This window comes from Elgaria multicarinata, chromosome 4 (genome assembly GCF_023053635.1).
Source record: "Elgaria multicarinata webbii isolate HBS135686 ecotype San Diego chromosome 4, rElgMul1.1.pri, whole genome shotgun sequence".
NCBI lineage: Eukaryota > Metazoa > Chordata > Lepidosauria > Squamata > Anguidae > Elgaria > Elgaria multicarinata.
In genome coordinates this window covers 137155178-137268440 of record NC_086174.1, presented here as the reverse complement: position 1 = coordinate 137268440, position 113263 = coordinate 137155178, and the positions used below count along the sequence as shown (strand labels likewise).

Sequence of the window (113263 nt, the reverse complement as noted above, 5' to 3'; positions counted from 1 at the left end):
GAAAACCTTCTTCCCCTTGCCATTCCACCAGTAGAAGCTTCCATAAGATCATAGTCCTTTTTGTAAATGGAAGGAGGCCTTCCATGAAAGGAAAGCAACTCAGGATCCAAGCTAGTGTTCCCATTTCTAAAGCAAATGCTCATGCAGGCATTTCCTGGGAACAAGATGGACAATATTCTAGGAACTTTAACATTCATCTTTAATACTATCAAAACAGATAAAGTAGAAGAATCATTCCATCTCTTTAATTCTTTTTCATTAACTAAGGACCAGACTAAATGTGAGGCCATTTGTGCAATTAGCAACTGTAAGCAAGCAGAGATGGAGGAATGAAATCTGGATCAGGACTTCGTTTGGGGGGGCGGGGTAGGAGATCTTTAATGGAAGAATACAATGCTGCCCAGCCACTAATGAAGCTGGTCACTGATTCTGGGCCATGCCCAACCAGCCCAATCACTTCTGGTCCACAAATGGCCCCTAACACGATTTTAGCACTTCAGGAGGCAAGCCCCAAATGAGTGGAAATGCTAGTTTCTGGAAGGGGGCAGGTCTGCCAACCTAGCAGCTGGGCAGCGTTGGATTCTGCCCATAACCTAGTATGAACTAAACCTGGCACAGGGGTTCCAGCGGCCATCTAGGTACCGGAGCCGCTGCCCCCACCCTCTTCCTGGTGGAAGGCGACCAATGGCTGGTCGCCTTCCATCAGGGACCGCCCCTGGATTGCCCTCGGTTTGGCCCAGGAGCTCCCATTGAAACAGTCAGAGCAAGTCTTGGATGTTTTCAATGCACAGCATCATGGGGAAGTCCTGCAGTGGCTGTGCGCATAGACAGCCTCCTGGTGATTCCACCCCCCACCCCATATACTCCCTCATGCCTGCTGTTTGCATGGCGGTGGGGGAAGCTCCCACTGGAGCAAATAGAAGCTTTCCCCTTCCAAATGCAAATAGCAGTTGCAGAGGGCCTGCTTGGATCTGGGCCACAGCAAGGAACAACATATTTATTTTATTTATTTATTACATTTTTATACTGCCCAATAGCTGAAGCTCTCTGAGAGGTTCACAAAAATTTAAACCATGAAAAGCATAAAAACAACCAACAATTTTAAAACATGAATACACAATACAACATAAAAGCACAACCAGGATTAAAACCACACAGCAAAAATTGATATAGGTTGAAATATAGAATTAAAACAGCAAAGTTTAAATTTAAGTTAAATTAAGGTTAAAATGCTGAGAAAATAAAAAGGTCTTCAGCTGGCGACGAAAGGAGTACACTGTAGGCGCCAAGCGAACCTCTCTGGGGAGCTCATTCCACAGCCGGGGTGCCACAGCAGAGAAAGCCCTCCTCCTAGTAGGAGGCCTCTACATATGAAGGCCTCTACTCACCACACTAATCTAGATCAGTCCAATCTAGATCAGGATCCCCACACCTGAAATTTACTTTTAAAAAGCTATTCACACAATTGCTAGTTGCCTAAATGGCATCTCAAAAAAAATGGGGAGAAGTACACCACAGACTTGACCACAGATCATAGGCTTGGATGTATTCTAAGAAAATCTATACTCTCTTGTATAGATACATTTTTGTTTGAATTGTTTTAGGGCAAAGATGGGGAACCTGTTGCCCTCTAAATGTTGCTGGACTACATTTCCCAGTATCCTTGACCATTGGCTATTCTGGCTGGAGCTGTTGGATGTTGGAATCCAACAACATCTGGAGACCATAGGTTCCCCACAATGAGATAGACAAATGAGCATTTATAACAAATGACAGAATGCAGCTGCTGTATCTGCTTTTTCCTACATGAAAATACAGCGTGAAGCAGTTCTTAGATTATACAGTAATTAAGTATTTATTTTGGACATAATGCATAATTGTCTTTGTGAACATTTCCCCATTCTTGACAACCTTGTAAATACCATCTATACATATATGATGAAATCCATATCATAGAGTATAATTGCTGCTGAGAACTCTCTCATGATTGGTATTTTAGCATTTCCAACTTTTCTGCTACTCTGTATTTCCACTCTATGAGCCAAACTGAACATAACACGGGAGACCTGTGAAGAGGATCTCTTCTGATAGCTGTTTTTTTGCCCTGTGAAGCAAATAGAAGCTTTGAAGAACTGATTGAGAGAATGGGTACAGGGGATTTAAAAAAGGGAAAAAATCAGGGTCACAATCCAAATTGGGGTGACTGTTTTTTTTAATTAAAAACATCATGACTGTTTTTAATTAAAAAAAAGAAAGGAAAAGAAAGGAGGCCAAAAGTGGGTTATCTTTTTAATGTATATCCTACATCACATCTAGTTTGGCCTTAATATGTAGCAGTTGTCTTCTAAGTTTACAGTGGCCCAAACAGTCAATACTGAGGTCCTAACCCAGGGATAGGCTTAATATTTTCCCCAAAGTTCAGTACTTACAATTGGTTTAACTGTCATGCCCTTCCTCCACAGAACACTGAGAATCATAGTTCTGTGATGTTTGAAGGCTCTTTTACATGGACCAACTGTGCCCTCATAATTCCCAGGGTTCTGCAGTGAAAATCACAACAGCTAGACATGACCAATCAGTTTGTTTGTACTTGTAACTTTATTCTGCAAAAACAGAATTCTGAGAAATCTGAAACTGCTATTAAGAAATAAATTGAGATTATTTCCTCCAAAGCTTCTATTTTTAGATATTTGACATGAATGCAGCTAGTTTTTGATTATTGAAGATGGACACAAAGGTGGCACCCTGAATATGAATGAACAGCCATAATTTACTCATTTACTTTAAATACACTATGAAATTGCAACAGTCTCTAGTATCTCTCTTTTCTCTTTACCTGTATTATATTTTATAATTAAAACAAAACCAATGCTGCATCTGTGCCAGTAATTGCATTTTTATAAACATGGAGTTGTATCAACAGCCGAACATTCAAATTATTAAATGTATCTATTGATGCCGCAGAGTTACGTTCATTTTCTGAAATAATTTCCCCGTGCTGTCATTCTAATTGTTGCCCCATTCTCATTTTCTTCACTGTAGCTTGTTCAACCTTTGCTCTCAGAGCGTCATCACATGGGAAAAATCGTGTTTCCTTAACGTCACTTCTCTGCCCATGCATTTGTCCCTCATTACTTCCCCATTTTCAAGGTAGAGAAAAGAGGAAGTAAACAATGTGCACATGGCCCATTAAGTGGGCTGTTTTGATCACACTGCTTCTCCTGCACACAGCAGGAGATAGTGGCAAGTTTCATCCAAAAAATAAGTTGGACTTACTGGGGTGTTGTTTTTTGTCATGCAAAGAAGGCTAGAAGGGGCAGGAGGCAGACAATGCATGAGAGGGACCCGCAAAAATCTGTGAGTAAACCCAGTAATGAGCGTGCAATAAAACACTTGTCTGATGGAGCTCTATCACTTCTCTGTAATCCATACTGGTACTGCCTCTTTACTCTATAGCAACCCTTCAATATAATGATAGATGTTTCACAAAAGACCAAAGACAACTCCCACAAAGTTTAATTTTAAGCTTGATTTGATATTTCTACTAGTATTGAAATTATAGTTAGAAGACGTCTTAGAAATCATCTAGTCCAACCCCACAGTAGAGAAATACCTTTATAAGAATAAACTAAAATGTCACAAAGCACTGAGCAAATGTTTTGAGTTCTCCAGAACTCTTCAGACTTAATGTTAACCAAAGCAAGGGAAAGAAAAAGCTGGGCAACATGTTGGAACCAAAAGTCTGCAGTTTTTACAATCCGCCTTATACAATCCTCATAATCACTCTGTGGTTGTCATAAGTATACACGAAAGCAAATTAAGCTGAAATCAATCACTCCTGTAATTGCAAAAGAGGCAGGCAGAATCCGAACAGCGCAGATCAAGAAGGTGCTCTAACAGATCCTGGGAGTGGACAGGATGAGACCCCTCCGTAAGCCAAAAAAAAAAAAAAATCATATTTAAATACACACATCCCCTCCCAAACTACCCACAGACATCATTCATTTATTTATTACATTTACATTTACATCCTACCTTTCTTCCAGAAAATTTGCTGTGGTACATGATCCCTCACCCCCTATCCTCACAACAATCCTGTGAAGTCGATTAAGAGAGAGCAACTGGTTCATGGGGAGATTTGTGTCTGGGTCCCGATTCCTAGTCTAACACACTTAACCACTATAGTAATTATTAAAACACGCACACACAAACCCTAAAACAAAATGCAATAAAATATGGAGCTCTGGCACGAGAAAGCAATGTACTGACACTGCTAGGTGGCAGGCATGTGGCCTTCATTTTAAAATGCAGCCCCCACGCAGGAGTTGTGTGTGAAGTTAGGGAGCGTGGGTTATGCGAGGGTTAAATAACCCTCCTATAACCCAGGTTCGCATGGGAGGCCAAGCCCTGAGCAAGTGGTTGTAGCATGACATCCATTGACTGGCAGCTGATCTTGGGATAAACCCAGAGGAGCTGTGCCGTGTCGTCAGAACCCCCTCAGAATTAAGTGGGATGAACTGTTGGATGGGGGATAGAAAAACCGGAAAAGAGTGAGAAGAGGTTAAAGTAGAAGCAGCCCAAGTTGCCGTCCCCCCCCTCCGCCCCCCGATAACTTGAATCGGGAGCAACGGAGGCAGACTTGGCTTCGAAGACTACGTGTTCTCCCAAATTAAACCTCCTCCCCGACAGCTTCGTTGGCCGACAGGGAGTAGAGTTTACTCATCAAATGCCCCACCGTGTTCAATACGGTTTCCTTATACTTATCACCTCAGGAAGGAAGTTCCGTTAATGGGACTTACTCCCAGGCATATTTAGGATTGCTGCCTTAATGTAAGAGTCCCTCTGAAAGTTCGTATATTTGAGGTGGAGAAGTATCCTACATTTTATTATATTGTACTTTTTATGTCGTTAGCTGTATTGGGCGCATACTTGTGGGAAGGCAGGATAAATAACATTAATACGCTAGGAGACGTTTGAGTCACTCAAAGTCGAGGGCGTCTTAAAGAGGAGTGAACAGCCGCCTCATAACGGCCTTAAACGTTCGAAGACCCGACCCTCTCCTCTCCTCTTCGCCCCGCCCCGGCGAACACTTTCATCACGAGACACACGCACCCCGGCGCGTGCATTTCCCCACGCGTAGGCAGCTGCCCAAGAGAATTGTGGGAGTTGCGGTTAGGCGCGTGAGGCTTTCGTTTTGTTTTTGTCGCAAGGGGGCGTTTGTTAGATCATATGTAGACCAATTGGTAGGCAGAGCGCCAGTGACGAATAGACGGAAGAGTGACGCGGACGCTTGAGCTTGGATCCCGCCCCCTTTTACATCCTTTCCCATCGGCTGCCGCCATTCGGAGAAAAGCCTCCGAAGACCAGCGCCCCTTGCGGTGGCGGCTGGGAGCGAGGGCATGGTGCCAAGCAGCGCGAATCGAGAGCCGCGGGCGCCCCTGGGGATGAATTGAGCAGAGGGGGCGCAAGAAGAGGCCGATGTCGCTGTACCGAGGGGCAACCGGATCGTGCCCTTAGAGAGGTATTGGGGGTAGAACCCAATAGGCAAGAATGAAGGAGGAGGAGGAGGAGGAGGAAGCTCAGATGGGTGTAGGAGGCATTATCGGGCATGGGCGGGCCCCAGAAGAAGCAGGTGCGCTGCGGTTTACGGATAACCGAGGAAGGAAGGAAGGAATGGGCGTGGGGGGAGAGAATTCGTCCGCTCGGTTTAACCTTTTAAAGAAAGCGTCAAACCCACTGACCTACTCCAGCACCCTCCCCCTTGTCTTTTCAGCTTAGTCCCTTTCCCAGCCTTGTGTGCCCACATGCTGGTGGACTACAGCTCCCATCATCCCTAACCGTTGGCCATGCTTAGATCGGGATGATGGGAGTTATAGTCCAACAGCATTTGGGGAACTAAGGTTGGGCCATGGAATTTCTACCATCAAGGTGTGGTAGAAATGTCAAGTACCCCCCAGTTGGCACTTAGTGAAGAAGTGGGTGTGCAGATTCCAAGTGTTTCCAGAATCTGGTATAGAAATGTAATAAGTAAACCCTGCTTAGTAAGAAGGAAGGTTGGCAAGTCTTTTAAAAAAATAAATCCGGTATCTACTGCCACATGCAGTGACGAAATCCAGACCAGAAGACATGTTTTGTGGCAGTTGCTTTGAGTTTCTTCTGTTTAGGGTTGGGCCTTCCAAGACCCAACAAGCATGCATGTAGATGCCCCCACACCAGGAAGGCTGGATATTTTCCAGTTAGGTGGTAGCCTCAAAGTGCCCTTTCCCCTCCTATACTTGAGTCATTTCACACATCATGCATGGCAAGCTTGGGTCTGACCCCCTGCATAGACTCAGCAGGGGTGTTGCTAACAATTGCTCGGTGATGAGAGTAGCTGAATGACACCAATGTTTGCAGACATGTTTGTCAGATTTATATTTTTAGAAGTACATCGAAGATATTATAAGGGTGTACATAAAAACATAATGTGTGAGAGGCCTTCATACTTGACCAGAACATTATATTTTCCAAAATCTGAGGCAAAAGGGACAGAGGACTAGTCACATTTAGGCATAGAAAAGTTATCCAAGTTCCTGTAAAGGTATAACCCCATCTCATAAATGCTGGAGCTGGTCCTTATTTGAAATTTCTGGATAGTATCCAATGGTATTCCTACATAGAGTAGACCATTGAGGTAAATGGACATAATCTAAGTAAGACTACCATTGGATACTGCCCTGTGTCTCAGAAAATGCTCTTTCACTTCTCTCAGTCAAGAAATAATGAAGTGCTGATTAACTGTTTCTTCCCAATCTACTGAAATGTGGCTGTCAAATTTTACGTCACTTGAAAAAGTTACTTAGACTCCATTTTAATGCAAGTGAGTATAAGCAATAAACCACTTAAAACAACAAGCAAAGGACAGAATAGACTAACCAATCAATACTGCATATATTTTGGAATTGTAAGTAGAAAGTAGGAGAATCAGACACTGCGTTTTTATTTTTTGGGGGGGTTAACTTTTTTTGCTGATTTCTAGAAAAATAACAAAAATGTTATTGAAGGGCATATCATCTGTAATGCTCTAAATATTGTCTGTTATGCTCTAATTTTTTCTGTTATACTTCATGATGTATTGTGTAATGAAAAACTACTTTTGATTTTACATTTGTACAGTATTGATATTTGCATGAACAGTATGTACACTTGGCAGTTTGTGGAAGACCAATTCTATCTCCGTGGAGTCTTTTAACTGCCTGTTTTTAATTACCAATTTGATATTAGTATTGACTGTTCAGAATTAGGCTTTCAGAGGTGAGTACTTAAAAAATGAATAGAACAGCAGCCTTGCTGGATCGAGTGAAAGATCCATCAAGCCCAGTATTCTGATTCCAACAGTGGCAAGTGAAATACATTTGTGAAGCTCACAGTCATAAACAAAACAGAAGAACCAAATATTGCTCATATCTGTTGTGTATGATCCATTTTTTATTGGCCATTTGTATTTTTATTAGTAGATGGCAGAAAGGCAAAGAACATTTAAAACACTGTTTGTTTTCTTTACAGATGTATTCCATTAGAACTTAAAGATGGAGCTGGGAAAAGGGAAATTGCTGAGAACCGGCCTCAATGCCTTATACCAGGCCATCCATCCTGTGCATGGGATTGCTTGGACTGATGGAAAGCAAGTGATACTGACTTCTTTATACCTGCAAAATGGAGAACCTAAATTTGGCAATTCAAATGTTGTTGGTCAGTTTGAACATGTCCATGGACTTTACTGGGGGCCATCATGCACTCCAGACGTTCCTGCACTCCTTGCTATTCAGCATAAAAAACACATCACCATGTGGCAACTGTGTTACAGCATTTCTGAAAGAAACAAACTGATGGTTTACCAAATTAGTGAAATTAGTGAGCTGTTTCCTATACTCCCTCAGGGCTGTGTGTGGCATCCCAAAAAAGAAATCTTGGCCGTGCTTACGACACGGGACACTTCTGTACTGCACTCGGTTCGCCTCAACAACTCCAGAATAAAAGCGGATATTAAAGGCACTGGTCTCATTCACTGTGCTTGTTGGACTGAGGAAGGCGACCGTTTGGTGGTTGGGATAGGCAGTGCCCTCCATTCCTATATTTGGGATGATGAACAGAAAACTTTATGTGCCTGTTCTTTTTGCCCAGTATTTGATGTGGGAGGCTATGTCTGTGCAATTGAAGCAACGTTGAATTCTCAAGTGGCTGTTGCTACTGAGCTTCCGCTAGATAAGATATGTAGCTTAAATGCAGGCATTTCATTTGAAATGTCATCTGAGGTTGTCGGAAACTCTGTTCTCTCGCAAACTACCTCATTGGGCTGTGAAGAAGAGCCCTCTGTTGATGGTGGAAAAAAGCTATCAGACCAAGACAAACCTAGGCCTGTTGTAAATTCAGCATCTTCACCTGTAGATTTGACCCATCTCCCTCCCAGCAAACAGCGATCGGATAACAATCCTCTCATTCATCTGAGACCCAAGGATTACCTAACAGGAAGCGGCCAAGATGCTTCACACCTGATCTTGGTGACTTTTGAAAGAAAAGTGACCGCTACGAAAAAGGTGAGCATCCCTGGCATCCTGGTCCCAGATATAATGACTTTCGACTCTAAAACTCAGACTGTGGCCGTAGCCTCCAACACTTGTAATATAATCTTAGTTTACGCTTTAACTTCATCTCATTTGCCTAACATTCAACAGATTCAGCTGGAGAAAAGTGAGAGGCCAAAGGGCCTATGCTTCCTGACAGATAAGCTGTTGCTGATATTGGTTGGGAAACAGAAATTAACGGACCCTGCTTTTCTTCCATCTTCACGTTCAGACAAGTACATTCTCCGTTTAATGATCAGAGAAATTGTGGGCAAAGAAGGTTCTTCTGCATTTTCAGGCGCTACCCAGGTTTGCTTTACAAATGTATCTGTGAAAAGAGAGACCATCGAAACTCATTCTTCAGACACTCTGAGCGATGGATTGCTGCTCCCAGGCTGCACCATTATCCAGTCTCCTCGAAATGGAAGAAAACTCATAGAAGAAATTAAGAGCCCTGCTAATGAGCAAAACCTGTTGATGAGTGTGGCTGACTCCAAAGAGAAAAGGGTTTCCAAGGATTTCTCCCAGGTCCTGGAAACTTTGGATGTTGAGCCAACAAATCGTTCGTTGGTTCTTCAAGGACTTGAAACCTCTTCAGGATTGTCGAACATAACAGTTTCACAAAACAAGGAGGTGCATAGTTCTCGTGAAAGTTCGCATTCCTCAAAACCTAGCCTATTGCGCAGTGAAAAAGAAGCCAGTTACATTTCTAAAAATCTAGAAAGACTGTGCAGCAGCTTTTCAGAACTGCAACAACAGCTTTTTGAGGTAACTGAACTCCTGAAGTGTGGAAAAAGACCTCTACTACGATACCCATCTTCTCGTGAACCTTCTTTTGTGAACGTCATTTACCAGGTAACTTTCAGACAAAAGGTATATGGATTCATAGTTTCCAGCTATACTTAAAATACCAGTTGTGTTCCTTACGAGATCTTTGTATCTAAATTTTGTCAGCTATAAATCTCTGAAGGGAGGCAAATAATTTCCCTGCCAAAATCTAGCACTGCGAGGGTGTTCTTACAGAAAGGTGAGATGCAGGCCTCTGGAAATTCCTCACTGGGGAGGCATCAGTGTCATTGGGAACTTTTTTGGAATCTTCATGTATACAAACAAAAGGGCTGTCTGTGCAGCAAAGTCTAAAATGTAGTCTAGAACTCCTTGGGGGTTCCAGAAAAGTTAATTAAGAGCTGTAGTGGTTCGAGTGGCAGACTAAAACTAGGGAAAACAAGGTTCAAATCCTCATTGCCATAAGCCGCAGTGTAATCTTGGGCCAGTCATTATCTCTCACACTTACCTACCTTACAGGGTTGTTGTGAATATAAAATGAGGGAGGGTGAGAAGAACTGTGTTTGCTGGCTTCAACTCCTTGGAGTAAGGACAGGATACCCTGAGTACTGGATATAAAGCTTTTTGTTTTAACCCTGCATAGCATTCTTGCGCAAGCAAAACCATCCAAGCCAAATTATATGCATGCAGATCAGCCTTGTTGCATATAAGCAAGAGGAGAAATTAAACTGCCATGCAACACACTATTCTTAAAACGTTTCTTCTTCATTAACAGAAGGATTCTTCTGGAACGGCTACATCTGAGAAGCGAGCTGTTATCCTCTGTGATGGCAAACTTCGTTTAAGTGTAATCCAGCAGATTTTCAATTTGTGTCTCGTTGAAATGCAGCATGGTAAGTTCTATTGTCAGAAATAAGGTATTTACTGAAAATATTAAATTTATCTGAGAAAAGTCAATATGTCAGTGAGAAAATAATTGTACCTTTTCTTATGTGTGTTAAAGTTGATTTCTTTCAAAATTCAGATTTGGCATTTACAGACATGTCCTTAACTCTTTGTATATAAGTCATGGGGGTGCCAGAAACCTTAATTATATTTCTAGCTAGAGTTTTTGCTTTTCGTAACGTTTGAGTACTGCATATCAGGCTTAGTCATACGAATTGCTGATTTCATGGGAACAGCATGCAGAACATGGGAAGTAATTGTTCTACTGTACTCTGCAGTGGCCAACCTGTATCTGGAGTATTCTGTGCAATTCTGGGTACCAGAGCAGGGCAGCCTGGATGGTGAGGGGTCTTGATAGCGGACTTCAAATATCTGAAAGAGTGCATGCAGAATATGGAGTAGACTTGTTCTCTGTTGATCCAGAGGGCAGGACTAGAACTGCAGGGATGCAGATTTTGGCTAAACATTAAGAGAAACATTCTATTGGTAAGAGCTGTATGACTGTAGAACAGGCTTCCTCGGGATATGGTGGGCTGCCTTTTGCCGGAGGCATTTAAGCAAAAGCTAGGCAGCTGTCAATCAGGGATGCTGTTGTTGCAAGATTCCTGCACTGAGCAGGAGGCTGGACTTAGATGACCTCCAAGGCCACTTCCAACTCTGTGATTCTATGAATCAACTATTAGCATTGCAGTAACCAGAACATTTGTGTCTACTGTATAATTTGTATCCTCTGCCATTTGTTACTGAATAGTCTTTATACTTAGTATTGTTTTTTATACTAGCAGCATATAGAAGAGATATTTTTGAGTATTAGCTCCAGTTTTCCATTCGACACACTCCATATGTTCCTGTTTCTAATGTTCAATACCTGCTGGAGAATATGCGTTGGAAAAGGGCATTTGATGGAATGGGACCTATCCCACCAAAGCTAACAGCAAAAAACATTGGTTAGTCTTTACTGTGCCACGGGACTCTTTTGTTCATGTTAAATGTATTTTTCAATCTATCACCTTGCTAGGATTTTCCAGCAGGAATTAAGCACTAATACCGTATTTCTTCAATTCTAAGACGCCATCGATTGTAAGATGCACACTAATTTCAGTACCACCAACAGAAAAAAAGCTTTGATTCTCAGAAATAATAAACGCACCTGTGATTCTAAGATGCACCCCATTTTTAGAGATGTTTATATGGGGGGGGAAGTGTGTCTTAGAATCGAAGAAATATGGTAATAAGGATGTACATGGAGAGAATAGCACAGGTTTCCCTCTGGAACTTGTCACAATTTACATGCATTTAGGCTGCAAACCCACACCTGGAAGTAGGTCTCATCCAACTCAGTAGGTCTTAGTTCTGAATAGACATGTATAGGATTGCACTGATAGTCACTGCAATTTTATCCACCCTGCCCCCCATTTTAACTCCACAACAACGCTGTGAGGTAGGCTAGGCTGAAAGAGAGTGATTTTCTAAGATCCAGTGAGTTTCATGGCTTAGAGGGGATTTGAATCTGGTGCAGCACTGTAGCTACCATTCCACAGTAGCTCTTACTTTCACCATTGCTACATAATGAGGAATTTCTAATAGTATTTTTATTATATATTATTTAATATATACCTGAAAGATCAGGTTTGTAGTTTGGGGGTACTCTTAGATCCATCTCTGTCGCTGGAGGCTCAAGTGGCCACGACGGCTCGGAGTGCCTTTTACTAGCTTTGGCTGGTTCACCAACTTCAGCCTCTCCTGGACAGGGATAGCTTGGCCACGGTGGTAGAGGCATTGGTAACCTCAAGATTGGATTACTGCAATGCGCTCTATGTGGGGCTGCCCTTAAAGCTGCTCCGGAAGCTGGAACTAGTGCAGAATGCTGCAGCTCGGCTGTTGTCTGGAGCTGCCCCTTTCCAGCATGTAACTCCTCTACAGAGGGAACTGCACTAACTGCCTATTTGCTACTGGGCCAGGTTTAAGGTTTTTGCACTTGTGTACAAAGCCCTAAACAACTTGGGACCAGGATACCCGAGAGAGCGCCTTCTCCCCTACCAACCTGCCCAGTCACTGAGGTCATCCGAGGGCCTGCTCCTGGTGGTTCCACATAGACCCATCCTCCGATTGGAGTCCACCAGGGGAAGAGCCTTTAGCATGGGGGGCCCCCTCCTATGGAATTCCCTGCCTCTGGAGGTTCAGGCAGGCACCAACTTTGTATGTACCGTTCAGGGGAAAGACTGTTTCTAACACTGTAGTACTCTCCAGAGGGTTTCCCATTTGGCCCCTTGTGGCCAAGCTCCTGTTTCTTTGCAGGCTAAGTATTATGCCTACAGACTTCTACTCTTACAGCCCTCATGGCTGGAACAAGTCTTATTTTCAGGTCCTTTAAAAAATTAATAAATGCAGGCTCTGGAAAGTTAACAGCACATTGGTATACAGTAGAGGAAATAAAATATGCGAAATTCAGCAATATCCAGCCTGTCCTCAGTGGTTTAAAGCTAAACTTATGTCATTAGTTGCAAACTAGCAAATAATTTTTGGAATAACTTTTAAGAAAATGTTCCACTATGCAAATATATTCTTGCTATAAATAGTTATTTTCAGATTTATTCCACACCACTCAAATCTGAAAATATATATCTTCTAAAATGTGAATTGGGCTAATCTGGTTTGCATCATTTTAGTGTGACTTATTAGTGTGTATATATATAACATGTTATATATACAAGCTTGTTTGCCTGTGCCCATAGAGATATTTTGAAAGTCTCGGATGGTATTGGCCTTAAGTTGAGTTCAAATAAGGCATTAAGCTGAAAGATTAAAGGTTCACATGATTGTAAGCTGCAATCTTGTCATGATGTTGCTTGCACCATAGCGTTACATAACTAGTAAATGGAACTACTAGTAAGAATGACATTGCTAGCAGATCCTAAAATGACTTGTAATGCATGAACCCCACAGTGTTGATGTAAAATATGAGAAGTACTACATGACTGCTAACAGCTGTCTACTCAGCTAAGCCAATAATAGTTTCACAGTGTGAAAGGAAGTGCCTTTTGAAATGCTAACAGCACGAAGAATCAGACATTTGGACCTACCCGTTTTATCCCCGTTAAAATTATACCTTTCTGTAGGAAGTTAGGAAAAGCTGTTTACTGCCCTTCTTCACACAATGCATAGTTAAACTATGGAATTTGCTACCACAAGATGTAATGAGGGCCGCCAATTTAATTAATATAGCTAGTATTTAATTCTCCAAATGATTTCTAAAAACTATGTACAGTATCAGGTTATTACAATTTCTGTGCACCAAGGACAAGCAAGTCCTAGGTTGCAAATTGAGACTACAACTCTCAAATGCAAGAGCAAGATGTATTTCTGCCTCTAGGGGGCACTGCCATTGAAGCAGAGACTGAGTCTGATTCAATTTCATGCATATTCATTGAACCTTGGTCCCCCCCTTTTTCTCAGAATACAATGCACTTTTAATATAACAAATGTAATAATTTTATGCCAAACCAACTTGGACATAATTACATTTTATGTTCTTAAAGTAACAAAGTGACTTTCAATCTGTAAAAGGTGCTAATATTACATTATTTCAATTTTTCCAAAAAATTCCGTTTTTTTCTGAAAGCCCCCAGAAAACCCGTTTTTTCCCCATGGCTTCAAAATTTCTGGAAATTTTACATCTCTAGGCAGGAGCATCATCTTGCCTAATTTGTATAACGCGGAATATGCATCCAGAATCACTTTTTCTATTGTGTTCCTTGAAAAACTGTATCTGATGTCTTCCAACAGATTTGTCCTGGATTGTTCTCAGTGCAGACAATGAAGGTTTTATTCCACTAACGTTTGATGCTCTGCAGGAGATAGTCATAAGAGATGCCAATGCCAACTCCAACTGTAATGATAGCAGCACTAATACTTCCAAAACACTGGACGCTGTCAGTTCTACAGGTGGATACAGGAAGCTCTCCTCCCAAAGTGTGGATCTCGCTACCAGTTCTACAGAAGTACTGGGAGAACGTTCTTCCCAGAGCCTAGTAGAGAGCAACAATTCTTCAGGCATAAACAGCACCTCTTCACAACCAAGCTAAAGTGGTTCAGCCCAGACTGTTTCATTGTCAGTTAGGATTGAAACCTTTCACTGTGCATAATTAAAGTTGCATTTTCACTGTATGTTGTGCATTGTATGATATTTCAGCGTGCTGTAGATCTTGCTATGTATGGCCTGTTTGTTTTATCACAAACTGCAGGTCGTTTCAGCAAGCAACCATCCTTAAATTATTCACCTGGTACAGTTTGTGGACCAGGTTGGCATGTTTACTCAGTCTCTTCAAGCTTTTGTATTAAGTTGACTCAACAAATGTATGTTTTAAATTATATCACCAATCATGTTTCTCTACTAACACAAAGTTAAATATTAGCAAAAGCATAAAAGTCGGGGTGGGGTAGGGTTAGCCTTAGGATTTACTCAGGCAAAGTCTCAGTAGCATGAATGTATGGATGTTGTTTCTAGTGATTCTAGAAGTAGAAAACAAAACTGGGTCATATTTATTACTGTGTCATAAAACGAAATCCTGCAGCTGCAGTTTCTGCATCTTTATACTAATGCAAATTTGTATTTTACCCGTGCCTGTTGAGAATGCTATGCACTTGAACAATTTTAGATTGATTTTCAGAATTCGTCACTAGTTAATACCAAAGTCCTTCAGATGATGCTAGCACCTGCATCTAAACTTAACCACATCTCAACCTAGTCTTCCATCAAGTGTCCAAAAGACAAATTTACAGCATGCATGCACAGAAGATAAATAGCTCTAAGCTATAATCAAAATAATAAATTCATTTCATTCATAACAGCTATGAAGGCTGTTTGCTGACAATTCTGACATGGTTATTATGATCATCGTATCCTAGTGGGTTAGGTGCTCAGCTAATTTGGGGGTACAAGTGGCTTCCTTGCAAGAAGAAAAAGGTGTAGTGGCTAAAGTGTTGGGAGTCGGGAGATCTGGGTTCTAGTCTCCACTCGGCCATAGAAACCCACTGGGTGACTTTGGGCCAGTCACAGACTTCTCAGCCCAACCTACCTCACAGAGTGGTTGTTGTGAAGATAAAATGGAGAGGAGGGTTATGTATGCCGCTTTGGGTTCCTTGGAGGAAAAAAGGTGGGATATAAATGCAATAATAAATATAAATGTAACAATATATTTTAAAAAGGGGGACCTCAAACAATATTACACTATACATCTACAGCAGCCTTGTAATGCTGTTTAGGCCTCTTCGTAGCAGAGGGGACAAAAACAGGATACATTTTAACTTTCTCATTCTTCCCCTCAATCATTCCCCTGCTGTGCTTTAGAGGGCTGTCAGATCCCAAGCTGCATTTTATAGCTATATAGCAGAAGAGGTTGTGCAGTTCAGGGGCATGTCTACATGAAGCGTTTGCCCCGGGGTGGCTTCGCAGTAGCAGCACGTCATCTACATGATGCAGCCGCCATTGTGAAGCCATCTGAGGGCAAACCCTGGAAACTCCGCTCCAAAAAAGTCGGGCAGTTACCCCGATTTTTTTGGCAGCAGAGCCCATGGCACCCTCTGATTGGTTGCCATGGGTGGCCCTGCGCCTGTAAAAGTTTTTTTAAAAAAAAATGGGGGAGAAGAGGAATGGGGCTGTTCCTTCCCCCCCCTTTTCAAATTTTATCTGTATCTCCGCAGCTGCGCAGATACATATAATAAAAATAAAAATGGGGGGAAGGAACGGGCAGCCAGAGAGAGAGTAGAGTAGAGGTGGTTTGCCCTGAGTGCCTGCCCCCTCTCCTTGAGTCCTCCCTCTGGCTGCATGGTCCTCCCCCTCCCCATTTCTTTTTCTTTTTTTTATCTGTATCTGTGCAGCTGTGGAGATAGGTAATAAAAAAGAAAAACAAAGGGGGAGGAATGCCCACATTCCTCTCCTCCCCCTGTTTTTTTTAAAGTTTTAAACACTGGGAAAGTTCGCACTCGCATTCCTTCCCATGCAGATGTTGGGAAGGAACACAAGTAACGGACGCAAGGCATCTTGCAACGCCGAAGCGACGATGTAAAGACAGCCTGGAAAGCAGGAAACATGAAAGGTGTATTTTTTCCCTTTCAGCACTCTCTGAAGCATCCCTTTATATTGGTGTGTGTTTTAAGCTCATGTCATACAACCCCACCTCCCTATTTATTTTATTTTATTTATTTATTTTATTTATTACATTTAGCCGAAGCTCTCTGGGCGGTTCACAAAAATCAAAACCACAGTAAAACACCCAACAGGTTAAAACACAATTACGAAATACAATATAAAAAGCGCAACCAGGATAAAACCACACAGCAAAGTTGATATAAGATTAAAATACAGAGTTAAAACAGTAAAATTTAAATTTAAGTTAAAATTAAGTGTTAAAATACTGAGTGAATAAAAAGGTCTTCAGCTGGCGACGAAAGCAGTACAGTGTAGGCGCCAGGCGGACCTCTCTGGGGAGCTCGTTCCACAACCGGGGTGCCACAGCGGAGAAAGCCCTCCTCCTAGTAGCCACCTGCCTCACTTCCTTTGGCAGGGGCTCACGGAGAAGGGCCCCTGTAGATGATCTTAAGGTCCCTACACATTACAGGATACCTTCATATAATCTGTTAGGAATCTGAGCAGGCTATTTCTTTCTCTCCCCCACCCTCCTACTGACACCCTAACTTCGGTGAGAAATTGAAGATCAAAATCGTGCATGATAAAACAAGAAAGTGACATTTTCTTTTTCAGAGTATTCAATCAAAACACAGTAGTAGAACTGAACAAGGCCCAATGTTCTATTTTCAAAATCAGTGTATATTCCATTTGTAGGTTTTTATGGGCATTTACAGTATAAGACAGAGGGCTTTTTTTTTAAGCCTGTTAAAATAAAATGGAGAGACCTTTAAATTCAACCCAAAAGCACAATGAATAATAAATGTATTTATTTCTTACCTGCCTCTCCCTCTGCATCGCAGCGGGGTACAACACAAATACAAAACACCATATTTGTTACCATTGTACATTTTTCAGCGGGTTTCCCAGATATTACCTTAAATATAGCAGGACTTCCATGCCACTTAGGTCAATTTCAGAATTAAAGCAAAAGCATTCAAGTTACAAATACTAGGATATGTTAAATCCACACTTACTAGTTTAGCTCTGTGAAGAAGCAACTCCTGGGCTGAGTTTGGACGACACGCTAATCAATGTTTGTTTCCCATTCTGTTCCTATTAACACACACACACACACACACACGTTGATTAGCGTGTCGTCCGAACTCAGCCCTGCTGTCTCCCTAGAGCTGACAAGCTGGATATCTTGAGTGCCATTAAGATAGGAGCAAATCAGAGTGAGCTGTTGTGGCAGCCATTCTCACACTGCTGTGTGTAACGTGGAAATCTTATCAGCTGTTCGGAGATGGGAACTGTGGCTATGTGCCTGAAACACAGCTCAACTATCATTATTGACTTTTTGCCATGCACATCCCCAGGGAAGTGCGGAACGCATTCTAGGTTGTGCTCTCAGTTCCAAAAATCCCAGTAGGCTTGGATATTACACAGTGAAAACAGAATGTACTTTAAGCTTGCGCTAGAATTCCCTGCAACAATATAGGAAGCTCGAAAATCAATTGGGTTACCTTTACAATGTCATCTTTGAGGCTCCTCAAGGTGTACAATTAACTAGACTTGTGTATTTGGTAGAGTTACCTCTCCACAAAGCCATATGAGAAATGTTAGCTCCCCCACCCCCTTCATTCTGTCCCATATAAGTCTCACCAGATCCATGTTGAAGTAAGTGTTATTCCAGAAGCATTCTGTGTTAGGTATTATTGCATCTGCTTCCCTGAGAAATATGTCCACAGGAAATGAGAAATAGCATAGTTCTCAAATGCAGATCCTTGACATCTTGAAAAGGGCAGGTGGCTGCACTGGCTGTTGTATAAATCGTAAATGAAATATACCTAAATAGTTACTTTGTTTTTATGATCAGAACATGCAGAGCCATTATAAAATGTTTATTTTTTTATATGAAGTGTAGTGTGGCTAATTGAACTTCTAGCATCCCTGCTATAGAATGCATTACAAAATGTGTTGATTCTTTGGTGTTAAAATGGTTCTGAACTTTTATTTACTCTAGAAAACTGATACTTTGCATTACAGTTTCTATTTTTGAGAGGAGTAGCTCTGCTTATACACACTGCAATCTATACACTGAAGATGTGCTTTACTAGGCACGTAAAAGAAACCGCTTCACAGTGTTCTCCAGATTCATTTAACAAAAGACTATTTCAGGAAAAAGGACAGTAGGCCAGACACAGTTCATTTAATGAATTTATTTTGTTGATTTATCTATAATAGGCACGAGGTAAGCATGTAACAAATACTGTGTCTCATCAAATTATCTGCAATATATTTTTATCCAGGAGGAGGGGCAGATTTAAGATGAAAATAAAATTTCAAGTACAACAATATAATTACCTTTAAAATACAAAGTCTGAATCCAATTTACACATAGTGTACCTTTCCCCCTTCTGCCAAGGAATTCAGAATGGTAACTAAGATTTTCACCTAAGCATTTAATCTTTGGGCAAGATCTCATGGTCCCAGTTTCCACTGCAAGGCTAGGAAAGATGGGGGACATTACTTCTCTGTAAAATGAAATTTAACATAGTGTATCTTGGTGAACTGATGCTTTAATTGTACAGCCTCAGTTCTAGCAGGTTTGCTTCTAATTCCACAATCAGAAAGTCTTTCTTAATGAACGTTATGATTGTAGTAAACTTTATTATGGATAGATGACACATTGAGTAATTCTATAGCATATTCTAGAAAGGTGCATCATGGGATGGATATGTCTGTATATTTTTAAATGATTATTTACGGCACAATCCACCAGGAATATCTTGTACAAAATTTTCAACTCCTATTGAAAATAAACAAAAAACACAGAACACAGTTTGGCTCCTGTACAATTTCCATTCATTCTGTTTGGCCTAGTAAAGGAGCTGTTCCCAATGGGATGTGTACCAAATAACTTAAATGTGCCAATCCGAACAATTTTCCCCAGCCCCATGAGCGCTTTTAAACATAAACTTTATAAAAATATATATTTCAGTTCATTAACAAAAATAAACTCTTCCCCAGTTTTAAACACATTCAAAATAAATTTTTCTCCCTTTTCAAATATATTCAATACAATTTAACTGTAAAAATTTCTATTTTAGGATTTAAGATACTCTTACACAGGTCAGTCGGAGAGAACCTGCTCTCCCTTATAAAAACAAATATATATTTTTTCTGCAAGCTGCTGAAGGAGTTGATACCTCATCACTTCAGGCCACCTCTGGGCAGAAAGTTTGCCATGTACCATTTCCCCCCCAACTAGATTTCTTAGTTATGCTACACACTGCATGTAATATTTTTAAATCATTAAACACCTAATTCGAGAGTCAGTTTACGCACCTACATACAGGGAAGGTTGACACATGAGCAACTTGATCTTGTTTTGTCCCTATTCCTATGTAAGGACTGACCCCAAGTTGACAGTTTTAAAAACCTTTACTCCAAAAACAGAACCAAAGTATTCTATCTGGTATAAATGTGTAAAGGCACACTGGGTGGAAATTAGAGGCACATCAGGTGACAAGGTTACTACACTGGGAGAGTCAGTATGGCCAATATACCATCTGCATAAGCAGACATGAGCCAGTGAATAATTTATTCCTGTCCCAAGCATTTGCCATACAAAGGGCTAATTTACATTATCTGTCCATTTCTGTGAAATTCCTCAGGAGCAGACAGCACTGAGCTCCTGGGTGGGAGGTGTTTGAGCAAAGGGGTCTTTTCTATGGACTTGTGCACACAGAGGGAAGGCAGAAATTGTGGTGACGGCACGCCTCAACATCCAAAATGTAAGTGCCAGTTTACAGAAACAACGGCTCCATGTGAACATCTGGCTACAAAATCAGTGGTAGCCCTGGGCGCTCCTGAAGTACTCAGCAGAGTCTTACCTGATAGAGTGAAATGGCCTGAATGTTTAGTGCAATGACTTCTGAAAGTCTGACTTGCAGGATGCGGTGTTTCTGTTCTTTCAAATCAATCAAAAGGTGGATTATTGCAACAACACTTGTACCTCAGATCATGTATTTTGGCTCCGTGTAGTAAACTATTTAGATTACTATTTAGAGTACCTCCCAATAGCCCTATGCAAGCATTTCTTCATACGAGTAAGACTGGAAAGCGGAAACGAGCACACTGGCCCTGCACTCCTCTAGCGCTGTCTCCGTCATCTTCCACATGTTGGAGGGCAACTATCTGCAGCAGGAAACCTGATCACCATGTAATTTAGAACCCTGGAAAATTAATGCTCATTCCAGCTCCCTCTCCATGCACGATCTTAAGTCACACAAAGAAACAAAACACCTACTTAGGGCTAGCATGTGCCATTAAGTAGTTACGCACTGGAGTGGCAATGGTCTGAACCCTTGACTTTTGAGTAGTCACATTCAACAATGGAGCTCTTCACTTGGAGTAACACATTTCCAGTATTTTACAGGAACACGGCCTCGCAGTCAGAGCTTTTGAGTTTTCAGACCATCAAGGCCAAATGTTGATGGATTGCTTTGCTTTGTTCGTGGTCTTATCTTGGAAGCTTAAAGACTGGCTTAAATTAAAAAAAAACATGAAAAGCAAGTGCTTAATTCTGTTCATACCTGACAATGCATTTTTGCACATGCCACCTTTAACAGGACATAACCATGTGCCTAATACAGACAGTAAAATACTTACTTTAGGACTCACATCTCATTCTCATATATCATGAAGCCACAGAGACCACATTTTAAAAATATAAAAACACTGGAACTTCCAGTGGACAGGGAAAATAATAAGTTTCCAAATTATTTTATACAGCTCTAATCAGTTATCACATCAACAAGTGAGGAAGGGGAATTCTAGGACCAAGAGGAATTATAGGTATGGAGAACATTGTTCCTTACAGTTCAAATTAGGTCAATTTTTAAAAGGAGTACTATCCACTTTCTTGGTGACTGACCATAGGGTAACACTTAAAAGACTTAGGGCTCAATCCTATGCATGTTTAGACAGAAAAAAGTCTTACAACTCAATTATCCCCCAGCCAGCATGATGGGTGTTGTAGGACTTTTTCTGTTCAAACATCCATAGGATTGCACCCTTAGCCTTGTACCTCTTGCAAAGCATCATGTTCTTAGGAACGTACAATCCTCTTCAATGTAATACTGTAGCTGTATATCAGAGGAAAGAGTGCCATCTATTGCACCTCACAGGCAGCAATTCTGGAGCTTCACAATACAATACAGTGCTACATAAACACTCATTCTAAGCACTCCTCTCCAACTACGGTCCAAATTACCATGTTTTGAATTAACACTGCTGTGATACACAGATGCTTGTACTGTCTCTGAGACAAAGGCTTCATTGGGATACGACAAGAACCTTCTATCCCACGAAGTGCTGCTTCTGTCCGGTTAGGTTTCAGTTCTCACAAGCCATTCAAGCTTTCAAATTGCAGTGGTTTCTTCATTGTTACGGAGATTTACATTGCGTGAATGTTTATTCCTGTGTTGTTGTTTTTTTAAAAAAGGCAAAGAAATTTCACATGAAGAAATGTTGTTTCTGTGGCTGGTGCAGTAATAAAGATGTGAAGGAAATTACATTTGCAATGTCTGGGCACTGGCTTTTTGACACTGTGCGTCCAAAAGGGCTTACTTTCAGTTACATATCATCTGACACATTTCCTGAGAAGTTAGGAGCTATCAGCCACTGCCCCATGCTTTTGTAACCTTTAGACCTGGCCGCTGCCAAGTGCTTCACATGGTCCGGTCCCTGAGTAATGTTTCAAGTATCAGCCTGTGCAGAATGTGGCTGCTCACCTGTTATAAGAAATAGGGAAGTGTTGACATATTCTGCTGGTTTTCCAACTGGAGGGCTGCTCGCACAACACAACGGCCCACCAGGGTTTATTCAACCTACAGCGAGGCTGCAGCAGTCATGGGGCGCATATGGCCGTTATTTTGAAAATACAACCCTCACTCGCGGGTTGTTGTGTCATGCAAACCTGGTGATCATGGGTTATGTGAGGATTAAACAACCCTCGTATGACCCATGGCCTGCTTTAGGCTTATGCCAGGGCTATTTTAGGGTTATGTGTTGTTGCATAGCCCACACTAGTTGGGTTAGCACAATAGGGCAACACCTGAATGGGAATTGGATATGCAACCTGCTGCCAACGCATGCTGTGGCTCATTGTGAGTTAAGTAACCCACAACAAGCCACAGCAGGTCAGAAATCCTCATCAATGGATTGTATCCAATAATGGTCTCACTTAAGTCCCATTCATTTCAATGGCTCTATTCTAAGTAGGACTAACATTGGATACAGCCCAATATTATTCTCAGAAACAAATACATTCACCCGTGGTTAAGATTGTTCAAGGGAAGGCCATCCCTTATTAAGACTTGTTTCCTATTGTCCGATGCTAAGAAGTATGTATCATTTAGAACTGACAAATTTCTTGTCAATGTTCTCCAAATACGTGCCACAAAGTCAAAAAGCTGTATGGAAAACTAGTCAACTCTAAACGGTTTGTTGGTGGAGCTTTAAATTGTATAGTGTTTTATCCTGTGTTTTATTCTGTGTTTGTTTATAATGGCAATTTGCTAAGACACAATAAAGAACTTCTATTGGATTATTATTCCCAAGTAAATTTGTGTGAACCCCCCAGAAAGCTTCGGCTATTGGGTGGTATAAAAATGCAATAAATAAATAGCTTCCAGGTCCAATTCAAAATGTCGACTCTCACTTACAAAACCTTAAACAAACAGAAGTCTTCATAAGTCAGAGAACACCTCCTTTGGAAGAGCCTAGCTACCCATTCATCTCCATTAAAATATAGTGGCTCCAACACTTTGAAGCCAGTTTTCCCCGTGCAAGTCCCAAGGCTGTTTTCTTCAAACGTCCTTTGTTCAGTGACAGAGCACATGCTCAGCATGCAGAAAGCCCCAGGTTCAACCTCCATTAACAAGGATCACAAATAACAGACCTGGGAAGGACGTTTACTTACCTGAAACTGAGGAAAGGTGGTGTGAGACCATATACAACTACTAGTGGTCTGACTCAGTATAAGATAGTTTTCATATGTTCAACAGGTTGAAATTTCAGAGAATTGACCTTACAGTTTGTTTTAATAATCAAATAGAGCATATTGGCTTCATAGATGATATTTTTACTTGCTGTGCATGGTGCCTGGAGTTATTAAATAGTATAACATCAATATTGTTTATTATTTATTTATTTATTTATTTAGGGTATTTTTATCCCACACCTCAGCCAAAAAGGCTCCCAGAGTGGCTTACAACCAATCAGTAAAGAAGACAGTCCCTGCCCTCAGACTTACATTCTAAAAAAGATGCGAAACACGAGGAAAAGGAGATGGGGAGGGAAGAGGGGTGGAAAGAAAAGAAATTAAGGAAATTAATTTATTATATACTGTATATAAAATAAATTCTGGTATTCAAGGGAACTGACACATTACATTCAAAGTATAAGGCCTTGCTTTCTAGATCACTAGAGGAATTCTCTATATTTAGCACAATATATTTGGACAACAGAGTGGCTTTTCACTTTTGCATTAAGAATACTATGCCTCCTTTATCCTAGAGAAAGTGTAGTAAAGTGTAGTAAACTTGTGTTTACTACACTTTACACCCTCGGGGTGTTTGTATTTGCATTTGCGTGCGCGCGGCGGATGAGTTCAGCTCCTGCCTCTCGCTCTCCCCCGCGGTGTCATCTCCCCGGGACTCTCTTCGGTGTGTGCTCACACACGCGCACGCAAACGCAAATACAAACACACTGAGGGAGAAAAGTGTTTTGCAGGAGGAGCCGCCACCGCCGGGACGCGCCAGAAGAGCCACAGGGTGGGAGGGGGGATGATTCGAATGGAAGAACACGCAAGGGGGAAGCAGCCAGAGCAGAGCAGCGTCTTTGAATGGGGTAGAGATTCTTCCGCAGGCGGCGCTGCCTAGCTCACAGTACACACAGTAAAGAAAGAGGCGCTTCTTTTAGGTACATCTTTAAAAAAGGCGCATGGAAGCGCCTTCGCAACGACATGTAGATCTGGCCTAGGAGAATCTGTTGTTGGTACAACAAACCTACCTCATATTTTCAAGGGCATATTTAGTTTCCTTTCGGCTCTTCTCAGTGATCGGATAGAACACGAGTACAGATAAGCCTATCAGTATGAGAATGGGCGGGACTGCACCGATCAAGACTTTCAGCACTGTAGTCACACTCTTGGGTTGTGTGCACACCCCTGATTCGAAACCTGCAAGTCTATGAAAAAGTCACACAGCTGATACTGTCATATCTTTAAACTGTCAAGTACAGATAAACCTCTTCCCTCCCAATTTGAAAATTTGCCCTCATTTCTTTCTAGTATTTTATTGGCTCCTTCCCCAGAGTCTCAGATATATGTCATTCCAAGCCTGAGCAATGCAGACATTAGGACCTGCAAATGAAAGCATTGCACAAAGACTACTAAACGTCTAAGAAAGAGAATATTGTCTTGATCTCTATCAGTATTGGCTGGTTCCTTCAATCCTGCTCATCAATAACTATATTCTGCAGTTAAAATCCTTGGCAAACCAGTTTTACTTTCTGGAATTAATCTGTTTCATCCTATATATAAACACTTTTTCGGGTGCAATCCTATGCATACTTAGATAGAAAAACGATGGGAGCTGTAAGACTTTTTTCTCTCTAAACATGCATAAGATTGTGCCCTTGACCACAAATATTTATATCCAATTACATTTGTTGGGATCTCTAATCAAAATGCAGCGGATTTTATGCAGCGATTTTAAATTGACCAGTGCACTATGCTTCTTAACTCTTCTTAAAATCCATCAGATCATTTGACAAATTGATTTACATGTAACAACCTTAACCTAGATCTCCTGAAGAAAAAACAATCATATGCAACAACCATTGGGCCAGATGGAGACACCCATTCATGTCAAAATACATATTGAAATAATGCAGTGGGGCTCCGATGAAGGTTGCTATGCAGATGCATAGTAGTCCACAAATGCTGAAATACAATGGCAGCAAAACAGAAGTTTGTGGTCACTGGGAATTATTATTATTATTACTACTACTACTACTACTACTACTACTACTACTACTACATTTATATACCACCTCATAGCCGAAGCTCTCTGGGCGGTTTACAAAGATTAAATTTAAAACCATAAAAAGCATAAAAACAGACAATATTCATTTAAAAACAACTATTCTGGGGTCAGTTAAGAAGGAAAAAAACACCTAAGCATATGCTGTTAAATTCCTGGGAGAAGAGAAAAGTCTTGACCTGGTGCTGAAAAGATAAGAATGTTGGCGCCAGACGAGCCTCGGTGGGGAGATCATTCCATAATTGGGGGGGCCACCACTGAAAAGGCCCTCTCTGTTGTTGCCATCCTCTGAGGCACCCGGAGGAGGACCTTAGATGTTGAGCGTAGTGTACGGATAGGTTCATGTCGGGTGAGGTGTTCCGTCAGGTATTGTGATCCCCAAGCCGTGTAAGGCTTTATAGGTTAAAACCAGCACCTTGAATTGGGCTCGGAAACATACAGGCAGCCAATGCAAGCGTGCAATCTCTTCCTCCTCCAAGAAACTGGGTCTTGTCCCTGACCTTATCGCTCATGCTGCATCTTGGATAGCCTCTGAAATTAAGGACAATCCTGTCCTCCTGTCCACCATCTCTAAGCCTGGAGCTGGAGAGGGTTAGGGAATCAATCTGAGGCTGAGCTACGCTTCAAAGGTCATCTGAGCACCTCTGAAGCCTTGCTACTATAAGTCCCTACACCTTCCTAGTCCTTACATAAGAGGAGGGTGAACAGAGAAAGAGCACCTTTACCAGCAGGCTGGCAGATGAGAGGATGGATAATACTTTATTGAAAACATATGAAAGTGTGTTCTAATACAGAGCTTGGTGCACACTGCACACTATAACAGTCTTAGACAACGTGATAACCCACACTTGAGTGTGAGTTGTTGAACTTCGGTTATTGCTGAAATGCGGGTTGTTACGTTGTTATGTTGTCTGAACCCAGCCATGCTAACAAACCATGATTTGTTAACCATGAACAACCAATAAGGAGAACCCATGATTTGTTGTTGGGTTGTGAACTGTGGGTTGCTCATGGCAACAAGCCATGGTTTGTTATCACAGCTGGGTTCAGACAACAGAACAACCCACATTTCAACAACAACCCACAGTTCAATGACAACCCACACTTAACCCATAATCAACCCCTGAGTGTGGGTTATCATGTTGTCTTAACCAAGCCTGAGACATACACAGAGTCAGGCAGATACTACACTAATACTATGCTCACAGTTGTGGTTAGCGGGTACATCATTTATTTATTATTTGATACTAATTTTTGTACTTATTTACCATTTAGTACACTAAAACATTTTATAATCTTTGTCCCATTCATCTTCACATTAGCTTTCTGAAGCAGAGTTGCCTCAGTGGCGCTGTTTTTATACTTTTTGAGCCTCCTTCCCATCATCCTGGTCTAACAAGCGCATCTTCCCCAGCCTCCAGGCAGCTCCCGTATCCCGTGCTGTGCATTATGGGAGTGGCACTGGTAGCCACAGCTGGTGATGATGCAGAGCAAAGTGTCTTCCCAACAGGCCACCTTCAGGGGTCAGACATTTCCACAGAGATGTGTCTGCCACAAACCTGCTCCACTTGTTACAAAGGCTTGTGGGACATGCTTGATTTAAAATATTTGTATTCTTTTGCATTTTCATATTATGATTGTTTTCACTATTCACTGTTTGGGAATCATTTCTAGGTGTAAAGCAATTTATACTTTTGCAAATAAATAATTGTTTGTGAACCACCCAGAGAGCTTCAGCTATTGGGCAGTATAGAAATGCAATAAATAAACTTTCTGAAATATTTGACATTTTCTCAGGGTTGGTGTGGAATTTAAAAATGTGTATCTCCAGTCCTAGTCAATAATGACAGTGGTTCCCCATAAAACTACCAGCAATTTTCAACTTTTAAAGATTACACGTATGTGAAATAACTGAAGCAACCCTTTTAAAACTAACTGATTCAATTAATATAAGAAAGTACTCACCCCAGACTGAAGGAAGAAATTCCCAGTCCTATGCCAGCTGATATCTTAGTAAAAAAGATGTATGAAGAATAGAAAATAGTTTCATGCCCTCTGGAATGAGGATGCTGCACTCCAAAGTGGTCAACTACATCAGGCAACATGGACCTTTAGCCAACAACAACAGCAACAACAAAACGCATACCTTCATTTGATATCACTAGGAAATATCATGGCATTTCATTATTCACATACATTTCCCCCAAAGAATTTCACCTTTCATGGCACGACTAAGAAATACTATAGTACTTACTAATTTAAAATGAAACATGAGGTTTTTGTAAACTAATTAGGTCAGGTTGGAAAAGAATCCTGAAGCAATCAATAATTTCCCTCAGGTTAGTGGGCAGAGACTTAGCATTGGTGGAACTTTATTAGTCAGGTATAAGCATGGGTGAGGGAGACAAGGGGCTCATCTACACCAAGCAGGATATTCGACTATGAAAACAGTATATAAAAGGCAGGAGCCACAGTACTGCTTTATAGCAGTACTGAAGTGCACTGCCAACTGCTGGGGCCCATTGACACATACTACCACATACCACTTTCATAGTGTTGTATTCAGCTTGGTGTAGATGTGTCCTGGGCCCCAACAGTTGTCAGTGCACTTCAGTACCACTATAAAGCAATAGTGTAGATCCTGCAGTGCACTTCAATACCGCTATAAAGCAGTAGTGTGGCTCCTGCCTTTTATATACCGCTTTCATAGTCGAATATCCTGCTTGGTGTAGATGAGCCCTGGAACTGCATTTTTGATTAACATCAAAATTAATTACTTCTGAAGAGGGAGCAATATCTAGAGCAACCAATAATATAACTGAATGAGTGTCCCATATTCCTCAGGAAAACTATGTAACAAGCAGCAATAATAGAAATTTGTAAAAGAAAAAACAAAAAAAACTTTCAAGCTATTACTTCAGAAAGAGAGCCATCAAATATCTATATATACACTAGCCAGACAGCAATTTCTCAAAGGACCTCTAGGTATTCTGGTGGCTTAGAATACGACCACATATTTGAATCTAAAGAAAATTCCTTCCTCCATTTGAACAGAAAATTCTGTCAGCAAAAACTAATGACTACATACATGCTGCTGCTGCTGCATCATCATCATCATCGTCATTATTGTTGTTGTCCTTTTACAGATGCAATAGCCAGCTTAAAGTGCCCAACTACATTTATAAGTGACTTTCTCCTCAAAGTGTCTGGCAAATTTATTACAGCAAATAACCAAGGGCTCCAATCCTGCTTCCTCTGAACCTGATCCTGATCCCAACAGAATAATTCTGCTGGGCAATATTTCAAGGATGAGATAATAGAGGCATAATAAGATTATTTTTGCTATCCCACTGCCATTCTCATCTACAATAGGCGAGCTTGCCCAAGGACTCTAATGTCTCACACATCCTACCATGTCACAAATGTTTCCCTTAAATGTTGAGAACTGCTCATTTCCATCTGGTATATATGCACACGCACACACACACACACACACAATTCTCACCAAGGCAACAGCATAGATGCTGCAATGCTCAGGCCACATACAATAGCTACCATGTAGGCAAGGATAAGGTTTGGCATGGTCACCATCAAGATTACAAAAGGAATCATCCACTAGAAGAAAAGAAAATCAGAGAAAATATTAATCAATGAAATCCAGTGTTGAACATAAAACAGAACGTCTTTGTGATATAGAACACTGAAACAATATTTAGTAAGGTCACATTATGTTAGAAGATTTCTATTTGTCAAATTGAGGCCTTTGAAAACTGGCCCGTTCTGGTAGTGGCAATCTACCCACGAGAACGTAACACTTACAACGAAAAGGCACAAAGTAAGGAGTTTTGATTTTCCATGTAATAATCAAGGCTAAAACAAATTCTTGACATTACTTTTACAGTGTCTTTTTAAATGATGTGGATGCTAAGCACAAATATAAGGAGGCAATATAAGGCAAGCTGTATGTCTGGTAAAGAGCAATGAATTTTTTTAAAAAACTATTAATTTTACGAATTCAGCTGACTGCTAAGTTGACTACACACCTGTTGTCAGCTGTTTTCAGCCCAGGGGAGAATTGGATGAAGAACTCCTGTCACAGTCAAGAATCTTTGTCTGTCCTGAAATCCTCCCTCTCCTGCAAGCTCTACACTTTTATTTATTTATTTTTATTTATTTATTGCATTTTTATACCACCCAATAGCCAAAGCTCTCTGGGCGGTTCACAAAAAGGAGCAGAAATATACTTTTAAGGAGCAGAAATATACTACTGATTCCTGCACAGATTGTATAGGTGCCCAGGAGTACATACACAACTGTTAAAGAAGCACGTATGCAAGGAAACACCAGTTTTCATCCCAGTAACTCATTATCCATGAGAGCGTAAGACAGACACACATTACTCTTAAATGCACCAGTGCCCTACTAGGAAAGAATCTGCCAATCATAATAATATTGTATGACCACTTTTTCCTAATTTAAGAATTTCTTACAGGTGAGCATGGGCTATCCATTTTAAATTTATGTTCCCAATATTATCCAGGCCTTAGCATTCGAACAGAAGCCTGTTCAAACCAACCAGCCTGCCTAGAACATCTAAGCATTCAAGCAGCAGACAGCTGGACAGCTCTCTTCCTCCAGATTTAACAATCTTCTATCATTCTGCGTTTCTAAGGAACTCCCTTTCATTTTCTAAGACAGAGTAGCGGAAACTGTTTTTTTAATCAAAACATTATGTTGGATCTGCAGGTCATTTTGTCTTCTAAATTTTTTAGTTTTATGGATTTTAGAAATTTAAGCATTTAAGAGCCTTGTGTTCTTTAGATCTGTCTTCTCCCAACCTTATATAAGCTTTTAGCTTTTTACAGTTTCAAATCATGCTAATAGCAGTATTTGATAGCTGTCAGATCCCTCATGACCAGTGACTCTGTATTTAAAGATCCTCAGAAATTGAAGATCTGGTAAAATATGGATGTGTAATTTATCTGCATTACCACGTTCAAAATGCCTTGAGCCTATTATATCTGGATTGCAACTTGAACGCTCCTTAAAGAAATGCAGGCTACCTGCTGTCTGATCAGGATAGTCAAGTGACCCAGCAGGAAACTTTTTGGCCCAATGGGCACATTTCACATTTTGAAAAAGTGTCCTGGGCACCACCACAAATTGCTGTGGGAGGTAAAATGTAGTGAGCGTCCCTGTCCCTGGCACTGGATGATCACTTTTTTGGGGGGGCCCAGTAAGAATCTAAGGCCTTAGCTAGACCTACCTGTTAATCCGCAATCATCCCTCCCTGATCCCGAGATCCCCTGTGTGTCATGTGAACACACAGGGACATGATCGCCCCGGGATTTCGCCCCGTCTAGCTATGGCCTAAAAAGAGTCCAGCATTCTGCTCACACAGTGGCCAGACAGCTGCCTGTGGGAAACCCACTAGTAGAACATGAATGCCACAGCACCATCCCACCCATGTTCCCAAGCAACTGGGATCTATAGGCATACTGCCTCTGATACTAGGGGTAGTATAAAGCCATCAGGACTAGTAGCCATTGATAGCCTTATCCTGCATCAGCACTCCTCTTTGAATTCTTACTTTTCTTTCTCTCCCTCAACTGTTTTTTGGCAAGGGATGTTTGTGGGGCGGGGGACCTTATAGGCCCCTTCCAACTCTACTATTCTATGATTCTATGAAGCCATTTTCTGGCAGTAAATCCCTTTCCCCACCTCCATTAAATTCAATGGAGTGATGTCACTCCATTAACTTGGAAAGCATGCCAATTGGGAGATGAAGCAGCAGCAGAGGTGAGTCAAAAACCGCACAAAAGGCTTTACAGGTACACTGGGGGATATCTTGGTGCGCCCACGGGTGCTGCACAGCCCACACCTCCCTTAGCAGCTTCAAAAATTCATGCTAAAGACATAACTATGACTGCAGCTAACTACAAATAAGATTTTGTGTGTGTAAAGGCCTAGGCATATTTTAGTTCAGTTTAGTTCACTAAACTCTCTTTTCAATTGATTGATTATCCAATTTTTAATTTTCTGTTTTACACATTAGAATGTTATATAGGTTTTATTAATGGCCTTTAACTTGCAAATAAATGACTGACTATGGTATCAGCATTTCTGTTAAACACAAAAGAGGCAGCAAGCAACAGAACTCTGGACGTGAAACACAGAGTGCACACATGAATGTCTGCAATATTCAGCATCAGCCATTGTTTCACCACAAGAGAGCACTCCAGCAATGCAAGATTATAACGTGCCTGCACTAAGCAGATGAAGCACAGCAGTAATGTTTACCCACTTGCAGACCCATGCACCCAGAAATATATAAACCAATATCACCACAAAATAGGATTTTCTCGTGAAGAAGGAATATGATCCAATAGAGCACAGGCTCAGATTAATAGTCTTAGAAGCTCCGCTAACATAAGTAGAGAAGATAGGAAAGAAACTCAGAGCTCCTATGAGTATTTTATATGGCTGTGCAAAGCGACTCTGCTCGGCTTTGAAATTCAAAGCAAATCTCCGTTGAGGTGCTGCTCCACTTCGAATTTTGAAGCAGCTCTATTGCTCTGCTCTGTCAAATCTTCTGTCAAAGATTCGCTCCATTTTTGAATAGCTGCTCTATTATAGCCAATGGGAATTAACAAAAATGCTTCCAGTTCTGTCATTTTTAAAGATAAAGAGATGAAACTTGGCACCATGATAGCTCTTACGTAGAGCTTTAGCTGTGCCAAGTTTGACACAAATCTATTCATCCATTGATTTTTAGGATTTTTCTAAATTTTGAGGTTTCAAAATTAGAGCCATATCCTTCAAACTCAGGTTGTCAAACCTCCTCTTTGGGGAAGGGCACCTTTGCTGTCACAGATTTGGTGGGCAGGTGGGCACCTAGAGCTCAGCAGAGGTGAGATATCCACAGATCAAAATGTGGGAAAGGAGAGGTCAGTCAAAGTAGCACCCATTCCACACTTCATTATGGAATTAGATGTATGGGGCAAGCTTTATTAATTTGTGTGAAAATTAAAATGTGTGCTGCTTGTGCAACAACTTTGTGTGCTTGTGCACAACTAACATACAGCATAGAAACACACACCCAAACTAGAAGACACTGACAGACTGTAGACACAACAACACAGAACTCACAGAGGGTTTTTTTTGAAGATTTTTTAGTGGGGGTGATAGGGACAACAGCAAAACACACACACTCAGTAACAGCAAAGGGGGAGTGAGGGGTGGGTATAAAAGGTGCTTGGGACTTGGTTTTTTTTTGGATTGGATAGACAGTGAGTAACAATGAGAAGAAAGTAGCACAAGGGAACAAGAAGTAGAAAAAAAGCAGAGACACTGAGACAGACTGCAAAAAGCAAGCAGCTCTTTCACTCACTCACCTTCCAACATTGCAGGAGCTAGCAGAAGGAATGGCTTCTTACAGGGCAAGGACAAATTGATATATCATTTTGCAATCCCTCCCCCCAAACATTGTGATTGGAGGGGGACAGGGAGACCACTATGGCTAATTGGTTAGCCACAGATGTCAATCTCAAAGCTACCCCTCACCTCTTCAGCGCCTTCTTTATATGGAGAAGTCTTCAGTTAAGTGCAGCAACATTGTTTAAAGTCAAAACAAGCCTCCGAAAGCTTAAAAAACACCGTTGAATACCCTCAAAGCGGTTTGAAGCTCCAATGGAGCTCTGTTCCGAAGGTACTTGATGGTATTTATCCCCACTCCACTCTGCAAATACTGTCGAAGTTTCGAATTTGCGGAGCGGAGCGCACAGCTCTAGTATTTTGCTGCAGACAAACCATTTTAGGTAGTGATTGCTTTTAGTCTTCCCATTCACTCTAATAGACAATCTGCACGTGTAAAATACCTTCCTTCAGAAACTCTCATATTTTATAATTCCCTTATTTGGGCAACAATGAAGTGCAGGGGGGGGGACTTTGGTTAATGACCATAGCACAAGCCCTTAACAGGAACAGGAGGGGAAAGTGAAACATAACGACGATGTTGTAAACTGCAAAAAGGCAAAGTGGCAGGATAACTAGAGCCAGTGTGATGTAGTGGCTAAAGTGTCAGACTGGGAGTCGGGAGATCCGGGTTCTAGTCCCCACTCAGCCATGGAAACCCACTGGGTGACTTTGAGCCAGTCACAGACTCTCAGCCTAACTCACTTCACAGGGTTGTTGTGAGGATAAAATGGAGAAGAGGAAGAGGATTTTATACGCCGCCTTGGGTTCCTTGGAGGAAAAAAGGCGGGATATAAACGCAATAATAAATAAATAAAAATGAATAAAAAATAACTTTTTAGGAATGTTCTGATCATTATTTATACTATACCACCAACTCAAAACAAGTGCTTTGCCATTGCCAACATTAACTGAGAATAAAGCTAAAGGGTCCCTTAAACCAGGGATCTGAAGTCACGGCCAGAGTTTAAAATACCGATTTAAAGGAAACACTAGTTAGCCTCTAGAACATGGGTTCTCAACAAGGGGGGAAAGCCTCTAGAACATGGGTTCTCAACAAGGGGGGAAAGCCTCTAGAACATGGGTTCTCAACAAGGGGGGAATTCCCCTCCGGGGGGAATTTTAGGGTTCCAGGGGGGAATTGGGACCACTATTCAGTAAAGTATGATGTCTTGTAGATTATGTCTTCCTACACATCATTAAAAACATCCCAGAAAAGTGTCATGTTGTCTGCAAAAGCCAGGTCTTTGCTCTCTTTTCCCTCCCTTACAAGCCTAGAAGTTTCAAGCTTCCCATTTAAAGGGGCAATGCAAAGCATGGGAGATGAGAATGTAAAAGGGGCCATGCTTTGCGTTGCCCCTTTCAATATTATATGCATATTATTTGGAATGCACCTTTTGAGTTAAACTATTTTGGGAAGGGGGGAATTATATTCTGAACAATGGTGAAAGGGGAGAATGGAGCAAAAAAGGTTGAGAACCACTGTTCTAGAAGGTTGCAAGACAGGGTGCGGCATTCCCAGAGGTAGTCTCTAATCCCAATCTTATTATTATTATTATTATTATTTATTTATATAGCACCATCAATGTACATGGTGCTGTACAGAGTAAAACAGTAAATAGCAAGACCCTGCCGCATAGGCTTACAATCTAATAATCTTCCCCCTACTGGTCTCAATAGGGTATAACCCACCCGTAGTGTGAAGGGGCAAGGGAGCCAATCTGAAGAAGAAGGAATGCAAACAGGAGACAAATCTGGATGTCAAACACAAGTTAGAAACAGTGGTACCTAATATTGGCCTGACTGGGATAAGCAGTACAAAGGCCTGAAAGGGAGGATCTCACAAATTTCAAGATTCATCTGGGACTTGCTAAACATGTTTGGCACAATCCCAGTAATAGCCAATGCAAACATGCTGTGCCTCAGTGGCCTACTTACGGAAATCCCACACGCTGCACTCTTTTTGCCAAAATGTTTCAGAAACCATTGCCACAATGGAATGCTCAGTACTGCTGAGACCTATGAGTGATGAGAAAGATCATGTCAACAGAAGGATGGGATGGGGGTGGGAGGAACATGTTTTATAAGGCTCCGGAGGGCTGGCGAAACAGGTTAAAAATTACCAGCACAAGATAGAATATGAATCGTTTCAAACATCACAAAAGGGGGGAGGCCACAAACTGAACCATATAGGATCACCGTGTAGGGTGACCCCATGAAAAGGAGGACAGGGCTCCTGTATCTTTAACAGTTGTATTGAAAAGGGAATTTCAGCAGGGGTCATTTGTATATATATTTATTTATTTAGAATATTTATATACCGCTCCTCATTGAAAAAATTTCGGAGCGGTGTACAAGGTAAAATGAAAATAAAAACAGAATAAAACAGTTAAAACAAAATTTAAAAAGAAGCAAAAACAACAACACAGAAATCCAAGGCTGCATGTTAAAGAAAGGCTTCTTGGAATAAAGATGTTTTCAGGAGGCGCCGAAAGGAGTACAAGGTCGGAGCCTGTCTGACCTCCAGAGGCCGGGAATTCCGCAGGAGGGGCGCCACCACGCTGAAGCCTCTTCCCCTGGTGGATTCCAATTGGAGGATAGATCTAGGTGGAACCACCAGGAGCAGGCCCTCGGATGACCTCAGTGACCGGGCAGGTTGGTAAGGGAGAAGGCGCTCTCTCAGGTATCCTGGTCCCAAGTTGTTTAGGGCTTTGTACACTAGTACAAGAACCTTAAACCTGGCCCGGTAGCGAATAGGCAGCCAGTGCAGTTCCCTCAGCAGAGGAGTTCCATGCTGGAAAGGGGCAGCTCCAGACAACAGCCGAGCTGCAGCATTCTGCACTAGCTCCAGCTTCCGGAGCAGCTTCAAGGGCAGCCCCACATAGGTTACCAATGCCTGTACCACCGTGGTCAAGCTATCCCTGTCCAGGAGAGGCCGTAGTTGGCGAACCAACCGAAGATGGTAAAAGGCATTCCGAGCCGTGCCGGCTACTTGAGCCTCCAACGACAGAAACGGGTCTAAGAGTACCCCCAAACTACGAACCTGTTCTTTCAGAGGCAGAGCAACCCCATCCAGAACAGGCAATGAGCCTGTCTCCCGGACTCGGGAACCACTCACCCACAGGGCTTCCGTCTTGCCAGGATTCAGTCTCAGTTTATTGGCCCTCATCCAGCCCATTACTGAGTCTAGGCACTGGTCCAGGACTTGCACAGCCTCACCTGATTCAGTTGTCACAGGGAGATAGAGCTTCGTGTCATCAGCGTATTGATGGCATTTAGCTCCAAATCCCCTAATGACCGCTTCATATAGATGTTAAATAACATTGGGGACAAGATGGTGCCCTGCGGCACTCCATAGCTCAATTGCCAGGAGGCCGAGAACCTGGTGAAATTTCCTATTCATCACAACAGTTAAAGCTGCAGGTGCCCTGCCCTCTTTCAGATCTGGTCACTCTAGTATAGCTCCTGCAGCTTTAACTGTTGTGATGAAGAGGGAATTTCACCAGGTTCTCCGTATATACAAATAACACCTGCTGAAATTCCCTTTTCTATGCAACTGTTAAAGATACAGGAGCCCTGTCCTCCTTTTCATATGGTCACCATAGGATCACCCCAAGAAGATCTCATGTTTATTCAATAGACATGGCTCAAAAAGGTGATCAGGTAGCCAGATAATAGCCAAAAATAGTCATCTTTGGACTTATGGAAGAACTAAGGTGTGTGTGTGTTTTTTTGATTATAAAGCTGCAAACCTAAAACACACTGACCTAGTTTGCACATAATGGCAGTGTTCATGGGGGTAAAAAAAAGCCATCGTAGTTTCTTCCCTTGCCCCCGCAATTTGCATAATTAGCACGATGCAGCATGAGTTGCTGTGTTGTGCAAACCCAGTGCAGTGCAGAGTGGGTGTGGCTTCTTATCCATGCCACCATTCCTACTACAAGCCACAGGTTGTGGCATGGGTAAGAAGCCACCCCCACTGCATACTGTGCTGGGTTCAGATGACAAGGTAACCAATGCTGTGTTGAGGGTAATTACGCAAATTGCAGTTGCGCATGCAACATGCAGAGGGGCAAGGGGAGAAGCCACAACGGTTTCTTTTACCCTTGTGGTTGTCCGAACCCAGTCAATGAAAAGCCACCATGCGTGAATTTCCCTGTGGGATTTCTTGTTGGGGTGGCTACTGTCATTTTGAATATTTGAGCTGCACAGTGGCATGCCATACCTTGTTGTTATGTGTGAACCTGGAGAGGGTGCGTTGTTGGGGTGGTTGACAAGCAACCTAGAACCCATGGGCTGTTTTAGGGTTATGGGTGGCTTGTTAACCACCCCAACAACCCACCGTTGCTGGGTTACCATGGGATTTAGGACTGCACTGTATATTACTCTCCTTTAAAAATACAGACAAACAAAACCTCCATGCAGATCTGGATAATTATTTTTGTAAGCCACCTTGAGAGCCTTTTTTTGGTTAAAGGGTGGGATAAAAGCGCTATAATAAATAAATGTTATGGCTGCTTTGAGATGATTCTTTTATTGTGCATTCACGCTGCTGCATTCACAGAATTTTACAGGGCATCCAAATATTGTCTTGACTATGTAGCCCTCCTGTGGTTTGTCCCAACATTTATTCTATCTTTTTTACTTACGAGAAAAGACCTGTTAAAGAGAAAAAGATGGAATAGCTGCACAATGGGGTTTGGATCGTGAGTGCTAAGAACCTTCTGCCTGGAAGCACCCATGGAACCAAGATGATAAGAGCTACTTTCTTCACAAGGAAACTCTGCTTTGTCCTCATGCTTACCAAGATCATCAGCACTAAATTCTGAAAGTGGTTGCGAAGGCCGGCTGCCTGGGTACAAAAGAGGACAAAGTTGCCTTGTTCAATCTGGTGAGTTGAAGACAAAAAAACAAAAGCAATTCAAACGTTGTAACTAAGCAAGGTGATTTAAATCTGGTTTCCCATTTACCAATCACACATTTCCTGAATAGGAGCACATCCTAATTGGTCGCTCTAACAATTAAAACATGTTGGGTTGAAAGAAAATTAATGTTCACTGTTTTTAACTTTTGTAAACCGCCCAGAGAGCTTCGGCTATGGGGCAGTATATAAATGAAATAAATAAATAAATAAAATTAAGCTTTTACTACATAGGAGCATGATCAAAATCTCCAGCCATTCACATGCATTTTGCACTATGTAAATATATCTGCTCTTTGAATACATTAAAAACATCAAAACTTGTTCACAGGGCATGTAAAAGTGTAACGTCTAGTGTGAATTAATATAATGAAAATAAATAAGAACCTTTGAAACAATCAAGAACAAATATGCCCACTGGAAAAAAGGGTGCACTCAAGCAAATAATAATCATATTAGATAAATCTCCATCTTCCCAACATATGATGGCTTATCCAAAATCTAACAAAAACATATTTTTGGCTATATACTATATTAGGACTGTTATTGATGGCATATAAACAGAATTAGTGGCTACTAAGATTTTTGCTGATAACATTACCAAATACTTGCATATCTGATAGATGCACACTTTATTTTATTTTAATCCAATAATATAGGTTATGGATTTAAAAGAATTTCACATTCTCTAACGTGTTATGCATTTGAATACAACAAACTTTATCCATTCTACATATCTATCACCTTGAGTGTCTTACATATCCTGTTTGTATCTTATCTGGAGTCAAGAGGCATTGAAATAGAATTTTACAAGGATTTTCTTTCCAAAGGTTTTAGCTGTGGCTGAGATAAAAATAGGCTTCCACTGTTCATCAGATAATTACTTCCCCATTTTATTTAAAACGGATTCCCCATATAGCTTTCTAATTCCAACACACTTTATCAAAAATGTATAACATACATACCCCAAATACTCAAACCAAAAAGATGATTCCCCTTTCAGATTACGGTATATATTTTGGTATGGAAAAGTCTCCCATGCGTATACTATTTGATATTTCGCAAGGTTATGGACGTTACATACGTCTAAGGATCATTCAAAATAACTAGCCAATGGGGCTCAATCAACATAGGGTACTGCCTTAGACTGAATCAGGCCATTGGTTCATCTAGCCCAGTATTGTCAACACTAACTGGCAGCAGCTCTCCAGGGCTTCAGATAGGAGTTCTTCTTGCCTTACTGGAGCAATCAGAGACTGGACTTGGGACCTTCTGCATACAAAGCAGGTGCTCCACCACTGACATTAAGTTGGCTGATGGTCACCAGGCACAATTATCTCATTGAATGTCGGCCTGAGATCTGTGTATTGTACACACGTATCATAAAAATACACTTATATATATATTAGACAAGGTGCCTCATCTGTAGTGCTGCTTTTATGTCCTAATTTTTTTACTTGTAGCTTGGCAGGGTTGGAGGAACAGAGGTGGCAGTGGGGCCCACATGCAGATGGGAAGTCCTAACTCCGTTATTGTAGGGTGACCATATGAAAAGGAGGACAGGGCTCCTGTATCTTTAACAGTTGCATAGAAAAGGGAATTTCAGCAGGTGCCATTTGTATATATGGAGAACCTGGAGAAATTCCCTCTTCACCACAACAGTTAAAGCTGCAGGAGCTATACTAGAGTGACCAGATTTTTAAAAAGGCAGGGCACCTGCAGCTTTAACTGTGGTGATGAAGAGGAAATTTCACCAGGTTCTCCATATATACAAATGACACCTGCTGAAATTCCCTTTTCAATACAACTGTTAAAGATACAGGAGCCCTGTCCTCCTTTTCATATGGTCACCCTAGTTATTGGACACCAACCACTGTTACTTAGAGACTTGCTTTGAATTGTATACCTACCTGTTAAATAAATTCTAGCTCTCTTGGCTTTTTTCGTATTTGAATAGGTTACCCACAGGTTGCTTCCCCTCTCTCCTTTCAGGAAATGTAGGGCTGGTGGGCTGGTGCCACAGTGGAACTGGCATTTCTTCCCCATCATCAATCCCACTGCATTTTGAACCCAGATCCCATACTTCTCTCCCCAACAAAGAGTTGTTGGTAGGGAAAGTGGGGTTACATGCATATGACCATCTTTCCATATCACAGCTGATGTAGGATTGGTATCAGCTTGGCAGATGCAAGCTCTTTTATAAACAACAATTACCTGAACTGCTGTTGAGATCAAGAGAAATGCTGCTGTAAGTATCAAATATGGTCTATCCTTCATAGTGAGCTCGTGTCCCTTAAAGAAAGGAACTTTTTTGTCCGACTGTATGGTGTACAGATCTATAAGGAGTGGAATATATATATGATATTGTATTTTAAAAGTAGGAAATAAATGTATTAAAACATTTATAAGGATTAAATACACTCACCATTTTTTTCTTTTACTCCAAAGAAAAGAGCAACAATGCCAATAAGGTATGTTGTTCCTATTACTCCTGCTGAAATCATGTAGACTTCTTTCTTTGAGCGGGAAAAAGCGGGGGGGGGGGTTAGTAAGGAATGCAGAAAGATAAGGATATTTCCCTCAAATGACACCAGTGGAAAAAACATACTTATATCATAGCTCAAACAGCCATTAGGGAGGGGAGGGGTGAGGAAGATGACAACAGATGTACTGAATAGTAGCAGTATTGTAAATAAGTTCTCTTTTGTTCCAAAGGAAATCAGACCCAAAAAAATGCTGCTCCTGGAACACACTGCTGCTTGGGGAACTGGGAAGTGTATAACTAGGGTAACCATATGAAAAGGAGGACAGGGCTCTTGCATCTTTTACAGTTGTACTGAAAAGTGAATTTCAGCAGGTGTCATTTGTATATATGGGGAACCTGGTGGAATTTCCTCTTCATCACAGCAGTTAAAGCTGTAGGTGCCCTGCCCTCTTTTAAATCTCACATAGATCTCAGTAAAGCTAGATATTTAATCCCCAACTACAATGATTTCTAAGAAAGCAGAATTACATTTGCTCACATTCAACTGTCCTCTGCCTTCCCTCATTCTGTTTCCCCACCCCACCCCCACCTCAAGATCATAAGCCCTTTGGAGCGGGGTTCTGCTTTGGGAGGTTATGCTGTGAAATGCCACATGTTTTGATGGTGCTGCAATACATATTTCTTTTAGCTCCAGACATACCCACTTTTGCTAATCTCATATTTGCCTGTATAGGACTGTCACACCCCTGCAGTCACTTTCAACTGCACATCCAAGGCCATTTTATACATCATCATCATCATCCATTTATTTCTTACCCGCCTCTCCCTCTTGATTGAGGCAGGGAACAACATCAAATACAAAAATATTATTAACGACATAAAACTGATTAAAAACATATAAAACTAATACATTATTAAAATAACAGCCAGACATCTTAAAATTCAACTGGGTAGGCCTGCCAGAAGAGATCAGTCTTCATAGATACATGATTTCAGCAGTCAAAATTAATCTCCACAAGGGAAATTTACGGAGTCAACTACTACTTTTGCTGATTACATGCCTGAATGCCTCAGCGTTAATGTGACCGAAATTTAGGCCTAATCTACACCAAGCAGGATGTTGCACTATGAAAGTGGTATGAAAGCGGTATATGAGAGGCAGGAGCCACACTACTGCTTTATAGCGGTATTAAAGTGCACAGACAACTGTTGGGGCCCATTGACACATACTGTATACCATTTTCATACAACTTTCATAGTGCTATATCCTACTTGACGTGGCTCCTGCCTTTTATATACTGCTTTCATACCGCTTTCATAGGGCAATATCCCGCTTGGTGAAGATTAGGCCTTAATCTTCACTGAAACTCTAATGACTATTTTCAAATTAGTACCTGCCAGTGCCATATGAAGAGGGCTGGCCCAAGACATATTGCTTCTTGAGACAAGGAGCAAGATCAATTCCACCTGCAAAGGTTGACTGGACTGGCAGGTGAATCTTACCACTGATGATGGGATAGCATTCCCCACCTCACAGAGCCAAGGCAAACTTCCTGGAGCACCCAACTCCCTGCCCTTCAATAGAGATGAATGGCCACGAGGCTAATGCTAATGCCTCCTTCCCACCACTGAGAATCTGCTGCCTGAGGTAGGGTGACCATATGAAAAGGAGGACAGGGCTCCTGTATCTTTAACAGTAATGTAGAAAAGGGAATTTCAGCAGGTGTCAATTGAAGAGGGTGAAATTCCCGCTTCATCACAACAGTTAAAGCTGCAGAAGCCTTGCCCTCTTTTGTATCTGGCCACTCTACTATAGCTAGTGTAGCTTTAACTGTTGTGGTGAAGAGGGAATTTCACCCACTTCAATTGACACCTGCTGAAATTCCCCTTTCAATACAACTGTTAAAGATACAGGAGCCATGTCCTCCTTTTCATATGGTCACCCTACCTGAGGTGACCACGCCATTCTGCCTAATGATAGGGCCAGCCCTGCATTATGAACAGGAGAGAAACATAAACACTAAAGAAGCAGCCTAGGTTTGTTTTCTAAAATGATCCATTTAGTCACAGGAGCCGTATGACAAATGATTTGGGGCATGGCAGGAAATCTCTTATGGTTTGTCGTACAATAGCCCTGTAATAACTTTCATGGCGTTGTAGAAAGGCTTCTCTCCCAGCAGCAGGGTGGGTTGATTTAACATCAACTTTGTATATTTCCTAAAAATGATGCAAAATTGACAACTAAACCATGCCCATCTACAAATATTCACACTGTTTCATTCTTTCAACCAGGCCATGCCTCTGCTGCAAAATGTATACATATTTCAGGCCTTACTTTTTCGCCTATAAAGGGACTGTCTTTAAAAATATTCCCAAGTAGGTTCTTATAATTATCAGCCATGACAGTTTGGGAAGTTAATAATAATAATAATTTATTTATTTATTTCTTACCCGCCTCTCCCTCTGGATCAAGGCCGGGAACATCATTAAATACAATACAATACATAAAATTAAATTTAAATGGATACTGTTTTCATGTCTCTGATGGTTTTTAAATTTTGTATATTTTTAATGTTTACTGTTTTTAGCTTTTGTGAACCGCCCAGAGAGCTTCGGCTGTGGAGCGGTATATAAATGTAATTAAATAATAAATAAAACTGGTTAAAAGAGCATATAAAACCATTACAATACTAAAATAACAATCACAGCAGTAGTTCTGCATAGGCCTAAGGCCCATTCGAGTCCATTCAGAGTAGAGTTTTTAGCATACTGTCTCCCGCTCTGTGGTATTCCCTGCCAGCGGCTGTCAGACACATTCCAATGTTTCTCTGTTTTTGCCATTTACTAAAGTCATTTTTATTCAAACAAGCCTTTCCTGAGTAAATGACCAGCTGAAGTTTTATTGGTATAATTTGATTTTAAAAATGTGTATTCTTTTGTATTTTGATTTCCCCCCCCCTACATTGTTCACTGCTCAGGAATCTTTTTTTAGATGTAGAGCTGTTTACAAATTTTGGAAATAAATAAATATTGGGGCGGGGGAGTCAAACATGCTCCCTAGCTTCTTTAAGAGTAACCTCGGGTCAGAATTTAGTTGAAGAACCTTTAGCAAGGTTCCTGAAGGAGACATCTCCAAAACACATACTGTACAATATATATTTTTTCCTGGAGCACCAAGTAGCCATAGCGGGTCAAAGTGCCTTTTACAAGACGGCTGGTAAGCCAGCTACATCCTGGGCGCTGTTTATACACTTTTTGTGTGTGTGAAAAATTATCCTCACCCACATACAGAGTTTGCTGCTGCTGCTGCAATAGCATTTTGCTCATTTTGCTCAGTCTTCTTTTTTCAAGACAACAGGACAATCTCAGATCCTCTTGCTAGCCATTGTGTCTGGTCATCTTTTGACAAACCCATGGTGATAGACCGAGGGGGAGATTTCATCTCTCTGATTAATGTAATGTGCCAAGGGTTAAAAGATGGCTTCTCTGCCAAAGGGTGGCTACATGCCAGATTTGCATTCCTTAATGGCGGACATCATGTGCTAGCAGACAAAGGGGAAAACTTTCAACCGATAGAGCATCCAATGTAACCTATGACTCATTGAGATTGTGCACCTTAACTTGAAAATTGAATGTAACTTAACTTGCTAATCCAGAACTGACCAATAGAAAGGTTAGAAAGAGACTAACATCCTCTTGCAGTCAGGGTCTATATATACTGTGAGTTTCCCTTGTTCTTGGTGCCTTCATCTTGTAGAACAGGAGAGCACCCCCATACTGCAGTATCGGAAGTAAATGGATTAAGTGTATTCTCCAGCCTTGTGTGCTTGATTGGCTACTAACGCACGGGGGTAGTGAGCCTTTAATCCCCTGGTTGAGGGGCAACAATGGCATACATCAATTTCTAATTGTACTGAACAGATAAAATTGGATGTGTTTGCATGCCATGCCACGGCTCATGGCTTAACAACCTAGAAGCTCAGAAGAGACAATAGGTTATGTGAGGGTTGTTTAACCCTTGCATAATCTCTGCTGCCTGGGTTCACACAACACAACAACCCACAGTCGAAGGTTGAATATTCAGGATGATGCCTCTGGGCTGTGGCTTATTTAAGCGATGGCATATCGTGTGAACCCAGTCAATAGCTGAAATAATAAATATACTTGGAAAGAAATAAGTCCTATTGCGCTTAATGGGAACTGCTTAAAAAGCATTTAGGATCACAATTAATTTTAATAATGTCATTATTATCGATATGATCAATATCATATTTACATAGTAGGACAATGACACGCAATACCCCAAAAAACCCTTCCAAACATTTTTCAACTTACTCCATGAAATAGGTCAATGCTGGAAACGTTTTGTTCGCCCACCACAGAGATCGCAGATTCTATACTATGATCCTCTTTACAGTGTTCCGACCTGTGAGCGCTGGCCACTATTTTCCCATGGACCGTAGCTCCAATCAACGTTCCAAGAACTTCACATCCCATCCCTAAAGTAGGAAAACAAACCACTTCTGCAAACCTAGGATAGTGGATAACAATTGCTCATGCACAGAAATAACTTATAATATTATCTGTTTATTTTTTACATTGGATAGGATGACATGAAATACTAACATAAGAGGGAAAGCCACCATAATAGGCAATAAAGGATTACTTAAAAAAGAAATGTATTTTCTAAACGAAAATGCTAGGACACCATAAAGATTATTTGGTTTATTTTTTTAGCATGAGCTGCCATAGGAAAGGCTAGATTTTCTGGGATCACTTATCTTTCAACATAATTTAAACCAGGTTCATAGAAGATACAGTATATGGAGACAGTTCACATGTAAATGCCCAAATCATGGTAAGCCATTACATGAGTGAGCCTCAAGCTCATGTGTTTCCTCCTCCTTTTTCCTTCCCCTTGCATGCTTAAAGCCCCTCCCTGGTTGTGGCAAACACACGTAACAACGAACCATGGATTGTTTAAACCCAATGGTAATTGGGGCTGCATGCGAGCAAGTATGCTCCCTCCTACCTGCTTCTGGTTTAGAAAACAACCCAGGTACACCCTATTCCTGGATTGTGCTCAGTGATGTGCAAACTCTGCACTCTGGGTTGTTGAGGGAGAAACAACCAGATTTTCTCGGAGTTGTTTCTCCATCAACAACTCAGACTTCCAGGTTCGCATGTCAAGAAGCATAAATGGGACTCATGTCTGAATCAGCAAATTATCATTAACATTTGCCCTCCAAACCGGAAATGAAACCAGCTTCAGATCATCCTTTCCAATTCTAGTTTGGAGGACATGTATGAACAATAGTTTGCTAATTCAGATTTAATGGCAACATATGGGGCATTTCTAGACAAGGCTTTAAACTGCCACATTACCAGTGTTTCTGTGTTAAGCAGCTGATATTCATCTGGCAAAGAATCAGGAAATAGAAGCCTTATTAAAGGTGCGGGTTAAAAGCCTCATGTAGAAAAACCCTGTGCTGGATGGTAAAATATATTCTCCTCTACATGGGCATGCAAAAGTATTCTGTGTCCATGCACAGTATTCTTTTTTTCTTTAGGTCTAAACCACAGAATGGTTTGCAAAGTACTCAAATGATATTTCTTATCTCAGCTTGCATTCTTTGCTTTTGTTAATCGAATTAGCCACATTCTCTCTCTCTCCCTCTCTCTTTTAATTAAGTTTTTGCTAACAGACTTGCCTCTTAACAAAATAAAGGTGTTTGCTAATTAATCAAACCTGGTTAGAACAGAGATTGATATTTGACTGGCCCTTCCTTAAACAAAACTGAAAATACATTGTTCTGTTTGCAAAGAGAGAAGTAATTTTAAGTGAAGCAACTCTTCTTTAAGACTTACGGTATGCTGTTGCTGAATCTCGTTGCTTTTGGTCTGCGCTGAGAAACATTGTAAGAGCAGAATATGGTACCTGGTATAACTGTAGCAAAAGTACATATAAATACATAGCTTCTTCACTATGCATTTTAAAAAACCCAACTCTTAAGACATTTCATTTCAATCTGTGTTCTATTAATGGCCATGCTTTGGATTAATTTAAGGGGCATTTGTTGTGGATCACGTCCGAGTTTGCACCATGTTATGGTTATGTGTCTTTGGGGAAGTTAAATGGCATTTTGACATGTGGGCGGAGCTTTGAGGGTAGGACAAAGTGATTGGGTGATTCCCCAGTCCTCCGGCTGCCTCGTTCCTTCCTGCCATTTTCATGTTGAATTAAGATTGAGATTTTAAAACGAAAACAAAGAGAGAGAGAGAGGAGACCTGTTCAGTCCCCCGCTCGCATCCTCCTCTGCACTAATCAACCTGGTGAGGCATGACCAGGCTGCAACACTCTGCTCCAACTTATTTTAAGGTTCTCTGCCACCACTCTCTGGGCTCTTCCACACGTCGTACTGAGGCCGCTTCTATGCGATCCCAAAATGATCGTATAACTTGCCTTTGGAAGAGCCGAGGAAGAGGCGTCCTTGCCGCCGCCGCCACCCACAGACCTCCTCGCCAGCCGGCGAGGAGAGCTCGGCTGAAGAAGGCGGGGTGGAGAGCGGAAGAAGCTCTCCACCCCGCCTTCTTCCCCCGAGCTCTCCGTCCCAGCCGGCGAGGAGGTCTGTGGGTGGCGGCGGCGGCGGCAAGGACGCCTCTTCTTCGGTTCTTCCCAAGGCAAGTTACACGATCGTTTTGGGGTCGCACTGGGGGCGCATAGAAGCGGCCTCAGTACGACGTGTGGAAGAGCCCTCTATTTCCCTAGCTTTGGGGTGAGAGAATCCCATGATGTACAGGTGGATTATCTGGACTGGGCTCTTAGCAAGCTTTTCCTAGTCGCCATGGGAGCAAGGTCCAATCTGTTGTCTCTTTGCTACCCCTTTAACCAATCACACAAGCTGAAAAAGCAACTGGAATGTACAGGAAAAGTCTCCTTGGGTTGTCAATACACAATCAACCCAAACTTCTGATTTGAAAAGTTGCATTAAGATCATGGATTATGGAAACAGAGAAAAAATCATAAGGTAGAAACCAAATTCCCTTCTTACTGGGGAGCCAACATTGTGGGTGCACATGAGTCTAGTGGCAGGAAAAAAGAAGGCACCTGTGTGGTAGTATTGGCACCTCCCAATGGCCCAATGGTGCTGAGTCAATCAGAAGGATGATTGGCTTGGCAAGGGTGGGACCAGAGGGAAGCGAACAGGGTGGGAACCGCTGCAGACCATTCCTGCTCCAGTCCACCTACGGCCCGTAAAAGCAGGGCCTCCTGTGATGGCTGGAGCATTGCCATCACCAACTTCCTCACCCATCCACACCTGCTAATACCTGTACGGGATGGGCGTTAGTTGCAGGTTATCAGGGCTGGGAAGGCATTTTTCTGTCTCCCAATTGGCAGACAAGGGGGCAGGGTTTTTGCCTCCTTCATTTCAAGATTAGTCCCCGTGTAAATAAGTTGTTCAGTGTATACATGAGGCGTTTGGGTTGAATTGTATTGTTTACATCACAACTTGTGAGAGTACTGTACTGGCATTGGGCTGCATCATTTTGGAAGTGGGATTGGGCCAGGAAGGAAAACTGAGCAGCGGCTGGGCTGCCCAATGGCAGGATCTATGCCTCATGCTTCCACCAATCCTATTCAAAATATTAATAAAGTCGTGGCCAATTGAATATCCCATTTCAGTTGGTTCTCTGGTTTGTCCCTTTCATCCACTGCATGGACAAAATTAGGTGCCGCACCACACAATGTCAAAGTAAACCGAGTGTTCTGTTCTCTAAATAACTTCACTAAGTGGTCCCTAAAGAGAAGTTCACCCATGAATTTCTGAGATGGGAAATGAATGTCCAAAGAAAATCATAGGGAAGTAGAGTTCATTTTTATCCTTTGGAAGCTGGGGTGAGAGTGAGGGGAGAGAAGAGAATCCTCCAAACGGGGTTAACTGTTTTCCTGTTGGATGAGTCTTTGGATTATTCAAAGGTATCTAGCTCAACATCTAAGGTCCTCCTCCGGGTGCCTACTCTGAGAGAGGCTCAGAGTGTGGCAACAAGGGACAGGGCCTTTTCGGTGGTGGCCCCGAGACTACAGAACGATATACCTGACGAGGCTCGCCTGGCAGCAATGCTGCTATCTTTCCAGTGCCAGGTTAAGACTTTCCTCTTTGCCCAGGCATATGGAGGCACATCTTAATTACCCACATGTTTAGTTTTTTTTAATGGTTTTTAATGCTTTATGTGTGTATGTTCTGTGTTTTAGAATTTTAAATTTTGTATACTCGTTTTTATCTTAATTTTAGAATTTCTGTAAACTGCCCAGAGAGCCCTGGCTATGGGATTGGTATATAAGTGTAATAAATAAATAAATAAGGAGCCTGGCTTTTTTACATGTAGTCAGGAAACCCTTGTAGAACTAAGATATTTACATCTCCCAACAGTCCTGGTATGTAGGACCATAAGTGTGAATTCGAAATATGTTTCTAGCATATTGGGCTCACTAGGGGGGAAGGAACTTCATCCTGTGTGTATGAGTGATGCTTGATTCATGACAAGAGGAAAACCATGAAACGGAGAGTCTAGCCTTCTCCGTGACAGTTTAATCATGGAAGCCTCCACTTGCAGTCTGGAATTATGCAGTTCAAACAAGGATTTACTGCCTCATCTGTTATCAAAAACAACTAGTCCAGACTGGTCTGGCTTTGCTAGCACTCCAAAGGGCCTGGGATGAGCTTTGGAGAGGATGTCGTAGGTGTTGGTGATCATGCAAAACAACTTAAAGGGGAGGACCAGAAACAGCAGGTTTGGTCTCACACAGGTGGTTCCTAAAGATACCCAATAATTTCTCTTCTGCTGTAAACTACACACAAAACTGCAATAATCTTTTCACACTATTGGGAGTACTGTACTTTATCTATGTGTACATCCCACTATGTTCCATCCAGACCAATAGGAGAGACCCAGCTCCTGTGGGTGGGACACTTGAAGATCAGCACTCATTCTTTATAACCCTTGTAGTGGGTACTATTTTAGAATCTAGTTTTTTTAATCTATCTTTTAATTATTGCTAAACAATTTCTGGGTAGATTTTTTTTTGAACTGAAACAGTGGTATAGCACTATAATACCACAATGCTATAGTATCAGATAAATTCCTATAGGCAAAGACTATCAATGGCTACTAGCCCTGATGGTTGTGTACTATATCCAGTATTTGAGGCATTAAGCCTGTGTGCACCAGTTGCTGGGGACCATGGGTGGGAGGGTGCTGTTGCACCATGTCCTGCTTGCTCATCCCAGGCTGATGGCTGGTTGGCCACTGTGGGAACAGTGTGCTGGACTAGATGGACCCTGGGTCTGATCCAGCATCAGGGCACTTCTTAGGTTCTTATTTTCTTAACAATGAAAGCTACTGGAGAGAATTAAACACAGACACACACAAATGGCATTAATGACCTCAATGCAAATTAAATGTTGCAATCCTCCTGAGAGAAGGAACTCTACAAAGCTGTATTTTGTTTTCATGTCACTTTTTATTTATCTTTTGTATGTTTTATATTGATTTTGCTGGTCTGTGACCATAATAAATAATTGATTGATTGATTGACAATTGCCATTGTTGTATAATTATGGTATAGCACAATTTGAAGCCAGTGTCAAATCAAGACGACTTGAAGTAGGTTAGCCCAAGATAGTTCCTTTGAAATACCTTGAATGAGAAAACTACTGAGGTTAAAAGGGTTGATGCAAAATCCCAGAGGCCCACTTAGGATAGCAGTCAGACAGTGGCATACATGCGTTTATTTATTTATTGCATTTTTTTACCACCCAATAGCTGAAGTCTCCAAAGCATGAATAGATGGGGTGGGATGATAGTGTGCATAAAGTTACATAGGATGCACAGAATGTAGTTTTGAGATATATTTGTACTAACTAACCAATAGCATTTCACAAGGGTGGAGTGCACCTTCAAAGAATACAAAGAAAAAAGTTACTCTAATGGAAGGCATTGTTTGTCGACCTGTTCATATACAGACTGTAGCAAAAGAACCAAGTTAAGTATTTCAGCAGAACAAAGAAACACAAACTCATCTTGAACTTCTAAAAGCCCATCATTACACAACACAAAGGCCTGGGAATGTTATAGAGCCTTTAATAGCTGCGCCTCAGGCATTAGCTTAGAAAGATGTCAACCAAATGCCTCAAGAAACTCCCAGCTAAATTGTTTTTAGTCTTTATGACAAATTATTCCATGAGCATGAATGTTGTCCCACTGACCCAACAGGATCTGGACAGCCTTAAGTACCATGTTCTCTTTCCAAACAACCTCAAAGACTTTGCAATGTGATATTACGTCTACAAACTTCAAAATATTATGATCAGCATGTTTCATGAAGTGGCTTGGTTAAATCTCTCTGAATTGCTGTGTTTATCGTTACACTTCTTCATTTCCTTCCCCGTTTTAGTGAACAGGTGTCTCATTTTGCTTTAGAAGTAGTTCTGATCTAGTGAGGTGACGTTCAGACACATACAGCATTCATACAGCATTGCAGGTAAAAAGCATCTCAGCATTGATCAACTTACTGTATACAGTGCTTGGAAAAGGCTATAGAAAGTGAGATACCATATAACTCTTTCAGATATGAAGGGCGGTAAGTACCACATCATCATATAGGTTACAGTGATGAAAGGCGTACAACCCACCAACCTGGAATAAAAACCATATGGCACATATCAATATATACGGAACATTTTGATTCCTAAAAATTAAGTAAGGGATTTCATCTATCCCAGGGTTTATCTATACATTCTATATACCCCATTGTGGCTGCGCCGTTGCGCCCCATTGTTTATATGAGTAGGCAAAGCAGCGTCGTATAGACAGCCCCCTGATAATTTAGGTGGTACTACTAATCCACTACCTATTCAGCATTTAAGACTGCATGTATAAACAAGACCACTTTCACTGAACAGAGATCCTTAAATCTGAGCAGCAAAAGGGGCAATTCTGGCTTTTGGATGTTGAGGGGCAAGTAAAAGAGATAAGAAAGGTGGGGAAAGTAATGGAGTGGGGGAGATTTCTATACCAGCACTTATATGTCACAAACCATACCACACCTACAAACCAGATGATAAAGTTGTCAGTTGAAACCTACGTCGAGTGACAGCACTATAGTTGTGATGGGAGTTCTCCCCCCACCCAATCACTTAAAAACAACAACTAAAAATGGAGGACAACATGTCATCTGGTTTCTCTACCACAACCGAGTGACCTGGTGGTGTCATATCAGAAGCAAGGGGGAGAGGCTAGTATGGAAGAGCTTTTAGTTACAATTTAACAGTTTAAGCTACTTCAATTTAACAGTGAAGCTACTTTTCAGTCCTCATGAGTATTTCAGATACAGAGATGAAGTAACTGTCCAAATCACCGTCTTGTTGTCTTATGAAAATCTATATGTACTTCATAAACACATTCCATTTGCAGTTTCATTCTCAATGTATTCTGTTCTATTTGTATCTGGTGCTGTCTTCAGGGTAATATCCATGGGAGAATAGGGTAATGTCCATAGGAGTTTCCCATTTTTATCTTCACTATAACCCTGCGAAGTGGGGTAGCCTAAGAGATGACTGGCCCAATGTCACTCAGTACGCTTCCTGTCCAAGGGAGCTTCCAGACAGAGGGCATTTAGCTCTACCAGCCAAAAGACATTGTGCAGCTATCCTGACTTTCCCTCTTTAAGGAGTTTATGTTGTAAGAAAAGAAGATAAAAGCAATGGAAAAATATGAAAAGGTTACAATTGGAAGATAACATTGCTGGTGCTCCCTGTAAAATCCTATGAATGAGGCAGGACGATTACATGATTAAAGCCTTCCCTGGAAGCAGCCTGAGTGGAAATTTGGATCCATATCTATTACACCACCTCACACTTCCTAGACTTATTATATTCTAAGGCTGTAGGCAAGAAGGCTTTTTGCTTTAATACATTTTGAAGCGCAACTAACACTTTTAGATGCTTAATACAATTATTATTACTACAACTTCATTCAGCCAAAGACCCAGTATGTTCTCACTATTGGTACATTTTCAGATGTACAAGAGGTGAAGGCCTCTCTATCACTGTAACTTTAAAATGTTCCAATTTGGATGGCTTTAAAAGGGGGTTGGATAAATTCCTGGAGGCGAAGGCTATCCATGGCTACTAGCCCTGATGGTTGTGTGCTACCTCCAGTATTCGAGGCAGTAAGCCTGTGTGCACCAGTTGCAGGGGAGCATGGGTGGGAGGGTGCTGTTGCACCATGTCCTGCTTGTTCATCCCTGGCCGACGGCTGGTTGGCCACTGTGTGAACAGAGTGCCGGACTAGAGGGACCCTTGGTCTGATCCAACATCAGGGCACTTCTTAGGTTCTTATGTTCCCTCCTTAGTCATCCCTGTGTGTTATGATACTAGAAGTGATTCTGCTTCCATCCGTTTTGATGGCAATGACTGCAGGAAGGACAGATCAGCTCTTCAATAAGTAAACATGGTTCTAAACAAACCCTGAAATGACCCTCAGGGATGATAAACTACATGTCAGTCAACCTGGTGTAAAGTTGGGAGACAGAATCGAGTATATTCTAGCTTTGTTATCTGTCTGTGATGAGCAGATGTAACTAATTCCCCAGAGCGTGACTGCTAGTTACAGCAGAATTCTCCAGTGTTCTTGTATAGCAGCCACTACACAATGTAATTAGATGACCATAGATGCTATTAACAAAAACCTGAATGAACAGACAACACAGATTAATCCCATCGGAACAATGCTATTTGCACAGTATTTTCATACCCTTCCCTCCCCATTCATGTTTGTAATGTAATTGTCAGCTGGTTATTTGCTGTTGAGGACTGAAGGGGGGGAAAGGGGTAGAATATCAGAGAACATCAGTTCCATACCATAACACTTCCATTTTGCTTTAGGGGATCAAAAGCAATATTAGCTGGATTTGAAGGATTGCAAGGGAAGTGGACATACTCTGGTCCCTCAACATTTATTGGTCACAATTCATAAAACAAGATTTGAAGAAAATAGATGGATGGGCATGTTTTTAAAAGGAGATGTAATTCAAGAGGTTATATTTCTGTGCCCTCTATGGTTATTTATTACTGCCTCTTGGCTTCCAGTTTTGTGCAGGCCGGGTGAAATTCCTGCAAATCGAATATTAAAATAAACTGACCTGCATCAGTTGTGGCCCTTGTTCACTGCGCTTTGGGGCTCAGAACCTCCTAACAAAACTGTAGCCAGTTCCTTTCATTAACATCTACAGCAGCCTTCCCCAACCCAATGCCCTCCAGATGTTTGGATTTCAACTCCCATTAATTCAAGACAGCATGGCTATCAGGTGTGCTGGGAGTTGTAGTCCAAAACATCTAAAGGCACCAGGTTGTTAGCAGTGGGATGGTCTACAGCTTAGGATATGGCTAGTGAACATTTCCCATCTAGACTTTATGATTCATATTCCAAAATCCCCTTTGAAACCCTAAATATTAATATTTTATATATTTAATAACAGGTGCAATAGTTAAAGCACATAAAAGAAGGGCAAGTTATTGAGCTATTTTATAAAGAGATGACTTCTGGAACATCTGTTGTCTATTGTGCCATGTTTTTCTTTTGTTACTTCTGAACCACTAGATGCATTTTTGTCTTATGTAAGGTCTTTATACTTTCTTCCCATGGTCTCAACAAGAATATACTAAATTGCACTGCTGACATTTCCCAGCCGTACACTTTGCATTCCTTTAGCATCTATAACAGTTCAAAGAAATCCCTGTGGTGAAAAGGGTATGCATTAATTTGAATAGTCAAAATAATAAATAAATAGTAATACGTGGTAATTTTGTTGTTGTTTATTCATTCAGTCGCTTCCGACTCCTCATGACTTCATGGACCAGCCCACGCCAGAGCTTTCTGTCGGCTGTCGCCACCCCTAGCTTCCCCAAGGTCAAGTCTGTCCCCTCCAGAATATCATCCATCCATCTTGCCCTTGGTCGGCCCCTCTTCCTTTTGCCTTCCACTTTCCCTAGCATCAGCCTCTTCTCCAGGGTATCCTGTCTTCTCATTATGTGGCCAAAGTACTTCAGTTTTGCCTTTAATACCATTCCCTCAAGTGAGCAGTCTGGCTTTATTTCCTGGAGTATGGACTGGTTTGATCTTCTTGCAGTCCAAGGCACTCTCAGAATTTTCCTCCAACACCACAGTTCAAAAGCAGCTATCTTCCTTCGCTCAGCTTTCCTTATGGTCCAGCTCTCACAGCCATAGGTTACTACGGGGAATACCATTGCTTTAACTATGCGGACCTTTGTTGTCAGTGTGGTGTCTCTGCTCTTAACTATTTTATCAAGATTTGTCATTGCTCTCCTCCCAAGAAGTAAACATCTTCTGATTTCCTGGTTGCAGTCAGCATCTGCAGTAATCTTTGCGCCCAGAAATACAAAATCTGTCACTGCCTCCACGTTTTCTCCCTCTATTTGCCAGTTATCAATCAAGCTGGTTGCCATAATCTTGGTTTTTTTGAGGTTTAACTGCAACCCAGCTTTTGCACTTTCTTCTTTCACCTTTGTCATAAGGCTCCTCAGCTCCTCCTCGCTTTCAGCCATCAATGTGGTGTCATCTGCATATCTGAGATTGTTAATGTTTCTTCCTGCGATTTTAACTCCAGCCTTGGATTCGTCAAGCCCAGCACGTCGCATGATGTGTTCTGCATACAAGTTGAATAGGTAAGGTGAGAGTATACAACCCTGCCGTACTCCTTTCCCAATCTTAAACCAGTCCGTTGTTCCGTGGTCTGTTCTTACCGTTGCTACTTGTTCGTTATACAGATTCCTCAGGAGGCAGGCAAGATGACTTGGTATCCCCATACCACCAAGAACTTGACACAGTTTGTTATGATCCACACAGTCAAAGGCTTTAGAATAGTCAATAAAACAGAAATAGATGTTTTTCTGGAACTCCCTGGCTTTCTCCATTATCCAGCGGATATTGGCAATTTGGTCTCTAGTTCCTCTGCCTTTTCTAAACCCAGCTTGTACATCTGGCAATTCTCGCTCCATGAATTGCTGGAGTCTACCTTGCAGGATCTTGAGCATTACCTTGCTGGCATGTGAAATAAGTGCCACTGTACGATAGTTTGAACATTCTTTAGTGTTTCCTTTTTTTGGTTTGGGGATATAAGTTGATTTTTTCCAGTCTGATGGCCATTCTTGTGTTTTCCAAATTTGTTGGCATATGGCATGTATCACCTTGACAACATCATCTTGCAGTATTTTAAACAGTTCAGCTGGGATACCGTCATCTCCTGCTGCCTTGTTATTAGCAATGCTTCTTAAGGCCCATTCAACCTCACTCTTCAGGATGTCTGGCTCTAACTCACTGACCACACCGTCTGAGCTATCCTCGATATTATTATCCTTCCTAAACAGATCTTCCGTATATTCTTGCCACCTTTTCTTGATCTCTTCTGTTTCTGTTAGGTCCTTGCCATCTTTGTTTTTGATCATACCCATTTTTGCCTGGAATTTACCTCCGATGTTTCTAATTTTCTGGAAGAGGTCTCTTGTCCTTCCTGTTCTATTGTCTTCTTCCACTTCCGCACATTGCTTGTTTAAAAATAATTCCTTATCTCTTCTGGCTAACCTCTGGAATTTTGCATTTAATTGGGCATATCTTCCCCTATCACTGTTGCCTTTTGCGTTCCTTCTTTCTTGGGCTACTTCTAGTGTCTCAGCAGACAGCCATCTTGCCTTCTTGGTTTTCTTTTTCTTTGGGATGTTTTTTGTTGCCACCTCTTGGACAATGTTGAGAACTTCTGTCCATAGTTCTTCCGGGACCCTATCTACTAAATCTAGTCCCTTAAATCTATTCTTCACTTCCACTGCATATTCATTAGGAATATTAGTGAGCTCATATCTAACTGATCTGTGGGTCTTCCCTATTCTCTTTAGTTTGATTCTAAATTGTGCAATAAGAAGTTCGTGATCTGAACTACAGTCAGCTCCAGGTCTTGTTTTTACCGTCTGTATAGATGTCCGCCACCTTTTGCTGCAAAGGATGTAGTCAATCTGATTTTGGTGTCGGCCATCTGGTGAAGTCCATGTATAAAGCCGTCTTTTAGGTTGTTGGAAGAGTGTGTTTGTTATGCACAGTGAGTTGTCCTGGCAAAATTCTATCAACCTATGTTCCGCTTCATTTTGTTCTCCTAGACCAGCCTTCCTCAACCTGGGGCGCTCCAGATGTGTTGGACTGCATCTCCTAGAATGGGGCATCCTGGGAGTTGTAGTCCAACACATCTGGAGCGCCCCACGTTGAGGAAGGCTGGTCTAGACCATGCTTACCTGCAATTCCAGATGTCATTTGACTACCCACCTTGGCGTTCCAGTCTCCTGTAACAAAAATAACATCTCTTTTTGGTGTATTATCCAGTAGGTGCTGCAGATCCTCATAGAATTGATCTACTTCTATTTCTTCAGCATCTGTGGTTGGGGCATATATTTGGATCACTGTGATGTTAAATGGCTTACCCTGAATTCTAATTGAGATCATTCTATCATTTTTTGGATTGTATCCAAGCACTGCTTTAGCCACTTTATTATTAATTATGAAGGCTACTCCATTTCTTCTGTGATCCTCTTGTCCACAGTAGTAGATCTGCTGGTGATCTGATGTGAAGTGGCCCATTCCAGTCCACTTCAGTTCACTGACACCCAATATATCTATATTTAATCTTGACATCTCTCCAATAACCACATCCAATTTGCCCTGGCTCATAGATCTTACATTCCAGGTTCCTATGGTGTGTTGATCTTTAGAACATCAGATTCATCGTTCACCACCAGCACCTCGGCCGCTAGCCGTCCTTTCGGCTTTGAGCTAGCTGCGTCATCACATTTGGGGCTAGTTGAACTTATCCTCTGTTCCTCCCCAGTAGCATTTTGACCATCTTCCGACCTGGGGGTCCCATCTTCCGATGGTATACCGACATATCTCTGGTTGTACTGATCCATTTAGTTTTCACGGCAAGAATACTGGGGTGGGTTGCCATTACCTTCCCCAGGGATCGTATTTAGTCTGACCTCTCTACCATGACCTTCCCGTCTTGGGTGTCCCTTCACGGTTTAGCTCATGGCATCCTTGAGGTGCTCAAGCTCCAGCACCACGACAAGGTAACGATCTCCTTTGCTGGAGACGTGGTAATTTAAGCTCACTTAAAATCAAGGAGTATAAGTTTCCTCCTATCTCTGTACTGGATTCAAACCTCATTGATCTGTCAACTGACCAAAGAAATGTTCTTTTCAGGGGTACATTTTATTTATAACTGCAAAATTCTATTTATGTTTGAAAATGGGAACTTTTAAACAACAACATGTTCCTTAAAATCCATACTGTCCAAGAACTGGACATGCATTTAGAATACATAAGATAATATATGTTATATTCAATCAGCAAAGAAGAAAGAAACCAAATTGCTAGCATATTTACCAAGGCTTGAGTCGGCCAATTCTGGTCCATTTGCTTTGACCAATAAAAAAGCCTGCAACAGGATCTGCAACTGCTCCCATGGCTTTGCCAATGAATTGCACCAAAGAGGCATGAAATGGAGTAATCTGAAAGACCAAATATCACAGCCACCTTAAGTGAGACATATTCACCAAAAGAACCCAACAGTACAAATAACTACAAAAAAACACACTGCAGGGCATTATAAAAAACATGGTAAGATTTTGATTATTGAGTTCTTCTTTCTTTTGTTGCTAGATGGTTCTATGGTATGATTTTGCACCAGTTGATGGGTTTGAAAGCTGCCCCAGAGTTATTTAAAGAACGTTAAGGTAAGTGTTTAAATAAGTATGCACCTCACACAACATGCTAGTTGCTGCTGGATGTTACCAAACAGATAACTCCCTGTCACCAGAGAGGAACAAACCAGCACTATGTTTACAGTCAATGAAATAGCATAATGGTTCTTAAACCACTCTCCACGGACAACTATCAGATGGCATGTGAAATGACAACCAAAGTAAGAGGAAAATTAATGCCTTTCTAGAATAAAGATTGACAAATGCTGAACTAAAACCTAACTCTTGTTAATAGGTTGTGAAAAGGTGCTGCTAGATTTGTGCACACTCTTGTCACTGAAATTTTGTCAGTCAAGACATTTCTGTCCAAGGCCCTTCTCCTTCACCTATTTGGTTGGAACGCACCGTTTCATTTCACTGGAAAGCAGAAAAAAACGGAGTTCCAATTCAGAAGCTTTTTGGGCAGCTTTCTACCTAAAGTACAAAATTATGATGGTATATAAAAGACAAGCAAAGCACTTGGTCTGCACTGTAACACATCACTGCTACCCAGTATTTGAGGATTGACAGAGACCCTACCTGAAGAGTGTGAGTGTTGCTTCTCATGACACCCTGGCAATGTTGGTAGGCAGTAACCACGCCAGTCAGGCAATTGACAAACTCCCAGGAGTGCACACAATTGACCATTTTATCCCAAATTTGTCCAAAGGTCTGACTTGGGATGGAGCAATTAGACTCACTTGTGCGGGAGACAACTGCCACTTAGATTGATTCAGATCAGAGGTGCAAAACCTCAGGTGCCTGTTGTGCAGGCCCCATGGCCCATCTGGGTCATTGGAAAAGGAAGGAGCCTAAAGTCCTCCTCCCTCAGCAACTGTGAATCTCTGGGATGGGGGGGGTGTAGGTTAAAGCCTCCACCCTGCCCATGTGTATGCATGCATGTGTGTATGCACATGCACACATGTGCGGTCCCCAGGCACCCTGCCATCACTGGATTCAGCCCTTAGAGCTGCAAAGGTTGTGCCTTCCTGATTTAAAGGAACCTCCACAGAGTGGCTGTAATGTGTGTTTACCGGTCTTCAGAAAGGATTCATCAAAACACTCTCCAAACCTCTGCAAGTAAAATTTCATAGTTTAGGTATTTTTATTATCGTATCCCAATGACCATCTGCACTCTGGAAACTGGTTTGGGGATCCATATTAATTTGGCAGGCTCCTAAAATGCTTATCAGGGGCTTGGCAGACAAGAAAGTGCAACCGCATGGTTATTGTGGGCATGGACGGGAGATGGGCAGGTTCAAACCTCCTTTTGCTGCCTAAGTGGTGTGCGGGGGTGGGGGAATCATCTGAAAAACTTTCTCAAAGCCTAATTCTCCCCTTTAATCATCCATTCATTGGGGGAGATGAGGTTCAACACTTCCTCTCACCCAACAATTCCTCACTGGCTCTCACTTGTTATAAGGAGACAAAATTACTAATAAGTTCACCAAGTGTTTCCTTGGCTTATCCTAACTGAAGATGTGTAAGAAAGCTGAATTATCCAAACACAAAGTTAACACATATGACATTACCAAGGATGACATTTTCTTACTTAAATGTGGAGTTCGAGATAATTTAAGTTTCCCAAACAACTTACATGAGCTATATCCAAGAGAAAGATTTGCAGATAGAAGGAGGTGGCACTGCCAGCAATGTGGTTTGGAGCACCCCCAATACCGTAACACAATTTGCTGCACACTGAGAGCTTTTCTTCATCTTTGAGCTGAAAAGGTGAACAAAATCCAAAGAGAGAACTTTCTGGAAAAAGTGCAGGTCAGGATCAAGTGCAAAATATATGTGTCCTCCTACGTTCCATCTTAAGACTCTGAAAACATGCAGATTTTATGACTGTACCTTCAGGTCAGTTTTCCTCCTCTTCCCAACCCTCTGTGCTTTCTACAACATCTCGTCGGATGAAGAGATCTGGAGACCCTGAAAGGTTGCCCACAATTTTGTGCAGTTTTGCTTGGTCCCAATAAAAGGTATTGTCTGACGGTGGCTTTTGCCATTTTTCTTAGGTACCAACATGGCTTACTTTGTTTTAAGGTATTTTTTGTTGCTACATCATATTTATCACTGCACATACAGAAACACAGACACACTATTTCTCTCTCTCTCTCTCTCTCTCTCTCTCTCCCTCCCTCACTCTCTCTCTCTCACACACACACATAACACACTCCTACTGAAATCTCTTCTATTTATCTAAATGGGAAGTGGGTAATCCCAGTTCTCACAGGGCTACCATGTATTACTTCCATTACTTCCTGTATGAAAGAAATTAAAGAGAAATAAGTAAAACAGTGACAGTAACCATTTAGAACCATTTTGTTATTCTGGATATTTAGATTCCATTTATATTATTATTAGAGCTCAGCTGGCGGTTTCCAAAAGATCAGAAAAAAATTGTCCTGGCCAGTTATAGAGCTCCATCCCACCTACTCTTTTTCCCTGATATGCAGCTGCGATTTTGACCTCTGCCTTGTTGCCGCGCTATTCTTTAAAGTTCTTCAGTCAGGAACAGAATTTGCCACAGTGGGTAAGTAGCAATTAATGGGCTATTTATTTGGCTACAGACAAAGCGGCAAACACAGAAATATTTACTATTAATTCACAATTAAGTTTGTCATTTTCATGGTTCAAGAATATACATCTTATTTGGTGAATTAGCAGGACTCGCAAAATACAACAGTAGATACTGTTTGCTGCTGCTATTGCAAAAACACCAACAACTTACTGTATCTTCCTTTTATCAGCACTAACAAACAGGTCAGGCAACTAAAGAATCCACAAATACCATTATATGAATTATAGAGAATTTTGCTATACTTCCCATTTAAAACAGCTGAATGCATTAAGTGCTTCCTCCCTCCCCTCAATGGAAATTTACTCAGGTCATGACAGAAAAACAACATGTCTGAATCTGCTTTAAGCAGATATACACAAATATGTTTGCCATGGCAACCAAGAATTCAATTCTGGTGACCAGGCATGGGGCGGACTTAGCTTTTTCTTCTATCTCTGGAATTAAAAAACAAAACAAAAATTTATTTATTTATTTATTTATTGCATTTCTATACCACCCAATAGCCGAAGCTCTCTGGGCAGTTCACAAAAATTAAAACCATCACACATGAAGTATAAAATAAACAAGAGTATAAAACAAACAACAGAATAAAACACAATATGAAACAATATTAAAGCACAACCAGGGAAAACCGAGCAGCAATGCAGAGATTGATACAAATTTAAAATACAGATTTAAAACAGAAAGTTAAAATACTAAGATGATGAACTATTAAAATACTGGGACAATAAGATCTTCACCTGGCATCGAAAAGAGTATAACATAGGTGCTACGACACAGGCTCTGAACAACAGGCCTGGCCGCGGACACTCAAGTTAAGCCCCACCACTTGAGGAGCCTGAGGTGAGACACCGCCTTTCTCCAAACTATGTGGAGAAAGGGGTTAAATTGGAAGGAGTTCAGTAATAAATTAAAGTGCTGTGGATTATATGTACTGAGGTGAATTATTGTCAGAGTGGGTGTTAAATGTAAATAACTGCAGATGATAAATGCCAAACAGACACGTGGGATTTTTGTGGTTATAGGAGCCAAATGCTAGTGATAGCTTATACTGAGGGAAGGGGGACTATTTTCTCCTTTAAATGGCAGCATATTTCTATAAAGTGTGTCTACTTGGACAAATACAGCTACAATCCCATATAAATATACTTTACAGTAATCATAAGGTAAGGATGTACAGATTTAATTTAATCCTTTCAGTCAGGCATCCTGTGCCTGCTTACCCTACCCTGTGCCTGTTGGCATTCTCTTCCCCTCCTTATTGTTTTACTATGATTTTATTAGATTGTAAGCCTATGCGGCAGGGCCTTGCTATTTACTGTTTTACTCTGTACAGCACCATGTACATTGATGGTGCTATATAAATAATAATAATAATAATAATAATAATAATAACAAACTGATTAAAATTTTATTTTAGAAGTTCACAAGCTTTGTTTCATAATAAAACATTTTAAAAAAAACATTTTTAAAACCTCTCATCCAATCCTTTCACTCTTCTCATACACGTTTTCTTTTCTCTCACACATTCACTCTTGAACTTTCTTTATTATCAGTATTGATTATTATACACCAACTGACTATCTGCACTCCACCCTCAAAAGACACCACTCTCTACACTGAACCTCAAATTCTCCAGAACCCAAGTACTCTACACACCAAGAGCTAACATACAGAGAGCTCATAATCCCCTCAGTCGTTCCCTTTTATATCACTCCTCCCCCTCCCAAGACATTCTAACTCCGCCCACTCAGGTCAACATTCTAAACACACCAAACTTACAAATGCTAGACATGCATTAGGGAACTGACTTGTGGGGTGTAACGCCACAGTAGGTGGCAGGCGAACCTCTCTTGGGAGCTCATTCCGCAGCCGGGGTGCCACAGCAGAGAAAGCCCTCCTCCTGGTAGCCACCTGCCTCACTTCCTTTGGCAGGGGCTCACAGAGAAGAACCCCCTGAAGATGATCTTAGTGTCCAGGCAAGTACATATAGGAGGAGGCATTCCTTCAGATAACCTGGCTCTGAGCTGTTTAGGGCTCTGAATGTTAATACCAGCACTTTGAATCAGGCCTGGACCTGGACTGGCAGCCAGTGAAGCTGGAAAAGGACTGGCGTAATGTGGTCTCATTGGCCAGTCCCTGTTAACAGTCTCGCTGCCCTATTTTGTACCAGCTGAAGTTTCTGGACCATTTTCAAAAGCAGCCCCACGTATAACACATTGCAGTAGTCCAGACGAGAGGTTATCAGAGTGTAGATAACTGTCCAAATAAGGGTGCAGTTGGTATATCAGCCTAAGCTGATAAAAGGTGTTCCTTGCCACTGAGTCCACCTGCACCTCAGGTGACAGTTCTGGATCCTCGGGCCTCAGTATCTGAAACTCATCCAATAAAACTGGACCAGAAGGTGCTCTGAACGCCTCTACTAGTGAAACTACATTAAATGTGGTGTCCAATTCCTGACGAATCTGAGCAACTTTATCTTCAAAGTGCCTTGCAAACTCATCACAGTGTGCTACAGAGGGTTCCTCAGTCTCTTGCCTTGGCCGAATGTGTAGCAGGCCATGAACTACCTGGAAAAGCTGCCCTGGATGACACTTCGAAAACGCAAGGTGGAAAAGAACTGTCTCTGCCATCCTCCCCGCCACAGAGTAGGTTCAGTCCTGAGCTCTAGCCCATGTTCAATCAGACTCAGCACAACTTTTCCTGCAACCGCATTCTAGCCGTCTCCCCTCTCTTCATTGCCCTCAGTTCAGGTGTATGCCAAGGAGCTGGCCAGGCTCTGCTCAGAGGGAGAAGGGTGCTTGGGTGCAATCATGTCAGCTGCCCGAGTCATCTCTGCATTCCACAGATCAACCTGGGTTTCGACAGGAGCACCAGCCATACCAGCAGGAAAATCCCCCAGAGCCCTCTAGAATCCATTGGAGTCTATTAGCCTCCAGGGGTGGACCATTTTAGGCACCCCACCCTTGTGGAGGGGAAAAGCCACTGAGAGTCTAAACCTCAATAGAAAGTGATCTGACCATACTTCCTCCATTTTCAGAGCACCCTCCTCCTGTCCAGTCAAGAAAGCCAGATCAAGTGTGTGTCCTTTTGCATGCGTTGGGCCAATGACATGTTGAGACAGCCCCATGGTTGTTACGGCAGCCATGAAGTCCTGAGCTGCTCTGGATACAACAGCCTCATCATGGAAGTTGAGCTCCCCCAGAACCACCATCTTGGGGGTCCTCAACACCAAATCCAAGACAACCTCCATCAGTTCAGGCAGGGAGACTGATGGGCAGCTGGGTGAATCCCAGCAGAATCTCAGATACACAAAGTAGGGACACTCTAGTCCTGCACTAGAATGAACAAGAAGCCTAGAGAGGGAGATCATATTTCTATAGACCAAAGCAACCTCCCCCTCCCCGGCCCTCAAGTTGGTGCTGGTACTGCACCATGTACCCAGGAGGGCAAAGCTGGGTGAGAGTAACCCCTCCCAGTTCACCCAACCAGGTCTCAGTGATACATACCAGGTTCGCCCCCTCATCCATAATCAGATCATGGATGAGGGAGCTTTTGTTTTGGACCAACCTGGCATTCAGCAGCAGCAGCAGCACCAACCTGAGGGCAAGCTGGTAAGGCTGCCAGGAACCAGCCGGTTGGGGAAAGAACCAGAAGAGGGGATATCTGGAAGAAATCTAGCCCTTCTCCTCCTCATCTGGCCTGTTGTTCCCCCATGACCATATCTCCCCCTACCCGTGACCAGAGTTATGTGGGCACACCCTTGCCCCCCTAAGCTCCCCAGGCACAAATTAAAAAGAACAATTTATAAAATGAAATGAAATAGTATAAAATGCTGCAAATTGCTGCTGATTGCTGTTAATTCCATCAGAAAGGAAACTATCAGTACAATCCTGAGCCTCAGGGAGAACTGAGGGGCCTTGGATCCAAGGGTTCCCAGGCTGCCCCTGGAATGCTTAGTTTGGGGGCCTACTGCCAGGAAGAACACCACTGATGGTGGCTTTACATCCAGAGAGCTTTCCATGGGAGTAACCGGGCAACCCAGGGTGGAGGTGGCCCTCTGCAGCTAGACCTCCTCTGCTCCACCCCAACCCTCTCCAGCAAGCAGTTCTGGGAGTTAGGAATTAACTGTAAGTCATTTATATAAAATGTAAAACAAAAAGTGAGACAAGACACATTCTTGCTTCATTCCCCTATTTACTGGAATACAATTTGGCTGGAATCCTAGAGAATAGGGAAGACCCACAGATCAGTTAGATATGAGCTCACTAATATTCCTAATGAATATGCAGTGGAAGTGAAGAATAGATTTAAGGGACTAGATTTAGTAGATAGGGTCCCGGAAGAACTATGGACAGAAGTTCGCAACATTGTCCAAGAGGTGGCAACAAAAAACATCCCAAAGAAAAAGAAAACCAAGAAGGCAAGATGGCTGTCTGCTGAGACACTAGAAGTAGCCCAAGAAAGAAGGAACGCAAAAGGCAACAGTGATAGGGGGAGATATGCCCAATTAAATGCAAAATTCCAGAGGTTAGCCAGAAGAGATAAGGAATTATTTTTAAACAAGCAATGCGCGGAAGTGGAAGAAGACAATAGAATAGGAAGGACAAGAGACCTCTTCCAGAAAATTAGAAACATTGGAGGTAAATTCTAGATAAAAATGGGTATGATCAAAAACAAAGATGGCAAGGACCTAACAGAAACAGAAGAGATCAAGAAAAGGTGGCAAGAAAATACGGAAGATCTGTATAGGAAGGATAATAATATCGAGGATAGCTCAGACGGTGTGGTCAGTGAGTTAGAGCCAGACATCCTGAAGAGTGAGGTTGAATGGGCCTTAAGAAGCATTGCTAATAACAAGGCAGCAGGAGACGACGGTATCCCAGCTGAACTGTTTAAAATACTGCAAGATGATGCTGTCAAGGTGATGCATGCCATATGCCAGCAAATTTGGAAAACACAAGAATGGCCATCAGACTGGAAAAAATCAACTTATATCCCCATACCAAAAAAAGGAAACACTAAAGAATGTTCAAACTATCGTACAGTGGCACTTATTTCACATGCCAGCAAGGTAATGCTCAAGATCCTGCAAGGTAGACTCCAGCAATTCATGGAGCGAGAATTGCCAGATGTACAAGCTGGGTTTAGAAAAGGCAGAGGAACTAGAGACCAAATTGCCAATATCCGCTGGATAATGAAGAAAGCCAGGGAGTTCCAGAAAAACATCTATTTCTGTTTTATTGACTATTCTAAAGCCTTTGACTGTGTGGATCATAACAAACTGTGTCAAGTTCTTGGTGGTATGGGGATACCAAGTCATCTTGTCTGCCTCCTGAGGAATCTGTATAACGAACAAGAGCGGTAAAGCAGCAGTTTCTGAAGCTGAAACTCTCCCCACGGCCTGAGTTTGATCCCAGCGGAAGCTGGTTTCAGGCAGCCGGCTCGGGTCGACTCAGCCGTCCATACTCCCGAGGTCGGTAAAATGAGTACCCAGTTAGCTGGGGGAAAGGTAATAACGGCCAGGGAAGGCAACGGCAAACCACCCCGCTATAAGGCCTGCCAAGAAAACATCAGCGAAAGCTGCCGTCCCTCCAAAAGTCAGTAATGACTCAGTGCTTGCATGAGAGGAGGAGCAATGGTAAGAACAGACCATGGAACAACGGACTGGTTTAAGATTGGGAAAGGAGTACGGCAGGGTTGTATACTCTCACCTTACCTATTCAACTTGTATGCAGAACACATCATGCGACGTGCTGGGCTTGACGAATCCAAGGCTGGAGTTAAAATCGCAGGAAGAAACATTAACAATCTCAGATATGCAGATGACACCACTTTGATGGCTGAAAGTGAGGAGGAGCTGAGGAGTCTTATGACGAAGGTGAAAGAAGAAAGTGCAAAAGCTGGGTTGCAGTTAAACCTCAAAAAAACCAAGATTATGGCAACCAGCTTGATGGATAACTGGCAAATAGAGGGAGAAAACGTGGAGGCAGTGACAGACTTTGTATTTCTGGGTGCAAAGATTACTGCAGATGCTGACTGCAGCCAGGAAATCAGAAGACGTTTACTTCTTGGGAGGAGAGCAATGACAAATCTTGATAAAATAGTTAAGAGCAGAGACACCACACTGACAACAAAGGTCCGCATAGTTAAAGCAATGGTATTGCCCGTAGTAACCTATGGCTGCGAGAGCTGGACCATAAGGAAAGCTGAGCGAAGGAAGATAGCTGCTTTTGAACTGTGGTGTTGGAGGAAAATTCTGAGAGTGCCATGGACTGCAAGAAGATCAAACCAGTCCATACTCCAGGAAATAAAGCCAGACTGCTCACTTGAGGGAATGGTATTAAAGGCAAAACTGAAGTACTTTGGCCACATAATGAGAAGACAGGATACCCTGGAGAAGAGGCTGATGCTAGGGAAAGTGGAAGGCAAAAGGAAGAGGGGCCGACCAAGGGCAAGATGGATGGATGATATTCTGGAGGGGACAGACTTGACCTTGGGGGAGCTAGGGGTGGCGACAGCCGACAGAAAGCTCTGGCGTGGGCTGGTCCATGAAGTCACGAGGAGTCGGAAGCGACTGAACGAATAAACAACAACAAAGCCCATTGGGAGTAGATATACTGTACTGTGTATCTGTTGAGTAATGAACCAAACAAAGATGTTCAGCCTTCAGATATATATTTATATACAAAACCTTTATTAGCTGCAGCTATGTAACTTTACAATTGCAATATAAGTTCATAAGTATTACTTACAGTACTTATTATAGGGGTTCTATTTTTAAGGTACAGTCTTCACATTTCTCTGTACTTTGGTGCTTGTCTCATTCAAAACTAAATCTTCTAATACAGGAATAGGTCCTTTGCTGGAAGTTTTGAAGGGAAACAATATGCACTCATATATGCTGACAGCACCCAACATGACCAGAACAGAACTGTTAGGAACAGAAAACTCTTTCTGAAAAGGCCATCCTCAATTCAACACTTCATATTGTTCTTTCAAACTGTCATTCAAATTGTTATCTTTAATTAACTACATTTCAAACAATCCTAGGCAAACCCAAAGCCAGCCTTACCATTGGGCTAAGTGAATCAGGCTGCTTCAGGCATCAAATTTGGGGCAGGATGAAAGGGTAGCAAATTGTGATTTATTACACTATTTTATTTTGTTTTTACTGGTGAGGAGTCATTCAGCTTTTCCGCCTCAAGCATTGAAATGTCTTCGGTCAGCCTTGGGAATACCTGAATAATGTCCCCCCCCCCTAATAAAATGGATATAGCAGGGGTAGGCAACCTTTTTGGACCAAGGACACTTTTGGCAATTTGAGAAACTGCCTTGGACACCACCACAAAATGGCTGTCCTGGGAAGCACGGCAAAGGACAAATAACCTGCCCTAAAGACTGAGTACAAGGCAGACATAGGGTCTGAGCCCCAGCACACTAAACAACTCCTTTGAATCTATATAAAGCAGCAATATAAATGTATTTCACAGAATTATACACCCTTGATATCCAGGGTGGTCCGGAAACAGCAACTAATGCAGAATTTGACAGTAAAGTTACTGAGTGGGGTAGACTACCCCAAGCATGATACACCTTTGTTCAGAGAACTGCACTGGGTGTCAATATATCAGGCCAGATTCAAGGTGATGTTACCGATATATAAGTCCCTAAACAACTTGGAACCAGGCAATTTTAGGGAGTGCCATCTCCCACATCAGCCTGCCAGTTCACTGAATTCTACAGATCACAGCCACCTGGTTGTCCTAACACCTCACTAGGTATATCTGACAGCAACTAGAGGAAGGGCCTTTTCTGTTGTGCCATCCTGCCTTTGAAATTCCTTCCCTCCTGCAGTGCCACAGGCACTATCCTTGACTGTGTTTAGGTGCCTGCTGAAAACATATGTGTACATGCAAGCATTTGCAGGTTTAAATACCTACCATGAAAGATTTTCTTTGTTGTTGTTTTTATCTTTGTATTTTTCTTTTATTTTTAATACATTTTGTACACCACCCTGTGATTTGATAATGAAGGGTGATTGATAAATATTTTAAATTAATAGATGGTGCTATATAAATAAATAATAAATAATAATAAATACAGGATGGCGTAATTACAGCCTGGGCTAAACCACCTAACTGAGGCGCAAACTCTTCTGCAATATTGATCTTCACATTACCAACCCATATTCCAGGGGGTTGGACTCGATGGCCTTGTAGGCCCCTTCCAACTCTGCTATTCTATGATTCTATATCTGGCCCAAAGCATGCAACGGACCTGCTTCATTCCTTTCAATGATCCATGAGATCTTGTGCCTAAGGCAAGAGGGTAATAAATAAATATATTATTATTATTATTATTATTATTATTTACTCCATTAAACTTTACGCCTACTCAAATGTGTTTTCTACAAGCAAGTTTTTTTTTATTAATTAACAATACACTAATACAATACTACGTTAATCACAACCTACAAGCAAGTTTTAAGGACTTCTGCATTAGAAGGTAGATATAGCGCAGGATTTACAACATGAGGATGATCTCGAACATTAACAAGAAATTATACTCAAAATAATATAAAATGAAATATTTTCAGCTAAAGCACTAAGTTTCAAAAGTTCCCAGTCAAATATCTACCCGTTCACATGCTTTAAAAATATATATATTATTATCAGGAAGGACCAGGATCAAAAAAGCAGTCGTTTGAAAGGAATGGGAAGGAACCACAGAACATGGGACTCTCAGATAAAATTCCACACCAGTCTTATCACCAAGACAAAGGCGAACACTAGTTTTAAAAAAGAAGAAGTTTTCAACAGTTGTCCTAAAGCTGTGCAGAGTGAATTTACATTGCTCAAGAGAAGGGGCCTTGTTACAATTTGCTGGCATCCTGGGGCAAGTTCAGATGATCGCAGCGAGAGAAGCAACCATCATGGCTGCTCCCCCTCCCCCGGCCCCACGACCACCATTTCCATTATTCCCTGTGTGTCTTCCAAACTCAGGGCACAGCAGGGCAGGGGAGGAGTTGTACCCATCCTGAAATGTGTGCCAGGTTCGGACGACAGCTAACCCGTGCTGCAGCACAGAGAATAATGCAAATGACAATTGTGCACACAGCAGCCACGGGAGCAGGGTGACCAGCCACGGTGGTTGCATCCCTCACTGCAATTGCCCACACCTAGTCACTGAGTCACTGAATGCAATATCTAGCACAATGGATTGAAACGATATCTAGTTTCAATCCATTCGCACTTGTCACATTCACTCAAATAGTTACCAGTGTTGGAGCAATGGAACCAGGTGGCCAACCCTGGTGGTATACTCAGAAGCAGGAAGCATGCTGTGCACATCTGCTTCTCTGGTGTCTATATCTTCCTCAGAGATCTGCTGATGTTGGTTTTCCATATATGTTTTCCCCAAATCTTTGTACAATATATCTTTGTACAAGACACATGTCCTTTAACAATGCATCCTGGTTGTACATTAATGGGACTCATCTTATCACTTGGAAATTCATCTTTCCAGTGCTAAAGGACATCACCTTTTCACTTGAATCCTGGATTGTTACTTCACCTGTTGGCAACATTCTTGAATTATACCACCTTTGCTTCAAGTTTTGGACTTATCTTATTGACGTTTCTTGTTCAGTCTTCTCAAACTGACTGCATCTTGTTGTCCACATTACACTCAGCCTTGCAATTCCTCATTCAGCTTTGCAGTTATGCACACCTGTTCCCGCCTCCCCCAATTCTTGAATCTTTTCCTTCAGGTAGTTTTGTACATTCTTTCTAGTAACTTTCCTCCATTAAAACCCCAAGAAACCTTTCACCAAAAAGGGTCCACTATATGTTTTTACATGGCAGTTTTAAACTTAATTTGCACATGCAAAATTATAGTCGACAGAACTCCTTGACCCTGCCTTCACAGCGCCATGTTGGCTCCTCTCTGCTGCCAAACCCTGAGGTATTGCTGCTGTGGGGTGGCAGTGAGTAAGCACCACTGGAGGAGACAGTGTAGGCTTTCCGGCAGCCATTCGGCTTGCCGGGAACACCCCCTGCCCCTCTCCCAGCTCCCAATCGCAGGTCACCTTCTGTCCGGGAACAGCGCTGGAGCAAGGACAGACAGTGGAAGAGCAGTAGTGACATCATTCAGGCAGGAAAATCCAGGTCCCCAACATTTCCATCGCGCAGCTTCGCAGAAAAGCCCCACAGTGGCTGTGAGGTGACTGCTGCATCGTATAGCCGACGCAGAGCCACCATGCAGCCACCGCGGGGCTTTAAAACCCCATAGATAGCCCCACTGACATAACCTGATGAGTAAACATGACATGGTTTCAAGCGTTCCCACCTTTTCAAATTCAGCCATTTTCAGTTCCTTTTGCATCCCCTCACGGAAATCCACATAACTTTGGACCTCCTGTACTCTCCCCACCTTTATTTATCTATTCCATTTATCTGTCCCCAACTCACAAACTGGTTTGTCCACTAATTAACCACAGGCACTACGTTATACTGGAAGTTATTTTAATTCCCACTTAAAATGCAGTTACAAAGATACTGATACTTTTGAAATGAATGGACTTTAAAATCCGTAATAGACCATATTTAATTATTCTGAAGGGTATTTTTCTCTCCTTTAAGATTTTGAGCATCATAGATTATTTGAGGGGACAGGGAGCTTGTTTTTATTTCATTCCTAGAATGATCTTCATCCCAGTGGTTAGCACACTATTGAGGAGGAGGAGGAGGAGGAGGAGGAGGAGGAGGAGGAGGAGGAGGAGAGCCCAGAGAAAGAAATTCATGCTGTCTGCTCCGGAGGAAAGAGCACCAACAGCTTGAAGTTAGTTGGGAAAGCCCTTCCCCCACTTCTCCCCTGCTACAAAACCTGTACATCTGGAAGGCAAGGCAGTTCATGCCATCACCAGCTCTTGAAGAGGCCACCAATAGCCTCAGAAATAGCCTGTGCTGTTTTATTGTTTTGTCTTTGGTATTATTATTATTATTTGTTTTAGTGATTTAAATTATGAACTGGTTTGAGTGCCTTGTCAGCAGGGTTGACCCTAAACTAACTGGCATCCTTCACAAACCATGCAATTGGCAAGGGCAGATCTAGGCTGAAATTTCTGGTAAACATTTTGCCTCTATTTTCCATTTAGTGAAGAGGCAACACACACATACACCACATATTCAGAAGCAGAAATATTATCATTTATAATAAAACGCACACCCCATTTTTTAAAAAACTAAGTATTATATCAGCACAGAAGGTCTGATAAAACAACAAAGGAGATGAGCACAGTCGGGGGAAATGGATCCCTGGAAGACAACTCCTGGTTGCATCCTTGAGCCAGCATGGCCAAGAAGGGGCATCCAGCCCTAGGCCCAGCCCTCCAAGGGCAAAAAAGAAGTTGCTGCCCTGATGGAGGCAGGGGCTCTCACTCCCTGCTGCCAACTGGGAGCAGCAGTGGAACAGGAGACTATCCTGTGTCTCTCCGTGGAGGACTGGGTCCCAAAGGCAGGCAAGTCGGTGGCGTAACTTAGCACCACCATTCCCAGTTAGTCCCTCGCTCACCTCCACAGCCTCTGTCATGTTCCCTCTGTATGTGCATGAGAATTGATATTATTTTGTACATTATTTTGTACATTATTATTATTTTTCCCTAGAATTTGGCACTCCACTTAACTTGGTGCCCTAGACTACCACCTTTGCCTATACGATCCGACTGCTCATGCTTGTCAGAAAGACAGTATATAAACACAATACGTAAATAAATAAATACTTTGTTTTAGGGTATAGTTTTAACCAGGTGGATGCTCTTTTATTTTCTCCTCAAAACAAATCCTAATGAATTTCTCTAAAATATATGGAACTATTTGTTCTATCTACAAATAAAAGGGGGGGGGTATGGAAGACCAGACATTTCCTATAGTACGCCAACAGTACCAACCTGTGTATGTCTATGCAGATGTAAGCCCCATTGGAGCCTCAGTCTAGAAGTTCAGTAATTAAATCAGTACTGACTTAAACAACCAAATGACTAGTATTGGTTTCAATAAGAAGCAAACAAGCATGTAATGGGAACAACCATTTTCAGGGGAGTGTAACTGGAGGAAAGTCAATGGGAATAACCACAGTCCTCTAATACAAACTGGGGTGTTGAGGGGTGGTGGAAATATACTATCCCATTTCAATGCATGGTGTTGGAGGGAATAGAAGTAATACAACTGAGTTTGATTTTGATTTTTTTTTTACTTTAAGCCAGCTTGGAATCCTTTTGGATCTAAAGATAGGATAGAAATAAAATATAAATACTCTCCAAGAAAATACAGAATAGAACACTTGTTGGAAAGTGATATATTTTTAGAGCACTAATCATTTTTAAAATAATAATAATAATAATAATCCAGTGTTTCCCCCTGCTATTCTTTGGAGAGTTAACATAGTGTTTTAAAACTCCAGTCCTGTGCACTCTCACCTGGAATTAACAGTGCAATTGTAAATCTCTTTAATTTTGTTTAGGCTTATTCCTAGTTAAGTGGGCATAAGATAGCAACCTGTCATGCTAAACTCACTGAAACATACTTCTAGGTAAAATATTTAGATGATGGTGATGATTGCATTTATATCTTGCCTTCCCCCGTCCTCCTCTCCGTTTTATCCTCACAACAACAACCCTGTGAGGTAGGTTGGGCTGAGAGTTTGTGCCTGGCCCAGAGTCACCCAGTGGTTTCCATGGCCAAGTGGGGACTAGAACCCGGATCTCCCGACTCCCAGTCCAACACCTTAGCCACTACACCACACTGGCTCTCTGTGTGTGAACTGCAAGTTTTTTATTAAAAGATAGTTAATAGTCATTCTTCATACCCTCACTTACTCATTGAATGATAAAACCTTTTAAAAACCAGTCTCTCTCACCACCCAATTCCGGTTATCCATTCTAGCTCTCCTCCCCTCGCCCTCATCCTCTCCGCTCTCTCTTAGTTTGCTGGGCTTGGATCATGGGAGGTAGTGAAGAAGATATGCCAATAAGATGGGTACTTCTGTAAGCATGCACATTGCATTGTAATATGATTTAAAAAAGAAGAAGCTCTAAAACACAAATCAGTCCGTGTATCATATTTTGTAAATAATCCTATTTTGAATTAAAGTATCCAATATTTGGAGACACACTGGAGTATTTGCACACTCCAAAGAACTTTTTCTTTGTTTCTCTTATTCTTAAAATGGTTTACTGTACTCAGAAAATGTTAATGCAGCCTACTCAACATCACTTGGCTACTTTTTAGAAACCACTCTTTAGAAAACTCACAGTGGCAAAATGATGGTTTGTTTTTGTTTGACCAATCCACTACATATTTTATGGGAGAAGCAGAGCTTCTTAGCTATTCTATGTACCTAATCAGGAGGGCAATTACTCTGGATTAATTTAGAGCAAGAAATTGTGCTTTTCAGTACGACACACGGCTGATTTTTTACAAAAAATGTAGGGAATCCGAACCATGGGACTCAAACATACTTTTAAAGTCATGTCGAATTTGATCATCCGAAGGGAGAGTATCCTAGGGCACGTCTATGATGGATTTAGGAGGCTCATCTCCTTAATCTAGTGAATTGAGGGGGACTTGTAGGCCATCTAGTCAGACCCCCTGCTTGATGCATTAAAACCACAGCTAGAACACTCACAACTGATGGCTAGCCCGCCTCTTCTTGAAGACTTCCAGCAAAACAGAACCCACCACCTCTTCGTAATTGCTTCTTCTGCCAAACTACTTTTACCATTCAGACGTTTCTCCTAACGTTCAGCCAAAATCGACCCTCCCATAACTTAAGCCCCATGGTTCTAGGGGCAAGAAAGAATAAACCTTTGCCCTTTTCTAGGTACCAGGCCCCTGAGCATTTGAGGAGTACTGTCGCGCCCACCCCCGCTATAGCTTCTCTTCTCTGCCTGCCACCTTTCGCCCGTGGATTTCCATTCCCGCTGCCTATCTTCCTTAACGCTCCTCTGAACCCGTCCCAACCGTGTTTACACTACGTCCTTCATCGGCTTGTGGGCGTTTCAGTAGGTTCAAGAGTGCGACCCTAAGGAGAAGAGCTCTGTGGGCAGTTCAAAACCAGGGGCGAAAGCGGGACTCACCCCTTCCGCTGGGCCCTCCGTGGTGTGCGAATGGCCGGCGTGTTCCAGCTTTGGGTCCGGTCGCTCCCTCCCGTGTCTTCCTCGACCTCCGATCATCCCAGGCGGCTTTCAAGAGCAGCCCACCCACCCAACCTGAGTTAACTTGCCGCCGGCTTCCCTAGGGGCGGGGCCGATCGGAGCTGTGCGGAGGCTTAACGAAGCCCTGCCCCGAGGGAGTGGGAAAGGTGCCCGGCCGTGTAGCCGCCGAGTCGTGGCCCAAACTTCCGAGTCGTGGCCCCAGAGTCGTCAGGATCAGTTCCCCTCGTGCGTTCGGGAGTAAACCCCATTACTCCTCGGTAGGCGTTTATACGACTGCGTCCTTGCTTTCCCACGACGACTTCCCACGCCGCGGGCTTGCAGTCAGATCCCGTGAACTCCCCGCAGACCAGATCGTCGGCACGATGCAACCTGGGGCTGAAATTAAAAGTCCTAAACCCATATTACTTGCAACTCAGGCCGTAATCCTAAACCTGTTGTTTAAAAAGTAAGCCCGGTTAAACACAGTGAGGATTTACTCCTGGGTAGGGAATGCTGCAGTCCTACACCTGGGATTTAGCCCGATTGAACATAACAGGCGAACATCGCGCGTAAAGGCTCATAGGACTGAGCTGCGTGTTGCAATTATTTGAATGGAGTTTAAAACTCCTAGCAACTGCGCTTAGAACTGAAGCATGAGAATAGTTTCGCTGTGCGCATTTTTCGACCCCCTGATGAGCTGAACCTCGTCGGCAGACACGGATTTCCTGCTTTTAACCCGTGCAGCATCCATCTTGCAGTTGCAATAAGGCGAGATCCCACGCGTTTTATGATCGTATGAATTAAAAACACGGCTAACAGCAGAAAACGAAGTTAACGAACGTGCTCGTGTTTACCGGCAAGTCCTACTGCGTTCCGAAGGGTTGCTGTCAAGTATGCGTGTACAGCACGGGACGTTTACGCAGTGCTGCCGGGCGGTAACAGTTGATGGGCGTACTTACAGGCTGAGAGAGCCGTTTCTCATCAACCTCTGTCTCGCACACTCCTTTTCCCAAGCAGGTACACGCTTCTCACGCGTGGGGGAGAAGAATTGGGCCCAGGCTAGCATTAAGCACAATCAAAAACAAAAGCACGTTTCAGATTTTAAAACCATATTTGAAGGGACATACTAAAACAAATGACAGTACTTGCCCACAGGGAAACCAGACCTGTCCACAGGGAAACATAGAATCATAGAATAGCAGAGTTGGAAGGGTCCTACAAGGCCATCGAGTCCAACCCCCTGCTCAAGGCAGGAATCCACCCCAAAGCATCCCTGGCAGATGGTTGTCCAGCTGCCTCTTGAAGGCCTCTAGTGTGGGAGAGCCCACAACCTCCCTAGGTAACTGGTTCCATTGTCGTACTGCTCTAACAGTCATAGGACAATACCTCCCCATAGGGAAACCATAATTGCCCCTTGGGGAACAGTAACTCCCCATAGGGAAACCATGTGTGCCCATGGGGAAAATGTACCTGCTCGTAGGGAAACCATACTTGCCCATGGGGAAAATGTACCTGCTCATAGGAAAACCATTTGTGCCTATAGGGAAACATAGGATGGTACATGCCGATCCGGAAACCACACCTGCTCATAGGGAAACATAGGACAGTACCTCCCCATAGGGAAAACATACCTGCCCAGAATTGTATGTTTCTGTTTTATTTTATTCTTTGCTCCTCTTGGTTTGTTTCGCACAACTTTCAATGGTTGCATTTCTGCTGTACACCACTTTCAGGGCAGATGTGTAAGTCTCAAGTGTGGTTGCCTGTTTAGATCTCTGTTGAGATGTTGGAGGGGCTTTTGATTAATAAAGCTTTTGAGTTGTTTGTATATTCCTGTATAGAGACAATGGAATCACAATCAATAGGAAAACTACAGAGAGAACTGGCCAGAGCTTTTAATCAGGTTTTATATTCACTTATTTACATTTAAATCCCAGCCTTCCACATAAGTGTGGCTAATAATTTACATTAATAAATCTAAATTTATTTACTTTCATCCAAACCTTTCCTGACTGATCGCACTGCCCAGTTTGTGCATTTTCAATCTGTCTTGTGCTTCATGTCCTCTGCCTCTGATTTTAAATGTTTTAAACATTTTAATATTTTATTTCACATTTTTAATCTTTTATGTTTTGTATATTTTAATCCCCTTTAAACCGCAATCTCTTTTAAGATATTGTCAGCAGTCTATAATTTAAATAAATATTATCACTACTACAATACAAAACAACCTAACACAACACAAAAAGATAATTAAATCATAATAAAATTTTAAAATAAGAAATATAGAATAAAAATACAATAAAAACTGTAAGCACAGCTGACAAAAAGGCAAATAGACCCAGGGCTGGCTCCACCATTAGGCAGAGCGAGGCAGTTGCCCCAGGCAGCAGATGTTGGGAGGCAGCAGCAAAATGCTAGACCCAAGATCTGTGTGCTACGTGGCCTGCCCTGAGCCCCCTAAGCTACCCTGCTGCCTTCAGATGTGATGGAGGATGCTGTCCCATTGCCAATGTTAAAGAAAGATTTAACTGCCATTCCTGTTTCCTTTGGCCATGGAATGGGAATGAATGCTATTTGTTCTGCACCTCAGGCAGCAAAATGTCTTGGGCCAGCCTGACTAGATCACTTGCTTAAGTTCAAAAAAGCCTGCACAAACAAGTATGTTTTTAAATATTACTGAAATGACAGCAGCTTCAGGGAGTATTGGGAGGGACTTCCATAGCTGGGGTGCCAGCACCAAGAAGGCCCTGCCGTGTATGGTAGGCCCCTCAAGTTGCATGTTTCTGGGGGCATCTTAAGCAGAGCCACCCCTGGCTGATCTTAAATCACAAGTTGGTCACTACTAAGGAAGGAGATCCTTCAAGTATTTGGGTCCTGAGCTGTTCAGGTCTTTGTACACTAGTACTAAAGCCTTGAATTGAGCCCTGTAGCTCCCTAGCATCCAGTATAGAGATTTCAAAACAGGTATCTCTTGCTACCCTTATGAACACACAGGCAGTGGCATTCTGCACCAGTGTCAGCCTCTGGCCAAACGGGAAATTATCAGAGCATGGGGTCCTGTTGCCAGGCTATCATGGTGCAGGAACAGCCATAGGTGGTGAACCAGCCATAGCCAGCCATAACCACTCTTTGCCACTGAGACCACATGGGCTTCATGGTGCAGCTTTGAATTAAGGAGCACTCCCAGGCTATGTACCTGCTAAATCACAGGGGGTGCTACCCCATCCATAACACGGAAACAGCCTTGGTTGCCCTGTATAATCACCTATGTCGGGAGAAAGACAGGCGGAGTGTGACTCTATTGATTCTCCTTGATCTCTCAGCGACTTTTGATACCATTGACCATGGTATCCTTCTAGGCAACTGTCTGAGTTGGGAGTGGAAGGTACTGCATTGCAGTGGTTCTGCTCCTACTAGATGGGTCAGCTCCAGAAGGTGGTGCTTGAGGGACATTGCTCGGCCCCATGGATTCTCCAGTATAGGGTTCTGCAGGGGTCAGTCTTGTCTCCCATGCTGTTCAACATCTATATAAAACCATTGAGTGCACTCATCCAGAGTTTTGGAGTGCATTGTCATCAGTATGCTGATGACACACAGGTCTCCTTTTATAAATAAATAATAATAATAATAATAATCTTCATCAGTTGAGGCTGTGAATGTGCTGAACTGGTGCCTGGCTGCGACAATGGACTGGATGAGGGCTAATAAACTGAAACTCAATCCAGACAAGACTGAGATGCTGTTAGTGACTGGTTCTGCTGACCAAATGGAGGGTGTTCAACCTGTTCTGGATGGGGTTGCACTTCCCCTGAAGGAACAGGTTCTTAGCTTGGGGGTTCTCCTAGAACCATCTCTGTCACTTGAGGCTCAGGTGGCCTCGGCAGCATGGAGTGCCTTCTACCAGCTTCTGTTGGTGGCCCAGCTACACCCCTATCTGGACAGGGATAACCTAGCTTCAGTTGTCTACGCTCTGGTAACCTCGAAGTTAGATTACTGCAATGCCCTCTACATGGGGCTGCCTTTGAAGACGGTTCAGAAGCTGCAGCTTGTGCAAAATGCAGCGGCCAGGTTGATAACAGAGACCAGAAGGTTCAAGCATATACAATCCACTCTGGCCCACTTGCATTGACTGCCTGTCTGTTTCCAAGCCCAATTAAAGGTGCTGGTTTTAACCTATAAAGCCTCACACGGCTTGGGACCACAATACCTGACAGAATGCTTCTCCTGACATGAACCTACCTGTACACTACACTCAACATCCAAGGTCCTCCTCCAAGTATCTACTCCGAGGGAAACTAGGAGGATGGCAACGAGAGGGACTTCTCTGTGGTGGCCCCCCCAATTGTGGAACAATCTCCCTGACAAGGCCCACCTGCTCTGACATTATCTTTTCGGCGCCAGGTCAGGACTTTTCTCTTCTCCCAGGCATGTATGTGTATATTGTATGTTTTTTGTGTTTTTTAATTTTTGTATATTGTTTTAAAGTGTTTTTATCTTATGTAAACCACCCAGAGAGCTTTGGCTATGGGGTGGTATACAAATGCCAATAGTAATAATAATAATCTACCTAATTCCCATACCTGGGAACTGCCTACCAACAGAGCCTCTGTCTTATCAAGTTCAACATGCCATCCTAACTCGGTAGGGAAAGACTCTAAAGTGACTACAGGCAGTAAGAACAGAGTGAGGTTCCTACTGTTGAAAACAACAGTTACAATCCAGTAAGAAAATATTTGAAATGATGGTTTGGATACAGTTTGGTGGTGCTTTTACAACACAAAACACGCAATACCATCCAATCCCAATACTAGTACCAAATGTATTTCAAACTATGGCATATAATTGTGCAAGATAGGAATGATACAACTCATACTACTCTGAATGCAATGTTTCCCTACGGGCAAGTATGGTTTCCCTATGGGGAGGTACTGTCTTGTTTCCCTATGAGCAGATGGTTTCACTATGGGCCTGTACTTCAATTTGAATAAATACAAATAATCCTACAAATATGCCCTTTTAAACACTGTGCCTCATCTTTCCAGTTCAGTATTGTACTGAAAATTGTTTTAGTATGTCCCATATTTGAAACTTAAGGTTCTACTTATACTACAGTTGAGGCGAGGGGGGAAAAAACAGTAAGAGAAAATTCAGGTTCAAACAGTGCTTTTAATATTTTCTCCAAACTTCAATTTGAATAAATACAAATAATCCTACAAATATGCCCTTTTAAACACTGTGCTTCATCTTTCCAGTTCAGTATTGTACTGAAAATAGTTATAAAACAAAACCTTGCGCTTAAAATCATGAATAATTCTCATTTAATCTTTAAACATATCCAGTCTGTACATGATTCGAGTACTAGTACTTCTGATAATAAACCCCATTATCCAGGCTTCAAATATCTGGATGTCATGGTTTCAGTCCGATGTTCATTTACGTCTAAATCCCATTTGAACTCAATGGGGCTCATGTCTTAGTAGATTGCACTGCACATTGCATTCCTTGATTGCAAACTTTAAAATTTTTAAACAACTTGTTCATCCCATCTTCTTGTTACCCTAACATTGGTCAGAAGTGGGTCTGCAAACGGAAGTTTGTACTAATTATGCATAGTTTGCACAAATACTAGTACAGATGTGAAACACTAAGCATAGTTTCCTCCAATAGGGAAATATAGTTATAGAGGAATGCCTGCATTGTGTATACCCAGAGAGTGTTGCCATTCATTTTCTGATCTCATTTTCTGATCTCTGGCACTATCAAGCTGCTTGATAACATCAAGTCAAGCTGCTTTTCAACCACTTTTAAGAAATAAAATAATACATTTTGCATTTTAATCTAAGCTGACTGTCTAGCTTCTAGAAAAAACACCCATTTAAAATATTTTTCATACTTTGACTTTGCTGCATGATGGTATATTAAGGCACTAAATTCAAAGAAGTATGACACTAGAACATCATGAAAACATACAGCGTGTGGGGGTTTGAATGTAAATAATGTTGATGCTATTACAAAATAATGTTGATGCTATTACTAAATTGGGCGTCCTTGGTAAAATCAATGCCTAGGTACACAACGAAAGAGCTAACAGATTCAGTTGTACACAAATTGATATTGATATCAATACCCAGCTTTTTAGAGAAACAATCCCATCTTCTTTTCATACATAAAAAAGCAGGCCTTCTCATGTGAAAAATGTGAAAAATTAGCAGGCACTTTTTTTTAAAATGGATTTACAGGAAACAAGACACAATGATTGGTTTCTTTGAGAAATACACATGGTACTATCTAAAGCTAAGAACAGAAAAAAACAGCAAAATTTCCTAATTACTGACAATGTTAGTAGATTGGATAATACTATGTATTGCTCTATGCTTTAAGAAAAAAATATGCAGCTTTAAAAAACAGTACAAATGATAGGGTACAATCAACATACAATATGATTATTGAATGCACAAAGACAGTTAAGTGTGTGTATTGAAGAATCAACTCAACAATCACACGCACAGGTCAGCATACTGCTGTTTAGCAGCTTTATGCATATTTCATTTTGTTACTAAAGTAAAGTGAATATCTCCATGCACAAGGTTTAATTCACACATGACCAAATATCCTACATGGAAATAGGAAAGTGCATTAATCTGGTGTGATATTTTGTCAGGTGTAAATATCACACAGAACTCTTTCACTGTGGGAGCATAAAGGCAGGAACTCACCACTGATTCACATCAGTAAAACCGATGAATTTTCATATTTACAACAAAGATAAATTTATTTATTTATTACATTTATATCCCACCTTTTTTCCTCCAAAGAAACCAAGGCAGTGTACATAATCTTCCTCCTCTCCATGTTATCCTCACAACAACCCTGTGAGTTAGGTTGGGCTAAAGTGTCTGTGACTGGCCCAAAGTCACCCAGTGGGTTTCCATGGCCAAGTGGGGACTAGAACCCAGATCTCCTGACTCCCAATCCAAGACCTTAGCTACTAAACCACACTGGCTCATAAATGAAAAATGATCAGAAATTCAACAATTTCTTCTATTCATTTTTTAACAGAAGTATAGAAAAAATAATGTCAAGCTTGTTTTCTATACAAGGATGTGAATATTAACAACATTGTGTAATGGCAATGACACCTCAATGTGTTTATTCATTAAAAAACACAACAAGATTTGGAGTGTGCATACTGTGTATGTGTCCATGTGCAAATAAATAAATAAATAGTCCATTCTTCAAGAGTGTTTAAAATGTAGAGGCAATATAAATCTCTATTCATGGTTTTTACAGCATTCCAGGTTACCCAGCCTAAAATACAAATGCTTTCCCTTGGGGAAATGGAAGCCCTGTTCCATTTTCTCCCATTACAGGAACTGGAATAGTCAGCAGCTAAGAGCAGTGTCATAATTACAATCACCCCAAGAAGATGGAATGACTTCCCATGAAGGGTCCGTATCAGGGTTCCTTCTATGTCTTGGACCCCCTGAGCAATTCCTTAAGGATCTCTGCCCACCTTCCTCTTCCCAGTAACATGGGATTTAGGCTATAGACGTGGGGTAATTGGCACACCTGACACTTGAGGTTTAACACACTTTACTAATATTTTAAAATGAGCAAATTACAATAAAAGGTATTTAGTCAATACAGCTCCATGGTACAAAATGCAACTCCGTTACCCTATATATATATTTAGGCTTTTCTCTGCGGCTTCTTCCTCATACTCTGGTGTTTCCCTGGCTCTGCCTCTCTGTTTGGCTCTCTTCTTTTATCCCCTCTTCTCCCAAAACCTGAAAGTATCATTTCAAACCTGAAGGAATTAAACATAACCAGGGAGTGAAGGTTAACCAGAGAAATGAAACTACTTCTCTCAGGGATACTCTCTCCCAATAGAAAAACTCCAGGTCTCCAAGCCTGACTTTATTACCTTGCCTCTGTAGGCCTGAACCCTTCAGTCAGATTGTGAATCCCTGATGTGGCATTCTAACTTGTTTGTGACTAATGTTCAGATAACTAGAAGATGGGAACTAGTGTGACAGCTCCTTGTGCAGAGCCTTTCGTAGGGTAGGGATGGGGTTGGGGGATGGAAGAGGAGGAAAGACCTTATTTTTGAGGTAAACATAAAAGGAAAAAATGCCCCTAGTTGCATAACTCAACTCCCTCCCCCTGTTAACTCTATCTAAAATTAGAATTAAAGACAGAAGCTTGATTCGCATGTAACACTAATCCATTGTTTATTTAACCTATGGTTTGTTGCTTTACCCAGGGTTTGTCTGGTAGACGAACAAACATATGATCATTAATTTTCTCAATCCCTGGGTTGTTGGTTTTCCACTTCCTTCACGCACTCCCTCCCTGTATCTCAAATACCTCTGTGGTGCTGTAGTACTGGCATGTTGAGTGGCTGGTTTGTTTGTTTTTTGCCATTCTTGCCTGCCACCTCTGTAGCATGGCGAAACAATCTATGAACAACCCACAGTTCTGGGTTTGCATGTAACAATCCATGATTTAAACAACCTAGGTTTACAACCCAACAACAAAGCATAGTTTCCTCTTTCTGGGTTGTTTGTGGGTTGTTCATGTGGCTGCATTCACACATCACAATAATTTCGAATTCAACAACCCATACCATGGGTTAGCATTATGTGCGAACCATGCCTTAGAGAAAGGCAGTGGGAGAGATCTGTCAATATCCTATTTGCTGCTGGCCACACAGGGGCAGTTCACATGTCACAGCAGCAAATCATGGGTTAATTAATGCAAGCTGTTTCCAGTTTGAGTAAACAACCTACAAATGACCCCATTCATATGTTGCTCACATATTTGAACAACAAATCATAGGTTAACTGTATGAACATAGTTTTTAGGTTTAAATATTGATATAAGCTTGCCATAAATTTGGTATTGTGACATTGAGAGAATAAAGCATTTTGGGATTATAGTACCAGGCAAAAATGAAATCAAATACTAGAACTTACCAAAGTAAAGTGCATTTTCCCCCACTTAAAGTGCAAAAAAAGAAGCCTAGGATTTTCACTAGAATGTCCATCTAGAACTATCTAGAACACACAGCTTAAGTAAGACAGCTTGCCTTTTACATTTTAGCCAGGCTTTATATTTGAAAAAGAATTAGAGAATGCATTGGAGTAGACTCGTAATACTTTGAAAGAGCACGTCCCATATGCTCTTTCAAAGCAACGTTGTAAATGTTATACAACACACCACAGATATTGCTTTTTAATTTCTTTTTGGTTTTGACTAAAGTACTTCAACTAACAGATCGCCATTGGGCATGGTGAAACAAACCCAATTGGGCAGCCATTTGGTGGATATTGTCTCCCTCGTCTCTAAGAAACTCTATCGTGATGTCTCTCATGCAATCTTGATGTAGGATGCTAGGACAAACTCCTGAATGGCTCAGTATCTTTTTTAAGTCTCTGGACAACAACAGCATTTTTTAAGTTAGCTTGCTCCAATGTGAGAGATTCATTCAGCAACTCCCGAAAAGGAAGTGATGTGGTCAGTGTGAAGGGGCTTCTTCCTTGACGTCCTTCGTAATTTGTTATGAAGTCTCTGACATGGCTTATTCTAAGAAAAACAACAACAACAAATAAATGGGGAAAAATAAGACCGATATTTTACAGCAAAGTTTTAAAGAACAAATATTGTGAAGGTGTTTAAAGGAATCAAGTTTTGGGCAGAACAATTGACTCCACAGCCATCGCAATACATGTTGCATGTTACTGTGTACGATACTGTGTAGAGGTTCAGTTTTCAAACAGTACGGTGCCATGCAGGTTTGCCACTTGAAATTGGCTTGTCTCAACTCACCCTCCTTCATAGCGTGGTAAGTATGCAAATATTCACTTGGCAATGTGACAGTAAATCCATTAAGGGTGTACTAGTAGGGTTCAAGTGAAGGCAGAATCAGCTACGGGATCAATTGTTTATAAGGATTCTCAAACAGAATATCCAAATTAACAAACCTCTCCACCAATGATTTTTGCTAGGGATCTGCCAATGTCACTCTTTGAGAATTTGAACCACTTCGCCAACCACTGAAAACAAATAGGAGCATTCTTTGCTGTGTTTTTTGTACATAATAAGCCATGATTCTCCAGAATGTTGGCTTATCGTTACACACAAACGTAGCCTGTGTGTAATACTTCCTTTGTCTTTTTGTTTAACATTCCAGAATCTGTACTTTAGGCTTTGGCACTACTAATTTAAGTGAAGGAAGCTTGGGATGTGTTTGTACATGTTGTAGTTGTAATTTTACAAGACTTAACAGTCTTCCAGAATTTAAGAAAGCCATAAAGACTGATCTCTTCCGGCAGGCCTACCCAGTTGAATTTTACGATGACTTTTTTTAGTGGTGTGCTGCTTTGAATGATGCACTGGTTTAAAATGTTTGAATTAGTTGTATGTATTTCATGGTGTTTTTATTAGTGTTATACCCCGCCTCGATCCAGAGGGAGAGGCGGGTTACAAATTATTATTATTATTATTATTATTATTATTATTATTACTACTACTACTACTACTACTACAACAACAACAAAAGACTTGACTCACTTGATCTTTGTTTTTGTTCAGCGATGTGATCTGCTTAACACAAGTGCTGTTGTTTAAAAGCCCCTGCAAACATGTTAAGAATCTTGTGCTATGCATGTTTATTCAGAAATCAGCCACAGTGAATTCAACAGGATTTACTCTTAAGTATACACATACAGGATTGCATACCAAAGTAATTATATTAGATGGGGGAAATAATAAAAACAAGAGGGAAGGGGAATATTCTGCACATGGCGAAGTAGAGTGTTTGGCCCATCAAGACATATGTCTCCTAGCTCCAAGCATGCATGACGACAGACGCCTTCTAGCAACATCACCCTCTGCTCTTACCCTGCAATACCTGTAAAATGACGACAGAGGGTGTAGCAGTAATCTGAACAATGTAAGAACAAGTTCTCCGTGACTGCTACAGTACACAGTGTAACGATACGAAGAAAGCAACAGTTTGGAATATTGGATAAAAGCCAATCAGACCCAAGCACCAAAGGAACACACAATTCCATTTTGACCAAAATGACACAAATCTAAAGAATTTTGATTTAACTGAATAATGCAAACCAAGGATTAAATAAAAAATCAGTTTTAGAAACTGTCAACTTTGGGACTTAGGCAAATGGTGAAGTCAAGATAAGGGGAGAATTTGGATGACTGTATATTATTATTATTATTATTAATAATAATAATAAATAATAATAATAATAATAATAATTTTATTTGTTACCCGCCTCTCCCTCTGGATCGAGGCGGGGTACAACACAAATAAAAACACCATAAAATACATAAAACTAATTCAAACGTTTATTGGCAACTTGGTTTAATATTCTGGCTTGTTCCAAAGCTGTTAATCAGTTTTCCAGTTTGGACAACTTTGGAAACTGTTGTTTATTCAAGAATTCTTGATTTGTTTGCTAGCTTGCACAAAGGGAAGAGTGAGGGGGCTGCACACGTAGGAAAGGAGCGTGTTCACATCTCAGCTTGATAAACTGAGATAAGACCATCTAAACATGGTCTAAAAATCTGGTCCTGATGTTTGATTCTGGTTTCATGCATGAAACCCAGATGGGGTATTAAACTTGTTGCGGGTGGGGGATTATGAAACTCAAAGCCAAGGATACCAACAGATCAAAATGTCAACAATGTTTGTTTTATTTAATGCATTAAACAATTCTGCATTGTGTCATTTTCATATATTATTTATTAAGTATTTTTGTTAACCGCCCAGAGAGCTTCGGCTATTGGGCGGTATAAAAATGTAATAAATGAAATGAATGAATGAATGAAAATACATGTTTCAGATTTAACCAATGCTGAAGTTGATGAGAGGCTAAGGTATTTCTCAGTCCACTAATCTGAAGTAATTAGTGTTACAGACATACTTAGGTTGCAAACCTACGCAGTTACCTAAGAGTGAGTCTTACTGAATACATTGACTTATTTCTCAGTAAACATGTTTAGGCTTGCGCTGTTAGGTTGCAATCCATACTTATCTAGATTGTACCAAACTCAATAGGGCTTACTTATCAGTAGACACGTATAGGATTGTGCTGCAAATGTAATGGTGTATATTACAATTTGTTCTTACCTATGCGAAATATTGAATTTTTGTACTATCCTTCTTCCATCTGCAAACCAGATCTGGACTCTAGTGATGGGTTCCGAATAATTTAACACCACTGTTGGTTTTCTCTTTTCCATTTCATCAACTTCTCTTTCTGCTTTAGAAATTATTCTTGGTGTGGCACTGGAAAGTAAAAAAGAAGAAGTTGGAATCAAACAAAATGATAATGGCTATTCTCATGGAACCACCTAGCTTTTCTGATGAATACAAAATCCTTATAGGGCCATATCGCTCTAAATCCTATTAACAAATAGTTTAAACAATAGTTTTTGTACAACATGCTTACGTAATGTTTATATTAAACATATTTAGGAGGAGGACTGAAGTCTGATTAGTGGATAGATGGCAAAATTGTATTTGGTAATGTAATCATACATTTAAGGCTGGCAAAGAAACTCACTAATTAGTATGTAGACTCACTACCTTATTTTGGATGGCCCATTTCGCTTAGATACTTGAGTTACGTCTTAGAGGGAATGATGTTTTATTATCAGCTTTTGGGGGGGGGGGCGCATTATTGTCTGAATGCTATTTCACATTGCACATTTTTAGTGGAAAGGCAAGATATAATTATTTTACATAAAATAAAAATCCAGAAATCAAATTTGAATAGCTCAGTTATATATGGGAAGATGACAATATAGCTGCTTCTATTATATCAATGTATATGAACATTAAGATATTCCATATACAACTCCCCAAACTGCGACATCCAAAAGGGAGGTCTGCCATATTATTTTAATAACCCTAAAGTAAAAGGAACACACTTTAAAAACAGCTCGGATCCATGCCATCTCAAATGCAAAAGAGCTCCTAGAAGTAGGTTTTTTTTTTGTTTTAAAAACATTACGATGTCATACACACTTTATTTTCAAAGGATAGCAGGGAATAGATGCATGCAAGAATGCACCAGTTCACCTTGAATGTGTAGTGGGAGGGGGCAATTCCCTACAGGATTTTTGGATGACACCTCTTCCAATAGTTAAATATTTTCAGTTCAATAGGACTGATAAGGCATCCTCATGAGCAGTTGCAAGGGCATTTGTCCAGGAGTGACAATCCAGGTCAAGATATCTGGAGGGCCCCAAGTTGCCCACCCCTGTTTTACACAAATGTCTCCTTCACAAATTACAATAAAATCTGGAGATGCAAGGCAACAGTGCAATCTTGTACATGAATACTCAAATGTAAGTATCATTGAGTTCAGGGAGACTTAGCCCCAGGTATGTGGTTATAGGACTGCAGTGTAAAAGGATGAAGAGGAACTATCTATTTTAATTATTGGAAACCCCAGGCTCCTCACCTTCCTAATCTATGTCCTTGTCCAGAGAAAGGATGAAATACTGGCTTCCTCAAAGTGTACACCTCATCCTTCTTATCATCCACCTTCACATTCACCTCCTCTTTATCACAAATCTTCTGTAATTCAAGAGGTAACTCCCTTTAAAAACAAAATTGGAAAAAGTTCCTATCCTGATAGTAACACATTTTTTTTAAAAAAATCATTTGAAAACAAGAAGAAAACACAACAGGTTCAATTACATTAAAAAAAAGTTTTATCCATAAGTTTTAATTCCCACACTTTATACTAATTAACATCATAACATTTTGTTTTCATCATTTTCTCCTCTTTTCCCTCTCTGGTATATAAATGATGAAACATCTGTACTTACGCTGGACAGTGACAGTATCCAGGTATCAGCATCACACCTTGCCCTCCACCCCAGCAAATATGTTACAAAATAAATATGAAACTCTCATTTCTCAAGCTGTCTGCATATAGTTTTCCTTTTTGTTAGTACATATCAAAAAGTGGAAGTACTCCCCCCCACAAAAAAATCATCATTAAAATGTGCATTAATCCAAATAGATACTTTATCCATAACTATTAATTCCCACACTTTATCAAACCATTCCTTTATGGAGGGCAGAAGACTATATTTCCAGAAATACGTTAATTACATTTTTGCGGCTGTTAGTAAAAAGCCTCTGAGATACTTGTGTGTGCTTGGGATACTATCCATATGAAAGCAGATAATTTAAAACAAACAAAACAGATCCCTTTCTTATTAAAACCAATAGCACCAATTACTTGTACATCTTTTTTTTCTAATTAAAATATAGCATAATCAACTGACGTTAAGCCCTCATCATGAACTGGATATCTGTTCACAGCAGATGTAAACAGATGTCCATGACGAGACCTACGACTTAATCATCACAATTAGTTTTGTTCATGACAAGTTGTTAAATGCCATCTTTTTTTAAAAAAAATGATGTGATAAACATATCCAGGCAATTAGCATTTATCCAATTCATGATCTCTCTACTCAAGTAGTACAATGTACAATGGTATGGAGGAAACACATTCTCTGTGCTTGATCCACAATAATGGTGCCTATTTTCAAAAACAACCAGTCCGATACAGTCCATCTGTGACCTAAGGAGGGCAACGCCAATTTACTTATTCTGCCAGATCCTTAGGGACCTTGATGTTGTATAGTGTTTAATGTACCTTGTTTCTAGTTGCTTTTTACAATGTTTATGGTTTTGTTCTATCTTAGTTAAAAGCTGCCTTAAGTATGTGCTCGAAAGTTGTAGTGTAAAACTTCTAAAACAAATAAATGAATTGTTTTTGAAGATACAATTAATATTGAGGTGGTGTGCGAGTTATTTGTCTTTTAAAATATAGTAGTAACTAAAATGATGAAGAACTGGGGAGGTTTACTGGAGGAAGTGACTGACTAATACTAACTTTGCGCTCAGCATATGTTTACTATAGAAAAAATAGCCTTACAATGACACAGAATATAGAATTTTACACAGAATTTGAACACAGAATTTTACAGAGCTTCTGGTTTGAGTGGTGTTTTAAATTACAAATTGATTGTTTAAAATGTCCCAGACTGACTATAGTATCAGGAAAAAAATTATAGTTCTTTAGATTAAGTGACATTACTTATTTGTTCCCCCAAACCCTTAAATACCAACCTATAGTAGAATCTGCTAGAGTCATAGAGTCATAGAATAGTAGAGTTGGAAGGGGCCTAAAAGGCCATCAAATCCAACCCCCTGCTCAATGCAGGAATCCACCCTTCAGCATACTTGACAGATGGTTGTCCAGTTGCCTCTTGAATGCCTCTCGTGTGGAGAGCCCACAACCTCCCTAGGTAACTGGTTCCATTGTTGTACTGCTCTAACAGTCAGGAAGTTTTTCCTGATGTCCAGCCGGAATCTGACTTCCTGTAACTTGAGGAATTTAACTCATTCCGTGTCCTGCACTCTGGGATGATACTTTGCATGGCTCTCCCTACATTGTAAGTGAATATAACCAAACCAGGTACTGAATAGAGGAGATTTGTCTGTCCTATTTTAACACAATGCAAAGTAGGGCAACATTGCACCAACGTGCTGACAAATGTTATACATTACATACTGGGCAGCTGCTGACAGAGGCAGTATTGGATGACCTTCGGGGATGTTGTTATTTCTTTGTTATTGTAAATTATTATGTTGTTGTGTTTTCATTTTCTCTTATTGTTTAGCTGCTCTATTGCCAGGCAGGAGATACCATCTAAATATTTTTAAATAAATATGCAGATGTGATATTATCTAGGAGTCCCCCTATAAGGCAATGTCACCTAAAGTTTGCTAAATCCAAACTTTCCCTCAGGATCCTCCAACACACCAGTTGCTATCGCCTAGTGATTTAGAGAGAGCAGTAGGACTCTCCCCTTAGCACACGGGGAGAGATATACCCATCTTCAATTCGAACAGGACCAGATGACATGCATTTCATATATGTGTATATTTAACCAGTCAAGGTTCTGAATAAAGAATAACTGATGAATAATCTAAAAATCTAACCCCATACATCTGCTTTCAAAAGCTTCTCCCCTCCGTCCTCATTCACACCCTGCCTCTTATTCTATATCCTAATTAACCAAACTACCTCTGCCCCCTAATTCCTCTCACTATCTCTGTCCATCCCAACTCAACTCCCTCCTTCCCTTACGCCTTCCTTCCTTCTAACTGATTTTCTCCAACTGCCACTACCTCCTCCCAACCTTCCATTCTGGTCTCAGCTGTCAATCATTCCCTCCACTCGGTCTTCCATGACAACAGGGCTGGAATCTTAACATAGCAATGGTGATACCAGCTCAAAGTGAGCCAAATCAGAAGTTCATATAGACGCGGAGTGGAAAGCGAAGCAATGTACAAGCTGCATTAGTGCAATCTGGCGCAAGGCATAACGCTGACTTGCCCTTTTTTAATTGAGTCCAAGAAGTGCTGGTTTGCAACATCGGTGTAGCTTCGGAGTTCACCGTCATTCACCGTGAACCCATTTTTCCATAATGTAACAGTTGTATCAGCCTGCAAAATGAAAACATAAATGAGCATTAGCTCACAGCGGGAGCAGAGATTTTGGAAGAATGCAGGAGATAGGAACATATACCAAGCCAGACTGTTGTCCCTCAACCAGGGGTTAAAGGCTCGCTACCCCGGCGCGTTAGTAGCCAATCAAACACACGAGGCTGGAGAATGCTCTTAAACCATTTACTTCCGATACTGCAGTATTCGGGTGCTCTCCGGTTCTACAAAATGGAGGCACCCAGGACACAGGAATCTTACAGTATATATATGCTCTGACTACCCAAAGGGTGTTACTTTCTTTCTAACCCCTTGATTGGTCAGGACGTGGTTAACAAGTTAAGTTACATTCAATTTTCAAGTTAAGGTGCACAATCTCAATGAGTCATAGGTTATATTCGAAGCTCCATCGGTTGAAAGTTTTTCCCTTTGTCTGCTACCACATGATGTCCACCATTAAGGAATACAAATGTGGCATTTAGCCAGCTGTAGCCACCCTTTGGCAGAGAAGCCATCTTTAACACTTGGCACATTTTTAACCCTTAGGCAAGATGAAATCTCTTCCTGCCTCTATCAAAACCACTACTCCGTCCAGCACAGAATTATCTAGACTGATCAGCAGTGGCTCTCTTTGATTTCAGAGGTGTTTTTTCCCCCAGCCTTACCTAGGTTTGAACCAGGGACATGCTTCATGCAAAGCAGGTGCTCTACCAGTGAGGCTGGTGAAGCACCCATCACATTGGCTCTGCAGCAACTGGATCTTTACAAGTGCTGTCAACAAGAAGGAATGCTTCACACCCGCGTGCCAACACTCCTCCAGCCTCAAGACTAGAAAATTATACCTAGAACATCTGCAGAGTAAAGGGCAATGGTGTTAATGGTGTTAAGCAGCTTGCCAAAAACACATCAGACGTTTGTCCTCCTTCGTCTCACATTTGCAACTAAGAATCTAGTGTCTGAATTTGTTTTTCTCCCCCCGCCCCCATCCTTTTTGTGTCATGTTTTTTAGATTGTAAGCCTGTGGGCAGGGACTGTCTTAAAAAATATTTTTGTAAGCTGCCTTGAGAGCCTTTTTGGCTAAAGAGCGGGATAAAAATGCTAAAATCTATATAAATAAAAATGTAAATGTTCGTTTGTTCCTAATCTAAAATCTCCGAAAGTTCTTCACCGATTGCTTTGAAATTTTGACACAACGTTGCATTCGAATACGCGCGTGTTTTTATGTAACTATATTATAGATGGGGACAAAAGTGTGTCTTAGAATCGAAGAAATAGGGTATATAAAAGCCCAGAGGCCTCCTCCAAGCCACTTATGCAAATCGGAGAGAAGTCATTGTGACATCACCAACCAGTAGGCCAATCCACTGCCTCTGCCTTCTCTCCTATTTCCATGTTCTCTCCTATTTGGCACCATCTAGCGATGTTTCTCAGAACTGCGGCCTTCTATGGAAGTTCCAAGTTCTGAAGAAAGGTAACTGCCAGGAGATTCCGGCCTAGCAGAGGGGCCAAAACCCACTAACCTCCTCACCACACCTGTGACAGGTAAAAACATGCTTTTTTTGAAAAACAGCACCATCTGTTGGACATAAAAGCAACACATGCTGGTCAGGCTGGAAGATACATAAGCAGCAATGAAGCTGCATGGCAAATTCTTTCATTTCCCATACATGAACGAAGTCCAGCTGTTGTTCACTTAGCAGTACATCTAGAAAATGGACAACGCGTTTATTTCACAGCTGCAAATGTGCAACAAATAGCCCTGAATCCACTGGCTACAACGTTAACTGCTTTCTTCACCTTATGTCAAAATGACGCGTTTGCAAAAACACTGCTGTATTCGGAAGTGCCTACATATTACACATGGAATGCAAGTAGAAAAACATTTGAAAGACGCAAACGAGGAGAACGAGTCGACGGACAACCTGGCATATTCAAAGAAACTATGATAGGCAGACTGTACACCGTGCATCCCAATCAAGATGAAAGCTTCTTTCTTTGCATGCTGTTGGTAAATGTGGCCGGTCCAACGTCTTTCCAGCAATTGAGAATTGTCAAAGGTGTTACACATGCCACTTTCCGCAGTGCATGTCAAGCTCTGAATTTATTGGAGAACGACCGACACTGGGATGTATGCATTAATGACGCGGGCAACACGTCACATCCAAATCAAATTCATGCATTGTTTGCAATCATATTGACCACCTGCTCTCCTTCATCTCCAACAGAGTTATGGGAGAAATATAAATCGGACATGGCTGAAGATATTTTCTGTCGAATACGCAAGGAAAATTCAAATATGAACATGGATTTCACAGCAGAAATCTACAACGAAGCGTTGATAATGATTGAAGATTTGTGCTTAGAAATTGCGATCAAAGTTCTCAATCAATTGGGAATGCCATCAACGAATCGATCTGCTCCTGCTTCGTTCGATGTAGAATTGCGTCATGAACAAAATTACAACACGGGTGATCTTTTGTCATATGTGCAATCAAATATTCCTAAGCTAACGCTTCAGCAAAAGGGCATTTACGATCAAATAATGCAAACTGTCAATAACGGGGTTGGAAAAATCTTCTTAGATGCGCCAGGAGGAACTGATAAAACGTTCCTAATTAGATTGATTCTGGCAACAATTTGATCCCAAAATGACATAGCCTTAGCTCTTGCGTCATCCGGAATAGCTGCGACATTGCTACAAGGTGGAAGAACTGCTCATTCCACTTTGAAATTGCCATTGAACATGCAATTCATTGAAACTCCCACGTGCAACATTTCCAAAGCGTCCGGCATGGGAAAAGTATTGCAAAAATGCAAACTTATTGTTTGGGATGAATGCACAATGGCACACAAAAAATCCCTGAGGCTCTTGATCGATTATTGCAAGATTTGCGAGGAAACATCAGACCATTTGGGAACGCAATAATATTGCTTGCAGGAGATTTCAGGCAAACATTACCTGTAATTCCTAGATCAACACCAGCGGATGAAATAAATGCTTGCCTGAAATACTTTCCTTGTGGCGACACGTCAAGACGTTAAAATTAACTACAAATATGCGTGTCCAGCTGCAAAACGATCGATCAGCTGAGATATTCTCACGTCAATTGCTGGAAATTGGGAACGGAAAGGTGCCGGTTGATCTGACCTCAGGATGAATTTCATTGCCTCATAACTTCTGCAATTTAGTGACATCGAAAGAAGAATTGGTTGAAAAAGTATTTCCCAATATTCAAACCAATTTTAAGAATCACGATTGGCTGAGTGAACGAGCTATTCTTGCGGCCAAGAACAAAGACGTCTACGAACTTAACAATATTATTCAGTCTAACATTCAAAGCGAGGCAGTCACATACAAGTCCGTCGACACTGTTGTGGAAGCGGATGAAGCGGTTAATTATCCAACAGAATTTTCGAATTCACTCGATCTGCCAGGGATGCCACCGCACGTACTGCAATTGAAAATCGGCGTGCCAATTATCATGTTGCGAAATATCAACCAGCCAAAGCTTTGCAACGGCGCGCGGCTTGCAGTAAAAAAATTACTGAGCAACGTCGTAGAAGCAACAATCTTGACAGGACCTTTCAAAGGTGAAGATGTCCTCATTCCTCGCATTCCTATGATTCCAACGGATATGCCATTTCAATTTAAGAGATTGCAATTCCCAATTCGATTGGCGTTTGCAATCACCATCAACAAAGCTCAGGGCCAATCTTTAGAATTGTGCAGCTTAGACCTAGACACAGATTGCTTCTCACATGGACAATTATATGTTGCGTGTTCTAGAGTCGGCAAACCAGACAATCTCTATATCTACACAGACAATGGAACAACAAAAAATATTGTATATCCACAAGCATTGTGAAATTAAACATATTAGAAACGTCCGCTTTGTCTTTTCTTTCTTTTCCACTTAACCAGACTGAGCCACAGCAACGCGTGGCTGGGTACAGCTAGTAAATAAATAAATTTGGGCACTCCATGGACATACTTTATATACACCAGAAGAATGAGCAGCTGCAAGGTTTACACTGCAGCTTTTTACACCATTTATTACACCGCTGTCCTGCCTACCCCACCCTTCACACGGTTTTAACCCACGTCTTGATGATCACTGTTTATCCTGGGGCAAGCCACATGCATTTTGCCATATGTACTTCCTCACAACGCAAGTGCTTTGGAGGTGTTAAATACGCAAGATGCTAAATGGACACCAGCTTTCTTACACAAAAATAAGTACATGCAGGTGGCTTCCGTCTACTGGTCCTCTTTAGTTGGAATAGACAAAGTTGAAGTAAAATACCCACACATCATAAACACTAAGGCTGCAATAATATACATGTTTATCTGGGATTAAGCACTATTGGAATCAATTATAGTTACTTCAGAGTAGTCATGCATAGGATTGTGTTTAACATTACAGTCAAGAGGACAATGCCTTACAATGATTGTAACTAACACAATACTCTACAAGATTTGAATTATTTCACAAGACTTGGATCTCCAGCTTCCCGTCACTCAAATAGGTGGATAAGATACATATTATTTTGCCAAATTATTGTAGGACATTTACTGGACAGATCAGTAACCACAGTTGCTTCCCAACGCTAAAGAATAAATAAACTGTTTAAGAGCATTGACCTGACCAGGCAGTGAATCTTAAACAGTCAAAGAATAGCTTTAAGCAGGTGTATTCATGTCCTATATTTACTAGTATCTGGTCTGATTTCTGGAACTCTTGGAATCACAAATTCCAAAGCTTGTCTGCTTTGCCTCCCCTTCACTTCTTCTCTTCCCTTTCCCTCTCTTTATTAGTTGGGTTCAAGGTTAGTGGTTAGTGGCTTCTTTGGAGCGTATGCTTTAAACTTACTGCTTAAATATATAATAAAAGATTAAACAAAAGTTTAAGTGACTATGGGCACAATCCTATGGGATTCGCCCTGGCTACTCGTAAGCCTCTGAAATCGGAGACTTAAGAATAACCTTGCACCTCCTGCTCTGCATTTTAGCTAGACGGATGATTTTGCCCATCTAGCAGAGGCTTCAGGGAGGGAAGGAGGCTCCTAAACCCATGTCCCTAGTCTCCTCCCCAGGGAACACCCCCCTTTCCTCTCCTATGAGGTCACATTTATGAACTCGTAACAGCAGCCAGCGCTGGCTGCAAGGGTTTGGGGAAGGAGCGGGGAGTGCCGTTCCCTGGCTCTGAGTCCTATCTCTGAGCTCAGATCCAGGAAACCAAAATATCCTATGTCTAGGGGACATAGGATTGCTCTCTAGATTGTACAAAATTTAATCCACTTACTTGATTTTTTACTTTACCCTGCTGAGTGCATACAGCTCCAACTTTCTGAGCTTCTTCAAAGAGGGTATCAACGAAAAAATCACAACTTTTCTGGTCTGTACCATTCTGAATTTGGCCATCAGTTTTTGGTTTGCAAACCCTGCAAAAGAAGAAGATAAAAAACTAAACCTGCACATGAAACTCATTGTTTGAGCTAAACCACAGGCAACAAAAACACCTACAGCTGCCCACTGTTTTTAAATGAATCACATCCATACAAAGTATTGTATGTGTTACTTCCTTGGAAAAATGTGTGCTTTGCTGCCAGTTTCCTGCCCTTTGGTCATGCTTGTGCCACTGTTTACTCTATGCTTGGAGCTCAACTTGATGACCTGGTTTGCATGAATAAAAAAACCTTGATGGCTTATTTCAATCAAAGTGCATGGGATATTGGAGGGTTCTTTCCTTCTCTAATAAGCCCTGTTGCCCAGGTTTGGCTAAAACAACTGCACCTGGGTGCTGATTATAGAAATAGCACCTGTCACGCACCATGATTTAAATAAACCACCTTATTTTGATTGTGTGAACAGACCCATTAATCTGAAAGGCGTCTATGGGTGTCTTCGGACGATGGCCATGGGAAAAGAAGCCATTATGGTTTCTCCCCTTACTCCTGCTCATGCAACTGTCATTTGCATAATCCCCCATGATGCAGCACGGGATGGTGTGTCATCCAAACCTGGCGGGCGTGGCTTCGTACCCACCCCTGCATGTCACAGCCTTTCTACCAGTGCGATGACGGACAGCCTTGCTTGGCCAATGTGATGCAAAGGCGGGCCCAGGATGCAGCAGCATGGTTTGGCTGTCGCTACCTTGGGAAGAAGAAAGTGGCCAGAGGCAACAAATCAGGGTGAGCGGGTGAGGCCATGTCACACGCCAATTTCAGAGGGGGATTCACTACATGTGAGCCACACTTGCATTCTTCATGAGTCTTTCTGTGGTGAAAGGACTGAGGGGCAAAAAAGTGGGAAAGAAACAAGACTACTAGCGCCCATGGCAACATGTGCTTTACACTAGCGCCCATGGTGACATGCGCTTTACATTATCTTTGTACTGATTTTATCTATAAAGTATGTACCCTACTCTTCAGTAGAACTGCTCTCAGGGCAGGCAATATTGGCAAGTATAGATTGCATCCACTGCCAACTTTCTGGTAACCACTAATTTAGGAACAGACCTAATCAAATACTTGTGCATTATTAAAGACTACAGACATATTTACAAAAAACCCTAGAGCACCTTAAATATTCTTCTTTGGCAAAAGAGTCTTTGCCTCCCTGAGCGGGTCATTGCCCCAGAACAGCTGCCTGTGCACTCTGCAGGTATTGTGCCCAGGGATCTACATGGGTGCTTTATTTTACAGGCTCTCCTTCCTCCCCTGTCTATGTTGTGCTCATAAAACAGTGGTTGTGAGGAGAGCATAAGGGGACTCGAATCCCATATGCTTGTAGGGACACCTGGAGACTGGCAGTTCCACGGTCATGTCCCTGTAGTTGTGAGTTCATTGGCTCCTTCTACGTATCAGTGTCATGGGATGTGGGTGTTACACATTTTAGTAATAATAATTACTACCGTATTTCTTTGATTCTAAGATGCACTTTTCCCCCCATATAAACATCTCTAAAAATGGGGTGCGTCTTAGAATCGCAGGTGCGTTTATTATTTCTTAGAATCAAAGCTTTTTTTCTGTTGGTGGTACTGAAATTAGTGTGCATCTTACAATCGATGGCGTCTTAGAATCGAAGAAACATGGTATTTTATTTACTGACAATGTCCCTGACTGCTTGCCACTGGAAGTGTTTCCAAGGATATTGTGGGTGACTGCCAACTTTATGCTGTCTTTGTATGTTCTGGCTGTGTGTTTTTCACCTCCCAACATGAGCATGCATTTGATAAGGTGGCCATTCCACCAGTGTAGCAGTGGCATATTTCTAGTCCCAGAATAATGGAAGTATATGATTGCTTTCCTAATCATTCAAGTTCTCAGACCATCTAGTACACCTATAGGAGCAGTTGATTCATTCAAAAGAAGGGGTCAATATAACACTTAAGCAACTACCTTAAGGCACAAACCTTTGCCTGTTTAGACAGAAAGAAGTCTTACAACTCGTGTGAGGCATAGGACGTTTTTCTGTCTAAACAGGCATAGGATTGCACCTTTAGTTTACTTCAAAAAGAACCAAAATTACACTCATCTCACATATAGTGCTTTTAATAAGTAAAACACCCCCCCCCCCAAAAAAAAGGATAAGGGAAAAAAGAGCAAACAATCTTTTAAACATACTTGCAAGCATATGTGTAGACATAAAACACTAGGAAAACATTTCCTGCTCCCAGAATATATATATAGCTGCAATTACAGGAAAACACATGTTCACCTGGCTCCATACACAGAACTCTTAAAAGAGAACCTATATTGTTTCTGAAAAATAAAAGATCTTCAGCTAAGAGCAGTTTGGTTCTTTAATAGCAAGCATAGCTCAGTACTTTATAATAAGGGTGAAAGCTTAATAATATGGGACAATAGAAGCCATAAGATTGGCTTTAGCCTGCAGCAGCTGTGTCCTTCAAGAATGGAGGGAACTGGAAATATACTAGCCTGAAAAAAGCATGTGAGGCTTTGCTGAACAAAGGATTTTTTTTTAAAAAAAATGGATGTGTCCAAGAAGTAATGATTAAGGCCTTTGCTTCAACAAGGACGGGCTGTGACTAACCCGACTGTCAGCACAGTCACAAATTTGATGGTAGTGAAGTCGGATAGATGAGTTATTCCAATGTCAATGTTTCCCTCAGCCAAATATCTCTATGTCAGCAAGTAAACCAGATGGAAATAACCTCTGGGCCTTATCGTATCACCCCCTGTATTTGTCCAATACACTCCAATATCTTATCTCTTGTCCAGACACCCAACTGTGGCCCACTCATGGACCCAAACAACTTCCCTTTTCCTCTTACAATTAATCACAAACCTCTTGCCAAGCAGACCCAACATTAATCTCCCTACTCTCCCATGATATGTGCCTGCTGTGGAAACTCACAAGCTCTCATCACTCATTGCAGCTCATACCATAAGATGTATAGAGGATAGTTGCAGGCTCCACCCCACCTATGCAGTGAAAAAGCAGGAGGAGGGAAAGAAAGAAGTCCGACTATGTTGAAGTCTGCATGGTCAGAATCTTAAGATGGAAAGTGGAAGGAGGTTGCAGACATTCAAATTAGACTCCACTAGGCGCTATTATAGTTTCAGGTTACACCTAGGACAGTTCAAGGCCCGCTGTTCTTCATCCCAATAATCCTAGGTGAAATAATCATTGCACCTGGAACAGCCCCATTTGAATGTCTGCAATCTCACCACACAAATTTCAGCCTTTTTCTCCTCCCTTTTCTACATAAAAACATAAGAGCCCTGCTGGATCAGGCCAAGGCTTCACCTAGTCCAGCATTCTTTTCACACCTTGGCCAACCAGCTGTTGATTGGAAAACCACAAGCAGGGCATGAGTGCAACAGCACCCTCCTGCCCATACTCCCCAGCAACTGGTGTACATAGGCATACTGCCTCTGATACATATAGCCCTCAGGACTAGTAGCTTTTCCCTGCAAAGCTATTGAAATTGGTGGCCATTACTCTTCCCTTCACCCACCTGATTCTTGTAATATCTTGCCCACTGAAGAGATCTCGAGATCTCAAAAGCTTTCATATTTTCGGTGACATTTTAAGTTGGCCTAGAATTGCCTTAATATGGATTTCAGAATTTAATATGGATTTTAAACATATGAATCCATTGTATACAAGTCAAAAGAAGCAAAAAGGCAACATAACTAAACACACCTACCATTCTTGTTTCAAAGTTTCAATGTTGTTGACTTCTTGCATCCTGCTTCACCTAATATTGAGAAAAATATTCTATTATTCTAAAACCAACTATCATGCATTTACCAAATAGCACTTCTGAATTCTCAAAGTAATTTGCTTGCAGTACACACTGCTTTGACTGGAAGGTTTCTGACCCCCATGTAATTTGACAAATGGTTAATTTCTGCCCAAGTGACCCATGAACTGTGTGATCCTAACCTTTGCCACACACTGTTCATTTAGAATAGGAGTGTACTTAAGGCTCCAGGCACTGGTACAACTCTGATAGTTACTGGGCCACATTTATAGACCACAATGTGCATAAACATTAGTCCCTCTGGAAAGTATTCCCAAACATAGCTGGGTATTTGAAAACAAACGAGGTACATAGAGTTAGAGTTGTGAAAGTCTGGGGGGAAACCTGAAACATCTGGGGGAAGAAACTTTCTTTTGTCCTTGGAAAAAACAGGGGGGAAATGCTGCCCCCACATTTTTCTGTACCCCCCCCCCATCCGTGGGCATTCATATGTCTACATAGTGTCTTCATTCAACATGTATAAATTAGGTAGCACAGGAAGGTGCTAGACAATTCTCTCCCATATTAACAGTGAACAACAGTAGCTTCCACACCTGGCAAGTCTGCATTATCCTTCAAAGGGAGCCTGCACAGGCAACAACCCTCCGGTAAGCTCCCAACAGGCATTCAGCAAGGAAATGATAAGCACAAGCACCAAACACTTCATCCATTAACACAGCTAGCTAGAGGTGACCCGAAAGACAGTTCCCAAGCCCATATGGTCAACTGGGAGAGTACGTATTGCTCCATCCCATATGGTTGTCTCCCCAACGGAAGAGCCCTCAATCAAACTACTGAGCGTATATGAGTATGAGTGGGAAGACGGTTGTATTGGCCAGTGGTAGTTGTGGTGAGTCAAAAGTACACAAAGACATTGCACTCCTTTACATGCACCCCTTAACACAGGGGTGCAGAAACTGAGGCCAAGGGGCCAATTCCAGCTCTCCTGGGGTAGTATCCAATGTTAGTCCTACGCAGACATACTGAAATGAATGAGACTTAAGTTAGTCAAGACTTACATGTCCGATTCATTTAAATAGGTCTATTCTACTTAGGACTAACATTGGATGCTGGTGGCCAAATCCCTTCCTCCAGGGTCATTCAGATGGCCCCATTCCCCTTCTCCCTGACCACCAACCATTTGGTAGGTTCAAGCTTTTGTGCAGTTTTTCTCCCATTCTAAAAGGTTGAAATGCCTCCTCCTAAGGTTTAGTTACTGGCAGTAAGAGCTTTAGTGTGCAATCTTATGCATGTTTAGATATGCTGGCTGGGGAATACTGGGAGTTGTAGGACTTTTGCCTGTCAAAACATGCTTAGGATTGTGCCATTAGGCTATAATGCAGTGGCATTTTCGACTCCACCCCTTTTGCATTCAGCCGCACCCACCACTGGAATGTAGCCCCTGAGAGCTTCTCCGAAATGGAATTTGGCTCTCAGCCTGGAAGTCTTTCTGCACCCGTGACCGTTTCAGTTGCAAACCACTGAGCACCACTATTAACATGCATCCTCTCTGCTGCAGGTAGGCATCCATCCACTGCTCATACAGACCCTCCACTTTATGCCACAGAAGAAGCAAAAAGGTGTCTACAGTAGCAGTCGTCGGCTGGTGTGAGTCCATCAGATGGTGCTGTGTGAGTGAAGCTGCCACAAATTAACATGCGACTTACAGTGTTCAATAAAAGACATCAAATACGGAAGTATCTTAGGAATAGAGAAGCAGTTGGATTTATTTATATTCTACTTTTAACTCTCACCCCCACAATAACCCAAGTTCTCTGGGGGTGTACGTTAAAAACATAAAATTAGATCGACAAAACAAGCGAAAGTAAAGCCAGCAGCTAAGAGTTAAATAACTGCAGCTCATAAAACCAGCCGGAAAATAAAAGTGCTATAATCTATAAACAGTTCTTAAAATGTCTGGGGAAGTAAAAAAAAAATTAAATAGATCTCCCCTCACGAAAAGCAGTGGCTTTGGGTGAGGAGCAATTTTGAATGGCAAAGGCCTTCCTCCCCTCACTATTCAGCCCTCAAAGAAAATGCCAGAAGTTCCAACTACAGATCTTGTGCGTAATGCAGGGGTGCAGGACACGGGAGGGTTCCAATCCAACCCACCTGGGTTTCCCCAGACAGCCCCGCCTCCTTCCCACTCCTTCAACATTTGGTGGTTTTCCAGCTTTTGTGCATCCCCACCCCATTTTGAAAAGGTTGGAATGCTTCTTCTGAGACTTAGAGCTCTATCACACCCGCGTTATACTGTGCAATCACTGTGAATTGCATGCAAAGGACTCTGATGTTTTCTACCTTATAATCTGCTGTTATGATGAAGTACTCCCATGCGTCCTGCTTTGATTGTGTTTTATCCCCCAAAATAGCAAAAGCCGCTTACTTCTGAGTAAAGATGCTAACAGCTCAATCCTATCCCAGCCAGTGACAGAACTAGTAAGCTCTTTCAAAATTGCATTTGCTAGTGTGTAGGTGCTTACTCTTGAGTAACAACACGCACAGAAAAAGCGGTGGGACCCCGAGGGAGCGTCTCTCCCTTGTCACCCCCACCCTCCCTGTAAAGAGATTGTCTCGCCAGTGCGAAGTTTCCTTCCTCTCCCTCCCCATCCTCCGCCCGGGGCATGCACCAGAGCAGGGCAGAGGTGAATGTATAATGTTGGTGCGCTATGGGATAATTCGAGGGAAATGGGTAGGTGTGATGAAGCTCTATGTTACTGGAAGTAAGAGCTTTAAGCTAAAACTTGCTGGCATTTCTGCCCCAGTTCCGTTGGCCTTCGGCCTCACTCCTTTTGCCTTCAGACACCATCCATCACTAGGATGTGGCCCTTGAGCGCTTCGCCAAAATGGAATTCAGCCCTTGGACTGACAGAGATTCAACACCACCGGTGTAATGTATAATTTGGCCCACTGGGAGTTTTGTGGGTCTGCTCCTCCAGACAGGCATAGCCACAACAGTCAAACAGTATCTTGCGCTACCCCACCTAAAGTCCGATTTCCCAACTGGCTTTGTTCTATTTCCCCTCCTACTGCTGCACTTCCACAGTCAAACCAATGCCAGGGGTCAGGTCCCAGCTACCATGCTAGGACCGTAACCTTTATGTCATTCACAGGAACATGAGCTGCAGTACTTGGCTGCTGAAAAGCTGCAATGCAACACAGCTACAGCTGCAGGGATACCCCTCTGCAACACCTAACAGTGAACAGCAATCTGCCGTTTAATCAGGTCAAGAAAGCAATGTGGTGTCTCTCAACCTTGTCTCCCTTCTCCAAAATACGCATGAAACGGGTCAAAACCAGCCTACATTTCAATTCTATTGGTGCTCACGAAGCAGGTAAGAAAATCCTGAATTCTCCAATACTATGCTGAGCTGGTTACCTGATAAGAGTCCATGTTTCCCCTGTGCTTTCCAGCACATTATGCCAAAAGGCATGGTAAGGCAGGACAACGTAAGCAGCAGCAGCACTTGAAATTTTACAAATTAATAGCAGCAAGGCAAAGTCCAAGCTAACCTAGGATAGTATTTTTGAATGGAATTCCTTGGAAAGCTGCTTTTGAACACCTCACAGAAGTGAACTCAAATCACCAGTGTCCTGGTAATTGCTTATGCTCACAGGGTGAAATCCAGTAGTCTCCATGTAACTGAAGCTGTTAGCAGAACAGGTTTCCGCTCTCCCTTTGCCAGGCCCTCTGCACACCCCAAAATCTGTCCTCAGGAGGTGGGGACTCCCTGGAACAGAGACAGGGATGGTGTGGGGCATGCAGGGTGGAGGAGAGGAAATGGGTGCCTTGTTGCACAAGTAGCAGGATAGAATCCACCATCGTATCAGGAGGAAACAGTCTTCCAACCTATCTTCCGGCCCAGCCGGAAGGGTCAAGGTTGCCCCTCTCCCCCCAACTTAAATAAATAAAAATGCTTTACAGCAAGGGTGGGCAACCTGTTCCCCTCCAGATGTTTTGGGCTACAACACCCATGAGCCAATGGGATGACGGGAATTTAATCCAAAACATCTGGAGGGCACCAGGTAGCTTACCCTTGCTTTAGAGCATTCAAATGATTTCATGCAATTAGCTCTATCAGTACCTCTTACAACATGGGTACAGAACCTGCAGAACACTCCATTCCAGCCCACACCTCCTCTTGCAGTCCTTCCAGGGGGCTGGGCTTAGGCTCCAAACCCCGCCCTCTCGAAGAATCGCCTCGGAGGGCATCCCCTCTGCTATCTCCAATCTGAGATACACTGAGGATTCCCCTGCTGGCACACGCCAGCAGCAGAACCCTTTATTTCCAATCTGAGATGGCATTGGTGAGTAGCCTGGGTCTGACTCACTCGTACTGGGGAGGGCGGGGAAACCCCAATGCCCATCATTCTTGCTATCTCCAATTAGAGATAGCAGTGGGGATGTGGGGCAGCAGGAGTTGGGATATGTCTGTGTGATGGGGAAGGATCCCACAGTGCCACCCCAACACACCCGCTCCTATCTCCAGTCTCAGGTCAGAGATGGCAGTGGGACTTGCATGCATGGGGGGGGGGGAGGAGCAAGCGCATGTCCCTACGTGTGGGCACCCCCCCCACTCTCCTGCCCACCCTAGTATCCCTGATCTGAGACTGCAGTAAGCCGCAGGAATGGGGGAGGCCACAGTAAGACTCGCCAGCGCTAGGGAGAGAAGCTGCTCTTCCTTATGCGGGTGAGTCCCAACACCCAGGATGCCCCACACACCTACTGCCTATTGGGAGTGTGTGTGCAGGGTGGCTCGGGCTTTCTCCATTCTGGGAGAAAGGACAGTTCTGTGCCCTCCTTTTAGCATGAAGGGAAAAAAAGGGAAGGGACATCAAAAGGGCGGGGCCCGGCTCTCCGGTGTCATTTGGCTGACATGAATGATGCCAGAAACAGTTCTGCACCCTTGCCTTATGCCAACCTTATTGGTAGGTATGTATTATTATCATCCCCATTTTGCAACTAGTGAGCTGGGGCTGAGACCCAATGAATTGCCTAGAGGGTGCGCCTTAAAGGGATGAATGGATCGCTCTATTTTTGGCTTATGTCAGCTTTGTATGTGTTCAGTCATAAATGGATTCTGTCCAGTTTCCACAGTCTTTTATGATAGATTTTTTTAAAAAAATAAAAAGTATTTAAGTACATATTTTGATTGCATTTTCTCACAAAATATGCATTTGTAAGTTTATCTTCCCTCAAAGGAGCACTTCTTTCAGCCAAGGACACTGTAAAATTCAGAGGAGTGCAAAGTCCAAAAGAGAGCTGTGTTCTGAAAGGTGCACATGGGCAGTGTGGATCAGATCATTTGTATCCAAATGGACAAATAACAAATTCCTCCAGCACCTCCAATCCTAGTGACTTCACAGCAGAGGGAGAAACGAGGCTGAATGGGGATGTCTCAGCTTACACATCACACCCTGATCCACCGCACTATGTCGGCTCACGGAAGTAAGAAATCACAGTTTGAGTTGCCTTTAAAGCCAACAGCCCTTATATGCCGGAAGATTAGCAGGCCACCAAACTCTCTCGGCTCTTTGCTACAACGGACTAAAAAAAGCATGAGCTTTCATAGACAGATACATCCGTCTAAATGCGCAGTACGGTCGGATAATAAGGCCAACTTCTGCCAGTGTCTGACCTACATCAGTTTTCTATCCTTACTCTTTAGAAGGCTGAAAGCTCTTAACAATAAGCCCTGGAACCCAAGACTTTTATATATATATATATATATATATATATATATATATATATATTCTGGGTTTTCTTGCCTTCCCACCCCTCCTTCTGCTCCATTTCCTCTCCGCTGCAACTACAAATGTACTCACTCATCCAAATGTATACTTGTTTTGCTGCTAGGATGTTTTAGCAGCATTCCAGCAACATGCCATCAGAACTGTAACACAAGCTAGTCTCCTCTCTTATCGACACACCACTCTTTGGGGCCTGAAGAAGCTTTATGAAGGTTTTCTCAGCAGTAAGATGTATACTTTGAAGGCAAAAGACAGTGAAGTCCAGTATATTGGTAGCAAAATGTTTTTAACTGTTCCAAGTCAAATAAAACTCAACTATAAAAGCCTACTATAGGTTAGCTCTCTGCCGCAAGAAGCCCAAGTACTGAAAAAACAAACACAAAAAAAGGAGTCTTGTGGCATTTTAAAAATCAACAAATCTATTTATTCTCGTTCGGTTTTAAGGTGTGTTTTTTGCTGCTACAGACTAACACTGCTATCCCTCTCCTGACACACTTTACTAGAGAACTGTGTTAAACGAAACAATTTTAACAATAGAACTGAGAGTCAGTGTGATATAGTGGTTAGAGGGTTGGACTGGGAGTCAGGAGATCCAGATAACTTTGGGCCAGTCAGACTCTCGGCGCAACTACCTCACAGGGTTGTTGTTGCGAGGATAAAATGGAGAGGAGGAGGATTATGTACATTGCTTTGGGTTCTGTAAGGAGGAAAATGGTGGGATATAAACGTAATAAATAAATAAACCCTACATCAGTCTAGCTACCGACTGTGGAAGCTTGAGTACTAAGGAGACGACGTTTCTTTCTGCTATTGCTCCTACTGCCCTCAATTCGAAATTTCAGGACTTGCTTTCCAATCATTTTGATACCCTCTTACAACACCATCATATGCCCTGCATACTCACCTACTGGATTTTGGGTGCTTCCAGGCAGAGGGGTCCTAACTTACAGGCACAAGACATTGTGCAGTAATGTCATCTTTTCTTTTCCTTAATGGATTTTCTGCTTTAAGAAAAAAAGATGGGAGAAGTGGTGGAACAACCCTGGAAGGTTACAAATGGAAGTTGTCAATGTCTGGACTCCCTATAAAATCCTGTCAATGAGGCAGGGCTGGTCAATGGTGGTATAAACGCCTGATCTGGAGGCACCATTTGTTAGCTGTTTACTTGGAAGTTACATATTTTAAATATTGTGTGTGCCCCTGCACACGTCTGAAGAAAAATTAAGTAAAAGTTTTCTAATTAAAGACACAGTCCTAGGCATGTTTAAAAAGGAAAAAAAAACCTAGAACTCCCAATTGTAGGACTTTTTGCTGTCTAAACATACCTAGGATTGCACCCTTACGGCACTTTCAGTGCCACCCTATGTCTACTCAGAAGTCAGCCCATTGAGTTCAGTGAGACTTTTTCCAAGTGAGTACAGGATTGCTTAGTAACTTAAGAAAATTAAAAGACTATCAAGTTTCTTTCTTTACAGGGTAATACTCTATACATGTCTAATCAGAAGTAAGCCCCATTTGAATTTAATGGGATGTACTCCCAGGAAAGTGTGTTTAGAACTGCAGTCTACTTCTGGGTAGCTAAATAAGTTAATGAATTCAGCTTAGGACTTCTAACAAGTCTACATAATTTGAAAAGCACCATCAATATACAATACTGAAAATGCCACGGCCTAGCATTAATATAGCACTTTAGAGTATTCAAAGTGTTTCACATACCTTGCCTAGCTGTAATCCTTCCAACAACAATCCTGTAAGGTAGGTCAGTATTATTGCAGATGGTCAGGAGGGAGCCGAGGCTCAGAGTGGCTTGTCTAAAAGAAGTTCATGGTCGGATTTACACTACTGCTTTAAAGCGCTTTATAACAGTTATAAAGCACTTTAACTGCTTTAAAGCTCTATAAAATTGTCATAAAGCGCTTTAAAGCAGTAGTGTAGATCCGACCCATGGTGTACTCCAGAGCTGAACCAGGGTCTTCCTGATTCATTGCTCAGTTTCTTAGTCATGACAATACATCAGCTCCAATCAGCTTTACAATAGGCAGATTTAACAGACCCTTAAGCCACAACAAAGTCTCGACTAGCAAACTTATTGTGTCATATGCTTCTCTTGGCCAGAGCCAACTTTTACAGATAAATTATTATTTATTACATTTATATACGACCCAAGAGCTGAAGCTCTCTGGGCAGTTTACAGAAGTTAAAAATAGTGAACGTTAAAAACAAATTTAGAAAATTTAAAACCATAAAAAGCATAAATACAAACAAACACGGACAATATCCATTTAAAATACATGAAGATATATTATCTGCCAGATACATGAAGTTGGCAGATAAATGCACCCCATGTACAAGAGAAGGGATATATATATATATATATATATATACATACATACATATATATATATATATATATATATATATACACATACACACACACACACACACACACACACACACACACACACAGAGCGGGCCCCAAAAGTCAAGCAATACAAGACAGCAGTAATTTCGTTACAGTACCATGCAAAGCAGATATGTATGCAAAATCCAATCAAATGAGCGACAAATCCAGCTGTCTTTAGTGAGCTAGTCATTTTCTGCATTTGTTGCAACCAATTTCCAGAGAGTCAAATCTACTACTAAATTTCAGTTTGGTGACTTCATATTGGAGCCTCACTTTGAAACTTTTTTCTTCTTTTGAGTACCTTAGAGAAAGTACCCTGGGAGATTGGACATGCTCCCCCAGCTGCTTTCTGAGTATTCCCTTTTATTTATGTATGTATGTATGTATTTATTATTTATTGCATTTCTATACTGCCCAATAGCTGAAGCTCTCTGGCGGTTTACAAAACTTTTATATCCAGTTCAAGGCTATTTAACCTCTTGCATACAGGCTGACCAACAGGCCTACGCCAGCCTCCCCCAACCTAGTGCCCTCCAGATGTATGGGACTACAACTCCCATCACCCTCACCTCACAGAGCCAATGACCATGCTGGAGTTCTAGTCCAACACATCAGAGCAGTTCAAGATTGAGAAAGGCTGCCATAGGCCGATGCCAACATCACACGGATGTGTGGATAGATAGCGGACAATGGTCTACACATCACATTTGAAGATGTGCACCTGATGTCATTTGGTTTCACGGAAGTGTTGTGCGGCAAATAAAGTGTTAGTTTTGACTTTTTTTCCTTTTAAAAAGCACACAATGAATCATTTAGCAGGAATGCAAGCCACAGCACGACCATACTCCTAAGCAACTGCTGTATCGTCATATTTGCAGCTACCCTGACTGATGAATCATCAGGCAAAACAACAAACAGAGAAGGGGGGAACAAAGTGTTTGTCACAAGTCTCTTACAAGTTAGGGTATTTTCATACGATCAATCAAAGCATGCTACAATCTCATTTTCACATTTCCATGACACTCTTTGAAAATCCTTTTGCAATGCCAATGGCAGTGTTTCCCATTAACACATGACAAACACCCTAGCTGCAAGGGATGTTATCTAGATCCCCAGTACCACCAAATTTAAAGATGTGGTTATATGTTCATCCCAGCAAAGGACAGAAGGAGCATAGGAATGTAGGAAGCTGTCTTATATGGAGTCAGATCATTGCTCTATCTAGCTATAAATCTGATTTGTACACTGTCTTGAGCACCATTTTCTTGGTGGAAAGGCATTCCACAAACCAAGTAAGTAAATAATAAAATAGCATGGTGCTGACTGGCAGCAACTCCCCAACGTTTCAGAATGGGATCTTTCCCAGCCCTATGTACAGATGCCTGGAGGCTGAACTTGGGGGTGGGGGCTTTTGTGTGCAAAATGTGCTCAACCACTAAACTACAGCCCCTTCCACACTCTGGTGAAATTTAAAAAATGTAATAAAAGTAATGGTTTGACAAACGATTCCAAGAAAAACAGCATTCTTGCTAGGACTGACCAAGCTGCTCATCGGCACATGAAATGTTCTATCGTAATCCTTAAAACAACTCTATAAGATAGGTCAAATTGTCACTCACTGAGCTCAGGACAAAGCCAACATCTGAACGGGAGGCTTCTTGGTTCACAGCTGCAAAGCTATATGCAAACGTACCTGGGAGTAAGTCCCACGGAATTTAACAGGACCTACTCCTGATAAGACAGGGGTAGGATTTCAGTGCATACTCACACGTAAAAATTGTGCTCTGGTTGTGTACAACTGCTATGTTTGAAACAGCTATACTGGCTGCCAGTCCATTTCCAAGCACAATTCAAAGTGCTGGATGTAACTTATAAAGCTAGTGTGGATGACTTGTAGGACAAAACATTTGGAGGGTCACAACTCCCATCAGCCCAAGCCAGTATAGCCAATGGTGAGAGATCATGGGAGCTGTAGGCCAAAATATCCAGAGAGCCAGAAGTTGCCTAACCCTGATAAATGGCTTAGGATGAGGATTTTTGAAGGAGCATCTTCTCCTGCATGAACTTACCCAGTACATTAAGATCAGCCTCTATATCCATATCTCATGTCCCTCTGCCTTCTAATGGGGACAGAGTGACAAAAGTGCTGACAATAGACAGGGTCTTCTCAGCTGTAGCACCTCATTTGTGGAACTCCTTCCCCAGTGAGGCTTACAGGTGCTATCATTATTCTCTTTTTGTTGCCGAATGAAACACACACACAAAAATTTTATTAGGCCTTTTCGTTTCTCTGACCTTTTTTTGATGCTGGGCTTTTAAACTGTATGCCAGAACGGTCTGTCAGATTTTATTATCTTCTTATGTTTTTATTTTGTAAACTGCTCTGGCAGCTACAGCTGAATAGATGAATAAACATAATTTTCTAGTGGCGTACTTTCATGGTAAGAGTTGTACAACCCATACCCTCTTAAAAAGTCATACTTCTCACAAATTAGTGACAATTAATTAATGTGCTATATATCCCATTCTTTGAGCTCTTGCAAAGTGAGATTGACCTACAACTGAAGGACAACTTCAAGGAGGAACACTGGAGCTATACACAACTCATGAGAAACAAAAGTGTGTGTGTGTGTGTGTGTAAGGGGAAGAGAATTGGTAGAAAGGCACCATACAAGGTTCACTTGCCAAAACTAAAACAAACTGAAAGCAGGAAGGAAGTTGATGTTTTATCTATACATAAGGGAGCAGAAGAAGATGAAACAAATCCTTTGAAAGCTCAGAAGAGCCAAACTGTGTCCTAGGCCATAGCTAGACCTAAGGTTTATCCCTGGATCGTCCAGGGGTCAAACCTGTTCATCTAGGTGACACACAGGGGATCCAGTACTCAGGCAGGGATGAACCCTGGATGATCCCAGGATAAACCTTAGGTCTAGCTGTGGCCCTAGTCTCTTAGATGAAGATTCAGTTTGGTTCAGTTATGCGACAGAATATATTTGTGCTTCAATCCACTCTAATTCTCTCATTTATAGCGGGGCCAGAAGCTCCAGGGCTGCAATGCTATGCCCTTGGATTAAGCAAACGGGACCTACTTCTTTTGATTAAACATAAATAAAATGGGGTTGTTATGGCTGCAATCCTAAAACGCATTTACCGACCCACTGAACTCTGCGGGGCTTGCTTCTGAGTCCAGAAATGTTCGGATCGGGTTCTAAGTTTATATTTTATGCTTTTTATGGTTTTAAATTTTGCATATTTATTTTTCACGTTCACTGGTTTTAACTTTTGTAAACCGCTCAGGGAGCTTCGGCTATGGGGCGGTATATAAATGTAATAAACAATCATCATCATAATTTTAATCAATTTGCACATTCGGGCTCCGGGGAGGGAGACACACAGACAGACCATTCCTTTGCGGAATCTGCAGACACTCAACTTTAAGTAACTTCAGGCTGACACCAGAGCACGAAAAATGGTCGTGGCAGACAGCAGCAGAAACAACCCCATTGCACAAACTCCACGAATCCCCGTCGGCCTGCTGTAATCTGGGCGCACAAACTGGTTCTCCTTCCCCACCTCCGGAAGCAAGACCGCTCCCTGGTCAAGCAAGCCTCGAATATGGGACGCCCCCCTTGCTAACCTCCCCTCGCCCCGGCCCCCAAAAAGGAAGGAAGAAACTGATCGACTCCCATCGAAGTGCCAAGTCACGCTGCTCGCTCCCCGGGCGCCCGCTCGCTCCTGCATGCACCAAGTTACTTACCGCTGCGGGCTGCGCGTTGGCTGCAAGATCAGGGACCCTCCGGAGCTCTGCTCCAAAGTGCTAAGGAAACACACACCGCTTTCCTCCACCCGCCTGCAAAGGGCCGTCATTCGTCCCCACGACTCACCTGCCCCGGGTGCAAGGAAGAAGCTGGGTCCGGCGGCGGCGCCACGCTGCGATGTTTCAGTTCAATTGCGTTGGAGCGGCATCAGGCTCCTTTTCCGCCCACAAAGGGGAGGACCTTGATGGCGGTTGAACGTAAGGGCGGAGCGGGCCAGACGATGCCCGAGGCTTCTAGGCACGTGATCTACCCTCGCCCTTGTCAATCGCTCGCTGAGATTGCTCCTCCGGCGGGGTTTCGGCCACGATCCCAGAGAGAAAAAGAGGAGCGCGGCTTCTCCTGCAAGACATCGGCTGCAA

The 113263-nt window shown here is 41.9% G+C and overlaps 3 protein-coding genes across 3 annotated transcripts; 1 reads left to right on the top strand and 2 right to left on the bottom strand.

The window, feature by feature from the left end:
- The first annotated feature begins 5448 nt into the window (after positions 1-5448).
- On the top strand, positions 5449-15208 carry LOC134398048 (WD repeat and coiled-coil-containing protein-like). The gene is made up of 4 exons (XM_063125229.1): positions 5449-5521; positions 7546-9458; positions 10165-10282; positions 14121-15208. The coding sequence occupies exons 2-4, from the start codon at positions 7569-7571 to the stop codon at positions 14417-14419; spliced, it is 2307 nt and encodes a 768-aa protein (XP_062981299.1). The 5' UTR covers positions 5449-5521; positions 7546-7568; the 3' UTR covers positions 14420-15208.
- An 8519-nt stretch (positions 15209-23727) lies between these two features.
- Positions 23728-72493, bottom strand: MFSD2B (MFSD2 lysolipid transporter B, sphingolipid). Its single transcript, XM_063125485.1, has 14 exons — positions 72343-72493; positions 59915-60075; positions 57962-58086; positions 51031-51154; positions 46325-46403; positions 44792-44955; positions 40397-40487; positions 40186-40307; positions 37855-37938; positions 34989-35069; positions 29083-29192; positions 27543-27686; positions 24544-24720; positions 23728-23788 (listed from the first exon to the last, which is right to left on the bottom strand). Exons 1-14 carry the CDS (start codon positions 72491-72493, stop codon positions 23782-23784), a joined length of 1620 nt encoding a protein of 539 aa, XP_062981555.1. The 3' UTR covers positions 23728-23781.
- A 7751-nt stretch (positions 72494-80244) lies between these two features.
- UBXN2A (UBX domain protein 2A) lies at positions 80245-113030 on the bottom strand. The gene is made up of 7 exons (XM_063125228.1): positions 112971-113030; positions 100836-100886; positions 96963-97101; positions 91549-91662; positions 88592-88725; positions 87253-87411; positions 80245-84683 (listed from the first exon to the last, which is right to left on the bottom strand). The coding sequence occupies exons 2-7, from the start codon at positions 100874-100876 to the stop codon at positions 84491-84493; spliced, it is 780 nt and encodes a 259-aa protein (XP_062981298.1). The 5' UTR covers positions 100877-100886; positions 112971-113030; the 3' UTR covers positions 80245-84490.
- Between the last annotated feature and the right edge of the window lie 233 nt (positions 113031-113263).

Coding starts and splice junctions, on each gene's coding strand:
- MFSD2B (XM_063125485.1), bottom strand. CDS start 72,493: ATGACAGAGGCTGTGGAGGTGAGCGAGGGACTAACTGGGAATGGTGGT. Junction 58,087..59,914: donor TTCTCTTGGATATAGCTCAT/GTAAGTTGTTTG, acceptor TTGGTCTTTCAG/ATTACTCCATTTCATGCCTC. Junction 51,155..57,961: donor ATTGGCCGACTCAAGCCTTG/GTAAATATGCTA, acceptor TTTTTATTCCAG/GTTGGTGGGTTGTACGCCTT.
- UBXN2A (XM_063125228.1), bottom strand. CDS start 100,876: ATGCAAGAAGTCAACAACATTGAAACTTTGAAACAAGAATG. Junction 97,102..100,835: donor GAAACTTTGAAACAAGAATG/GTAGGTGTGTTT, acceptor CTTCTTTTGCAG/GGTTTGCAAACCAAAAACTG. Junction 87,412..88,591: donor CAAGGACATAGATTAGGAAG/GTGAGGAGCCTG, acceptor TTTACTTTCCAG/TGCCACACCAAGAATAATTT.
- LOC134398048 (XM_063125229.1), top strand. CDS start 7,569: ATGGAGCTGGGAAAAGGGAAATTGCTGAGAACCGGCCTCAATGCCTTA. Junction 9,459..10,164: donor TTGTGAACGTCATTTACCAG/GTAACTTTCAGA, acceptor CTTCATTAACAG/AAGGATTCTTCTGGAACGGC. Junction 10,283..14,120: donor TCTCGTTGAAATGCAGCATG/GTAAGTTCTATT, acceptor GTCTTCCAACAG/ATTTGTCCTGGATTGTTCTC.